The sequence below is a fragment of the Balaenoptera borealis genome (assembly GCF_965194805.1).
Source record: "Balaenoptera borealis genome assembly, chromosome: 9".
NCBI classification, from domain to species: Eukaryota; Metazoa; Chordata; class Mammalia; order Artiodactyla; family Balaenopteridae; genus Balaenoptera; species Balaenoptera borealis.
The window spans coordinates 18074877-18219055 of record NC_138873.1 but is presented as its reverse complement, the minus strand read 5'-3'; the positions used below and the strand labels follow the sequence as shown (position 1 = coordinate 18219055).

Genomic DNA, 144179 nt, shown 5'->3' with positions numbered 1-144179 from the left:
TGTGCAGTTTCACTGAGAGCCCTTCCGTCCGTATTGAAGCAAAAGGCACAGAACACAGAACCTTAAATAGATACGTGCTATCATCCTGATGGCTGCATACCATTTTACTGTTAAAAACAAGAGACAGGCCCAAGATGGAGTCAGGTGTGCTAAGCCCCACGTCACTGAACCAAGACTTAATTTCAATTTCAACTCTCCGAGAAATGAAATCTTAAACCAGTCAATCAGGAATCCCCTGATCAGCAGTAGGTAATCTGCTGGATAGACCCCTGCCATCCTCCAAAGGAAAGTAACCTTGAAATAATCAATCTGCTTTTTTGCCTCATATAACTTCCTTGTTCCCTCTCCCTTCTGCTTGTAAAAGTCTTTCATTTTGTACGGCTTGGCTGTACAAAATGGAGCTCCTTGGAGCTCCTTTCTATCTGCTGTATCGGATGCTGCTGGATTCATAAATCATTGAATAAAGGCAATAGATCTTTAAAATTTACTCAGCTGAATTTTGTTTTTTAACATTACATATTCTCTTCTAGTATTAAAGCACCTAAATTATTTTGCAATAATACTATCACTCACTGTTATCAGGTTACAATCTCACAAACAGAAAAGCAAGACAAGGGCATTTTTGCTTCCATCACCAAAACTGTGCCAATCATTTAAACACAGTAAACTTGGGGACTCTTTAGTTGATAGATAAATTGTATTATAGTATCAGCCTGCTCGTGGAGCCCATGACAACACACCCCAATGACATATCTCCTGCCAGAACCAAATTTAACATCTTAATAAGTCAAAAAATGACCCTATCCATTGAGACTTTCTTCCTTAAAACCTTAGAAATCATAGCTACATTTTGGAAATAAATCCTTTCCCACAGTTCTCATGCTGAAAGCATTTACCAATGAAACAGCAGAACCAAAAAGGGTATATTGATGGGATCTTGATTCCCCATTACATTTAGAATGTAAGCGTGGATTGACTTTTGGTAAAACTTTTTTAAAGGACTGGTGGTTGTTAATGGAAAAAATTTCATGACACTTGTTAAAGATGGTAAGGAAGACTTTATTCAAGAAGGGACCTGTGCAACGGGGGTTTTGCAGTAGGAGAGAGAGACAGGACTTAACTTCAAGAACAAGGCCACTTGGGGATTTATGGCTAAGGAAGAGGGTGGTGTCAGTGGATGAAAAATTACTAAGAGGAAACATCAAGAATAAGGGATTCTTGTTAGACCGAATCAACAGGATTCTTGCTGAAGGCTGGCCAGGGTGATAAGATATGGAAGGTAGGGGATAACAAATTTGATCAGATGTCCAGAGTGGAGAATTCTCACTAAACTAGCCCAGCAGGATTCTTGCTAAAAACTGAACTAAGCAGACCAAGGACAGAGCCTGAGGTCAGGGCCTAGTTGAGAAGAGAGCTCAGAGAAGCCTGACTCAAGTTTGGTCAAGCAGAGGGTCTTTATCATGGTTTACTAGTTACTGGTATATAGCACAGTTCCTGGTATGGGGCTGCTCTCAGTGAGAACATACACACACCCAGCTAGTCTCATAAAAGGGGGGGGCCCAGGGCAGCCTGAGGGAGCAGGGTGAACACTGGTCCACGTTGTGGCTGCCGCTGGGAGCCAGAGGAGGGACTGCTGGGCCTTCCTAGACCAGACAAGGAAAACTCACTTTCTCGGGCCCTACAGGCTCCTGGGAGCACTCCTATATCACCACTGTCAATGGCGTGTGCTACATAGTCCTGAATGGTAAGAAATGAAGCCTTACTTTCCTTCCATCCCACCAGGCCTAGGGAGGGTGAGAGGCAGCCTTCAGTGTCACTTTGGTTTTGCAAATGCCTGTGAGTCAAACTTTTCATTGTAAATGCCCATTATTTATGATTTTTTTTAAAAAAAGGTTTGTGCTTACTTCCACTTTGGGACCTAGAAAATTAATCTTTAATCAGACTAAAAATAAAGGTGCAAGTTCTGACGCTACAGTGGTTTACTAACAGCGATTATAAGGAGGCCACATTTTCACATGAAATTAAATGAACTGGGACCAAAAGGTTAAAAAAACAGGAATCATCTGGAATCTGACAACACTCCTCAGGGTCTAAGTGCCCTGGGTGGCTTGTCTTTGTATAACAACTTTCTTTTTATTCCTTTGCTTGTCTCGAACTAATTATTTTAGAATACCTCTTTTATTCTGCCCTTTGCAATTTCATGTAACGTTGGTAGAACCCAGTCCCTTGGTATGTAAAATGAGATGTGTATAGGTGGTCTGTGGAGGGTGAGAGCTGGCCTGGCATGTGGAGCATAAGAGGACCAGAGTCTGGAGGAAAAGATTAGGTAAATACCTGGAGGGTTTTTTTTCCCCCTTAGATCTTTCTGGTTAAAATCACAAGAGAAGGAGGTGGGAGGATTTGCAGGGAACTTGGACTCAAACATTTTCCTTCTATGTAAATGTTCTGTTCCTCATCAAACTTTTACCTCCCATTTTTCACATTCACTGATGCCTTTTACCCAAATCCATTTTTACTCTGGTGGGAGTCAAATGGTGAGCTTCACACTTCTCCACAACATTCACTGTAACATGTAAAGTTCTAAGAGAAAGAAAAGGGGGATCCAAGAATATTATGCAGAGTCAACTTGTCATTAAAGCAAAAAGACAGCAGATGTTCCTAAATATGAAACAGATCTGGAAATATGGTATCTATAGTGAAAACAAAAACAAAACAAAACAAACAAAAATATAACAAACAGAAACAAAAACCTACCTAATAATGAAATCTAGCCAAATAAGAAATAAAGTTAACAAGAACAAAACAAAACTGTGGAGAGAAGTAAAAAGGAAAAGAACTAGGGTAAACTATAAATACCCTTACACATAGAACTAAGATTAAACAATTAGGAATTATCATTATTCTGCAGAAAGTAAATGCTACAAACTCTTGTTGGGAGACAATTCTCCATGGATCATTCATGTTTCTTACAAGCAGTGGAACTGACTGTCTTTGTCTTGGACTATCTTTTCAAAGATATTTGTACAGCAAATAGCCTTGGAAGATAGACATAGTGAATCCCTATGCAGCAGAGGGCAGCCATGCTTACTGCTCATTAGAAAAAATTAGGGATTCCTAAGTTCATGGTTCCTCTCCTGTAATGCAACTCATTGCATGTACAGGTATCTATCCGGGCCCATCTGAATTGCCTTCATGGGACTTGAGGGCAAGAGGAATTGATGCAAATATGCTGACTCATGCTGCTTGTTTCATGAGTAATAAAGTCCTTCGTTTCTGACCCAGGAGTCTTGTGTCTTCTCTCAGCAATGGCAGCCTAACTTGTTAGTTTGCAAGTAGTAAAACCTTCGAACATTTAGAGATTTTGACATCTGTCAAAATGAAAATAATACAGTGAGTAATGAAAACTGGAATGGTGGGGAAGAGAGGTAGATGGAAGTATGAGTGTGAATCTCATTTTTCTTGGCAGAGTGACAATGAATACTATCTAAAATTGAAATATGTAGTTTAGAAAGGGAATAACTGTATTTTATTGATATTTTCATAATCTTGTTTCTTACCTTTTTAGAAAGAAATATATATATTTTTTTACTGTTAGGTTTTTTCCTTTCAGTTTTGTGGAGATGTAATTGACATACAGCACTGTATAAGTTTAGGGTGTACAGCATAATGATTTGACTCACATGCATCATAAAGTGATTCTCACAGTAAGTTTAGGGAACATTCATCGTCTCATACAGATACAAAATTAAAGAAATAGAAAAAAAATTTTTCCTTGTGTTGAGAACTCTTAGGATTTATGCTCTTAACAACTCTCATATGTAACAAACAGCATTGTTAATTATATTTATCATGTTATACATTACATCTTTAGTGCCTATCTATCTTATAACTGGAGTTTGGATCTATTGACTGCCTTCATCCAATTCCCCCTCCCCTCACACACACCCCCCGCCCCGTCGCCTCTGGTAACCACAAATCTGATCTCTTTTTCTATGATTTTGATGGTTTGTTTGTTTTTGAAGTATAATTGACCTACAACACTATGTTAGTTCCTGTTACACAACATAGTGATTTGATATTTCTATACATTTCAAAATGATCACCACAATAAGTCCATGGCATTTCCCTACTGATAAGTATTAGGAAAACAGCAAGTCAAAGTAAGTATGGAGAGACCACCTGCTGAGTTTGTTTTTTGGGTTTTTTTGAGAGACTGATCCAGAAGACTCGTCTTCCAGAGCCATGCAGCTCATGATAATATACAAACCCGGTTCTGTAAACAGAGTGAGTAGCAGAGCCAGGGCCACACTGTGGTCATCAGTTTTACTGGCTTCTGAGAAAATATAAGCTTCCAACGGAAGATTTTCCCAATTTAGAAGGCCATGGGAATCATGCCTTCTTCCTCAGACTTTGGAATAGCCTCTTTCCAAGCTCATCTCTGTAGAGGCTACATAAAGATGTCCACAAGAGAAATGGCAGCTGCGGCACGTTCTACGGGAGCGTGCAGCCAGGAAATAAGGTCAGTTTTAGGAGGAGTCTCTTAATAGAATTAGCATTAAACCAGTAAACTATTCATTTCATTTAAGGTTGTGGGTTCAAAGGTGAGAAAATAAGAAAAGACCACTAGCGATCAGGGAACATTTGTCCCATACACCTGTGGACTCTGTGGACCTGGAGAAAGCCAGACGGACGGTGAGAAATCTGCACACACACCTCCCCTTTTCAACAAATGACTTGTATATCCCTTCCAAGTGCCGATCCATATCCGTATCCACACTTGGACTGATGTCATAAAGCATCTGAGGCAATAGTCTCCAAAATGGGGCATCTACTCCCTGGGAAATGTGCATGACAGAACAAGGAGGGGCAAGAAGAAAATATTAGATAAGTCATTTTTATTTGCTTTTATCATTTCCATTTTTGTGATATTTGTAAACTTAAAAATAAAACTATACTTTCACATAGTGTTGGGTGCTCAAAGGCTCTTTACTTGATAAAGATGAGTGATAACAAAGATTAGAGCTATGGACTCTAAGGACATTCAAGTTAATAATATGCATTTGCAGTTTCAAAAACCTGACCACATTCAACTCATTTATGAAATTGGACTCCCCCACTCTGGGGGTCCCTGGGCTGTCTGTGCCCTCTGCACGAACCCCTAGGAGCCCCTTCTCCCACTGAGATGCATCCAGTGCACAGCAGATGAGGCCCCAAGGATCAGAAACTGCTCTGAAGCTCTGACACAGCTTCATGGTTTCAGGATCATTAAGAAATCATTAGAAAGGAGGGATTGCTGGTTTAAATTAGAATGACATTGACAGGCTTATAATTAATAGAAATGAAAATTGGTAATTAAAATTATATCTTATTTCCCCCTGGTGTGATCTCTATTTGCTACTTGGTTTAGTAAAAATAAAACCTTTTGATAGAATTTGTCAACCCCAAACAAATGTTAAGAAAGTAGAAAAACATTTTAAAAGCTTCACTTTCTAAGGATGACAAACTACCTTACTCAGAGCTCATGTTTAAATTAGATTGTGTCTTGATTTAAAAAAATATGTTCTTTAACTATTTTGTTGTCAGTTGTTATGGGCTGAATTATGTCCACTCAAAATCCATATGTTGACATCCTAATACCTCAGAATGTGACTTTTTTTGGAGATGGGTCTTTAAAGAGGTAACTGAGGTTAAATACTGTCATTGGGGTGAACCCTAATCCAGTCTGAGTGGCGTCCTTACAAGAAGAGAAGGTTAGGGAGTAGATAAGTACAGAAAGAAGACCATAGGAAAACACAGAGGAAGATGACCATCTACAAGCCAAGGAGAGATGTCTGGCATAGATCCTTCCTTCATGGCCCTCAGAGGAAACCAACCCTGTTGACACCTTGATCTCAGACTTCTAGCCTCCAGAAATGTGAGAAAATAAATTTCTGTTGTTTAAGCCACCTAGTCAATTTAGGAATATCCAGTAAATTTTAGGGACACTAATTTCACCTCTTACTGAATTAACTTTCAGAACTATCAGAATTCAATGGTCCATAGATTAATTCTGTCTGTAAAAAGTTCATCTCTACTATCAGCAGTTAACATATGACTTAAGATAGATTATTGAACATGTTAATAAATATGGAACATCTCGTTTGTTGAAAATTTTTGTTCATCAAATTATCATCTGTGGTTCCAATAGTGTACATCTTATCATAAATTTCATCTTCCTCTTAAAAATGATTCAGAATAATCTCTTTTTGCTCCAGTGAAAAACATTCAAATATGAAAGGAAATTGCACACTATATATGCTGTATACTCCAAAGTAAAGCATTCTTCAAGAGGTCTGAGGGCTTTCACATATACATTCAGCGCTTTAGATGTAAATTCACTGATGAAATGAACTTTAAATAGTTCCTCATGACTACAAATATAACTTTTGAAATATGAAGTTATTAATTGCCCTCCACCACCTCTTGGAATCATAGAAGCTTTCCAAAAGTAGGTACAGATCACAATGAATTGTTGATGACGTTCACCACGAATGCACTGAGGATGGTATCTTTATAAGGGGGAAACACACAGTACATGTGTTTGAACCACACTAGTTGTCTCCTGTTGTGTGCTGCATACTGATGGCTGAGCCTACATAGATGTTTCGTTGTGACTCATGCTGTCACAACCAAAAGAAAAACAAGCACAAGAGCACTTGTTACAGACTTCAGGAATGACAAGCCCATTGTGCATAAGTCATATTCTAAAACCATCAAGGGTCAACTTGATGCCTTGATGAAGACTGAAATTAATTGGGTCAGATAATTAGACATCCAGGCCTGGTATATACCACAGAGGTTGAATTAACCCAGTGGTTCCAGCTCCAAGATGCCATGATTTCCTTGGCTTTCTTCAGCTCCATGTATTGACTTCATTCCGGAGCTGGGAGCCAGATGACAGCAGTATCTCCCGGGCTCACATCTATTCACAAGCACACCCAGGGGCTTCAATAGGCTCTCTCCAGAAGAGTGAGGAAGAACTGTCCTAGTCCTAGAAAATACTTCATCACATCTCATTGGGTCATGCCCATCCCTGACCTACACACAGTGATGGGGAACAGACCATCCTTAGACTAATTAGTTCCATCCCAAAGGATGGAGTCAGTCTTCCCTGAGGAAACTGAATGTATGAGATGTAGTGAAAAGTCCAAGACAATTGAGGCCCTGTTAAGAAGGAAGAAATAGGGAATTCCCTGTGGTCCTGTGGTTAGGACTTGGAGCTTTCACTGCTGGGGCCAGGGTTCAATCCCTGGTCAGGGAATTAAGGTCCCGCAAGCTGCGCAGTGCAGCCAAAAAAAAGAAAAAAAAAGAAATAGAGGAGTGTTGTTGGATTGGCAAATACTCTACACTACATGAGATCCCTTCTTTATAGAGGCAGCCCAGATTGGTAGTTAAGAGCTCCACCTTTGGAGCTGTACTGACTGGGTTATATCTCAACTCCTCTACTTACTAGCTCTATGACCTTTGGCAAGTCACTTAAACTGTGTATAGCTCAGTTTCTCATTTGTAAAACAAAAAGTAACAATAATGATGCTTCTTATAGGATTATTGGAGGACTACATTAGTTAATATACATGAAGTACTTAGAATAGAACTCAGCGCATAATAAGCAATTGGTTTCCAAGATACAAAGTTCAAAATAAAGTTCAAATGTAATTATGTTCTTTTAAAAAACCAAACACATGAAAACACTTATGTCATCCAGGGATCACCAAAAGAGTTACTATTCAACTAATATTCTTGAAGAAATACTTAAATCCAAGTAAACTCATTTTCCCATCCAGTCATCTTATGAGTTGCGATTAGAAAAGGACAATCACATGAACAGAGCTGTAAAGACACCATTATAAAAATGATACAATTACCAGGAACCCTATAATGACAGTCTCCCAAACAGAAGTATTGGGAAAAAGACAATAGTGTTACTCAGTTATGCCTTCTTGGGGACTGTCCCTGATTGCCTCTAGCTGCAATTCCTGCCAAACTAGGTAGTAAGAAGGGTAGGAGTTGTCAGAAAGATGCCAACTGTCTCCACTGCATCTAACAACAGCATCCTTAAATTGGGCAGTGGCAATTTTTTTAAAAGCAAGGGAACACTTTGTTTCTAGTATAAGACCCTACACAGAATGCCCAACACATGAAACAAATATGAATGAGTTTTTTCTGGTAAAATGAGGAGTGGGGGACTGCAGAGTACTTCTAACCATGTAACCCTGCACAGGGCCAGAGAAGTGGATCTAAAACATTTAGATAAACACAAACAAACAAAAAACCCCCACAGCATCTTAATCCAGATGCACAAATTATTTTAACTAAGGTTTGGAATTGTGTCTTGTGTGTGGTATGCTGGTATAATTTTGCTACGTTAGCCTACTGCTTTCCTGCTGTGTGCTTGAAATGTGAATGCTACTAAAAGTTGAGTGAGGGTTCTTATGAAGGCCTAAACTGTTTTCAAGTTGCTTTGGGGGATGGTGAAGTCTGATGTCACAGGAGCTAGAGACTTCCTTGAAAGTGTCATAAAGGGTCAGGGACCAGGAGTGAAAGGACCACAGTTGGGATAGGGAAAAATTCAGTGATTGCATTTACCACACCAGGCAGAGTAAACTCACAATTCCAATCTGACCTATCATTAAAGTGACCCATAATTTATTGCAAAATTGAGCACGCTTCTGAGACTGAAAGGAGTTCAATTGCTAATTGCTCCAGGAAGCAGGTGTAACTTGTGGATACCCTATCCATCACCACCCCCTGCCCAAGCACACCCTCATATGTACCCACATCTCTTCATGACTCTCTTGATCTTTTCACTTGATCTGAACACCTTTGCATCCTCTTATGTCAATACTGAAATTGGACTCTGTACCACTAGAATGCTTTTTTTTCTGTAGTTAATACTATGGTCAATTATCAAGAGTTGTCTGAATGAATCATGGGCCAAAAGCCTTTCTCTCAATAATAAAAATGCTGGTCAAGCAATATATTCAATGATAGCTGTAAAAAGCTTCATAAAATGAAGACATTCTGAAGTCAAATAGAATTTGTGTTCTCCAGAATAAGCACTTGGAAATCTCTGCACTCAGATTCAGGCTTTCAGAGAAGGGAGACTAAGATGTTGGACCATCTATTAAACTCATTAAATTATACCCAAGCCTCTTTGGCTCAGCGGACCCTGAATGCATGGCTTTGCTTGATTGCTTTACAGAAACTCTTGACACTTATTTAGTCATATAATAAGTGTGATTTGGGGTGGGGGGATGCCTTTGATATTGCTTCCATGAGAAATTTTCTATTCTTTTCCCCAAACAACAACAAAAGTCCATTTCTTGAGAATTTTTATTTTATTTACTCTATTGTTCACTGCCTAAAATCTCAGGTTTACATGGTGGTGCAAAACCCCCATAGTTTCCAAAACTTTGGGTTTCAAGTTGCAGTGTTCTTTTTGCCATACTTATGAGAAAATATAATTATTTTAGCTGGGGTAAATTGCAAATTACTTCGTAAAATTAAGGATTCCCTAACTTGGATAAGACAAATTTTATAATGGATTTTTGCATGTGTTATTTCAATTTTTACAACAAGCTCATAATACGGGTCACTTTTATGTCATTTTAGGGCTGAGAAAAATGAAGCTCCAATGGACTGAGCAGCTTGCCCCAGATTACATCGTCTGCAAATGTCAGAGCTAGACTTGCACCCAATGGATTTGTATCCACTTCACTCTCACAACACCACCATGGCCTCCTAACACTCAAGATAAATGATAACACCTGAATTCTGAATGAGCGGATCCACTTAGACTCATACAATGGAAGTCCCCCCTAATCTCTGGATTAGGCTCAAACTACAAACTATTATCCTCTCCCTAATTCTTCTGTCTCTTCTTTCCTTTGAATTATATCATTTTCTCTGGCATTTTCTTGACTACTCCACAGCAGTATAAAGGAGTCCCATCTGGATGTCATCAATTTGGGAAATTTCAGCCTACGATGCATATCTTCTAGCTTGGGGAAGCCCTCATAGACAATTAAACAAGTTCAAAAAAAAAAATCTATTTAGAGAGAAAACTCCTTTCACTGTGTAACCCTTTCCTCTGCAACACTTTTTCTAAAGGAACTTAGCACATTCAAAGTTCCTTGCATAAAAGTTTCTTTTGATTGTCTGTTTTTCTCCAAAACAAAGGACACAGTGCAATGATATAGTGGCTCTTCAGCAATACATTAATTCAGTCAGTCTGTGGTATTATTAATCTTGATAGTTTAGTGTATTTCAAACAGATCATCTGCAACAGAATAACCGGAAAGTTTGCTTAAAGTGCAATTCTTGGGCTCAATTCAAGATTAACAAATCAAAATATCTGGCAGAGGAGCTGTGGAATCTGCATTTTAAACATAGACCCAGGGAGTTCCCTGGTGGCCTAGTGGTTAGGATTCTGGGCTTTCACTGCCATGGCCCAGGTTCAGTCTCTGGTTGGGGAAGTGAGATCCCGCAAGCCGTGCTGCATGGCCAAAAAACCCCCAAAAAGCAACAACAAAAAATAGACCTGAGTGATTCTCAGGTCAAAGTCTGAGAACTGCTGTCTAAGGAGCCAAGGCCATGCAGGTGCAAGGTGTAGCCGCCACAGACTTCTCCCAGAGCTTGGAAATCATGGCACCGAGACTCAGACCTTCCGAGGAAGATGGCTGGGATGCTGGACCACGCATTAAACTCATTACAGCTGGTGAGCCTCAATGGGATTATAGTTCAAATCCAATGGGCAGATGAGGAAAATGAAGCCCACAGAGGATAAGTAATTAAGGAAAAGTGTTTTCCAATATTATTCATGGTGCCAAACAAAACAACGATTCAAGCGCCTGCTGTTTTTAAATCTGTGTCCTCGGCACCCCTCCCAGGCAGTCTCCCGCCACATCTCATATTACATATACTTGTATCTTACAAGTGTTGAGTTTAGATGCAGATGATTAGTTGACATAATTTTGTATTCTATAGATATTTCGTCAAACATTTGTTAAAATTTATTAATTTGATTCAGCAGTTCTCCTTCAAGATATGAAATCTCTCTTTTTAAAATCACAAACATTTCATGGTACCATGAAAAGGATATAGGCCCCAGGCACTGTGCTTATGGTGTCCAATGGATTAAAGAGCCCCGGCATCCTGTATGACCTTGCAGACCAGCCCTTTACTACAGTGTAACTGACTGGCAGGCCGCGTCTTACAGACCAGTTCTCGAATTTTCAGTTTCAGAAATGGCTTAATCAGTTCACGTAGAAGTGATCAGGCAAATGATACTGACAAGAGATGGAGCGGCAAACCAGAAACATGATGGGATAATTTACAATGAAAAACACAATAATCAATCATTTCCAATGTTCCTGTCATCACTGTGGCATATAATCATCTCTGGAGGGAAAATGACTTAAGTAACTTAAGTATGGACGTCAGACTATGAGTCATTCCTGTACATCTGGGACTGAAACAGATTTGTCTCTCTGGTTACCTCTCTCTCCTAAGGAGCATCTGGCTGTATTGGTCGTCTAGGGTAACACTTGCCAACATTTTACTTGGTAATCCTGGGTTGTACAATGAGTGTACGGTTAGTTGTATACAAACCTAAAAAACTCTTTTTAGTGGGTGCACAAAGTGGGTTTACAACTTTGCATTTCTCTCAGTGGTGTATGACAGTTTCAGTTATTCCAAATCCTTGTCAGCCCTTGGTATTGTCAGTTTTTTAAAAAAATTGTAGCCATTCTGGTAGGTGTATGACAGAATCTCATTTTTACTTTAATTTGCATGTCACTAATGAGATTATCTTTTCATGTGCTTATCTGCCATTTGTATCTCTCCTATTGTGAACTCAAATCTTTTGCTCGTATTTGCCCAGTATTTTGTGGTGTTCAACAAGCATATTTTGTAGTTTTGCTATATCTGTTCCTAAATTTTTCTTTTTTGAGTTTTGGAGCTATTGTAGATGGTACTTTAAAAAAAGTTTTCAGTACATTTCTACTATATAGAAAGATGATTCAGTTATGTGTGTGTTGACCTGGTATCTTATCCTGTGACTTTCCATATGAGTACTAGAAATGTTTTTGTACATTCCTTGAGATTTTTATCGTAGACAATCATGCCTTGTGCAAATAGGGACAGTTTTATTTCTTACTTTTCAATCGGTATGCTACCTTCCTATATCTATCTGTCTGTCTGTCTATCTATCTATCTATCTATATCTAATCTGTCTTGCCTTACTGTACCAGCTAAGACTTCCAGTACTATGGTCAATAGGAATGGTAAGAGTGGCCATCCCTGCCTTGCTCTTGATTACTTTATTTTTTCAGTTTTAAAATTTCAACTTGGTCCTTCTTTATATCTTTTATTTCCTTGCTGAGGTTATTTTTCCATTTGTTTCCAGAATATTCACAATAGCTGGTTGGGATATTTGTATAGTAGCTGCTTTCAAGTCTTCCTCAGATCCTTCCAACATCTGTGTCATGTTAGCATTGGCATCTGTTGATTTTCCTTCCCTGTGAAAGTTGAAAATGTCTTGCTTCTTCACATATTGAGAAATTTTAGGTTATGTCCTGGATATTTTTAATATTATGTTACAAGACTCTATGTCTCATTTAAATCCTGTGGAGAATGTTGACATTTTTGTGTCAGTAGGCAGTTGACCTGGTTACGTTCAGGCTGCAGGGTCCATCCAACCTGCTTTCTGTGGATGGGTTCTAATGTCAGCTCTATTTTCAAAGTCCTTACAGTTCTATTCACATTATCCCATTTGTATGCCGCCTGATTGTTATTTGGAGACATGAGCATGATTGAATGAAGTGAAGGAAAAGAAATGGGTATTTCTGTACTCCTTCTGCTCCTTGAGGCAGAAGTAGAAGTTTTCTTCTGAAGATGTTCCATCTGGTCCTCAGTTCCCAATTCTGGCTTTCATGCTGCATTGCCTTCAGGCTGGAAGATACCAGAGGAAAAATGGTGAATTAACTGGTTTTTTGGTGGTATCTAGAATTCTGGTCTTCTTCTCCAGTTTGCATAGTACTATTTAGTTTTCAGAGTCCTCAAATAGATTTTCCATGCATTTTCCCAGTTTTTATAGTTGCATTTAGCAGAGGAGAGAGAGTGGCATGTACTTACTCTATTTTGCCTGGAACTGGAATTCTCTTTGCCTTTCTACATCCATTGACTTTTTTTTAACAGCTTTATTGATATATAAGTTGCATACCATAAAATTCACCAATTTAAAGTGTACAATTCAATGATTTTTTGTATATTCGCAGAGTTGTGTAACCACCACCACAATCAATTTTAGGATATTTTCATCATCCCCCAAAGAAATCCCATATGCATTAGCAGTTATTTCCCATGTCCTCAATCTTTCCAGGCCTAGTCCTAGGCAATCTACATTCTGCTTCTATAAATTTTCCTATTCTGAATATTTCATATAAATGTAATAATTCAATATAGTCTTTTGTTATTGGCTTCTTTCATTTTCATAATATTTTCAAGAGTCATCCATGTTGTAGCATATATTGGTACATCATTTTTTTTATTGCTGGGTAATTTTCTATTGTAGGGATATAAGCCCTTTTATTTATGCATTCATCACTTCATGGATATTTTGGTTGTTTCTACTTATTCGTTATTACATATAATGCTGCTATGAGCATTCCTGTACAACTTTTCAGGTAAACATATATTTTAATTTCTCTTGGGTATATACCTATATATAGGTATACCTATATATGTATATAGAGTGGAACTGCTGGATCATATGGTAATCCTATGTTAATATTTTGAAAAACTCCCAAACTCATTTCCAAAGCAAGTGCATTATTTTACAATCTCATTAGCGTTATGTAAGTGTGCCAGTTTCTGCACGTCCTCACCAACACTTGTTAGCATCTACCTTTTAAAAAAATTGTAGCCATAATTTTGGGTATAAAGTTGTATATCATTGTTGTTTTTATTCTCATTTCCCTGATGGCCAGTGGTTTCTTTTGTTGAGGATATTTTCATGTCATCATACACCTTAAGAAATTTCTCTTCAAATCTTTTGCTCATTGTCACTTGTCATTTTATTATTGTGAGCATTCTTTATATATTCTATATACAAATCCTTTATCAGATAAGTGATTAGCAAATTTTTTTCCCATTCTATAGGTTGTATTTTCATTTTTGTGGTGTCCTTTGAAGCACAAAAAAATTTTAGTTTTGATGAACTTACCTATTTTTTCTCCAGTTGCTTGTACTTTTAATGTCATATCGAAGAAAACATTACCTAACCTAAGGTCGTGAAGCACTTACATCTATGTTTCATTCTAAGACTATAAAATTTTAGCTCTTACATTGAGGTCTTTGAACCATTTTGAGTTAATTTTTGTATATGTTATAAAGTAGGAGTCCAATTTTATTCATTTGCATATGATATCCAGTTGTTGCAGCACTATTTGTTGAAAAGATTATTTTCCCCCCCATTGAATGGTCTTGGCATCCTTGCCAAAGATCAGTTGACTGTAAATGTGAGGATTTATTTCTGTACCCTCAATTCTATTCCATTGACCTATTCTATCCTTCTGTGTCTACCCTTATGCTAGTACCACCCTGTCTTTATTACTGTAACTTTGTAAGAAGTTTTGAAATCAGGAAATGAGAGTTCTCCAATGTTGTTCTTTTTCAATACTTTTTGGTCTATTTTAGGTCCCTTGAATTTACACACAAATTTTAGGATCATCTTGTTAATTTCTGCCAAAAAAGCCAGCTGTAATTTTGTTTGCATTGAATCCACAGATCAATTTAGGGCATATTGCCACTTTAACAGCATTAAGTCTTCTGAACAAAGAACTTGGGATGTCTTTCCACTTATTTAGGTCTTCTTTAATTTCGTTAAGCAATGTTTTATAGTTTTCAGAGTTTTATAGTTTTGCATTTCTTTTGTTAAATTTATTCCTAAGTATTTTTTTATGCTATTGTAAATGGGACTTTTCTTCTTGCTTTCATTTTTGCATGGTTCCATTGAATTTCAACTTCAAGCACTATATTTTTAATTCTTGAAAGTCCTGTTTATATATATTTTTTTCATATTGATCTAATCATTCATGCTTTAATATCTTTTTTTTTAACATAATAAAAGATCAGATCTGGAACCATCAGATAGAGAACTTATTCTGTATCTGATTATTTCAATATCTGAAGTCACTTCAAGTATGTTTTTCTCACTTGTTTTCTTCTATGTCTCTCTTGTGGAGATTTCTTTCCTCCTTTGATTAGTTCCTTGGAACTTTAATTGCAGGAATGATGTAAGGCTTGGTTTGAAAGCATTCAGAGAGCATGTGGTTTGCTTCTGCTATATCCTTGGGGACACTGCCAACCCTTGATCACTTGGAAATAAATTTTACCACACAGGAAGTATGTATTCTTATACCACACCTACCTGAATATTAGGAATCTTCTGGGGAAACCTGTGTTTCCTCTGACACTCAGAGTCAAATTTGAGATAAGTGTGCTAGCTCTCTCCCTTCAAATGGTGATGGTTTTCTATTTTACCCTATTACTGAGGTTAACGTCCTTTATAAGTTCTAGCTTTATGTGACCAAAAAGTATTGAAAAAGACTTGTCCAAATCCCCACTCTGCTCAAAGCTCCAGATTTTGTATGTGGCTCTTTAAATCCCAAGTTCTTGGCCCTCAGGGATTGGCAAATACCATGGACAAACACCCGATTCCAGCACTTACATGCCACTCTAAATTCACACTTTCTTATCATTTTTGCCCTTCTTAATATTTGTACTTTTCTGCCAGCTCAACCATGCATTATAAAATACTTGAAACAAAATTATACAGCAATTTTCCTTCCTTCTGAACATTTAGTCTGCAGTATTGCCTGCAATGGAATTTAATTAATGTCTTTTTAATTTCACTCCAGTGAAGGTAGGGAATTTGATTCTGGTTCTAGTCGCGTGACCTTTGGTTAGTCTTTCATTCTCTCTGTGCCTCCATCTATGAAAAATGAAGAGGTTGGGCTAAATTATCTTTACGGACCCTTTCAGCTGTAAATGTCCATGACTCTTAGATGCAATAATTCCTACTTGTACAGGAACTTCAATAGTTATTAATCACATTCAAGGAGTTATTTTACATCAGGAGGGGTGAGATTGTTCTACTCAAAAGTATAGCTTTTCTCTGACCTGAGTGGCTCATTCCTTTTCTCTCCGATAGTGGGAGTTCTTCTTATACTGGGGCCTGCACATCTGATTACTTTTGTAATTCCACTTTAAAATATTAGAAGAGTAAAACAAAATACACCAAAGTAAAAAATTGGTTTTTTTCTTCCCTTGGATTTTAATAGTACCCAGAAGAGGTAAAATAACAATGTTTTATCCTTGAAAGTAAGACATTCCATAACTACTGTTCATGCTGTTAAAATTTTTTTAAGATATGGTTTGGATTTCTTTAAAAGCGTTGGCCCTAGAAATTCTCCTAAAATTTCAGAAAACATTCAGAGATAACTATATATTTAGCAGCTTCAACATTTTCAAAGCCCTTCAGAAAAACAAACCATAAATCGGCAGCAGGCATGGAAAAGGAAAAATCTTCTTGAAGCAAACTGTTTACTACTAAAAAACCATGAATCATAGAGAACAATATAAACCAAAAGTGTGTTTTCCTTCTGCCGTTTGAAGTTCCAGGAGCACCTCTGTGGCCTTGAGGAGATGAAATGCACGGAGACAGTATAAAATACATTATTCAGTTGCTTGCTACATAATGTGATTTAAATTGTTTTTCCTTCCATTATCCTCGGCTCGTGGGCACTTAAGTTGAGGCAGATTTATGAGTATTTCATAATTAACAAGTGTCCTTCTCCGGCAAAGAAAGCAGCCTAATTTGGGGGGAGGGTGGAGTCTTTCTGTCCCCACTGAGCTTCTCCGTCAACACCTTTGCTTCCCTCCAGCCTGTGACTCCGTTAACTTTAAAAGCAAATTAGAATCTAGTCTCTTTAACTGTACTTACTTCATTCAAATCAAAAGGCACTTAATTAGTTTGCTTCTAGGATATATTAGTGCAATAACAGCATCTAGTATAAACAGTATAACAGGATTGTCTAAGACGACGTGGCTTCAGAAACAGACTTTGAACCTGAATTATGGTCAATGCCTAAAGGACATTCCGGGCAAAGTCTATGAGTCTAACCTACATTCGTAAGACTGTCACCCATTTATAAAGCCTTAAAAGACCCATTTGGCCATGTTTGGCGTGGTAATGGTTCAGTCCCGTGACAAAAGTAAAAGTTTGAAAGTTCTCTTCTCCAAGGTAGTTTTGGCAGAGTCTGTTTATTTTCAACAAATATGAGGAGCTCCTGAAGGAAGTGATTTATCTACTTTTCCTACCCTGCTTCCAATTTGCCCACGCCTGGTACTCCAGGCCCCGAGGTCCCCTCGTTGTGCTGGCAGGGACACACCTGCAAAATGTGAGAATGAGATGGAGAGGGCTTCTGATTGTCGTGATGTTGCTGTGCTCTGTTCCCACACCTCGTGGTCACTTGGGAGGAAGCCCATGGGCATTTCTTAAATTCCGTCTCTCTTTGCCCAGCTTTAAAAAGCATGATATACATCCTGCTGTGTGTTTCACGGGATGGTTTAGTGATACAGAAACCAAGAAAAGAAAGTATTTCCAGAGAAGGGAGTAGGTAACTACATTGAATGCTGCTGAGAGAACAGAGAAGAGCCCTTTGGATTTGACAACATGGATGAAGTCACTGGTGACCTTTCAAGAGAGTAGAGGGGAAAAACATTTGACCAGTAGGAGCTAAGGAGAGATGGAAAGTGGAGACCACGTGTAAAGATAACTCTGGTAATTCTTCTGTAAAGAATAACAGGAACGAGTGATGTATCCAGAGAGGATCACGGGGGTCAAGGAAGTGCTCCTAAGAAGGGAAATATCAGAGAAGTTTGTGTGCAGGTGAGAATAATCCAGTGGACATGAACAATGTATTTCCTTCTCTGGGAACTTAACCTAAGAATATAATCAGAAATGTGAACAAAGAGGAATGTATAAAAATGTTCATTTTATGTCTATTTAAATTAGTGAAAAAAATTGTATAAGTATATATAAAAGTGGGAAAGAAATGTGACAAAATGTCAACAGCAGTTATCCATGGTTGATGAAATTATGAATAGGTACTATTTTCTCCTCATCGCCTATTTTCTAAATTTTCAATGTGAGTACATATTTCTCTTAAAATAAGTTTAAGAAAAACATTTTCTTTTTAAACATGTGAATGTGTCAAAAGCCCCATTAGATATGTGCACATATTATTCCTCATGATAACATCTTCTAAACACAGTCTGATTAAGGAAAAGGAAATTCTTATTTGTGGATAAAAGCACAGAATAGCTAGAAATAAGAATTGGAATTCTTGGAAATAAGAATTCCAAATGTTTTTATATTCTCCATTTTAAGATGAGAATATTTATTTCCAAACCTAACATATAATTTTAAAGATGGAAAAATAAAACTTGCAGGTAATATTTATTTTTACAAAAAGGGAATTGCTTACCTTCTACTAGACCTGCAAGCATTCCATATGAATACACAATTCAATCAAATGGATTTATGTGCATTTACAAAAATTGCATTAAGTGTATAAATTGTGATCAAATAAAATGCCTCTTGGTAAGTTGTGTGTAAACCAAATGTTTAAGAAATACTTCTGTTAATATCTTAAGTGTAATAATTCTACCATTGGCAAGTTGTCCAGCTTAAAACTCATAATTAGAATCTAGTCAAGCAGATGACGAAACAGATGCCTAGAATACCAATGTGTAATTTATCCTTGTATAAAATTAATTTATGATACACTCTGCTTTGAAAATTTTGAAATAAGCCCATAAATATTTCAAAAAGTCATTTCTATTGTAAGTGGTTTCACAAACAACACAATTTTATATTTAATTTAATTTTCATTATTATCTTCTGGAACAAATGTTTTTTTCCCTGAAACATTAAAGAAGAAAGATGTTATATTAAGTATATAATTTACAACAAGAGCAGGATCTCCTACTTTATTTTTTATAAGGTATTACTTATTTTCTTGTATTTTAAAAAATTCACAAGACATTGAATTCATTAGTGAAATATTTTTCCCGTCTTCAAAGCACTGACTTTATTTTTGAAATTCTGGTTATGTCCAAATTTATAACATGTATCCTTTATTTTTATGAGCATCAATTTCAAGTATGATAGCTAAAAACCAAACAAATATCTTTATAATGTAAAAACAAAATCTGAAACATTTCAAAAGACTGCTATAAAGAAATAACACAATAGACTGTGACCTTATTAATACTGCTTGACTACAAACCACCCGGAAGCTCTCACTGAACTTTAAGCTCCTTCATATATCTTTAATAATAATCACAATCATTTTTTGAATGTTAGGAGGTTCACTGTGGCTCCACAGAAATGCTGATGGTACATGGAGAGGCCATTGATCTCCACAGTTACTACATTTCTTTCTTTCTGTGAGGTCTCTGGTTTTTACTTTATTTTGACATTTCTTTCGATTTTGACACTGTCCATTGGTTTGCTCTGTGCATCTCAACCTCTTTCTTCAATTATGGAAGACCTACCCTTCGCAACGTTTTACGCCATTGCTTTTACACAGATGCCTTTGGAAAGTTTTTAAAAATCAGATTATTTCAGGTGCTTTGATAATTTTTGATCAAGGATCGATTATATGTTAATGAAATGCAGTGAAAAGAACCTAAAATTTGGAACTGTGAGACGTGGGGTTGATAATCCTTTGTCTATAGCTTAATAGTTATGTGACTAGAAATAACCCACAGCCTTTCTGAGCTCTGGTTTCCACATCTTAAAGCGATAAAAATAGTTATTTCAAGGCTCATAGTGAATGAGGTGCACAAAAGATAAAGTGCTTTGTACAGTGAAATACTAACGCTATTGTTATTTTAAGACTCTAATCGTTCTGACTTTGTCTTCCTTTACTCCTAGTTGTCTCCAAGGCTTTCCACATCTATAATTGAATCTGCTATTTTCTCTTTGTTAAAATTAAAGTTTATGCTAAAACCTAAATGCAGCCATGCTCTGGAGCCCACAAATTAGCACCTTATTCTTTCCCAGTTTATCTATAGGGCACAGGCACGGTTCTAGGCAGAGGAGCGTGCAATGCGGCATGCTTAACTTTAAACAATGGAATGACGGAGATAAATTAGAAAACTGTTAGGAAGAGCTAGTAAGAACGAGACCAATTTTCATTTTATTTCAAAGTTCTTTGAGGCTGCTCTAATCATTCTGCTACAAATCTGTAAACACAATAGGCAATGAATGTTTCCAAATAAAATAATCCAAAGGAATAGGCCAAGAGAGTCAGATAACTTAGAGGCTTTAAAAGTCCTAACAGCTAAGTGTCTTGGCATTCTACTATTGTATATGTTTCCAAATGATTGGAGTAATATACATTACTCCATTATGGGCATATAATGAAAGTATTCTCTTTACCAAGAAATTGCAGAAATTATGCAAGCTCTTTAACATAAGCTTGCTAGGTCTGGAAGTGCCTTATGGATTTTTCCACCATGTATGTCTTTATTGATCTTTCTAAGAACATCTACCACTGCCCATCATTTCTGCATTCATTCCAAAAATATTCATTAAACACCTATCATATGCCAAGCAGTGTTCCAGGCAATATGAGCACACAAAACAGCCACTACCCTACCCCTAATCTCTGCTGTCATTGAACCTACAGTAAATATTATGTTAGATAATAATAAGTTCCAGGGAGAAAAAGAAAATCAGGGTGGAGAGTAAACTGTGCATGAGAGGGAGAATTTTTGTTTGTTTATTTGCTTGTTTGTTTGGTACTTTAATTAGGGTGGCCAGAAAAAGTACACTTGAGAAAAGATGAAGAAGGTAGTGAGGGAGCAGGCAGCAGATCAAGTGGGGAAGAGTCTTCCAGATGGAGGGAGCAGCAAGTGTTAAAGTTCTGAGGTCAAGTGTGTGCGCCTGGCACATTTGAGCATCGGCAAGGAGATGAGTGTCCTGGAGTAGAGTAAGTAAGTGGGAAGGCTTTACAGAACATCGTAAGGTCATTGGTTTCTCTTCTGAGAGAAAAGATGAACAAACATGGAGGGCACCAAGCAGAGGAGTGACATGGCCTGACTTAATCTGAACAGGATCACTCTGGCTGCTGTGTGGGAATAGACGGGAGGAGAGCAGGGGCCGAAGCAAGGAGAACAGTTAGAAGGCTATTGCAAGAAGTGATGAAAAGCCTGGACCAAGCTAGCGATTCTGAGATTACCTGAAAGTGTCATCACAATCATCCAAGATGGTGGACAGAGAGGACAGTACACATTCAATTCAGAAACGCCTATATTTATAATAATAATAATAATGAGAAGAAGGAGAGGAATTCGCGGAGAAAACCAGACATAGTCTCAGCGTTCCAAGAGGTCTGAGTCTCTGCTAGACTTCTAAAGCAGGAAGAAGGACCAAGAAGTTATTATATCCTCATGAGGCAGCAAGGCAAAAATATCTGCTCTCATCACTTATGTTCAGTATTGTACTAGATGCCCTACCCAGAGTAATAACACTAGAAAAAGAAACAAAAGACATACCATTTGGAAAAGAAAAATAAAACTTATTTTATTCTCAGATAACATGACCATTTATGTAAAAAATCCAAGGGAACCTACCACACACACACACACACACACACACACAAACAGATTACTAGAACTAATATGTGAGTTTAGCAAGGTTACAGGATACAAGATCAATATAAAAAATAGTCATATTTCTTTATAATATTAATGAATGATTAGAAACTGAAATTTTAGAAAACATCTACAATAACAATGCAAATATGAAATATTTAGATAAAATTTTACAAAAATTTGCAAAAGACCTGTACTTTGAGAACTACAAAGACAGTGATGATGAAGATTTTTTAAAAATAGAAATAAATGGAGAGATACACCCTGCTCATAAATTTAGACTCAATATTTGTAGAATGTCGAATTTTCCCAAGTTAATCTATACATTCAAGGAAATACAGCTGGCTTTAGGAAGAGGAGGAATAGAAACTGATAAACTCATTCTAACATTTCAACAGAACTACAAGGACCTAGAATAACCATAACAACTTTGAAAAAGAAGAACGAAATTGGGGGATTTATACTACCTGATTTCAAGACTTGCTGTAAAGCAACAGTAAAGGCAGTTTGGTATTGGCATAGATATAGACATATAAGTCAATGGAATAGAATAGATAGTTCAGAAATAGATTCACACATAATTGACCAATTGGTTTTCTTTTTCTTTTTAATATAAACATATCTTTATTTGCCCTCAATATTATTTTTATTGAGTTATAACTGACATACAACATTATATCAGTTTCAGATGTACAACATGATGATTCAATATTTGTACATATTATGAAATGATCACTACAATAAATCTAGTTAACATCCATCAGCATACATAGTTGCAGAACATTTTCTTGTGTTGAGAACATTTAAGACGTACCCTCTTAGCAACTTGTAAATATGCAATACAGTATTATCAACTATAGTTGTCATGCTATACATTATATCCCCAAGATTTATTTACTTATTTTATAACTGGAAGTTTGTACCTTTTGGCCCCCTTTGCCCACTCCCCTGCCTCTCATCTCTGACAACCACTAATCTGTTCTCTGTATGTATGAGCTTGTTGGTTTTTGTATTTGTTCTTAGTTTTCACATAAAAGTAAGATCATATGGTATTTGTCTTACTCTGTCTGACTTACTTTGCATAATGCCCTCTAGGTGCCCAACTGATTTTCAACAAAGATGCCATGGAGAAAGGATAATCTTTTCAATAAATGGTATTGGCAAAGCTGATTATTTATATGTAAAAATGATGAACTTTGACCTTTACTTCAGACCACATACAAAAATTAACTTGAAATGGATCATAGATCCAAGTGACAACTACGAAACTTCTAGAAGAAAACGGAGGAGAAAACCTTAATGATCTTACATTTTGCAAAAATTTCTTAAAGAAAACACAGAAAGTATGAACCCTGAAAGAACAAATTGATAAACTGGACATAATTTAAGGATTTTGTCCTTCAAAAAACAATGTGAAGAAAATGAAAAGGCAAGCCACATCCTGAGAGAAATTATTTGCAAAACATATATCTGATAAAAAAAAATCTATGCAGATTTCATGAAGAACCCTTGCTACTCAATATTAAAACAACTTTGGTAACATAAAACAGGCAAAAAGTTGACACTTCACCAAAGATAAAATTACCAGATATAAGTACAGGAAAAAATGGTCAATGTCATTAGTTGTTAGAGAAATGCAAATTAAAGCCACAGTGAGATACCACTGCATATAAAATTGAATCTCTAAAATGAAAGGAACTGACAATGACAAACGTCGTAGAACATGAGTAGCAAATCAGGCTCTCCTCCATTACCAGTGGGATGTAAAGGTATATGGTCACTTTAGAAGGCAGTTCCTTATAGTCATTATATGACCCAGCAATTCCCTTCCAGGTATTTATCCAAAAGAAATGACAGCATAGCATCAATCCACACAGAGATTTGTGCTCAAATGTTCATGGCAGCAATATTCATGAAAACCAAGAACTGGAAAGAACCCAAAACGTCCATCAATCATTAAATGGACAAATGACAGTACATTCTTAATGATAAATTACTACTCAATAATAAAGAGGCACTAATTACAGGTTCACACCACATGGTTGAATCTCAACACATTTTGCTAAGTGAAAGAAGTCACACACAGAAGACCACATATTTTGAATTCCATTCATAAGAAATTTTACAAAAGGCAGAATCCATGATACAAAGCACATCAGTGGTTGCCTGGAGCTGGGATAGGAGTAGGGATTGACTGCAAAGGGGAAAGAGGAACTTCTGGGGGTGAGAGAAATCTTAATTGGGTTCTGTATCTTAATTGTTGTGCTGGTTCAGGGTGGTCTGTGTATGACAAAATTCACAGAACCATACAATTCGAATGAGTGAATGTCACTGGATGTAAATTGTACCTAATTAAAGCTAATTTAAAATTTTAAACAGAAAGGAAATCCCACAAATGTATAAAAGAAGGTGGCAAAAGTTGGACTAAACGATATTACTTATCACAATAAATCATCCTATCTTTCCCCCCTACTATGGCAATACTAAAAGCAGAATCTTAGCTTGGGTGAAGAAATTTAAACTGATTAATGTTTCCTCTATTCACTAAACAATTATTTGTTACAAGGTTTATTGAAAATTAATTGCTGACCAAGAAGGCAAGCCAGGACTTTGAGTTTGGGGCTCTCTTGATCAAAGAGGGGATATGGCAAAGGAAATGGTGGGAAGAGGTAGGATGGGAAACATATTTGTTTGGTGGCAGATTCTCGCAGTGGTAAAGACTCGCCACCCTCTGGAATGCCAGGAAGTGGTGGTGAACCCCATTTGGAGATTTTGTATTTAGCTGGGGCCTGAGCACACCCGGGCTGAGCTTGGCATTACAGATGTCACCTTCAGATGGCTCCCAGGAGCCTGGACGAGGACACGCAGCCAGGGTGGACTGAAGGCTGTAGCTTTTCTCCAGTTTCTTGGCGTGCAGAAGCCTCAGTGTTCTTGAACCTGGACTTGGGAGATGAGAGCATCGCAAAAAATGTTTTATCCTTCCTGCTACCTCTGGCTCATGGGGGTGGCCAGATTTGATTTGATTTTGAGAAACAAAAGGAATGGATATTTCACGCTCTTGGAAATTGTGGAGCAATTCCTACCTGTTGTACATTTACAGATACCTACTGCATCCCTGGGATGCTGGATAAAGACTAAAAATGGATAATAATAAATAGCCCCCCACCTCCATCCTCAAGAAACTCAAAGCTGATGGGGAATACAGCTGCATAAATAGATAATGTACAGCACGGTGATAGAGATTTCTGTGGGGTACTGTGGGAACACAAAATAACAGGGGTTCCCTTCTGTGGCTACACTTTTTTTTTTTGGAATTTTATTTTATTTATTTTTTTATACAGCAGGTTCTTATTAGCTATCTCTTTTATACATATTAGTGTATATATGTCAATCCCAATCTCCCAATTCATCCCCCCGACTTTCCCCCCTTGGTGTCCTTACGTTTGTTCTCTACATCTGTGTCTCTATTTCTGCCCTGCAAACTGGTTCATCTGTACCATTTTTCTAGGTTCCACATATATGCGTTAATATACGATATTTGTTTTTCTCTTTCTGACTTACTTCACTCTGTATGACAGTCTCTAGATCCATCCACATCTGTACAAATGACCCAGTTTCGTTCCTTTTTATGGCTCAGTAATATTCCATTGTATATATGTGCCACATCTTCTTTATCCATTCATCTGTTGATGGGCATTTAGGTTGCTTCCATGACCTGGCTATTGTAAACAGTGCTGCAGTGAACATTGGGGTGCATGTGTCTTTTTGAATTATGGTTTTCTCTGGGTATATGCCCAGTAGTGGGTGTGGCTACACTTTAAAAAAAATTATGTATTGCTTTTTAAAGTTTTATTTATTATTATTATTATCATTTTTGGCCCTGCGGCATGTGGGATCTCAGTTCCCCGATCAGAGATTGAACCCGTGCCCCCTGCAATGGGAGCTTGGCGTCTTAACACTGGGCTTCCAGGGACGTCCCTGTGACTAGTCTTTAAAAGCAGGAGGGACCCCGGCCTAAATTTTGGTTCAGATGTCAAGACTGATAATGCCACACACACCTTGAGAGGATATGAAAAAGTTTATTACTTACATAATTGAGCTCTCTGGGGAGGGGAGGGGAGGGGAGGCTCCTCTAGCAGATCGGAAATGGCTTGAGAGAGGAAAGAAAGGAAACTAACTCCGGGTTTTTATTGTGGCTGAGGGTCGGAGCCTCGGGCAGAATTCTTGGGAGTGGACGAGGTTTGTGTGGTCTGAATCTCTCTCTGGATCCAAAGGAAGGCGCACCAGCTCTTTCTTATCAACTGGCCCGGATGTGGCACACAAAGGAGAGCAGGGCGAGGCTTAAAAGCTGTCGCAGTCAAACATCAAAACTGGAGTCTGACTCTTTATTGTAGTCCCTCACCCAGTTTTAAAGGAACAGGGTCCTCTAAAGGTTAGGAAGCTTTCCTGGAGAAGGTAATGCCAGAGATAATATGAATATTAGGAAAGGAGTATTTACTGACTCACTATTTTTCTTTTGTGTCTGCTTGTAAATATATTAAAGTTGCAAACAAATGGGAAAATACAGTAAAGTATAAAACAGAAATAAAAATTCACTCATAAACTCATCATCCTAAAATAACCACAGTGACCATTTTTGTGCATTTCCTTCCTGTATGGATTAGTTTGATTATTAGAAAAAAAATTATAAAAAATTAATAACATATTTTTTCTGGTGGGTTTTCAGTGCATTTACCTTTTTCCTCAATGAAGTCATGGTATAATTGTTACTCTCAAACTTCTTTATAGGAAAGTTAACACTTCTATTTAATTTTGCTTATGATCTCTGGTGGTGCTTTTAGCATATTTTGTTTTTTTAAACATGGCAGAAACTGAACCTACTGTATTTTTTTAAACGTTGGCAAATCTATGTTTCCTTGTTACAGAAGTGTTATCTTTACCACATGTATTTCCATTTTGTGGTCGAGAAACTGCTGGAATTCAAACTTGACCTTTTCTCTTCTATGCCTGTAGGATAGCTAAGAATCACCACAGGACCAAACGGTTCTACACCACTCCACAAAAAATACATGTGTATTTGGAAATCCACAGTCTCTTAACACTTTCGTCTTTCAGATGCTTAAGGAACTTGTCAAATTCAAAGGCAGAACAACATGTTTAAAAGATTTCAAGGAGGTTTGGTGATGATGCTTCCGAAGACAGGTAGGTAGGCTCTACTAACCCCGGCAACTCTCACCTTTTCAAATTCCTTACTGTTCTACCTCAAAGTATTTTTCATTGCCACAACTTAGGGACAAATAAGAAAAAGAATTCTCTGTCATGTCTTGCTTGTCACCTGTTCTTTCTTGGTCACATTTATTTTGCCGTGTTCTCTTTAGTGAATATCAACCCACATAGTCAGTTCCATTACAAAATGAGTGAAGTTAGCTCTATCACAAGGCAAAGGCGGTCATGGCCTTGGGCTCTGCAAAAAAACCCTCAAATGTGCAAGGACCTTCAACAACCTTGGTCCTCAAGGTGGTCCCCAGCAAATCCCCTTATGGCTTGTCAAAAGAAGGCTGACTTTGAATCATGGAAATACATGAACATTTTTCCACTTCATTTACATCAGAGACATTTGTGTGAAGTATACAATATAAACGTACACAGGTGACGAGTTTTTTTAAAGGGGGCAATGCATTTTGGACTCTTTGTGGAATCATCATCGAGTAGAATGTTTTCTGATATTTATGCAGAACACAACGACTAAAGCATTTACTATTGGGTCTTTGCAGCAAAAGTCTGTTGATACTTGCCCCAGTCATACATGTTCACACAGAAAGAACTGTTGATTTATGCCAAAATTTGTTAAAAATTAGTAGCTAGTGTGGCATTATAAGTAAATAGATTAATTAAAAAGTAAATTATTAGTAGTCACTGACTCATAAAATAATGAGATTTTACCCATTGCAAAATTGTCTAGAAATGGAGAATATTATTCCTGGGCAGAACACTGGAATCAGACGGTACAAAAAACAAAGAAGGTGACTTTGGAAGAAAGCATGTGGCCTGTTGTTTAACTTATTCTTCAGGCCTCATTAGTTCCTGCACTTGAACTGTATTGTGAGAAAAATAAGCATAAGACCTACTTCAACTTCATCAACAGATATTAAGTGAACTTGGCTTGGTGCGAAATATACAAAGCTATAAAAGTCTAATTTTTCTCTCAAGAAGCTAATAGTAACACTATTATTATTAATAATAATTATACTAACAACAACAGCAGTGATAATAATAATAATATTCACCAACATTTGTGGCACTCTTACTGTGTGCCAAAAACCATTCTAAGCACTTTATCTGACTTATCTAAATTAGTCCTCCCAGCAGCCCTATGAAGTAGGTACTGCAAGATCATCTCATTTTAAAGAGGAAATCGCATGTCTTCAAGAGATTCGATAACTTGTCCAAGGCCACGCAGCTACAAAGATTCAGGGTCAGGACACTAAACCAGGCAGTGTAGCTAAAAGCTCAGATACATTTCCATTCTGTACCCCACTTCCCCAGATTCCAGTCCTGCATAGTAGGTGCTCTGGCGAAGGGTCCATAATAAAACACTGTGGGACACAGGGAACTCTACTCAATGTACTGTGGTGTCCTAAATGGGAGGAAAATCCAAAAGGGAGGGGATATATGTATATGTATGGCTGATTCATTTTGCTGTGCAGTAGAAGCTAACACAACATTGTAAAGCAACTATACTCCAATAAAAATTAATAAAAACAAACAAACAAACAAACACACAAACCAAAAACAAAACCCTGTGGGAGACTGGGGTTACTGGAGAGGCCTCCCCAGGGAGCTGGGTCCAGAATGATAAGGAGATTTTGTGGTAGTGTGGGAAGATACATCGCAACCTTCCCAAGTAATTTTTAACTGCAGATACTAAAGCTCTTTGGGCCACAGGCTTATCACTACTTAGTCTCTGCACAAGCCCTGTTCAATTTGGAGGGTAAATAGGAGGATAGCAGCCTCCCTCTTTCCACCCCTTCTGTCCTAAGCCCATGTTAAAACACCGAGCTGAAGTTTCCTCTCCTTCCCTTCAATTCCCCTGTGTTTCCAGAAGTATTCTGAAAAAGAGAGCTGCATCCTTAGATCCTTGTTTTGTCTCTCCATTATGTGCTCTGCACCCACCATGTTTTTAACCTTTCCACCCTCCCAGTGACGAATAACAGTTTGCCTCCAAGGCCCTGGCATCACAAATAACATTGCAATGAACATCCTTATAGACCTTTGTGAGAACTGGGGTGGAATACGTATGCTGAGGTGGAATTGCTAAATCTTTGAGCCAGTCTGTACCCTGCCTCCCAGGAATGCATGATATCTTCTGTATACCAATATATAAACCTAATACCGATATACAGTGTAGATATTATACCTGGCATTTTCCAGCTTATGCTTCACTTTGCCACCAACATATCCAACAAAACTACAAGTCAGATAGCTCATCACTACCTGTACCTGCAGGTCCAGCTGTTCAGCTTGGAGGCGGGTGGGCACCTGTAGCTCTTCATTCTTACAGCCACCTGAGGACTTATTTCTGTGTTTAGGCCTCCGTGCTTCCCATCGTGCGCAGGGGCTCCGGGCAGTGAGTGAGTATCTTTTACGTCCAGAGGGCCTTTCACAGCCCCTGGCACAGGGGTACTGAGTACAGTGTTGTTGACTCAAACAAACAGAGAACAGAGCATGAAGAACCAGTTCGGGAGGAAAGATGATTCTACTGGGGGCAGATGGAATTACATGATCAGTTTGATTGGTAGTGAGACATTCATGTACATTTGTCCTTCAGGAAATCTAGAACTTTGGATTTAAAACACAACAGAGAGTGTGGGAGCCAAGCTGCAGCTGTAGCTGTTGAGTCATTACCAGTGCTTCAGGGAACTGCGCGTAGAGAAGTATATTGAGAGGACAAGGAATACCGGTTTATTTAGCAATAGGTGAAAGATGGTCGTCTGCCAAACTGGGGCCAGAGGACGAGGCTCAGTAAGACAAGTTTATGAGCCGGAAGGTGCAGTGTTAGCAAGGTCACGGGAAGTGTAGATGACAGGAAGGACCGGCGTCCCATACTGCAAGGCACTAGGGTTAAAATGAGACTAAGCAGGGGCTGCTGGATCTGAAAATTCATATTTTACTGGAGTCTTTAAAGCCCATTATTTTGTACTGATATTAAGAAGCATAAGACATTTTTTCTTCTAATCTACAGAGCATAGTTTGAACTTCCTCTTGTCTTAACTTGATTATAGGATACTTGAAAAATCTATATGAAAGGGAAATTTAGAATGGGCTATTATTACAGAAAAAGTGGAATTTTACTAAAAGAAGTCATGTTAAAATATTTTGCTTATAGATTACTCTGTACTGTATGGGACGCTTTTTAAAAAACCATTAGCTGATTCCTGTGGCTCGTAATACCACATAAGAATTCCCTTGAAAGTGTTGGAGCTCTGTGTATTTTTTAAAAAGGCACAACCCTGCGTCTTTCTACCACACACTAACATTGACACCATTTGCTTCAAAGAAACCTGCCCTTACCTAGAAATTCCATAAGGAACTAGAAGATACATAGACATAAGTCCCTGTAAAGTTACGTAATTTATCATTTTGTTCTTACTTATCATCTAGTATTTTCTTCATGGAATTTTCATTTTAATGGACAACCTAAGTTTTTTGTCAAAAAAATTTAAACACTTCTTTTCCATTAATCTCACAGAACTTCTTGGAGAACATAGTTCTAAAGATCTTCTATTTGGATGTCTTCAGAAAAAGTCTACTTTATAGCTTTTATATTTTATAAATCTTTCATGGTGAGTTTTGTAAATTATTCCCACCTTCCTTCTACCAATCCAAAGCATAATCTTTCAGAATTTTCTGGAAAAAAAAAATTTGCCTTAAGTCATTTTCCATTATTTCTAGGTATAGAATTAAATTAATGCAATAAAATTTAAAGAAGAAACTCTTCCTTTCATGTAGCTTTTATGCTCATTTCTTTTATTTCCTTTGTACCTGAAACTTATGTCTTTTTGTGCTCACAGTGACTTGTAAATCGTCTTTTCCCATCTACACCACTGAACTCAGGCCCTGGAAAAAGATTTTTGAGTCCTGATTTCCTTTCCTGCAGCATTTTCAGGGCGGTAGTTTATGCTAAGGTCATTTCAATTAGAATGTGAATTGGGTAATCTGGAATTCTATCAAGTATAGTCATTCTTTCCTCTCCTCTCTAATGTCAAGTTTAGTACTTCTTTCACTAGCACAGTAACTGACGCTCATCATTATAGTCCCAAGGTACCACGCTGTCCTCTGAATCAAGAAGGTTTCCGGTATAGTTTCAGTAGGTGTACTCAACCTTTAAAAATGTATAATCTTATGTAACAAAGTTTTTTGTTAGTCAGATTATTTGATTAACAGGCTCAATTCTTTCTTTGCTTTACGCAGGATAACAGAAAGACTGTCAAACTTCTAAGTTTGTTTGTTGGATTGTTTCAGGTTTCCATTTCCTATGTGTAAATCCTCTCTTGCCTTTTATTCTGGGTTTCTTTTTTTCTAAGTCAAGGTTTGGTTAAAGTGAATCCTCTGCCAGCTCTGCACGTGCACTGGAGCAGCTCGATGCTACTGAAGCATAACATACAATCCTGCTGACTGGTCTCATTCAATTTATGACCATAAGCTGCAAATACGACTCCAGGGTTACTGGCATCCCTGCTATATGTCTCTAGTCGATTCAGTCTCCCACTCCCCAGGAGGACTGTTTCTACACCATCTCATATCTCCGTTGCCTTCCTCCTCTTTCTCATCAGATGACCTTGCCTTCGGTCATCAATCAGAACAGAACTTCCACATCCTCCCATCCCCAAATCTGCTCATCTACCTGTGTCTGTCCCCACAGACTTGCTCTCCCACCTGTTAGAAACGAAACGAACCAGCTGGGCTCCTACCCGAGGCCAGAGCCTCCACGCATGCCCCCATTCCATCCCCTCCCAGCCGCCCAGGGGCTCTGTTCCTGCATCACTTGTTCCCCCCTCTTCCTGGATCCTTCCCTTCTGCAGCCCCACATACAGAAATTTCTCTTGTTACTAAAAAAGACCCTTCCTTTACCGCATACCATGCCCTAGCCCTCACCCCATTTTCCTGATCCCTTATGTTTACACTCCCTGTATTGTCACCTCCACTTTCCCCCCTCAGTCTCTCTTGAGCCCACCCCTGGGCTGAGACTGCTCTGGGCAAGGCCAGAAACTGACCTCCCTGCTCTAGATCCAAAGTCAGTCTGGATCCCTCGGCAGCAATGGACGCAGTTGCCCGTTGCCTTCTTGAAGTGGCTTTATTCACAGGTCCCATCCCCACCGCACTGCCTGGTCCTTCTGCTTCTCTCCTGTGGTTCCTCAGAGTCCTTTCCAGATTCTCCATGTCAGGGTGCCCTAAATTTTCATCGCTTGCCTTCTTTCATCTCATCTCACTTCATCCTGTGACTTTAAATACCAACTACATGCTGAAATGGCCAAGTTTATACTTCTGCCCTACTGTTCTCCCCTAGCTGCAGACGCCCCTTGACAACTCCACTTAGGTAACAGGCATCTGAAACTTGATAAGTCTGAATGAGGACTCTTGCTTCCTCTGTATCCCCACTCCCAAAATCACTCCTGTCTCTCCATTATAATAGAATATGGCGAATCCGTCCCTCAGTTGCTCACGCCAAACATTTAGGAGTCAACCTTGGTTTCTCTCTTTTTCACAGTCCACACCCAGCAAGCTCTACTAGTGTAATGGCACTCTTTGGGGATACTGCAGGGTTGAGTTCCAGACCACCACAATAAAGCGAATATCGAAATAAAGGGAGTCACACGAATTTTTTGGTTTCCCAATGTATATAACAGTTATGTTTACACCGCACTGTAGTCTGTTAAGTGTGCAATAGCATTATGTCTTTAAAAACAATGTACATATCTTAATTAAAAGATAATGCTGTTGGAGAAATGGTACTGATAGACTTACTCAGAGCAGGGTTGCCACAGACCTTCAATTTGTAAAAAACGCAGTGTCTGTGAAACTCAATAAACAAGACGAAGCACAATAAAAAAGAGGTATGCTTGTATCAGACATTCTGAATGCTTCTCACCACGTTTGCCAGTATAGGTGCCAAGTCCAAGGCCTTGCTAGACCTACTAAAGTAGCTTTCTAAGTGGTCTCACTGCTTCTACGCTTGGTCCCTGTGGTGTCTCCTCCATGAAGCAGCCAGAATAGTCCTGTTAAATTACGAATTAGCTCATGTTCCCCTGTCAGGGATCTGAAGAGATGGTTTTCTATCACACTTGGAACAAGCTCCAACACCCTCAAGGTGATTCGGCCCTGCCCCCCTCTCTGATTCTGATTGTTCCAACTCTCCCTCACTCTTACTTTTCTCCACAACACAGGCCTTCTTACTTCTCCCCAAATGCACCACGCTTGGTGCTGCCTCAGTACCTTTGCATTTGCTGTTCCCTCTACCCAGAACATTCCTTCCCCCAGGTATTTCATGACATTTATTCTTCCTTTCAGACTTTATTTTTCTTAATATTTTTATCTTCATCTGAAATGATACAGTTTTTTATTTAAGCCCTATGAGGAGAGAAACTGTCTCTCTTGGGCACTGCTGTATCTCTACTCTTAGAACAGTGCTTGAAACATGACAGGCACTCAATAAATATTAAATGACAAAGAACTAATCAATGACATACGGTATCTTCCAATTTTTTGGTTCTGGTTCCACCCTACTAATGCAATAGCCATTGACCATATTCTTTATATAGATATTTTTTCACAGTTCTAGTTCTAGCCATCTGCAGCTCCGACCTCTACATAATCTCTCTGATCTCTGTCATTGGCAATCTCACCTCCTGTTCTAATTACGGTAGGCCACCTTGTGCCCATCTACAGGGTTGCAAGCCATCCCACAGAACAATGTGGAGTTTGCAGCGCCTATATGTTTAACTTGTTATTACGAAAATTTGAAAACATGTAAAATAGTAAAGAAAATAACATAATGAACCCTATTTTATATCACCCAGCTTCAATAATTAACTCGTGGTTAGGCTTGTTTCGTGTATTACTACCTCTTACTTCTCCAAATTACTCTGAAGCAAATCCCAGGCATTATATCACTTCACCTGCAAAAATTGCATCTCTATAGAATTGCTACATTAAAAAGAAAAAAAGGAAAGAAAACACACATAACTACAATACTAGTATCACACCCCTCCCCCAAACGATCAATTTCTTAATATCAACAAATATTTAGTCAGTATTTACATTTTTCTCATTTTCTTATAACAGTATTTAACAGTCTGTTCAAATCAGGTTCCAGGAAAAGTCCATATTTTAAAATTGTTTGATCTGCATTTTGTTTCTCTTGTCAAAGTCTCTGTCTCCCAATTCCTCTCCACACCCACACCCCGACTTTGCCATTTTTGTTCAAGAAAAATGGTGCTTTTTTTGTAATCTCCTTCAGTCTGGATTTTGCTGATTGCATCTCCCACATGTTCATCTGTTGTATTCCCTATAAATTGGTAGTTGCTCATAGAAATTTGTTCAGAGTCAGGTTCAATATAACTTTTAGCAAGACTTCTTCATAGGTAGTGTCTACTTCCAATGGAAGTAATAGTAATGTCTGGATGTCTCTCTTTTAGTGATGCTGTCAGCCATTGACATACTACTAAGATCAGCAGTTATCAAACTTTTTGCCTTATGAGTACATTACACTCTTAAAAATTATTGAGGATCTTGCAGAGCTTTTGCTTTTGTGGATTTTATCTACTGGTATTTACCATATTAAAAATTAAAACTGAGAAAACTTTAAAATACTTATTTGCTTAAAATAACAATAATAAAGCATTATATGTAAACATAAATAGCGTATTTTATGGGAGAAACTATATTTTCCAAAATAAAAAATTCACAAGAAGAAGAACATTGTTTTACATTTTTACAAATCTCTTTACCATCTGGTTTAATGGAATAGAAGAGCGCTGGATTTTTCTTTCTGCTTCTGTATTCAATCTGTCGCAATATGTTGCTTTAATTGAAGTGCATAAAAAATCCATCTTCACAAAGATGTGTTGTTAGAAGTGGAAGAATTATTTTAACACCCTTTTCAGATAACTGTAGATATTCTTCTTGGACACTATACAGAACCTTGATGAATGGTAGTTTTCTAAAGGTTAGTTGCAGTGTGAAATCTAAACCCATGTCAGTGGACTTTTCCTATTCAATTAAGAATAGGCTTATCTTCCTCTTTGAATGGATCTCTCACCAGGCATGATTTTGTGACAATATTTGGAAAATATACTGATATATGTAGAATTTCCAAATGTGGACATATTTCATTATTCAATATCAAAAAACCACATTTATTAATAACCATTGGTTATTTTTTAAAAATCTGTAAGTGTTGGGAAGCTGTCAAGTTCATGGTGGCAAACTCAAGTTTTCCCAAATTCAGATTTTTTTTGGAAAACTTGAATTTTACCACTGGCAACAGATACTGTCAGTTGTTTACTTGACATGTCAGTGTCACTTCATTCATTTTCAGGAAAATACCTGCCAAATACCCAAATCTGAATAACCATAATTTTTCTGTCAATCATTCCTTGAAGTGAAAATTATGTTCCATGGAAAAAGCAGTTAGTTCAGCTGGCAACTCAATCACACAAGTGGTTTTTAAGGAGATGACCACCAGAGGTCAGTAGTCAGCATAAGGGCTCTCTGTGTATTTCTCCTTTATTTTTACATGGAAAAAAAATTTTTTTTTTTTTTTTTTTTGTAATCGAGGGTCAAGATTTAATGCAATTAATTACTTTTACTGCTTCATTAGGAAATTCTGAGGTGAAATTGGCTTGTTTTTGTCTTGCAGTGTGTGTTGGTAGAAATACAACGGCTGATAGTAAGGCAGTTTGTGCCACCGCCTTGACAGGTATTGAGGCCCCAGCAGTTTTGCCCACTATTACTTTTGTACCATTATTGTAAAAGTTAACACAGGGGAAAAGGCCAATAATGTCTTCATAGTGCCATGAAGATAATATTGAACTTGTGGTCTCCCTAAAAGCTTCTTAGGGATTCCTATTTTGAAGTCTAATTGTAGATATATTACTTTAATAGGAGTTGCATTAGTGACATTTTAATTTTCATAGCTGGGATGCTTCTATGAAAAAATTTCTCCTCATCAATGATTTTGTTTCCTGAGTTACAAATCATATAGGAAAAGCAGGAAAAGTGCTTGATTCATTCTCTTTAGGTAACAGTCTTTAAAATAATGAAGTGGTTCTCTAATATTCTCTAAAGGTTACCAATTAAGGTCTTATTAAAATATCATAGGAACTTATGAGTTTAAACATATTTGATCAGTTTTCATTCATTACACTTATGATCCTAATTGATAATGCTCAAATTATTCCATCTTTGTCTGGTGGGAACTTGTTCAGGTTGGTGCCTGGGCCCTTTGGCATACCTAGCAGTCTTTGATAGAAACCTTGTCTTCTGCTATGACAACATTTCCCAGACTAATCTTGTTCATTTCCTTCCCCAAACCTGGAACTGGGCATTTTTTTAAGGAAGTAGTTCCCTTTAGTGGGAAATAGTATTTGAGATCAGAATTTGGGTTCTAGAGGTCTCATTACTATTGGGTCAATCATTTTTTCTAAACCTTTTTGTAGACAAAGCTAAGAAAAGCTGTTTTTTTTAAGATAAAACATATTATGAGTTCATATTGACATCTCAAATTAAAATTTAGGACTACGGAGTTTTATTTTTAACTCATTGATCTTACAACTCTAGCTCCTTTTCAATCGTGCCTTTCAAAAATCTTGGATCTCAACACCACCAACAATTATTATTTGATTTATACCACATTATACATGTAACAATGTCTTCATAATAATCCAAATACTATTAACAACAGTCCCATTAGTAAACAAATAGTTTACTATTTGTTGTTGTTGTTCTTTTTTCCTTAGGGTGATCCCATTGGGTTTGTATGGTCAAATTGCCCTTTTAAGTCCCTTAGATAGCTCCTCTCTGTGAGGTTATGCCACTACAGGGCAAATAGGTTTCTTTGTTTTGTTTTATTTCTAATTTGGGGAGGTTGATTTTAAAATTTAATTTAATTTTATGATTATTTAAAACATTTTCATTGTTCCACAGCCAAATCTACAAAACAAAATATGTTTAAAAAAAAAAAGTCTAGGTCCTAGCCCCATCCCTTCCACCCTATGCCATCTATCTCTTTTTGAATAATCATTTCTCAAATTGTAGGACATATATTCACACCTCCTCCTCCTTAAATTAAGTATAGAATACTAAATGTAAGTATTGAATACTTTCCTCCATCTTGCTTTTTTTTTTTCTTCAAATAGTGGTATAGCCTGGAGCTCACTCCATGCTCATGTACAGAGGGAGTCCTCATTCCTTTTAACAGTTGCCAAGTACTTCACTGTGTCGTTTAACCATGACTTATTCCATCAGTCCCTTATTGATGGACATTTGGGCTGATGCCAATATTTAGCTATTACAAAAAGAACTGTGATAAACAGTCTTATGCATACTTAAACAAGTTTTAAAAAAAAATTTGCTAGTATATCTTTGGGATAGATTCACAGAAGTGGGAATGCGAAATTGAAGGATAAATGAACGTGAAATTTGCTGGATATCACCAAATCCCCCTCCATAGGTGTTATGCTGATTATTTGTTCATTTTTTCTCATCTCTCTACCCACCATTTCATCCTCCACTTTGAGATGCAGGTGCTGGGACTCAGCCCTCCACCTTTCTGCTTTACCAGCTGGCTCCCTGCTAAGTTCTGGCAAAAGTGTGCTAGAGGTAGGCTGCAAAGCAGGAAAAAGAATGAGGGACTTGCTGCTTTCTGCTTTGTACCCTCTTCCTGTCAGAGTCATCCCTGCAATGGTTTTTCATCCAGTAGGGACAGGTTACGGTTTCCAGTTTTCTGCACTCTCAGAACCCTCCCTAAGATTTCAGCCCCAGCTAGTAAGCAGCCTTCCTTAGAAACCTCAGCTCTGCAGGGGGACCTCCTTGGAGCTCCTGAGGTACCTCTACCAGCCAGATGGTGCTCCTTCCTCAGAACTCTGACCCCAGCTCCATGGGGTCCTTCCTCCTAACCAATCAGGCAGCACACCTTTCTCAGAATTCTGGGTCCCAGCTCAGCAGGGCTCCTCCTTGAAGTTTTTATATTCTAATAATTCCAACCTCTTTCCTTTGTTCCCTCAGTTTTTAAGGATAAATAGCTACTTCCTGAAGTTACTACATCTGGTATACTGCAGGGTTTACTTTTTGTCTTTTAGGTTCAATACTTGGTTAAATTCTCTTTCAATTAAATAGATACTGTGAGTTTTATTTTTCTGAGTCTGAGCAACACAGAGGTTGTACCATTTTGCCTTTTAATTCTCAATTCTGAGAATGTTTGTTTCTCTACGGTCTTGCCAACTGAGTTTGTTGCTAAACTTTTGTTTTTTGCTAATCTGATAGGTAAGTGGTGGTCTCTCAGTATATTTTGAAAGTGCATTTCTTTTATCTTGAGGAAGGTAGAGAATGGTTTCAGGTGAGTATCCATTTGCATTTTTACTGGGAACTCTGGCCAATTTTCCTTTAGGTCTATTGCCTTTTTCCTTTTCTATTTTGAGATGCTTTTTTTGGTATTAGCTTTTCCAATCCTTGATTGTCATATAAGTTCTAAATATTTTCCCAGAGGGTGTCATTTGCCTTTTTACTTTGCTAATGGCAGTTTAAATTTTAATTTTATTTGCTTGCCATGCAAAGGCTTTTTATATTTATGTAAGCAAAGGCATCAATCTTTTTTCCCATTGCTTCTAGAAATGGATTCAAAATTAAGAAAGTCTTCCGTACTCCCAAGTTACAGAGGAATATACCCATGTTTTCTTTTAGTATGTATATTGTTTCACCTTTATCCTTAAATTGCTGATCCATCTGGAATTTATCCTGATGTACACTATAAGGAATGTATCATTTATATTTTTTCTGGGCAGGTCCCTGAAGACCCCTCTCTCCTTGTTCATGAAACCAGCAAGTCCTCGGAAGTCAGGATACATTGGCGGACAGCACGCTGCCAAGACCATGGCCATGGTCCAAGCTGTGAGGGTCTGGGCTCGCTCAGACAAGACAGCTGAACAACCCCAAGAGTCTGAAATTTGGTTTTGGTGAAACTGATAAGCTGAAAAGTTTTAAAGATGTATTCAAAACATCTACTATTCCCTGGTTTGTCAAACACACTTCTAGGAATAGGGCTTTGCTGGTTTAAGAATCTGGTGCTGCACTCAGATAGGATGTTAACACACCCATAAATGAGGTCTGAGTTTGCATATGTATATCCAAAGTGACCTCAAAGGTCACAGACAGTTTCAAAACTGCGGTGCAGTCCCCCTGCCTCTATCTAAAGCTGGAAAAGGAACAAGGCCTAAGGTTTCCATAGGAGCCCCAATTACCTGCAGGTTTCCTATAAGTTAAGGGTTCAAGAGTTTTAGAGTGTATATTCCAATAGCAAATTTGAACCAAATAAGGAGGAAGAAAGATTTGAAAACAAACACATAAAATTACTTTGTCTCAAAAGAGACCATCTACAACCTCTCACTCATGGGGAGCCAAATAGATCTCAGGAAGTAGCCTCACCAAATCATTTGTCCTAACACCTGAATGGACATAAACTGTTAGATGGGAACAGCTAGTATTTGTTCAGTTTTGACACCTGGTCATAAATGGAGTGATTTCATTTTTGTGATTAGGTAGATAACTTACACTTGTCTGAAATAGTTTTTATCAATATCATTTCACTTGTATGAGATTATGTAACCTTTCAGGTGGTAAGTTAACTTTGCTGATTTAGATTTAAAAAAAAAAAACAGGTACTCCTAAGAGCTGCCTATCATTTAACAAAATACTTCACCTACCACCTTTATTTTAGGAAACACTGAACTAATCAATCCTTTCCTCCTCTTCTTGAGTGAATTTTAAAATACAGCATGTTTTGGGCTTACCAGAGATAAGAGCATAGATTTTTTTTTTTAAATGGATCTCATTTTATTTTCTATCACTATTAGTCTCTTGTTTGGCTTTTTCTGTTAGTGATCTCCAGGTCTCTGACTTTTTGAACATTTTTTTTTTACCCTTTGTTCCTTCCTTAAAGAAAGAAAGGCCTGTTATAATAGAAATGAATAATCTAATGGAATCCTGCTGCTACTCCCTACTGCTTCGTGTCTCTCCTTCTTTCATATACATGTTGTCACACACAAGTATAATGTATACAGCTCAGACATATTAACAGATGCCCCCGCCCAGCCTGCCCCTAATTAAGTTGCCAACCCAACGCCTGGCTCCCAGCCACCAGAGAACACATTGCCTATTACATCATTCAAGTCCATTATTCTCCTTTCTCCCTATGGCATACGCTCCTCCTAGATGCTTTTTAGCTCATAGTTTAAACAGAGGCAAGACGTATTCTGCATTTTAAGATTAATATTATATATCCTTGACTTCTACAAGCCTAGACACACTGGGGACTGATGCTTAATAGATGTTAATGGAAATTAATTTTTACACATCCTATGTGCAAACAACTTATTCCGAAAAAAATGGTATGAAACCTTAAGTGGCACCAAGAAAAATTCAAAACAAATTGTTTTTCACTCTATATCCTTAGATCAGGTTACAGAGTCTGAGCAAAGTAGAAAAGCTGTCTTTTGAGATTTAGAATTTAAAACTTGAATATAATTATCATTAATTTATTACACTGAGTATCAACAGGCATTTTGCTATAGTTATTACCGTTACAGAACAGTTCTAAAAGAATGTCTACAAAGAAACGTTGTCTACAACCTATTTCCCATTCATTTTCATCAGGCAAGGAGTCCTCTCTGCAAAAAAAAATTCTGGCTCCAAACATATTAAATAATAATCAGCATCATAAATGTTTTGAACATTTTTATAAAAAGAAAAAGATTCTAATAAAGCAATACCACTTCAAAATACTTGTAAAATTATAGGTACTCGACAATGTGTGTTGAGTAAATTAATTTGGTGTTCTAAGGCTGTGCCTAGAAGCATAATAGCCACTTGTTTTTTTTAAATACATTTTTGTCTGGATGTAAAATAGTTTAATTACAAATTTGGCTAGTGTAAAGATTCATGGAATTTGAATAATTAATTAAAGATAGAAGAAAATATCACCTTTGTAATCTTCTTAATTCATGAACTCACATGCAAAAAACTATGGGTTTATTCTCTACATATTTAGAATGCTGAAATCTCTCCAGCCAATTAATGAAGGAAAACTCATCTCTTTTTACTTCAGTGCCTGGCACTGAAATGCCTACTTAATAAACGTTTGATGAGTAAATGAATGTTTTTGACAGTAGCCAGGCGCTTACAGCAAAAATGAGGTAATGCAGTGCATTGTGAAGAACATAGGAGGAAACAGATCTGGGTTCCTGTCCTAGATCTGTCACAAACTAGCGGTGTGACCTTAGGTAAGTAATTTGACCTTCCTGAGCTTCAACTTCCTTCATGTAACTATGGATGTTTGAGATGACCTTGCATGGCCTTCTAGCTCCAAAACACCACAGTTCTAAATCTTAAAACTGCCTGTTGTACTTTGGACTTTAGCCTTGTGTCTCTCCCTCCTGTTGAGCCTATAAAACTTTTGTATTTGCGATTATATGTAGTTGCCTCTGGAACTAAATCTATTAAGAGGTTCAATATGCTAAGGCAAAGCAGAAGAAAGATAGTAGAGCCTTGAGGGCTCACAAATAAAAGACTTGAGCAAGTGTAGGAAGTAAGAGAAGCAGAAGGGAAAAAGTGTCTCAGTAGTTCAGACTAGTGAAGTCTCCACATAGCAGGCTTTCTCTACAGGTAACAGTAAGTAAGTTTTATTTATGACTGATTAACAGCGATTGATTTATAAAAGGCTTCCCTTCTAAAGAGAGCACCAGGATGCTTTATTTCCTAATTGGATAGTGACTTTGCACATAAATAAAGGGAGAATCCCCGCCACTGGTTGGGAAGACATTTTGACATGGCAGGTTTCTTCTTGTCTCTGCCCTGATTTACTGTATGACCTTGGATAAGTAATTTATCTTTCCCCAAACAAGTTTCCCTAATTATAAAACGGAAATACAAATACTTGCTGCCGTCACTGAGGATTAATGAGCAAGGTGAGTGTCCTCAAGCTCCCAGAGGGGAAAAGGCTGTATATAACGGAGCAAAGAACCCCTCGGTAACACTGTTGGACTTTTCACAAAACTGGGGAAAGAAAAAAACCCACAGCACTAAAAATCCCTGCAGCTTTCAGTTTCACAGTCTAAAAACAAAAAGCGCTCCCCTCTTACAACCAGACCAATTTTTCCTGCACGTTACCCAGCACACGCTGGAGACGAGGAAGTTTCCTGGCTGGAAGACAGGCGCTGAATTTATTCCTCCAGGGTTCTGGCCCTTGCTCTACCGTGAACGGTACATCTTTGGGGTGGGGTGGGTGGGCAAATTGGTGTTTCGGTGCCCCCATTTCTTCTTCTGTAAAATGCTGGATAATAATACGGCTTGCCATATATAAGGAGATATGTGTAGGTGCCTGGCGTATGGTAAATTACAAATAAATAATCTGCTGTAACTTCTGTTCTTAGCAGCATAGTTCAAACTGCTGGAGTATTTTCCTCCTAAAAGTCAAAGGTCCTTATGAAACAGTGTCGGGGTACAAAGGTAAACCTGATGTAAACATTGTATTTTAAAAGGGGGCCGGGGAACTAGTATAAAGCCTTGAAGCTCACTTCTTTGGGGGGTGAGGTGTGCTTGAACAACTCGTTAAAATTCGGCCGCGCGATCGCTAGGGGGCACTGTGAGCCTGCTTTGGCGAGAGAGAGGCGGCGAGCTGCGCGGGGCGGAAGGGTCTTGGTGCTTTCAGCACCCAAGCGCGCAGGAGAAACGCAACCTAGCAGAGCCGGCGACCCTAGGTCGAGCTCCGTCAGGCGTGACCCGGGCGACCCAGCGCGGTGGGGGACGGGCTACATGCAGCCCCACAGCTCTGCGCGCTCGACTCCCCACGCCCACCAGGCTCCTTCCTGGCAACTGTTCTTAATGTGGTATCCGCGAGTCCGGAGGCTTGGGAACCCGGACCACCCTCTCCCCCTGCCCCCAACTATAGGCAATATTTTGGGTGCACCTAGGTGGGTTGTTTTGCCTGCCCAAAGGGCCAAAGCTGTCATTTGATTCTTTAAGGGGTCTACGTCCGCAAACGGGTTCAGCTCTTTTGATTTAGGAAAGAGGGCCCCCTCCCTGCCCTGAAGGCTAAATGAGCAGGTCTGGAAACGACACTGAAATCATCGTCGTCCACCTCCAGGGTCGGGGCCAGCGGCTGGCATGCCCCACGGCGACTCCAGGAAAAGTGTCCAGTTCAGGTCCTGAAATGGCTCAGGTGCGAAGTTGAAACGCCCTTCCGCGAAAAGAGTGGAGTCAGTGAACCTGCCCCACTGAGTACCTAGACTAAAATTCCCTTAGCCCCAAGAAGAGGTCAAGACACTTAAGGAAACTCGGGCGAGGCACTCGGCGGTTCCACCTGCTCCTCGGGTCCCCACCCTAGGCGCCTGTTCAGGCGTTGGGCACGAAAGGGAACATTGGTAGACTGCGTTCTTCCCTAGAGAGAAATTGTGGCGGGCGGAGGTCCGTGCGTCTCCTCTAACGCGAGCTGGGTGGTGGTGTATCGATGTCCACGCGATCCCGGGGCGGGAGGCGTAAGCTCTGCTCCCCAGGATCCAGGACTGAACGCCTCGAAGTGTCGTCCCTTGGGGGCAGAGCACCCGGAGAGGTAGGGCAGAATGCTGGGGGGGATGGGGGGGACCGGAAAGAAAGCATAGTGGAGACGAGGGTGAGAGGACCCGGCAGAAAGTCGCGCGGGGAGGGGGGGGGGCGGGGCGGCAGGGAATGCGCCAGCCGAGGGGAAAGTACAACCCATCCCAAACTTTCGCAGATCCGGGGGCCTAGGAAGGGAGAGCCAGGCCGAAGCACCAGCCTCTCCCGCCGCCCAGAGTGCCCAGCTGCAGCGAGGAGGGGGTGCACGCAGCGCCGGCTGAAAACGGGCGGTCCCCGCATCGCGCCCACCCGCCGAGCCAAGGCGCCGCGGCCGGGCGCCGAGCGGCCGTCCCTGGGAGAAGCCAGAACGCCGGGCTCCGGCCTGCGCGCGGGCTCCGAGCAAAGGGGGATCCAACGCGGATCGGGAAAGGAGAAGGGAAAGTTGACCTCACAGCCTCGCCCAGCCTGGGGAAGTGCCCGTGGGCGGCCGGCGAGCGCGCAGGCTGCAGCCAGAGAGGTTCGGGAAGAAGTGAGCGCAGAGATTTCCACGAGCTAGAGAAAGCGGATTAAAAAGAAATGTGAAAAGCAATCCAAGGCATCCGCAGGAGCCCGGCGGTTTAGAAGACACCCCGTCCCCGCTAGGAGGACGACAGTGACTCGCACTCGCGAAGACGAGGCGCTCCTGGGCGGCCGCGCATCTGCGCCGAGGAGCTGCCTCCGCAGCGTGGGGCGCGCGTTCAGACGCCAACGGCGGCGGCCAGAAACTGAGATGCGGCGCGCAGCCCCAGGACGGTCCGGGCTGCGGAAAGTCCTGGGCGGCGCGACGCGCCGCTGACCCCGCGCGGGTCCGAGGGGTGTGCCCGGGCCCCGCCCGCCTCCGCCCCCTCGCGCGCCCGCCGCGCGCCCCTCCCCGCGGCGCCGGCGGCGGCAGCGGAGAATCTAGGGGCGGCGCGGAGCGGCTCCCCGAGCCGTCAGTGCCTGCGAGCTCGAGGCTGCTTGGGGAATTCACTTTGCCGCTTTTCCGCTTCTCCCTCTTCAGGCTTCTGATGGCTTTCTACCTCCGGCCCTATCCTTTTCTTTAAAAGGAAAACTTCACTGAGATTTTTCTTTCCCCTTGGAGGAGAGGATTAAAAGTTCTCAGAACTGGTGCCGCCCGTGCCGCTCGGGCGCTGGGACGCCGTTTGCCGGCGGGGGTTCCAGTCCCACCATGTGCACCAACATAGTTTACGAGTGGCTGAAAGCGCTGCAGCTCCTGCAGTACGCGGAGTCCTTCGTGGATAACGGCTACGATGACCTGGAGGTGTGCAAGCAGATCGGGGACCCGGACCTGGACGCCATCGGGGTGCTGGCGCCCGCGCACCGGCGCCGCATCCTGGAGGCCGTGCGCCGGCTGCGGGAGCAGGACGCCGCCGCCGCCGGCCTCTACTTCACGCTGGAGCCGCAGCCACCGCCCGCGCCACCCGGGCCGCCCGCGGTCGCCGTCCCCACTCGCCGCCGGGGGGAGCCTTGCGGCGGCCAGGCCCAGGGCCCCCGCGGAGACCCCCGCAGCCAGACGACCGCCCCTCGCGGCAGGGAGCTGGTGAGCTACCCGAAACTGAAGCTGAAGATCATGATCAGGGATAAGCTCGTCCGCGACGGCATCCACCTGAGCAAGCCCCCGTACTCCCGCAAGGTAAGGAGGCGGCGTGGGCGCGCGGCGGGAGGGACGCGGCCCGGCCGCTCCTGCCCAGGCTTGGCAGCCCACTTTTCCCAGGAAACGACGGGAGACGAGGAGGCTCTGGGTATTTGGGATTCTCTTCTGGGTTCTTTCTGTGTTCGCTCTTCTATTCCTTGCTTCCAGGTGTCACCAACGGTTGATAAGACAGGATCCCTCACCCAGGTGTTACTTCTAAACTAGGGCCAAGTGTCCGCGTAGTCTCGGTCAGGAGCTGGGCGCGCGGTGCTTCTACAGGAGCACAGGACAGGTCATGATACCCTCCGTGGTAGTGTTTGGGTCTGAAGGTAGCAGAAGACTGGTTAAAACCCACATTGTTCTCGACCTTTCTTTTTCTCACCTTTTTGTGAAGCTCCCAAGGGAAATTGGCCGACTCTTTTCTTCAAAGAGTGAGAAATGATGCCCTGTTGCTCTCAATTCCAGAAAGTCGAATCCCAGCTGCAAATTTGAAAAGTGAACGACTGACATGAGCAGTCTAGGAGAGAAGTTAACAAAACACAAGTCAGTCCGCTTGGGATAAGTTCGTTCAGCTTAAGTATAGGGAGGTAATGGGTGCTAAGGACATTGGTGGTAATGGGGTCACGAGGGCGTGCTGCCGAGTTCTGTGCTGGGTCACCGGTTTGGTTGATTGTTAATCCAGATGAGATGAAGCAGGTACAGCTGTGACTTCTAGAAAGCCTGAGTGGATTCGCATGTAGGAAAGGAGGGCACAACAGAAGGAAGTGAGATTTTCCGTCACCAGTGAGGACTTCCCTGGGGAGAAGCTGGGAAAGTATGGCAGCTGATCTGTGAGGAAGGCTGAACTGTGGATTTGGGCTTTTAATAATTAACTACAGAAAGTCTTAATTTCTTACAAGAGCTCAGCCACCAGCTGAGTCTGTTCAGTTCAGGCTTCTGCAGCCATCCAGGTAGAGGGTCCTGACTTGAAAGGGAGAAGTAAACAGTACATGTAATCCTCAAGCTTGCCTGGAGTTGCCCAGGAAAAGGAGCACCTCAGCGGGAAAGTCAAGACATAGAGAGAAGCCCAGCGGAAAATGACGGCAAGCATGCTGTAGCTGGAGGGGAGTAGACACAGCACCGCAGCAGAGACGTGCGGATAATCCAAATGTTGTGTGCGGATAATCCAAATGTGTGCTTGTCTAGGACACTTGCGTTGCTTTATAGTCTTAAGTTAGGGTCATAATGTCTGGATTTAAGGAAGTTCAAGAGAAAACTTTGTAAAAAGTAGATAAAAATATCTAGGGTAGATGAGAATAGAAGGTTTAATATTATCCATATGTTATCTTGTAAGACAGGCAACTGAGATAACCTGCTTAAGAGTATAAATTTGTTTTATAAGAACTATATAAAGAGGGCAAGTCTGGAGGACAGTTTGCCTCAAATTAAACACGTGTTCCAATTACCCACTCTGACTGTGTTTCTGATATGTGCCCCAAACAGGGCGATGAAGGGGAGAACACAGTTTTCCCAGGCAGGTAGAGGTGGAGATATGTGTAGTGTGTATATAATGACTCTGACCATCACTGTAAAATAAAGGCTCGTTTCTGGAGATGGCACGTCAAAGGAGTTCAAGGCCAGTCAGACTTTTGTGATTACATCCCGGGAAGTGAGGCGGGCTTAGGCTGAGAGAGTGTGAGCTCCTGGGCACATGGTGAGGGCAGAGGTCAAGTCCTGGCCAGAAAGGGATGCCAAGAACAAGTTAATATCACTAGGGCTTGCTTCTTCTTCAGGAGAAGAGCTGGGTACAGGGCTGGGAGGGCAGAGGAGAGTGTGGGCTGCAGGTGGGGATGATGTAACACATTTTGATTCTGATGCTTAAAAAGACAGGCCTCGATATCAAACTCAGAAGCTGAAAAGGATAAGTGGAAGAGGATTCTAAGGACATGAATAGTCTGGGCATTGGCTTTGGACTGTGCATTCCTGCCTAGATCAGTGTGTGAGATGGTAGTGCATGTGAGTAAGTGCAATTTATCAAAGAAAATTTCGACTTACATTGTAGTACTATTTACTTTTGTAAATAATAATTTATGTCAACTTCTATATAAATCCCATAACAATAATGTTTGATAGTAAAAATATACCCTCATTTACTTTCTATACATATGTAATTTGTCGAACTGATGAAGAATAAAATGGGGCCAGAAGTGTTTTTGTACCTCCTTCATTGATGCTCCAGGTGGGGATCAAAAAAATGGAGCTGACGAATTTAAGTGTAAAAAAAATTCTGTCACTTCATATATTTGTTACAAGAAAAACACACACTGAAATAGAAACTAAAATACAATTAACGTACCCCAAACTGAGCATGCACGTGTGTAGTGCCAAATCATGTTGGTTTTTCTGAATTTGTTGTTTACGTGTGCATTGCTTCTTAAATTTTGGATTTTAAATGATCTAAGACGTTGTTTTCTGCAACAGTGTTAGGACTCTTTTTTTTAAAATAAATTTATTTATTTATTTTTGGCTGAGTTGGGTCTTTGTTGCTGAGCTCGGGCTTTCTCTAGTTGCTGCAAGCGGGGGCTGCTCTTCATTGCGGTGCGCGGGCTTCTTATTGTGGTGGCTTCTTTTGTTGCGGAGCACAGGCTCTAGGCCCACGAGCTTAAGTAGTTGTGGCACGCAGGCTCAGTAGTTGTGCCTCACAGGCTCTAGAGCACAGGCTCAGTAGTTGTGGCACACGGGCTTAGTTGCTCCGCGGCATGTGGGGTCTTCCCGGACCAGGGCTTGAACCCGTGTCCCTTGCATTGGCAGGCGGATTCTTAACTGGGCCACCAGGGAAGCCCAGGACTCTCTTTAAAGTGTGATCCACTTTTTAATTTCTCCAGATTCCTTTGCTCTGTCATGATCAGAACACAGTGTTCATTCTGTGCGTTTGGAATTCTGCTTGTTAGAGAGGCCTTACGTCTCCTTTATAGTCTGCATGGCTGATCCTTGTAATTTTTTTGTACTTTGGTGAGAATATTAGATGCTTTGAAAGCGGATTTTACGTAGGGTGATCAAGGCAGGAATAGTGAATCTTTACAGAGGAAAGTAAGTTGAGGAATTTTCCCAAGAATTACTTGAAAGGACTGCAGGATTGTGGTATTTGCCCCAGTAACAGTTAATGTTACCAGGAACTGTGCTGCAGTGCTGTGTTCATTGTCTTATCAACAGTTGCCACTTTCCTCTTCTAGGTGAGTTAAAATGTAAGAAAAGTAAGTTTTTCTTTGTACCAAGGCAATCCACTTTGGAAAACCAGGAGCTTGGAAAGAGCACTACTTGAAATCTAAAAACATTGGATGAATCCCTCTTCTGCCCTGTCCTTAGCTTCTCCGACTGCTGTGATTTCTACCTTAATGAAGTGGGGATATGTTTTCACAAAGTAAGGATTAGGAAAAGCTTTGTGTACGTGTTCTCAATACTTTACCAAGCTTCTCTATGCCGAGGCTCTGCCAGGCTCCAGGTTACTATGATTGGCAGGATGCAGAAGCCCTGCCTTCAAAAACTTGGGATCGAGCTGGGAAGACATAAAATGGAATGAACAACAGTGATGAAGTGTAGTGATTGCTTCCAACCTAGTTTGCGGGGAGGGGGGACCATGGCAGACTTTCTAGAACTGGCCTTTGGTCTGAGAACTGAAGGATGGAGGGTTTAGCCTGAAGGAGAGGAGGGTCCTAAGGGAACAAGTGTTCTAGGTATAGAGAACAGTGTGTGCAAAGGGCCAGAAAGGGAAGAAGTGCAGCAGGGCACTGGGAATTTAAAGGAATTCAGTCTGGCTGGAGCATAGAATGCTTGGAAGAAGTGGCAAGACATGGCGAGACAGGCAGGGGCTGGTCCTGGATGGCCTTGGAGTAATATGTAGGAGTTGGGGTGTATCTCGAGAGGGGAGCTATTGATGGATCCTGACCAGAGATAGAGGAAAGGATTAGGACGAGGTTGCAGTGTCAGGAGAGATTTGCTGGCAGCCTGGACTGCGTGGCGACAGGCTGGGAGGTGCCACAGAGGTAACTGAGAGGTAGAATTGCCAGAACTGGGTGATTGTTTGGATGACAGGGATGAGAGGGGAGAGAGGTTGAGATGACGTGTAGATTTCTGATTTAGGATTGCGATGCCCTTTCCTGAGCAGGGGACCCAGGAGAAGAGCAAGTTTGGAAACAAAGATGTTACCTTCAGGTTTAAATATACTGAGTGTCTGATGCCGGAGGCGTATTTGAACATATTTGTCTAGTTGGCAGTTGGAAATACAGTTGTGGAGCAGAGGAGAGATGCTGGGACAAAAGATACAGATTTGGGAGTAGTCTGCACATTGAAGCCACAAATATGAGTGATCTGTAGAGGGAGAAGGGAGAAGGGACCAGGACAGAACCTTGGGGAACACCAGGATTTGGGAGATGGGCAGAGGACGAAGAACCTTCGAGGGAGGCGGAAAGGGTGAGTCAGTGGAAGCAGTGACGCTTCGGGGAGGAGGGACTGGTCAGGAGGTCAGAGACCGGTCAAGCAGGACAAGAACTAAATGTATCCATGCTATGGGAAGTAGCAGCCATGCCAGCAGGACCTCTGAAATAGCAGGTTCAAGTGAGGGACCAATGAGAGGACGTGGAAACAGGGAGCATAGACAACTTTTATTTTAAGATTTAATTTTTTTTAAAGAGCAGTTTTAGGTTTGCAGCAAAATTGAGAGGATGGTCCAGAGAGTTCCTATATACCCCTGCCCCACACATGCATAGTGTTCCTCACTCCCACCAGAGTGGTACATTTGTTACAATTGATGAACCTACCTTGATACATTATAACCACCTAAAGTTCATAGCTTACATTAGGGGGTCACTCTTGGTGGTGTGCATTCTTGACTTTGAACAAATGTATAACGAATGACATGTAGCCATCATTATGGTATCATGCAGAGTATATTCATTGCCCTAAAAATCCTCTGTGCTCTGCCCATTCATTCTTCTTTTCCCCCAACTCCTGGCAAGCAATGATTTTTTGCTCTCTCCACAGTATTGCCTTTTCTAGAACGTCACATATTTGGAAAGTCTACATAGTATATAACCTTTTCAGATTGGTTTCTTTCACTTGGTGATAGGCATTTATGGTTCCTTTGTGTCTTTTCATGGCTTGATAGCTCATTTGTTTTTAGCGCTGAGTAATATTCCATTGTCTGGTTGTACTATAGGCAACTTTTTAATGAAGTCAGACTGAGAAGATAGAACTAAAGCTATAGCTGGAGGAAGAAGGGAGAATTTGAGTCAAGGGAAGAGTTTTGTGAATTTGTTTTTTTTTTTTTAAGGATGAGAGAAGCTACAGCATGTCTAAGTGTGGGTGGGAGGGAGCCCGAGAGAGGGAGCGGGTGAAGATGTGGGAGAAGGCAGACCACCCAAGAGATCAAGGAGGTGGGAGGGAATTGTGTCCAGAGCACTGGAAGAAAAAGGGGGGCACACTTCCAGTGGGAGGGGATGCCTTCTCTATGACAGAGGGGCGGAGAGGAAGGGTGAATGAGGAGACTGGGAACTTTGTGGGGATGGCGTTGAAGAGCCCTCACTTCTCTGTCTGCTCACATGATACCAGTGAGGGGAGAGATGGAGAGATTAAAGGTTTATGGAGCGTATTGCGTTAATATACAAATACTAGGTATTATGCATCTGGTGTTTATAGCTATGCCTAAATGTAAACATTATACAATAATGCTTGTAGGATGGATATAGCTAAACGTGAATAGAAAGTACCCTCACCATTCCTATGTTTGCGCTGCAGGTTACAAGCTATGTGTGATGTTGTATTGCGTCCTGTAAGTTTGGCAGTGCTTGTGCATGGGGGTTGTGGTAGATGTAGATTGTATGGGACTGTAAAAGTATCCTGTTTTCTAGCAGACTTGGAAAAGCGGAAGGCAGGCTCTAGGGTAGATGGTGGATGGGGAAGGTGTATAGACTTCTTCACTGAAAAATATCTCCTTGCCACACACTACCAAGTAGAGCTGAGTTAATATAATGTTATTTAGCAATGCTGTAGGAGTGTTAAGCTTCATTCACGCCTCAGTGTGAATTTAATTACTGTAAGTAACAAGACTCTCATGGTAATAGGGTTATTCATGGATTTTGGGGAGAGATGGCTTGGGATGGAGGTGTTTGGAGAGACAGTTGGCATGAGGGCTTCTGTTTTGGGGGGCCAGGGTGAAGGATATAGAAAAAATATTTAGAAAGGAAAGAGAGAGGTTGGCAGAGAATATGCTTGTGTCCTTTGGAGTTGTGCCTTGGGTCCTGGCAGAAGCTGAAATGACAGTAAATATTCCTTCTCCCAAGAATTCCTCTGCCTTCATGGTGCTATCACTGTTTATTTTCAATCTATTGTTTAACTTATTCATGTAGTACCATGGGACACATGACAACTTTTGCAAACTTATTTTAGAAAATGACTCTTATAACCAAGTTTGTGGGTTGGTGCCAACCATATAACCAGGAGTTCTGTGAATTAACTCCCAGGTAGAACACAGTGCCTATAAAAGGACAGGTAATAAAAGATGCTAATTAGAAGCAAATGTAAATGCCATTGAAACTCGACAGTAACTGTGACAGCTAGAAGTTAGGCCAACAAAAGGTTTTTTTCAGGGAGAAGTGTTTTATCACTGACATTGTTTAGAGTTTCTATACGTCTTGTTCATAATTTAAAATTTCATTTTGTTTTAAGGGCCCCTTCTTTGCCTGCCCTTTCTCTCTGCCCTTTCCTTGGAAGACATAAGGAAATATGATCTTTTTAGTTTAAGAAACGTTATTTCTTCTTTAAAATAATGCCAGTATTTATCTCAAAAGGTTGTAGTATGAATTAAACGGGATAATATTTATGAGGTTGTTTTGTAAATTCTAAAAGAACTTCACAAATTTGAAGTGTTCTTACTGATAGTGAATAAATCATTGTTTCTAATACAATTTTGAAAATATTTCTGATTGAAAAGTAAATATACTGAATTGAGAAAATTTGGAGAACACTGAAGCAGACTGAGAAGAAATTTAAAACGGTCTGTTTTACAGTTTCTAACACTACAGTGTATTTCTTTAAAAATCACCTATGAATTAGAATTTCTGTCTTGTACACATGCATAAATCTGGTATTGGATAAGAGTAAGGATACGGCTAGTCCTATGTTGGCAGATATCATTTGAAAAATGATTTTAATGCTAAGACATATTCCATCTTAGTTTAGCACCATAATTAATTTAACCATTTTCTTATTGGGTTGAAACCTCACCCATGTTATTATTGATTATTTTAATTTCTTCATAATTTGAAAATGTCATGTTTGAGAAATAGTATTTCATCATTCTTTGAATGACATTTCTTAGATTATTGATTTACATAATTTCATGTTTGTGGCTTTTATAATTATGTATTGCTTGTTCACTGTGCTTGCCTGTTTTTTCTGTTGGTCTTAGACCACTTCCAGTTGCTTGGCAAGAGCTCTTTATATATTAAGGAAAATAATCATTGTTGCGTAGAGGTTGCAGAGATTTTTCAGAATGTGGTTTACGTTAGATTTTAATGATTTATTTTTGGATGTCCAAAATTTAAAAACTCTTATGTATTCCACCTTATCAATAATTTTAGTTGTTTCTTCCAGACTGGAGGAATATAGAGGGTACAGACTTAGATAGAATTGAAGTTACATTCTTTTTTACCATTTACTTGGACAAATTATTTAATATTTCTAAAACTAAGTTGCTTCATCTATAAAATGGGTATAATATTACCTACTTCTTAAGGGTGTTGAATCAGAGAGACAGTATATGAAAAGTGCCTCAAAGAATAACTGACAGTAATTCCTCAAAACATCTGGCTAATCTTTGTCGTATAATACAAAATCTTGTGATTATGAAGTTATTCTCAATATGAAGACCTATCTTAAATTATTAGTTCATGTCCTTATGATTCTGTTGAGGCTAAATGTTCTTTCCATAATTTCAAAAAGCTCTTTAAATAACAACATACATAATTTGTTTGTCATAATAATTGAAAATATTTTACTCAATTTACCATCTGCCTTTTCGGTTTTCCTTTCTCTTTTTTTAAATTAATTTTTATTGGAGAATCGTTGCTTTATACTGTTGTGTTAGCCTCCACTGCACAACAAAATGAATCAGCCATACACATACAGATATCCCCTCCCTTTTGGACTTCCCTCCCATTTAGGTTACCACAGTGTATTAGGTAGAGTTCCCTGTGCTATACAGTATGTTCCCATCAGCTCTCTATTTTATACATAGTACCAATAATGTATATGTGTCAATCCTAGTCTCCCAGTTCCTCCCACCCCACCCCTTTCCCCCTTAGTATCCATACATTTGTTCTCTATGTCTGTGTCTCTATTTCTGCTTTGCAAATAAGATCATCTATACCATTTTTCTAGATTCCACATATATGCTTTATTATATGATATTTGCTTTTCTCTTTCTGATTTACTTCACTGTGCATGACACTCTCTAGGTCCACCCACGTCTCTACAAATGACCCAATTTCATTCCTTTTTATGGCTGAGTAATACTCCATTGTATATATGTACCACATCTTTATCCATTCATCTGTGGATGGACATTTAGGTTGCTTCCATGTCCTGGCTATTGTAAATAGAGCTGCAATGAACATTGTGGTACATGACTCTTTCTGAATTGTGGTTTTCTCTGGGTATATGCCGAGTAGTGGGATTGCTGGGCTGTATGGTAGTTCTATTTTTAGTTTTTTAAGGAACCTCCATACTGTTCTCCATAGTGGCTGTATCAATTTACATTCCTACCAACAGTGCAAGAGGGTTCCCTTTTCTCCACACGCTCTCCAGCATTTATTGTTTGTAGATTTTTTGAGGATGGCCATTCTGACTGGTATGAGGTGATGCCTCATTGTAGTTTTGATTTGCATTTCTCTAATAATTAGTGATGTTGAGCATCTTTTCATGTGTTTTTTGGCCATCTGTATGTCTTCTTTGGAGAAATGTCTAAGTCTTCCGCCCATTTTTTGATTGGATTGTTTGTTTTTTAGGTATTGTGCTGTATGAGCTGTTTGTATATTTTGGAGATTAATCCTTTGTCAGTTGCTTCATTCGCAAATATTTTCTCCCATTCTGAGGGTTGTCTTTTCATCTCGTTTATGGTTTCCTTTGCTGTGCAAAAGCTATTAAGTTTAATTAGGTCCCATTTGTTTATTTTTGTTTTTATTTCCATTTCTGTAGGAGGTGGGTCAAAAAGGATCTTGCTGTGATTAATGTCAAAGAGTGTTCTGCCTATGTTTTCCTCTAAGAATTTTATAGTGTCTGGCCTTACATTTAGGTCTTTAATCCATTTTGAGTTTATTTTTGTGTCTGGTGTTAGGGAGTGTTCTAATTTCATTCTTTTACATGTAGCTGCCCAGTTTTCCCAGCACCACTTATTGAAGAGACTGTCTTTTCTCCCTTGTATATTTTTGCCTCCTTTGTCATAGCCTAGGTGACCACAGGTGCGTGGGTTTATCTCTGGGCTTTCTATCCTGTACCACTGACCTATATTTCTGTTTTTGTGCCAGTATTATACTGTCTTGATTACTGTAGCTTTGTAGTATAGTATGAAGTTAGGGAGCCTGGTTCCTCCAGCTCTGTTTTTCTTTCTCAAGATTGCTTTGGGGACTTCCCTGGTGGCACAGTGGTTAAGAATCCACCTGCCAATGCAGGGGACACAGGTTCGATCCCTGGTCTGAGAAGGTCCCACATGCCGCGGAGCAACTAAGCCCGTGCGCCACAACTACTGAGCTTGTGCTCTAGAGCCTGTGAGCCACAACTACTGAGCCCGCATGCCACAACTACTGAAGCCCGCACACCTAGAGCCTGTGCTGGGCAACAAGAGAAGGCACCATGATGAGAAGCCCGCGCACTGCAATGAAGAGTAGCCCCTGCTCGCCATAACTGGAGAAAGCCTGTGAGCAGTAATGAAGACCCAACGCAGCCATAAACAAATAATTTAATTTAAAAATTTAAACAACCTAACCTCACACCTAAAGCAACTAGAGAAAGAAGAACAAACAAAACCCAAAGTTAGTAGAAGGAAAGAAATCATAAAGATCGGAGCAGAAATAAATGAAATAGAAACAAAGAAAACAATAGCAAAGATCAATAAAACTAAAAGCTTGTTCTTTGAGAAGATAAACAAAATTGATAAACCTTTAGCCAGACTCATCAAGAAAAAAAAGGAGAGGACTCAAATCAATCAAAAAAAAAAGCAAAAAAAAAAAGATTGCTTTGGCTATTCGGGGTCTTTTGTGTTTCCATACAAATTGTAAAATTTTTTGTTCTAGTTCTGTGAAAAATGCCATTGGTAATTTGATAGGGATCGTATTGAACCTTTTTTTTTAATGGAGAAGTATAATCAATCTATTTTTGTGATTACTTTTATTCTTATAATAAATCCTTTCTTTAGTCCAGGATCAGTTAATATTTACCTATATCTCCAATTAATTTATTTGGTTTTAGGTTTACATTTAACTCTAATTCATCCGAAATTTATTTTGGGACATGATATAAGATAGAGTTCTAATGTTATATGTAATCATACACAGGTGATAATTTTATCACCTACTTTACAGGAATTATAGCTTTTATTTCTGTGTTCTGGTCCTATTGCATTGGCTAGAATTTATGTAGCATTGTTAAATGATAGTGATAATTAGATGTTCTTGTCTTATTCCAAATTTTAATGGACATGCAACAAGTATTTTGTTATTATTCTGACATTGGCTCTCAGCTTAAGATACTCTTCATGATGTTGAAAAGCATCTTTGTTTTCCTAATTTTGTAGGCATTTTTATTGGGAATGGATATTTGATTCTATTAAATATCTTTGTAGCAACTTAAAAATAATTGAAAGTCTTTTTCTTCCTGGGCCTAATGTTGTGATGTATTGCATGAACAAATTTCCTAATATGAAACCATCCGTAAGTGTTCTCTTTTGAAGCAACCTGAGTGTGAGAGGAGGAATTTTGTGATCTTACTCCCAGATTATTGTGACATTCTTTTACATTACATAGCTTTTCTTTCATGAATGTGTTTGACATTTACCTTCAGTTTGGTAACTACTGTGGCAGTTATTGTCATGATATTATTACAGTTGACTTCCTGCCAATAGCTTTTTGGAAGTTGCCGTCTCTGTCTAGACAAGCAAGAGAGGCAGTGACAGCAGTGAGACGTGGGGACCAGCCCCGCACCCTTCTTGCTCAAAAGACAACAGCCACATAGTCGTGGGTAACGATTTAATTTTCTGGTTTTGCAGACATTTTGTTTTTGAACCAGAGGGCAGAGACTCTGAGGGGGGTGAGGGGTTAACTTGAATCTTTATTGATTTTACTGTTTTCACAGCCAAAATGGGCTTTTTTCCCCCCTAAGTATAGTTCGGGAAATTGCCCCCAGATTCTAGAATTATATTCTTCTCCTTCATCCTCCCACTCTTCCATTCCCCCCACTCCCTTGTACTCCCCCATCAACTAGTCTGCTCCCTTCCTGCCCTCACCCTACCCAAGGCCTGTTGGTGGAAAATACAGATGGGGGCTGCTTGCCAGATGCCATGTTAAACTGAAAACCCTTATAAAAGAAATTGAAGTGGCGTTCATTTTAATTGGCTTTGCGTAGAAACAATAGCCCAATTGTAACAAAGATGAAGTTGGAAAACTCTGTAAGAAATATTGTTATAACAAATCCTTGATTTACATTTAAACATCTGTTGACAGGTCAAAAAGAATTACTTTTTTAAAAGGTAGTTGAAGCAAGGATTAAAGATGGGGTACAGGAATGGTATGTTTCTGGAAGAAATACCTACCTCAGGTGCTGAATTCAGCTCAGTGTGTAGAAATGGATGCACCCAACGCTTCCCAAGCTGGCCATCAATCATGCAATAAATATATAGGCACTTTAAAGTAACCATATATCAACGCAGAATGGAACACTGCTGGATTAGGAAGTGCTCCTTTGGGAAACTCTTGATTGACAAAAGTAGTACTGCATTAAGTAGCAGCAATGTTTTCATGGCCAGAAAGTAATAAAGCAATAGATAATCTTTATGAAGAGGAAAATATTTTACATAAAAAACCGTTGAGCAATTCTTAGGACTTGCTAACTACAGGATCCAGTTAAGGTGAAAAATAGCTCTACCTAAAGAAAAAAATGATAATTCAGTGAATTGTTAATTGCATCCAAGTTCAGTGCTCTAGTCACTGTCATTGATAAGGCATCTAAAGAAAAGAGGGGATTCGTTGCTATCTGGGATTGCACGAACCCCGTGTATCTCTGGCTTGCACAGTAGGAGAAAAATTCAGGATATGCGTATTGCATCCATTATAGATTAGAGTGGAGCCAGAGGGTATGCAAAATAATTTACTCTTTTGAGACCTACTTCGTTATGGAGAGGTGGTGGAGAGTTGGAGTTAGGTTGGTGACATTAACTTTGAGTTTTATTGTTGTGTCATTTTATTTTATTTATTTTTATTTTTGGCTGCACTGGGTCTTTGTTGCTGCGTGCGGGCTTTCTCTAGTTGCGGCGAGCAGCGGCTACTCTTCATTGCGGTGCGCGGGCTTCTCATTGCGGTGGCTTCTCTTGTTGCAGAGCACAGGCTCTAGGAGCGTGGGCTTCAGTAGTTGTGGCACGCGGGCTCAGTAGTTGTGGCGCACGGACTTAGTTGCTCTGCGGCATGTGGGATCTTCCCAGACCAGGGCTCGAACCTGTGTGCCCTGCATTGGCAGGCGGACTCTTAACCACTGCGCCACCAGGGAAGCCCCTTGCTGTGTCATTTTAAATCAGTTTTCACCGCCACTTCTTGGCACAGCAGTTTGGGCCATACGTTTATTCTGTTAATATGGTTCCTTGTATTGATATACTTACCTTGAAAATGGTGGTGAATTGAATCTTCTGATCGTTTATGAAAACATTGTGACAGTGACATGCTTGACCTGCTGAGGCATATTAGTCCTGCTCCCTGACAGGAAGCATGATCTTCTTTGTTATCCCCAAGATTGCTGTTTTGGGATGCACATGCTAAATTATATTAAAAGTGATTTGTAGGGAAACGGGGAGAGGGATGGTGTTCTTTTGAAAGCAGGCATATTGAAAAAGCAAGAGCTTCCTAGAGTAGGGAACTCACCCTGTAGTCTGAACACCTTTCACTGTGCTTTGATTTCATTCACTGTAAAATTTAGACTTATTCTTGATTCAACCTTATATGAATTATTTATGGATATGTCTGATTTTCCTCTTCACATCAGGGGAGGACTTCTCTTTTTTTTGTACCACCTCCCTCGTGCAGGATAATAATAGTGATAACAGTCTATATTATTTGTTAAGAGTGCTTTATCACATTATTTCATTCAATCCTCATCACAGGTCTCTGAGGAAAATGCTATTTTTGCTATCCTTGTTTTATAGGTGGGAAAAATGAGGCATAGTTGTGGGGTAGGGAGTGAATATGTCCTAAAGATTTTTACTTTATTTTTAAAATTTAATAGCATACTAATTAGTGTAAATTTCACAGACTTACGGTAGAATGAATCCATATTTCGTGTTTGATTTAAGATAAGGAGAATTCCTTCATTCTTTCCACATGCATTACAAATACTGATTGGCAAAAGGAGACTGGAAAGAAAGTCATATATAAATTAAATCACACCAGTTTGGTGACCAAAGTCCCTGTTAACCTTGAGCATCCACTGATGAAGTGAGCAGCCATCATTAACTATGTATGATTGTTACTGTGGTACATACTCTGCAAAGCAAATATTGGTTTCCTTTGGTTCTGCTTTTCAGGAGTTTTTACTGAATTAATGTCTTTGCTAATAAATTCATAACCTGTGATTTTAGTTTAAGATAAGTTCTTAAGATCAGGACTTTTCTTCTTTTAGACAAAGTGGAGAATAGTACTGGAAGCAGGCATTTAATCAAATGATTCTTTTCTTTCTTGGAACACTTCTTGAAGTTCATTTGAGTTGCTTTCTTAGCCTCCAGCACAGTTTTTGAATATCCATAATGGCATATTTGGTGTTTGAGGTGGGATTTGGAAACAGTTGAAAGTCATTTTGGTAAACAAGTTAGTTAGCGGGTAGTCCTATTTTAGTCCCAAATACCAAACAATCAAATAAAAAACAAAACAAAAATGTTGACTATCACGAGACAAGTCTGATTTTCTTAGAACTGTGCATTTCTCAGGAGAAATGATTTATTAATATCTTGATCATGTACATAGCTCTACTGTTGTAATAAGCATTGTCTCCCAACAAAAATTATTTTTAAAAAATTTCTTATTTTAAAATTTTTTTAAAAATTTAATTTTATTGGGTTATAGTTGATTTACAATGTTGTGTTAGTTTCAGGTGTACAGCAAAGTGATTCAGTTATACATATATATATATATATATATATATATATATATATATATATATATATATTCATTCTTTTTTAGATATTTTTCTCATATAGGTTATCACAAAATATTGAGTAGAGGTCCCTGTGCTATACAGTAGCTCCTTGTTGGTTATCTATCTTATATATAGTAGTGTGTGTATGTTCATCTCAAGTTCCTGATTTATCCCTCCCCCCACGTTTCCCCTTTGGTAACTCTAAGTTTGTTTTCGATATCTGTAAGTCTGCTTCTGTTTTGTAAATAAGTTCATTTGTATCATTTTTTTTTAATTAGATTACACATATGAGTGATATCATATGCTATTTGTCTTCCTCTGTTTGACTTCATTTAGTATGATAATCTCTAGGTCCATCCATGTTGCTACAAATGGCATTATTTCATTCTTTTTTATGGCTAATATTCCACTGTATATATGTGCCGCATCTTCTTTATTCAGCCCTCTGTCGACGGGCATTTAGGTTGCTTCCATGTCTTGGCTATTGTAAATAGTCCGAAAGGATACATGCACCCCAATGTTCATTGCAGCACTATTTACAAAAATTACTTTTTTTTTTTTTTTAAAGAAATGTTTCTTTTTCCTTTTGCTTTTATTTATTTATTTATTTATTTTTTATATTTATTTTTGGCTGTGTTGGGTCTTCGTTTCTGTGCGAGGGCTTTCTCTAGTTGTGGCAAGTGGGGACCACTCTTCATCGCGGCGCGCGGGCCTCTCACTATCGCGGCCTCTCTTGTTGCGGAGCACAGGCTCCAGACGCGCAGGCTCAGTAATTGTGGCTCACGGGCCCAGTTGCTCCGCGGCATGTGGGATCCTCCCAGACCAGGGCTCGAACACGTGTCCCCTGCATCAGCAGGCAGACTCAACCACTGCGCCACCAGGGAAGCCTCACAAAAATTGCTTTTAAAGATACCTTTTTGGGTCATCTGTAAGTCTTGATTTGTTTGCTTAAAAAATCTATTTAATCATTTGTAATAAGTATCCCCTTTGCTTAGGTTCATGTGTTTTAATGGTCTTATTTTGCAATTAAAATTAAGAATAGATATTTGAAATTGAGTAGCAATTATAAACTTGGAGAAACAGGCTGTCTTCTAGGCCTTAATTATAAAAGAGGGAATTAACCTCTTCTGAAGAATTAGCTGACATATTATTCAATTCCAGTAAGACTCAGCCCATGTTACATCTGTGAACACTGTGTGTGTCTTAATGGGAATATTCCTAGGATACCTTCAGATGATTTGAGTCTGAAAAAAGACTCACATACTGAATATGAGGCTTAATTTTGTTGGAAAGAAGGAAAGGAAAGTTTCAAAATAATGAGAAAGCCTTTGGTTCTACTGTAAAGTCCTATAGGATCATTAACTTGTTTTAAATAATACTTAACTCTAGAGTTCTGCTTTCATTTAAGGTGTAGAAAACCACAAGAAGATACTGCTCCCACATTAACCGTGAGAAAAAGGTGGATAATGTACAGTATCATGCCTATTTTTGGTCCCATCAGAGACCTGAGTTCTAAAGGTAGTCAGATGATCTAAATTCCAAGGAGAGAAGAGACACATCATTGTTTTGTCTTTAGCAGGGCCTGAGAAGGAGGGTTAGCAGCCATCAAAGCAGATGTGAAGACAACAAGTAAAATTTTTGTGAATATTTAAAAGCTAGTATGGGCTAGCATGACAATTTTAAATTGTCAGGAACCCCAGATACAAAGAGGATCTGTATCTATCAGTACTTAACCACTTTTTACCATAGGCCTTCAACTCCATACTCATGAGAAAGAGTGAGTGGGGCAGGAAACCAGAGGCAGCTTGTCAGTGGTGCAGGCATGTGGGTGATGACCAACTCTACCCCTCGGAGACAGGCACAAAATCCACCAGTGTCCCAGGACTTGTGTCATAGGACACAGAAGCTGTCATAGGCAGGGGATGGGCAAGAAACCTGCCCAAACCTGGATCCAGGCAAAGTTTGGTACATTGTTGGAATAGGGATAGAAAGTATACTGTCTCAGCCCTGCACTGATGCTGGATAGATCCCATCAGCTGGGGAGGAGCAGGCTTGGATTCTGGGTGATCCACTGATCCACCAGTGGTGCAAGGTAGAGGCTGGCTGTTGTTCATAGGTAGCAGAGGAAGAGATGCTGAGAAAGCCTCACTTCTGAAGCTCAGGTGCACAAGGTCTGTCAGGACAGAGGCTGCAGCAGGAGAATACAGAAAACTCCTTTGACCCCACCATGTATCGGTGTGGAACAGGAACACTAAGAAAAACCCTCTGTTACCCCAGATCTCACATTAACCATGAGGTGGCTGGAATCCACTGCTAGAAGAATTCATAGTTTTCGCTGTACCGAAAGTTACTATAGCATCAACAGAACACACACCCACCTCAGTACTCTTAGATTAACTCAAGCACTCGCAATAATAGCCTGACAGCAGAAGAGATATGCCCATTCCAGAAGTAAATTCATTTACCTCAGTCTCAGCTGCTCTTCTGTATACAGTGTTTTGTATTTAATCAAAATCTGTAAGATATGCAGAATAAAAAGGGAAAAGAAAATTAACCTACCAAGAGAAAAAGCAGTCAATAGAACCAGACCCAGGAATGACCAGGATGTTGCAACTATCAGACAGAAACTTAAAAAATGGATATTAATTATAAAAAATATACCATAGTAATGTAAGATATTAAAAACGGGGAAGCGGGTATGGGGTTATATGGGAACTCTTTGTACTATCTTCTCCATTTTTCTGTAAATCTGAAACTGTTCTAAAAATAAAGTTTATTAAAAACTATATTGTTAAGGAATATATTTAAAATATATTATTAAGGAAATAAAAGTTCAAGCCAGAGACTGAGAGAAAGAATTTGCAAAGTGCCTGTCTGATTAAAGAAAGAACTCTTAACAACTCACTAATAAGAAAATCATTTCAGCAGGAAAACGGACAAACATTTTGACCTTCACCAAACAAGATTTATGGATTGCAATTATGCACATGAATAGATGCTCAACATCATTAGTCATTAGAGAAATGCAGATTAAAACCACAGTGAGATGCCATTAGAATGGCTAGAATTAAAAAGCCTGTCAAAACCAAGCACTGTTTAGAATATAAAGCAAGTAGAACTCGCATACGTTTCTGTTGAGAATGCAGGATGGTCCAACCTCTTTGGAAAACAGTTCGGCAGTTTCTTATGAAGGTGCGTGTAAGCTTACCATACAAACAAGTAGCCCCACTCATAGCTCTCTACCCAAGAGACATTAAACGTTATGTCCATACAAAGACCTATGCATGAATATACATGGAAGCTTTACTTAAAGTAGCCCCAAACTGGAAACAACCCAAATCTTCATCTACTTGTGAATGGATAAACAGATTGTCATACATCCATACTATGAGATACTACCAAGCAAGAAAAAGGAACAAATTACTTATACTTGGCAATAACATGTATGAACCTCAGAAGGCTTATGCAAGGTGAAAGAAGCCAGACACAGAAGACTACATAGTGTATGATTCCATTTGTATGATATTCTAGAAAAGACAAAACTGTAGTGACAGAAAAAAGATCAGTGATTGCTGTGGGCTGGGCTGGAGGGATGGGAATGACTGCAAAAGGGCACAAAATTTTTGAGATGATGAAAATGTTATATATTTTATTGTGGTTGTGATTTCATGACTGTGTACATCTGTCAAAACTCATTGAGCCAAATAGATAAGAAGAGTAAATTATTGTACGCAAATTATATTTCAACAAACTTGTCCAAAGACACGATTAAACCATAGATGAACAAATAGTAAGTTCTCAGAAAATAATTTAAAATGTAATTTTAAGAACTTTTGGTACTTTCTGTCTACAGTAATGCTGTGCTATGTGAGGGGCCTTGAACAAGTTACTTCACTTCTTGGGTCCTTATTTTCCTTATCTATAAAATGGGATAGCAGTCCTACATACCTGATATGAATTTTTTGTGAGCATTTAAATAATACTCATAAAGGACTTAGAAAAATTCCCAGAACATAGTAAGTACTCAAATAATGTTATTTCTGTGCTGCTTTAGCTTCTGTGTATAATAGGGGACTGAAAACTTAGATGTCCATGTGTTGTTGATAACCTGAAGTAAGGATTTAGTTACTATTGTTAACTGAAAAAAATGCGCAACCTAAAAGTTGAGGGTTATGTTTTATTTGATGGACTTACTGAGGACTTAACCCCCCGATATAGCCTGTCAGATAGCTCTGAGGGACTGTTCCAAAGAGGTAAGAGAGGAGCCAGGATATATAGGAGTTTTTGCCAAAAAAAAAAAAAAAACCCAAAACCCATGTAGTCGGAACATCAAAAGATTACTGTTAACTAAAGAAAAAAGAGACATCTCAAGTTAATGAGTTTAATGCTTTTCTATGTATGGGAAGATGCAAGAGTCTGAGCTTACTGAAATTATTCCTTTGATGTGCACCTTAACTATCTAGGGCCAGTATCCTGTTTTTCTCCACCCTGAGTTCCCCTCAGGTGCACCATCAGGGGTGGCTGCAGTGGCTGACGACTTGATGGCTGCAACATCCTTTGTTTACTGAAGTGGCAGGTGACATTCTTTGTCCACACAATTTTACTTCAAAATTGATGTTTGCTTGTGCTATTGCATAGACTCATTTCTGCATTCATTTGAAAGTTTTTAACTGGGCACTCTCTCTCTGTTAGACATTGTTTGTCTTGAAGAATAAGACTCAGTCTGTGTCCTCAAGAACTTATTGTGAAAACAGACCACTCAGTAGGGGATTACAGTGCTTTGACTGTGATAAGTACTGTTGAGTAGGCATGGGAGCCTGTTATGGGGGTCTGTGGAGTGGGTATCTGATCGGGGAAGCGGGAAGGCTTTATGGAGGAGGTGATGATATGGCTGACCCCTGATGCAAGCTGGTCATCAGTCGGCCTGTTTGGGAGTGGAAACACATTTTTAAAGGTCCATGGAACACTGATACAGAAGGAAAAGAAACTTAAAAAACAGAACTGGATCTGTATAAATAGTATTCGACCTTTTAGTAAAATCAGTTGATACCCAAAGTTTAGGTAGCTAGAGGTTACAAGGGATCGGATTCTAACTTTTCCCATTTGTGACATGGCATTGTTGTCAGTCACAATGGAAATGTCAAATTTAAACCACAACCATCAAATTCCTGAAGAGAGCAGTCAAGGTTTTTAAACTGAGGCGTGAACCATGGTGGTAGGTTCCTGCATGGGCAAAATCATCTGAAGCCTGTGTCTCAAAGCCTGATGGCGAGAGAAACATCTGTCAGCCTGTGTTAGAGAAGCACTGGTTATCGTTAACGTCCCTGAATATGCTTTAGAAGGATCAGTCTGTTGATATGCTTACCTACAGGTAGAAAAACACAACTAAGAAAGCCAGTATGCCATCTGAAAAACTAGACGGTTTATGATAGTGATAAGCATCAATTTCTAAACCGATCTTAGGTTCCAGCAAGCAGGTACAGGTCCAACCTTTGGGCCATTATCCTTGGATATACCACAGAGACCATACCTGGCTGGCTTTTGTCATTTTGTTAGTGTCACCTACACACCACACTCTAGATGGCCTGCTAGAGATGAATTCCTGGGGCAGAGTCCAGGCATCATGAAGTGGGCTGAGGCAGTTCAGCTCAAAAAAAGTACGAACATTTGCAGAGGGAATGGGCAACAGTGTTTTGCAGAGAAAACATTGTAAACCTAGAAATTTGGGGGCCTAGATTTGCTGAGTTTCATATTTTTGTTTAGTTCTGTACCTTAGCACATTACTGATTATTGTTCATTAATATTTTAAAATTAATTGACGTTCAGCAAATATTTTTTGAACACCAAGAATGTGCTAAGTACTGTTAGGTGTTATGTGGGGAATTCAAAGGTAACTAAAGTATAAACTATGCTCTAATGGATTTTATAATCTAGAGGAGGATCTATATGGATATATCTGTATCTGTATTGATATCTATGTACACCCACAAATCCATGCATAGTAAATATGTATATATGTAAGTATATGTAATATTTCAGTATGATATGAATGCCAAAATGAAATATAAACAGAATTTTGGGGGGTACCAAAGAGAAAGCTGTCCATTTTGATTGGAGGTTGGGAGGATCTTTGGAGAGTAAATGGTAGGTTTCACTAGGCAGAGCTACAGTGGGGACTAGGGACTGGAAACTGAGGGAAATAGATTGTCCATTTTATAAACTTTTGAATATTCAGCACCTTGCTACACAACATTTGTTGAATGAATGCATGCATGAAACATCATCACCAAAATTTCAGAGTAAAGAGGGGCATAATGTAAATTGGTGAGTGGTCCACCATGGGCGGTGCTCAGCTAGGGGCCAGTGTGTATATGGTATAAGGTGCAGCTTAGCGCTGGGCTGGGTTTTTGAGGGACTTTGCTATAGTGCTAAGGAGTTCAGAATTTATTCCGCTGCCTGGGACCTGTCGGATATGTTTGACCTGGAGAGTTACCTAAACTTATTTATTTTACAGAGCTCCTTCATGCTTTCACCATTCTTTGCTTTCTTTCCTGTTATCTCCTCAGGAGTTCTGAATCTCTTTGTCCACAAGCACCCAGTTTATTGGGCTCCACCCTACCCCCATCTTTGGGGCTTTGTTTTAAAAGACTATCTCCTCCATTGCTCTAATGGTAATCAATTAATTTTCCTATTTTATTGGTCAAAAGCATGTAATTCAGGAACATGATATTCCTGCAGAGGTTGAACGTGGATTTAATTGCTGACTGTATTAGTTGGCTGGGACCGCCATAACCAAATGCCACAGGCTGGGTAGTTTAAGCAACAGAAATTTATTTTCTCACAGTTCTGGAGGCTGGAAGTCCAAGATCAAGGTGTGGTCAGGGCTGGTTTCATTCTGAGGACTCTCTCCTTGGCTTGCAGATGGCCATCTTCTCACTGGGTTCTCACATGGTCTCCTCTCTGTTTGTTGTCTGTGTCCTAATCTTCTAATCTCCTCTTCTTATAAGGACACCAGTCAGTCATATTGGATGAAGGCCCACCCATATGACCTTATTATACCGTAATTACCTCTTAAAGGCCCTATCTCCAGTACAGTCACATTCTGGAATACCGGGGGTTAGGACTACAACACGTGAATTTTGGACGGGACACAGTTCAACCCATAACACTGACCTAAGAAGTTACATCCGTGCTCTACCACCTGACAGGAAGTCATACTGTTGGGGTTTAAGGCAATTTGTGTCACATGTGGTTGGGATCTAAGCTTGATCTAAGACTAAGTGGCTAGTTGCTCAGAAGCTGATGGAACTCGATTGTTGCCTAGTGAAAGTGATCCCTTCCGAAGTGCTCAGTCTCTACCAAATCCAGAAGCAGTCCATATTATAATAGTTTTAAGTAAGTTTGGACAGGATGAACATAAATCCAGAGCATAGTTGTACGACATTTACTAGAAAATCACCAACTAAGCAAGTGCTAAACAGTATAGTTGATGAGATGAGTCAAGTCAGGTGTACTGGACTCCATCATTTTTGATCTGTGTGACCTCAGGCAGATCTTTCTCTGCCACTCTTTCCTTATCTATAAATCAAAGATAATGCTTCCTACCTCATAGGATTGTTCTGAAAGGTTAAAGGAGAAAATGTAGATCAAGCATTTAGCACAGTGCTTGGTACATAGCACTCAGAAAGTTAACTAATCTAATATGTATTCAATGTTAGCTGCTATTAAAGATGAAAATGGTGGATCTATTCATAGGCATGTTAGCAATAGAACTATAGCAAAATATTAGTCTTTGTAGCCATATTTATATAAATAGCAGAAATAATTTTTTATATGTTTTATATATTTTAAAAATATCATAAATATTGTTCTGATACCCTTATTAAATAAATGTACTTCTTATTCTTGTGTACACTATAGTATTATTGAAAAATAATTTTCCTTGGCCTTAATCCAACAATTTGAGGAATACCAATTTAGATGTAACTTAGGTGGATTTATCTTCTAGAATTGAACATTGGATTCTGTTAATAGTATAAACTTTAATTGTCTTACGGGGTATAGATACAAATAAGTTATTTCTTTGTGTTGTTAAGATACACAAAACAATTGGACGCCATTATCATTTCATTACAGATAATGTCATAGGAAGCCTTCCAGGAGGTTTGCATAAAGGAAGGGTGGCACTCGTAGAAAATGCTGAATAAACTCATCAGTAATGATTTTCTTGGACCTTTTGTACTTTCTGCCTACTTCTTCCCACCTTGAGTAAAGCAGTTTATTATTAATGCTTTTCATACCACTTATTTTGCTAGTCCTATACTTATTTTAGAACATTTTTAAATATCCAATAAAAATGAGTCAGGTACTTATAAATACTTTGTAATATATGGCTGTTTTGAATATTATCATAAAATAATTCTTTCAGAGGTCGCCCAGTTTATACAATACAAATGATAACTGAGATACTTAAGGTTTGTATTGCATGTTTAAAAGAATAAAGTTAGTAGGAAAGGTTTGTTAGTTTTAGAGACGGGTTGAAAGGACATTTTAAAATATTGTCAACAGTTGGGATGCTTCAGCATCTTTTCTTTTGGTGACCTTTCTTTTTTCTTTAAAGTGGATTAGTCTTTACTACATATGGTGACGGTACTTTTCTAATATTTAGGTTCTGCTTTAAAAAAAGAAACAAAACTACAAGCTGAACTATCCAGCAAACATATTAAGAGGTTCTGCCACAGGAACGGAAATATTTGTTGTTTGTGTTTGGGATTTCTCTTTAGTAATAATTAACCTTCGCTTTTTTTTTTTTTTTTTAAATAGAGAGAAAGTCTTTTTTTATATATATATTTACTTATGGCTGTGTTGGGTCTTCGTTTCTGTGCGAGGGCTTTCTCTAGTTGTGGCAAGCAGGGACCACTCTTCATCGCGGTGCGCGGGCCTCTCACTATCGCGGCCTCTCTTGCTGCGGAGCACAGGCTCCAGACGCGCAGGCTCGGTATAACCTTCGCTTTTATACTATAAACAGATGGGACCTGGACAGGAATCACTTCAGTATTAGTGGGGGAATGTTTTTTGGCGATATGGTTAGTTACTACCATGTTGTAGCCACGTGTGTGCGCACACGTGCACATTTTTCTTGTTGGCATTTACCTTGGAGCAGGGCCTGTGGGCAGTGTGCAGGAGACAGGTGCAGAGAGCTTTTTATGAGTGATAGGGCATGTCAGTTCTCATTTCCTTCTGCAGAGAAGTGCAAAGTGAAGCAGCCCACGGTGCCCTCTGGGGCCAGCCCACTCCTTCCTTTAGCTGGCATCCTGGAGACATGCCATCCAGCCCCTACCCCCGCCTTCTCAACCACAGCTGGCTTGTAGTTTTTATTTTTGCTTTGTTTTGTGTTTTAAATCTTTGTGGTGATTGTTGAGGATTGTGAAATTAATTTAATAAGCAGAACAACCAGTGAGAAGCAAACTTTACAGAGGTTTGGCTGTAAACGCTAAGAATCAGCAACTAAAAGGCAGAGAGCTGGGGTGCAGAGTGGCTTGGGGTGGAGTTAAGGAACTAGTGAGATGCATGGCCAGGCCACTATTTCCCAAACACTGGGAGAAAAGTCCTGGGTTCTGAGCCCTGGGCATTTTGCATAATCAGCCTTCTTTGCAATTTCTGTCATCGGATGTCTTAATCTGTTATTCTTAGAACTACCAAATTGTGTTACAGAGATCCAGGTTAATCCAAGTTACCCTCTGAACTTGACCTACTTTCACTTAGAATTAGCCTTATTTAAAATCGTAAACTACTGTCATGACTATGGCACATTAAACAGTGTTCTGTTTATAAAACATATGCCTTTTTTCCTACTGTAGATCCCTTCTGGCTTGAGAAATCTCTATAACAAAACCAGAATATGTATTTCAGTTACCCCAGGGCATTTGAACTTTCGAGGATTTAAAAATAATAGTTTTTTTTTCCTTTTCACTTTTGGAGATCAAAGAGGTTCTTTAGGCTCTAAAACTCTCAATTAATTTTTGTTCTAATGTTTTAGAAAAAACACTTTAATCTTGTTTATGTGAATAAAGTCCAGTCCACATGAAATCTACACTCAAGTCATAATAGTCAGTTATGATTATGTAAATTGTAGAAGTGAATTTGGCTCAGCATTTAAAATATTCTGCCTGAAATTACAGTATTTAATTGTAATCTTAGATGATTAGCAGGATAATGGCTGTTTAAGTCTTTTTTGTGCCGTAAGATGTGAAGGCAGGCCCAGGTCTTACTCACTTCTTCAGCCCCAAGGCCGGACACCATGCCTAGTGCTTGGCACTCAATGGAATGTGCACCAAGAGGACACTTGCTGCCATCTTCATCTTGCTCATTAATTTAAGCAAACATAGCAACCAACATTCATGTCAGAACTAGACTCTTATAATATGGGTTGGCTTCCAGTACAAGAGTTCAGCCCAAATCAACAGAAGCATTCTGTGAGAATCAGTTGGGTATGATGGAATTACAATCAGGGGTATTACAGAGTTTACCTTTTTGTCAATTGTGTGCTACACATCATTTATATCAGTCAAATTTATAATATATTTATGAACGTGTATGTATGTATACATTTTTTTCCCCCTGGGGAGCCGGTTATTAAGTATTAACAGCACTCCACTGAGGAGGCCTTATTATTCGAGTTACTTCGAAGATTTTGGAGAGTCAAGGTTAACTTAAGTTCTTCTGAGCTGAGATTCTTCTACACACCTGCCACGCAGTCTAGTTCCAGGAATGGTCAGGCCTTGGGCAGGGTAGGAGTCCTGCAGCATTGCCAGAGGCGAGGCAGGCAAGTTCAGAGCTCACACTCCAACATAGGGACCCAGGCCCACACAACCATGGAACCCAGGGGTGGAGCGAGGTCTTTTGGAGATGAGGTTTATCAAACTGAGAGGACCCTTTTTAAGAAACCAAATACACAATTAGGTAAAAGGCCTGGGAAAAGCCCAGGTAAGAAGCCTCGAGGCTTCTACTTCATGGTACACCTGCCTTTGATCAAGCAAAGGGAACATTTTAGAGATCAGGCAAAGCTTTCAGGCTGAGATCAGGAAGATAGACAACAGGATTGCAAGACAGGATACACAGGAAGCTCAGTGGTGGCAGAAGACAGTGAGAGACTTACTGCAAATCCAGCAGGGTGAGTATCCTGTATTAGAGGATCAGAATCGATAGGGTGTGTGCGTGTGGGGTGTGTGTGTGTGTGTGTGTGTGTGTGTGTGTGTGTATGTGTAGAGAGAGAGAAGGAGGGAGTGAGAATGATTTATTTTAAGAAATTGGCTCATGTGATTGTGGGCGCTGGTGTGTCGAAATCTGCAGGGGAGGCCGGAGACTCAGGGAAGAATTGATGTTACAGTCTTGAGTCCAAAGTCAGTCTGAAGGCAGAATTTCTTCATTCTTGGGGGACTTCAGGCTTTTCTCTTAAGGCTTTCACCTGATTGGATGAGACCCACCGACATTGTACAAGAAAAGCTGCTTTACTCTATTGTCTGGTGTTAAACACATCTAAGAAATATCTTCACAGCAACATCTAGACTGTTTTGGGGCACCATTGCCAAGCCACACTGACACAGAAAATTAACCATCACAAGCCCCAGTGCAAGTTCTCAACCTGGACCACAACAAGGGGTGGGGGAGGGCAGGTCACCTCCTGCCACAGTGTGGAGATGGCCTGCTACACCTAGAATGCAGCAGAATGACCACAAGTGGAAATGGGGGTCCAATCCCTGCTCTGCCATTGGCTACTTTAGTTTGGGGTCCTGAGGGAGGTGAGCCCTTTAGCCTTTCCAGCCTGCGTTTTCTTCTATATTAAATGAAAGCAGAGACATGTAGAGACATGCCACGTCAGAGGTGAAAGGACTGGGGTTTTCAATTTTTTTTCTTATAGTACTTTTAAAAAAAAATGAATTTATTTATTTTTGGCTGCGTTGGGTCTTCGTTGCCGTGCGCGGGCTTTCTCTAGTTGCGGCGAGTGGGGGCTACTGTTTGCTGCGGTGCGCGGGCGTCTCACTGCGGTGGTTTCTCTTGTTGCGGAGCACGGGCTCTAGGCGCACAGGCTCAGTAGTTGTAGCTCGCGGGCTTCAGTAGTTGTGGCGCATGACCTTAGTTGCTCCGCAGCATGGGGGATCTTCCTGAACCAGGGCTTGAACCCGTGTCCCCTGCATTGGCAGGTGGATTCTTAACCACTGCGCCACCAGGGAAGCCCGATAGTGCCTTTTTTGAAGCAAAAATCTCATAAGGAATTCCTAAACAGAGTTAAAAGGCGCTTGTCTGAATGAACAGTTAGGGCAAGGACTAAGAGTCAGATAACAAACACACAGCAGGCTGGGTAATTCAGTGGTTTGAGAATCACTGATCCGTGTCATTCTAACCCTACTTTCCCATCCCGGTTTTCTAAACCACTGAATCAACGTCCCAAGCTTGTGGAATGACAAAATCAAGATTTGAATTCACATTCCTTCTGGCTGCAAAATTATTTTCTCTGTTTGAAAGCTGTGTCATTTGGCCTAACTTGCATTGATTTGCTTGAACACATGTATACATTTTGACATCTAGAAACATTTTTATGGTTTCAAACGAGAACATCCTCTGTTCACTCCTCTGGAGAAAGTTCTAGTGAGAGCAAGGTCAGAGTTATAGAACTTAGTTGAACTTATCTAGAAGTGAGAAAATTTTAATTGAAAAAAAATTTTTGCCATTTGTTCTGCCATTTGTGTGTTTGATTTGCTTGGAGTCAAATCGGATATAATGACCAGAATATACAATATTTAGGTCTAAATAACTTGAGAAAGAACATCTAGTCCTAAAATTATGGAACTCTTGAGTGTTGAGAATTATGGACAATTTTTAAAAATACTTCAGCACTAAGGCATAGTTTCTGTTGAGGAACTTATAGTTGATAAGAAAAGACAGAAATTTGTGAAATGTGAAATGCATAGCTTAAGGCAGCAAAGATGGGAAAGCAGGATGGCTGCTAAATGAATGTAAGAGTTTAGAATAAGGAGAATGAATTCTTCAGGATGGGGTGATCTGGGAATTTATAACATAAAGGATGGAATTGGAGTCAGGTTTAGATGTGAGTCGGGAGGAGGAGCGGAGGCATTCCAGGAGAATGTAATAAGATATAAGCAAACACATACAAGCAGTGGGAAAGGACTGTTCAAGGGAGAGCAAGAGCCTCTCTTTTGAAAGGTAGTAGAAAAGTATATTCAAAAATAAGATACTCAAAGGAGATTAAGGCCCTTCAGATGCCAGTACGCTGTGAATAGAAAATTATAGCGCATATAATTTATAAAAAGGCTTTCTATGGTGGCACAACCTCATTGAAAGAAAATTGTTGGTCTTTCAGGGCTGTAACGTCTATTGTGGACATCAGGCAAATTAGTAGGCGTTAGTATATAGGAAATTTAATGTTAATAGAATGATTACACTGCATACTCAGCCATGTGATGTAAATAGTAAATACTGTATCTACACAGATACATATATTCATGTGAACTCCAGCATTTACGGCATATATTTAAGGGGGAGTTATTAGATCATTAGCTATTAAACTTAAAGTTATATTCATAGTATCACCATCCTTCCCAGTGGCTTGGTGGCCGATCCTGTGTTCCTTGCTCATATGCATGCAAATAACAGTGTTGTCGTTATCACCTTTTTGTAAATGTCCTGACACCCCCTGCTCATTTGTAGTAAGGAGATTGATGCTGGTGTTGCCGGGTCTCTTGTAGCCCCCATCACATCCCATTGGGCAGGGTGGGGGGGGGCTATGGAAGTGATTTGGGAAGGGATGCACCATTTAATATCCTTTCGTGGATGGTAGATTCTATTTGATTTTTCTGTTCTGTTTTTCTTTTTGCATATTATGGTTTGCTTTAGAAATGTAAAATCCTGAGTGCTTAAGAAACCATCCACATAGTTTTGCTCCGAAATCAACTCCCCCAATTTGGCAGTGTAAAATGCTCTTACTTATTGCTCTAGACAAAGCAAACGCTTTCAAAGTTATTTCTGAATAGCTGAAATTCTTTGGCAACAAAATAATTCTGAATACTAGCAGAAAATTTATGGATTTCAATTCGAGTTTGTAGGGTATCATAATTCCAATTTTATATTCCATGCAGTTCAGTGTTCTGGATTTTTAATGGGGCCAGTGCAGTAATAATAAAAGTGATTCAAAATGCACTCAGTAATTACAGAGATTTGCTGTTGCCTTTGCATTAAAAATGATGATGATTTATGCTCAGTGAAATTGCGGTCTGTGGCTCTATTTAGGGTATTCTTGCTATTAAGCTGCTTATTAGTTATGGTCAGTGATTTAAAGCTTAAGAGCTGTATTAGAGGGCTGTAAAATTATTTACTCTTTAATAGATAACAGTAAATTTGAAACAGACTTTGGGTTAATTATAATCTCGTACATTAAAGGAATACGTGTTAGCCCTTTGTCTCTTCTTAGGTCTTTTGAAATTCATTTCAAGTAAATGGCAAAATGGGTGATTGGGTTAGAAGGCCTGGTATATTCACTTCTGCCTCCTGGTTTATAAGTGGTTAACACCTTTTCTGAATGTTCAGGAAAAATAATTTGACTTCTCATTGTGAGTCCTTCTGCCTTCTAAACAAATGCTAGTTTTCACTTTAAACTTGTCTTTGTTCCAGGCTGACATTGATTGCTTACATTAGGCTGAAAAGATCAGAGCGCTGGGCCCATCTTCTGAGGCGTGGGTGGGGGTAGTGGGGGATGGAGATGTGGTTAAGGTTAAGTGTACTTTTTTTTTTTATTACACTAGTTTTATTTTAAAAGTCTTGTTATTGCATAAATAAGTCTCCACAAGGTTAAGTATACTTTAAACTGGCATTGCAGGAAGGAGTTTGTCATTATTCCTATTATTAATAATTACATGTATATGTATAAATTTGCATGTATACGTGTGCTCCTCATTGTAGTTTTATGTAAGACAGAAATTATCCAGTGTAAATATCAGATGTGTTGGAATGTGAGTGTCTTGTAACAGTAATTAAATTTGATATTCAAATTCCTGTGTTAATGTCCTTGTGTAGTGCTTGGGTGTTACACTAAATCAAGAAGAAGCCTAAGATAAAGAGATTCTGTCTAAACCTGTTAAATTAAATCCAAGGAGAAAATATATTTGTATTATTTAGGATAAGTGAATATTATTAAGCTGTGCTGTAATAAGAATATTACCCTCCCCCCCCCCCAAATCTGAAAACCTTAACAGATACTTATTTCTGGCTCCAACAAAGTCCAGTGTACCTTGGTGGAGGCTCTCTTCCATGCAGTGACTCAGAGATCCAGGCTCCCTCAACAGGTGGCCTCTTCAGGGACAAGAGAACTTCAGATTGGTTCACGATATTTTTGAAGAGGGTGGCCTGGAAATGACTTCTGTTATTTCTACTTACATCCCATTTGCCAGAACTCCATTGTGTTCCCAACATATTTGTAGGGTAGCCTGAAATGGTAGCTTTCCTTTGTGCCAAGGAAAAGGAAAGGACATCAGGTAAACACACGGTGTTTCCTCTGCTGCAATATGTAAATACTTCTGAACTCTGCATATAATCATGTGAATTTATAATTGGAAAAATGCCAGAAAGGCATGACATCGTTTAAGCAATTTCATCACCTCCCCTCTCTCCCCCACTGCATGTACTAAGAATTGACAAGAAAATCAGTTGGTTGTACCCAGTTTCCTGTCACTTTGTGCCGTGGCACATTTTAGTTTATCCTAGCTGTTCTGCCTCTTTCTTTCCTTTAGAGTACTGTAGTTGGTGGCCCAGCACATGTGACACTGCAACCGGGCAGGGTAAATGACACAGTGTTTGCCATTAGTCTGTCCCACATTGGGTCCTAGTTTTCCATCACTGACCCTCCTCCCCCTTTTCTCCCAGACAATTCCCCTCGTTTCATTAGAATTAATGGTGCATATTCTGAAGGCGGGAAAGAGTCGTTATTTAGCTGTTTAACAATAGAACACTCAGTTGATAAATCTGGTTACATGTTGAATTAGTTTTCTCTTGCTGCATGACAAATTCCTGCCAACCTAATGGCTAAAAATAATACCCATTGGTTATCTCACAGTTCTGTAAGTCAACACTCTGGGCAAGTTGGCTGGGTTCTCTGCTCAGGGTCTTATAAGGCCAAAGTCAAGGTATCAGCCAGCTTGGGCTCTTATCTGGAGGATTTGGGGGAGAATCTGCTACTAAGGTGGTAAGTTGTTGGGAGAATCCAATTCCTTGCAGGAAATTCCCTGGCCGTCCAGTGGTTAGGACTCCACTCACAGCTGTAGATTCGAGGTTCCCAAATCTTTGCTGGCTGTTAGCGGTGGGCGTCTGGAGACTGACTGCATTCCTTCTCCTGTAGCCCTTCCATCTTTAAACTAGCAGTGGTGAGCCAAGTCCTTCTCATGCTCCCAATTTCTCTGTCTTCCTGTCTTCTAGCCAGAGAAGCACTATGCTTTTAAATGACTAGGATTAGATTAAGCCAACCTGAAGAATCTGCCTTTTGTCATACAGTGTAACCTAATCATGGGAGTGACATCGTGTATTCATGGGTTTCACCCTTACTCAAAGGGCAGGGACTTGGACAAAGGCAAGAGTCACTGGGGCCATTCTTAGAATTCTGCCTCTTGTATGTGTTTCTGCCCAGGACAGGTAAGAAAGGAAGTTTTTGTTTAGCAGAACCTGTATTTTTGCCCAAATACAGACTTGAAAGGTAAGAAATCTTTCTACAGCAAGAATTAAATGCAGGTAGGAGAGGAGGGGGTAACTGAGGGTGGTGAGGAGGGAGGATGAGTTTTCTTTCAAAGGCTTCATGATGTATAGAAAATACTTAAAAAGCAACTTAATTTGGGTAATGGGGATATGAAGTAGCTTACTTCATTTTTAAATTATCTATAATCATAAAAGTGCATTTAATAAATAAAACAAGAAAAAATATAGTAATGGGCAGTTAAAAGAGAGATTTAGTGGGGAATGGGAAGTGGAGGGAAAGTACAAGGGGTAAAATCCATTCAAAGATCTTACTAGAGTAACAATAGCCCTTAAAGGATAATGTTGCTGATTGTTACTAACAACCGGGTTGTGATTTTACATAAATAGTGTCATAATTTTCTTACATGATGCCTGCTCAGAGAGACCACCACTTACAGATTGACATCCCACCTCTCACCATCAAACCACTGTTTTATTGTCTTTAAAGACCTACCCTAATGTGAAGTTATCTTGGTTATTTACATGTCTAATTGTTTATTCTCTGCACCCCCAACCCCCTCCCCAAAGTGTACACTCCGTGAGGGGAGGGACATTGCTGCCTTGCTCTTTACTGTCAGCTCAGTGCCTAGAACTGCGCTGTGCACAGGATGGGCGCTCAGGAAAAACGGATTCAATGAGTAAACGGATGGAATAGTTTGCCATGCTTTCATCATTGGCCTCGAAGGCAGATCAAATTAGGTAAAGGCTTGGAGGTTACAGTTTCCTCTCCCAAATAGGGACTCCCTTTATTTAAATGAGGCTCATCTAACCTCTTCCCTCTTCCCTCTTGGTTGTTTCATCTGACAAAATTCTGATGGTTCTTAAGTTTGTACAAAGAACTCGATATCTCTGGTCAGCAGGCTGGTAAATCAAATGCTCTTAACTGTAACATGCTTCCTGTAATTTATTAACAAATTAAATTGAATTTTGTCTCGTCAGTGTAGTGCTCACCTCGCTATTTTAAATTGTTTCATTGTTACATTAGGTTGTTAACTTTATAAAAGAAACAGATATTTTCTGTAAAATGTATGTACTTTTCAGGTAATTTGAACGTAAAATGATGACTAATGTTTTCTATCAACTCTGTCCTGGAATGGGAATACAGAGAATTGAAGCCTAGCCCCAGGTCTGTCATTAACTTCCTCAGGAGTCACTTCATTTGGGATTTCTTAAAATCATTTGAACATCTATAAAATGAAGAAATTCACAAAACAGGAAGTAGATGGTTTCTTAACCTTCCCCATGAGGTATCCCCCATGCTTTCTTTTTCTCATAGGAAAAAGATTTGCTTTCTTTGATTGAGACTTAATATTCCTAAATATTGGTGGCCATGTGCCCAAAGAAAAATGATGCTATGAAATAATTTTCATAGGATTCCTTGAAGTTAATTGTTCCTCCTACCCTTGGCTTTTCTGCCATGAAAATGAAAGTATAGAGTAACAGGCTGTATTACTGTACTCCAAATCACTCTTCCTACATTACTCCTCCCTGCAGGAGGATTATATATTCCAGCCCTTCGAACTAAGAATAGGCAGATGGCATGTTTTGGTCAATGAAAGGTGAGTAGAAGTGATGTGGACCTCTTCCAGGCAGAAGCTTTATAAAACTGTGCATAGTTCACAAATTTAATATTTTCCCTCAAGTCACAATGACTGGCTATGTTTCTTGATGGAGACTGATGTGTCAGCTTTGGTCCTGGAGTGAAGAAAATGGCCCAGAACCATAGCAGACCCACCTTGGATTTGTAGCATGAGTAAAAAATAAACCTTTGTTGTTGTAAGCCATTGAAATCGTGGGGTCATTTGTTACTGCGGCATAACTGGCCCATCCTGACTCATACACATGCCTGATGCTTGTGTGCACCAGTTCAAATCACCTTAGCCTTGTTTCTTATTCCACCCACTGCTGAGTGAACACTTCTGCACAGGCTTAAACAGGTAGCACATAAGTGTAGCCTAACGGCTCATTGGCTCAAGCCTGCGCTTCTTGCTTTACAGCCAGGAGCTTCTTTGATTTTGTCATTCACTCCTATGGGAGCTGACTAGGCTCTCACCGTGTGTAAATACAAAGTGCAGAAAAATTGCCACCCACCAGGAAAGCCTTGACAAGTGGGTAATAGAAGATGAGGTCTAAATGTTCCTCCTTTCTTCTTTCACATGCATGGTTCTGAGATGCATTTCCTAAGGCTCCCCTGAAGGTCTTAGAGAATTGAACAGCACGTCACTGAGTGGCCAACTCCAGATGCATCCTTGTGTTGGCTTTCCCTTCTTTATTTCACTCTCCCTGGCCCCTACTTCTGCTCTCTGGGATCACATTCCCAAATAAACGACCTGCACCTACGCTTTTGTCTCAGTCTCTGTTTGGGGGAACCAGTCAGACCTTCATTTAATTGAACCAATCAGAACATTATCCACCACCAGAGTGAATTATTTAAGTAATTCAGCAGTGTAAAGGATTATGCGATGCATTTATAGAAACTTGCAAAGCATAAACACTTTGTTACTCAACCTGGAAGTTAGTTGTTGTTAGATTTGCTGATCCAAAAATAAGACTTTCCCCTTCCCCCCTACAGAGATTAGTTTCCTGTCATTAGTTCTCAGTCCATTCTGATGCCATGACACAGACCTTAGTTGGGAGGAATCCATGTTTTTTTTCTTCTTTTTTTTTTTTTTTTTGAGGTTCAGTGATTTATTGAATGGCATATTGTTAGGCAAATGTTTATTTGTTTCGTTTTTATTTGTTTTAAAAGCCAATACTCAGTTGAATATTTTGTTTTTTAACAGGTGTCATAGGGATCCTTGCATTAACAATAGAATGGATTAAATAAAGTGTGTAGGCAGATGTTTAAATGTTAATGTGAGTTGAGGTTTTGGTGAAACTGCTGTTCTGTGGTAGCTTCGAGTTGCCAGTCCACTGACAGTGCCCAGTGGGATGTGTGTCTGCGTCATGGGAAATACTGCCTTGTTTAGGAACTGAATTGACCAAGTTCCCATAGCATCTTGGCTCTGTTTCCCCTTTGCCTCCTCATCAGACTATTCCCTAGAAATCTTAAAATCACAGCATGATAGAACCAGAGGATATCTTAAGATCATCTAATCACACTCGTTATTTCCTAGGTCAGAAAGCAAGCCCATAAAGGTTAAGAAGAATGACCCGCTTTGGTGGCGGGGGAGGAGAGAAATTGAGGGGGATGCACTTCTGGTTGTTAAAAAGATACCGTTCTTTTTTTTGACATAATTAAATTCTTGATTGTGATGCTCTTAAATGAACCATGAAATTATAAGTGCTTCCAATGCAAGTGTGCTTTTTAACTAAGGCTTTTCTTCCCCCCAATCTGAATGTTAAGGTGGCAGATGCATAACTAATCTTAGCTGAATCTATATTAAGAAATCAGCAAGGTGTCTTTATTTATTTAGCTTGCATGATCTGTGAATATAATGTAGTGTCAAATAACATGATTTTGCACATTATGTCCTAAAATAAAAACAACTCTGCCTTTAAAGTGATAGCAAAATGCAATTATGTGAGAGGTTGTTTTACATTTGCTCTCAAAGGGAATGAGAAGCACAGAAGAAAATAACTGAAGGACTTGTTCCTAAACGTAATTTCAGCAGACGTTTATACCTATTTTAAATACTATTTTGTCTGAGGGACAAAAAGTCAGCTCTTGGGATTGCATTCCATGTCATACAGAGGAAAGTCCTATCAACAGTAGGGAGTTTCTAAAATCTCTTGTTATCCTAGTTTTGAATTGTCTGAAAAATGTCCAGTCCACTGAGCTTCTCTGTTTTTGCCTGGCGATGTTTCCATGGATCTGTATTAGTTCCAGGAAATTTGGGTCCTTTCTATTATCTCTGGAACCAGGCATGTTTCCTGTAGAAACTGCATGGGATTATCTGTTTCTCTGTTTGACATCTTTGCTGCAGAGGGTCAGATTCCTGAAGGAGTAAACAGTGAAAAATTGTGAGGCTCAACTGTGAAAGACTGTGTGGAGAGGAAAGCAAGCTATTCTGATTTAAGTCATAAAAAATGTTGGCCTTTAGCTTCTTGGAATACTGCTGTATTCAGATGTACTGAAATACTTCTTGCCTGCCATATGCTAACCAATGCAAGCCTGGAGTGACCACTCGGTGTTAGATTAAAGTCGGGATCCTGGGGTTTGACTTTCACTTGGTTAATCAACTTTTATTTTAATATATTTGAATTTCTTCAAGAACACGATCGTAGCTTCTGATGATTCCATTACTCTGTGAAAGCGACTTCTAATCTGAGAAACCCAGACCCCTGAGGAATTAATACAGGAGTCTTGGCACCAAGTTCCCTGGTGGCCTACTGGTTAGGATTCTGTGCTTTCACAGCCGTGGAATCCCTGGTTCAATCCCTGGTTGGGGAACTGAGATCCCGCAAGCTGCGCGGTGCAGCCAAAAAAAAAACAGCTGGAACCTACTTGGGTACCAACTATCCTCAGTGGATCTGTACATAAATAATATGTTTCATATACATTTATTTGAAGGTATTCTTACATTCTTGGTCACCTTTAAAGCAACAATTTTTCTCAAAGAGTGGTAGGAAAGTAAGAAGAATTTAATAGTGAAGTTACTCTCTTTTGTGCGTGTGCGTGTGTGTGTGTGTGTGTGTGTGTGTGTGTGTGTGTGCATGCACTCACACACATGCCCTGTGGCGGGGGGGGGTGTGACTTACGTTTTAAAACAATTAAAGGGGTCTTTATGCTTGAACAAGCTGAGAACGAGTGCTGTGGCAGTTATGTTCTATAGGGCATGCTTCACAAAGCTAAATGAACATTTTCAAACTTAATGGCTAGACAGTGCTTAAAGCATACACATTATTCATGATTTATTCTAATAACATTTGTGGATGACTAACTTAATAATGTTGCCGCACATCCATTATGTTTTTGTTCTGAAGATGTGCCTAAGTATCTGTGCCTCCTTAACGGTGGGTTTATATCACTCGGTGATTGAATGAAGAAATAGAATTCCATGCCTTTTATGGGGTACGTGTTAGAAGAAACATCCACTTATATAGGCTTACACCGTGCCAGATACTGTTCTAAACAGTCTTGCAAATATTAGCTCGTTTAATCCTCATAACAGCTCTCTGAAATGGTACCACTGTTGTTCCCATTTCAGATGGGAAACTGAAGCACAGAGCAGTTAGGTTAAGTAATGTGCCCAAGGCCACCCATCCAGGAAGTAGTACACCTGGGGTTTCCTTCCAGAGTCTGAGCATGGGTCTCTAGCCCTGCACTGCTTCCCCCCAGGGGCTTTCACTTCTGTCCTGGCAGGAAGGGATGTGCCCACTGCTGAGCAATACCTGGAGGTTAGGCTGGTTTGGTTTGAGGAGGTGGACCCAGGTGTCCTCCATTCCCCACCCCAGCCCGCAGTGTCTCTCTGTCTCTCTCTCTCTCACACACACACACACACACACACACACACACAAAGAGCCACCCTGGGCTCACTCTGGACACAGTGACATTAGGCTACCTTGAACTGTAACCGTGTGAAGGCCTGCGATTTGGGTTTTGCTCCCAAACCTTCTAGAAGTGTCACTTCACAACAGCAAGTGTGTGTGTGGTAAGGACCTTCAGTGTATGATGGAACTCAGTCCTATTTACATATTTTGCTGCTTCAGGTAACCCATTTACATGTCCTCAGAGTTTATTTGGACAAGGCCAGCATCTTGAGGATTATTCAGATGCCTTCATAAGTACTGTTTCTTTCTTTTTTTAATTTAATTTAATTTTTTTTTGTTTTTGGCTGCGTTGGGTCTTCGTTGCTGTGCGCGGGCTTTCTCTAGTTGCGGCGAGCGGGGGCTACTGTTCCTTGCGGTGCGCGGGCTTCTCATTGCGGTGGCTTCTCTTGTTGCGGAGCACGGGCTGTAGGCGCATGGGCTTCAGTAGTTGTGGCACATGGGCTCAGTAGTTGTGGCTCGCGGGCTCTAGAGCACAGGCTCAGTAGTTGTGGCACACTGGCTTAGTTTCTCGGTGGCATGTGGGATCTTCCCGGGCCAGGGGTCGAACCTGTGTCCCCTGCATTGGCAGGCGGATTCTTAACCACTGCACCACCAGGGAAGCCCAGTATTGTTTCTTTAAAGCAATTAGCTGATGGTCCTTAAGACCCAGAATGATGGCATCAGAGCTTGTGGCTTTCTTGAGACATTTAAAAATGTCCCTCTTTTCCCCTGCCAAAACCAGAGAAGAGGTAGAGTGATGGAAAACAGCACAGATCCCCTGGGTGTAGTGCTTCACTCTGGCTGCCACCATACATGCAAATGTGCTTTCCAAGGAATTGCTAACAAGGATTATGACAGTTGTCTTGCTTCCCTGCCCATTCCAATTTGGCAGGTGAGGTTAAGGCCCAGTGGAGGCAACGCTTCAGTGTTCAGGGGTCTGGGACTGGACACCAAGAGACCACGGGTTATTTTTGATCAGAATTGCCTAAGTCACATGAAAAGCTCTTGCTTTCGTCAAAGCTGGCAAGCACTGTCCCTCCGAGAAGCGTTCCCCCCCCAGCCAGCCCAGCTACCTTTGCAAACCCTCTCCCCACAGGAGGAAAGTCAACTCACCTTCATGGCAGGAAGGCTACAGACTTTCTAGTTTCATGGGGCTAAGGCAGGTGGGGAGCCAGGTGGGTAAATACAGAGCGATTGTTAGGAAGGAGTTATCATTTCAAAGGGCAGAATTATATTCCAGACTGATGAGTTAGTCTGAGATCTACTGGTACTGATTTTGTGGCCTGTACCCTGTAGAAGTGGTTTAGACAGTGGTTCTCAAAGTGTGGTCCACAGATCCTTGGGGGTCCCAGGGGTCTTTGAGGTAATAATTATTTCATAACAATACTATAACATTATTTGCCTTTTACACGTTGTGGACATTTGCATTGGTAGCACAAAAGCCACAGTGGGTAAAAATGCTGGCACATTAGTGCTAATCAAGGCAGTGGCACCAAACTGCATTAGAGCTTATGGCATTCATCACCTGCACACATGCCAAAAAATAGCTGTTTTCCTTAAAATATCCTTGATGAAGCAGTAGAAATTAGTAAGTTTATTAAATTCTCAACCTTTGAGTACATTTTTTTTTAATATTCTGTGTGACGAAATGAGAACTACTCACAAAGACTTCTGTTGCAAATGGAAGTGCATGTGAACCTTGTCTTGTCACCAACCACTTCTGCTGTTAAGTTACTAGCTGAACTAGCTGCTTTAGTCATGGAACAGCATTTTGCTTTAGAAGAACAACTGAGGAACAAACTGTGGTTACTTACTGGGTATTTGGCAGCTAAATTTCTTTCTTTTTTAATATTCATTTTATTTTATTTTTGCCCACGCTGTGTGGCACGTGGGATCTTAGTTCCCCAACCAGAGATCGAACCCGCACCCACTGCATTAGAAGCCCAGAGTCTTAACCACTGGACTGCCAGGGAAGTCCCGGCAGCTAAATTTCTTGAAACTGAGTAAAGTGAACCTAATATTTCAAGAAAAGTAATGGATAATATTTGTTAATGATAAAATTTGAATATTCAAGTAAAAATTACATTAAAAAAAAACTTGTGTCTGCCACAGTGAGCTTGACAGTTTCCCAAGACTTGAAGGCTTTTAGGATGAGCTGGGTGGTGATAGTAACAAATGTTACTTTTTTGATATTGAATGATGATACGTGTTAACATTTAGAAGATCTGCATAACTCAGGAACCTAATATTTTCCAAGTGATTAATGCATGATGTTGCCAAATCACGTATGACAAGAGATCTGTTAATAGTAGAAGACAGACCAGAGATTTTCATGTAGTTGATGGAGTACAAATAGTTCATTGATATGGTTTCAGATTTCACATGGTAACTGACTTAAGAATCTATATGTTGTCAAATTTTGTCATAGTAGCTAAAGAATATTTATAATTATCTATCTTAAAAAGCTATTAAAATATTTTCCTTTTTCTAATGGCACAGATTTTCTTCATCTATTTCAACTAAAACAACATATTGTCACAGTTCAAGTGTGGAAGATATGAGAACTCAGTAGCCTATAAAACTAGCCATTAAAGAGATATGCAAAAATGCAAAACAACGTCATGCTTATTATTAATTTTGGGGGAAATATATTTATTTTAAATAAAAATGTTATATTAACATGATACATGTACATTTTAATTTTTAAATGAATTAAATAAATATTTTAAACATTTCTCAGTTGCAGTTTCAAATATGGTAAATGTCGATAATTATAACCCATATAAACAAAAGCTCTTTGGAATCTTCAGTGTTTTTTAAAATTCAGTTTGCTCCTGTAAACAAATGTTTGAGAACTGCTAATATAGAAACTGCCATGTTATCTAGCTGGAGGTTTCTGAGCTGTCAAAAGAGTCAAGAAAGTTTTCCAGGTTGGGAATAGTAACTGTTTCATTATATATCTTTAAGTATATCAATGAAAATTATTTAAATATTTTCCTCTGTAAAATGAAAGCTTCATAAGAGTTCAGGTATGCTTACATTGCACATTAAATTCACATTCTTCAATAACTGATATCAAAACAGAAAAATACTGGTGTTTACATTCAATTTTAACTTATTGGAAATAAAAATGTCCACGTATATAGCGTGTTATTTGTAGAGAAATGCTTACAAATAGTCACTGTAACCTTCCCTCTGGTCTTGCAACTTAAAGGAAATCATAAATATTCAAGTAAATTAACTAGTGGACATCAAGCAAAATGAAAACAATCATCCCAACTGCTGATTATTTTCTATTTTTGATGCTGTGGGAAATAGTTAAATCTCAGTCTGCATCGTAATATACAAGGAGGATGCATAAACACAGCATATAGTTGTTAATGTATTTTTTACAAATCATATAACAGTTTGCATCATTTATTTAATAGGACGAATTTAAAATTTGCTTGTATATTTTGAATGACATTAAATATATCTAAGTAAGCATTATGCACAACGTTTTGTATCCTGAATAAAAATAAAATACCTTTTGCCTAAAATCACATTTGCATGTATTGCTAAAAACGATGGAGTGATTAAAAATACTCCCAAGAGCATTTGAGAAATTAAGTATTTCTGTGAAAGGATTCCGTATTAGTTTATGAGAGCTGCTGTACAAAGTACCACAAACTGAGTGGCTTCAAGCAACAGAAGTTTACTCTCTCACAGTTCTGGAGTCCGGAAATATGAAATCACAGTTTGGGGGGGCCATGCTCCCTCTAAGGGCCCGAAGGGAGAATCTTCCTTGCCCCTCCCAGTTTCTGGTGGTTCCTGGCATTACTGGGCTTGTAGCTGCATCACTCTGCTCTTGGCCTCTGTCTTCACGTGGCCTTCTTCTCGGTGTGTGTCTGTGTCTTCTCCTCTTCTTAAAAGAACACCAGTGACTGCATCTAGGGCCCACCCTAAATCCAGGATGATTTCATCTCCAGAGTTTAAACCATCTGCAAAGGCTGTATTTCCAGATTCACATTCTGAGGTTTCAGGTGGATGTGAATTTTGGAGGATGCTGTTTAACTACTATACATTCACAGTCAAAAATGATGGGGGGAGTTCCCTGGCAGTCCAGTGGTTAGGACTCTGCGTTTCCACTGAAGGGCGCACAAGTTCCACCCCTGGTCAAGGACGTCCCGCATGCTGCACGGACCAAAATAAATAAATAAATAAATAAATAAAAACAAAAATGATGGGGAGTGCAGACATACTTTTACAAGGTTGGGCATTGCTGTGGGACAGGACTGCTCTGCCACTGATGAGCTCTTTGACCCTCTCAGGGTATCTACACTTGAAAGCCTCAGATTCGCCATGTGTAAAACTGAGTCCATGATAGCCATCACGCTGGCTTGTGGTAAGAAGTAAAGGAGATTATGTTTAGATATACTGTGTCCTTAGCACAGTGCCTGGCACAGAAGAAGGTCGCTCAGTTACTGTTCGTAGCTGTTTACTGTTGGTGGGGTAGGCAGGTAGTAATAATTGTAATATGTACTATAAACCTACAGTTGATGGCAATTACATTGGTGATAATTGTAATCAGAGTTAGCAGGTTAGTGTTAATGGTGGTTTCAAGCACCATTAGTACATAATAAAGGATGATTTTACTGTGAGTAGGTAGATGAGAGAGAAGGAGAGAGGGAGGGACAGAGAGGTGAGAAACCCTTAAATGGGTAGCCAGGGAGCCTGGTTAGAGACAGATGATGCTATAGACTGAATGTCTATGTCTTCTCAAAATTCATATGTTGAAACCTAATCCCCAATGTGATGGTATTTGGGGGCGGGGCCTTTGGGAGGTGATTAGATTATGAGAGTAAAGCCCTCAGGAAGGGATTGATGCCCTTATAAAAGAGGCCTAAGAGCTCTCTTGCCCCTTCTTCCTTGTGAGAACCTAGTGAGAATATGGTGTCTGTGAACCAGGAAGACGGGCTCACCAGACACTGACCCTGTGGGCACCTTGACCTTGGACTTCCCAGCTTCCAGAAGTGTGAGAAATAATTCTGTTGTTTATAATCCACCCCGTCTGTGGTATTCTGTTATAGCAGCCCAAACAGACCAAGCTAGTCCTCAACGGCACTGTTTCATTCAAAGGCATATCAAATATGCCTTAAAGAGCTTTACTGGAAGACAGAACACTCATATACAACATACTGTAGCATTTATCATTATTTCTATTCTGGACTTCCATTGCGCATTTCCAGGCCTGTGTCTTGATCACTATTTTGGGTAGTATTTGGAGACTTTGAAGCGTAATACAGAAAAACTCTAAAAGCTCATTTCACTGTAATTCTATGCAGTCCAGCCCAGCTGAATCTGCCCTCTTGCAGCTGTCAAACTGATTTCATGTCCCAGTTCAGGCCCCCCTTAACCGCTTCTGGGCGCCTTAAAACTGTACCCTTGCTCCTCTCACCTCCCCTTCTGCAGATGACCTTGGCTAGGTCGTTCCTGAGAACTGCAAGTCCGTTGCACACGAGCTACCTCCCTCGCTCTCTCCTTCATCTCCAAGTGTGTTGACATCTTTGCCCATCTGTTCTTCTTTCCCTGTTTCTGATGAGGAATTGCCCCTCTCCCCTCTAAGACTAATCCCTCCTCTGGGTATCTACTCTTGGCCCTAGTCATAATTATGGTCCATAATTATGCCTTTATTTTCTTGCATTTGGTCTCTCTCCATGGATTCCTTCCACTCCATCTGTAAACATGCTCAGAATCCCTCTTTGTTCTTAAAAGCACTGTCCCCTCCAGCTACTATTTTACCTCCTTAACAGTACTATTAAACTTCTTGAAAGTGTGGTGACCTGGTCCCAGTTTCATGTTGTGACCAGCTGTTAATTATTATAAAATTGTTGAAAGAAGAATTCAGAATTCCCAACGGTTAAACTCCTGATCATTTTTTCCTGGTAGAGATAAGACATGACCCAACTCTGGGCAGTGAGGAGGTCCCAGGCCTCTGAAGCGTGGTCTCCTGGCATTTGCTGCCACTTGCCGACCACAGCCCTGTGGGCTGTCCTCCGTGTGGGGGGAATTTAGCATATTCAGAATATGTCAACGAAGACTATAACAAAGTGCTTGTAAGAAATCGGGAATTTACATAGCTATTCAGTTGGAAAAATTATAAAATCGGTGAATGCCCTGAGGAGAGCATAAATAAAGACGCTTTTGTCTTTTAACCTCTGAATTTGTTCCTGAGAGTTTTCTGAATAATAAGGGGTAGGCAAATTTCCATCCTCTCCAGTATACTTTCCATTTGCTTAAAACCTGCAGATTCAGTCCTGAGTGAAGCTTAGAACTCTTGTGGGTCCAGAGAAGGTGGCGAGAAGCCGCGCAGTTTATTATAACCTGTTTAATTTGTTTCAGGAGTTAGATAGTAAATCAGTACTTACCAAGTACACACCATAGATGGAGGCAGGATAGTTGTACAGAATGGTTTATAATGCGTCTGGGTATTTGTGTTTAAAGTCAGAAAAAGAAAATATACGTGGATCGTTCTGGAGCAGGCCAAACATTTTTCTAGTCTATAGAATCCCTGGAAACCTACCCTGTAAGACTCCTGTAGAAAAAAGGACATATATGCCCGCTCATTGTGTAACATAACATTGCATCCTCCAGCCTATTGGGGGCTGGGAGGCAGCCTGAGGCGTCCCCCCAGAGGCCTTCCGAGGAACTGAAAGATGCAGATGGGTTTAGTGAACATATTGCTATTTTATGCTCTGCTGTGTAGGCAAAGGAAACTGTACTCCTATCTATCTAATATTCCCGAGGCAGACAGAAAGAAGTGTAAAATGTGGTTTCTGCCTTTGGAGAAATTTACAGCTAAAATGAGGTTGTATTTACACCCGCCCACCTCCCCCGGTCTCTTATCAAATTACCAACTTTCCTTGGTTCCATAACAATAAGTAGTGTGACATGGCTGAATGTTGAGAAAGTTATGCGGCAAAAAAAATCTTGTCTTATCACCAGCCACCCAAAGGTTCAGATTCATGTGCCTTGTGCCATCCAGGAGGAGAGAAGGCAACATTTGCACCATTGTTCTTTATTAATTTTTTCCTATGAGAGAGTCGTCCCTCTCCCCCCACCGTAAGGAAATTGCATGGCCTATTATTGTACAGTCACCAGTTTTATTTTTTTTATCTCAGCCACCACATGTGGAGAATTTATTGGTTCTACAGCTGCGATGGAGCTACATCCTTTAAACTAATATCGCAATAGAGAAATAACTTCTAAATGGTTTAGCCTGCATATAACTCTGATTGCCTTTTAATTAGGGGGAAAATCACAAGCTGAAAAGAGCAACAGACTGGAAGCCAGTTACAAATCAGAATAATCAACTGAGAAAAAAAAAAAACACATAATCTCGTAACACTTAATTTTTAACCACAGGATAATAGTTTCTTTATTCCTTAAATAACTTTTTCTGCACCCCTGCCCACCCCCTCTGTTTCTCAGATTGGAACTCTAACACAGATTAGAATTGCCAAATATCTGTGAAATGAAGGACTGTCTCTGTACCCCTCCCATCCCCCATAAGAGCTTAGAGCAAATAAAACTGAGAAAGTCACAGTTCAGCCCAAGAATTAGGTTTGTATGGCCCTGATGTAGGAACTGAGAGTGGGCTCAAAGGCAGGTCGGGGAAGAATTAGGCCAAACCAGAGTATAAACCTTTTAGTAATGTTTCCTTAGACATAGATAATAATTTGGCATATTACAAACCGCTGGCATTCAATTTTTACAAACTTTAAAAACAGGAAAACTTCAGGAGCATTAGTAGAACCAAAAATATAACTTGCTATTTATTGGTCCAGGGGTTGACTTTCATGAATTTTGAGAAAGGACCAGATTTGAGGCAATTCCTTTCATGATTTGTTAAGTCAGCCTAGTCATATCCAAAGAAGGCTGTAAACGCATATAAACAGATTGTTATTTTTCTTGGTGGAGTGAAGAAAGGGCTTTTTTCTTTGTAGGAGTATGCTGGATTATTTAGGGGGGAAAATGAAAGGAAAAAATGTGAGGTGGTAGGAGCAGCTCTGTGAAATGAGGCTGGACTGGTATCGCTTGTTTGCCCCTAAGACATATTTCTAGCAGTTATCTCCTTAAAGCTGGTCAGAGTTGTAAACATCTGTTCATTTCTATTCGGCTTGACGACTGCGGTCTGTAAGGAACAGGATCTGGGATGTCACAATGCATGCCAGGCGCCAGAGCTCCAAGGAGCCTTCCTAGCATGGAAATTACTCACGTTTCCTATGATCATGAAGCAACATGTGCTCAGCTAATTACTGTTCTCTGCGACTGCTCTCACATCTTGAAACTCTCCATGACCCAACTGTGGAAATGCTGTTTGCCTCCCACCCCCTCCCCACAAAGAATGAAAAGTAGCAAATTGCAGGGCTGGGCTTGTTTAATGAATGCAATTTGTTTTTGTTGAACCAAAGACAAAAGAGATTTCCGAGGCTGTTAGGTTGATGCTAGATTTGTGAATGACTTCGTGGTCCACATCTTTAGATAAGTTTAAGGTGGAGGGTGTCTGCCCGTTTACTAGATGATAGTCTGTACAAAGGCATTTTCTTTATTTGCACAGGTTCCTGGAATAAAATGACCTTTAACAGTAGACAAGGTCATCTTGCTGACTTCAGGCAGAGCCTATCAGTTGCGGTGCAGACATCTGAGAATCATTTTAATAAGAATGTCCTCAGGATGCTGCCTCCTTCCTTTGTGACCCCTTCAGAATTCAGCTGTAGTCTTCCTGAGGTCTTAGTAACCCTAATGCTGTAACCTGAGGCTCTTTCTGGTTTTTCAGATAGAAATAGCAAGTTATCTTGTACTCTATAGCAAATACAATTTCTGTTGCAATGCTTTTTCATTCATTCATTCGTTAGAGCATTAAAAATGAAACAGTTTTGCCTTCTTCGTGTTAAGGTAACTTTGATCACTCCCCCCTAAAAAAAAAAAAAAAAAAAAAAGCTTAGTTTGTCAAGACAGATTGAACATTACTTTTACATAGTTTATAACAGGAGTTTGGTTTTCATAGAGGCATTGATTGGCTTGGGTATGGGTTTATCTGAGTGACTGTGAATATGTTAGTGAGTAGTAAGATATTATTACTTGGTCTTACAGTGGCGAAAAAGGCCTGAAAACAGATTGATTTTCTGGAGAAAGAAACTTCCTGAGCATGGCTAGTAATACTTCCTATCCATTTAGATGCAACTGCCAGATGATATTACCCAAAGTAATTAATGATGACATATTAGTTAACATATTGCCATCGGCAGGTTTGAGCAAGGGTGAAGATGGCATGTGCTAAAACAAATTATTATGCCCTAGAGAAATATGCAGAATTGTTTCTTAAAAGTCTTAATAATGCCTGCAATATGATTTTTTTTTTGCAAGAGATAAAACTGGGGGTACCACTGGAGAGATACAGACTAGAAAAACAAAACAAAACAAAAACAAAAGAGAGCAAAATTGATTCAACCTTTTCCAAAAGCTTTTCCAGTTAAAAAACAACAACAAGAAAATCGTTGAATCCAAGCAGCACAGCCTGCCTGTCATATCAGAAATCATAGGAGAGACCCAGGCATCTTCATTCTTCCTTTGCACTCTTTTTTTTTTCCTTCTTCTCCTTTGTCCATTCTCGTTCTGTCAAGGGATTCTAGGCCCAGGGCATAACTATGACAGATGGGCAGGAAACTGTAATCTGTTGCTGTCTTTCAATTTTGGAGGAATCATGGTGACCACGAAGGGGTTAAAACTGTCAACACCGATCAGAGCTTGGAGATAATTAGTGTAATATCAATCCCAGAACACTGGTGCAGATGACCACACAATAGCAGATGAATTCAACTAGGTTACTGCTTTGTAAGAAATCCGTCTTCATCTCTTTCCAGCTCATGCACAACTATGCTTTTTAAGTGCCTATGTGAAAAAGTTATGTGCATACAAATCATGATTAAAGATGATTGTGAATCTTTTTTTATTTTGGAAGGTACATTTTGAATTAGCACTTGCACAGACAAGCTGGATAGATAGATATGTACCCTCTGAGCACGAGCTAGTTAGCCTTTGAAATGTTTTGCAGTATGTTGACTGTTACCTATGACTAAGGCTGACAGAATGTAGAATTCAGTGATGTGATTTAGGAAGGCAAAACTATTACAAGATATACTTTTATTTATTTATTGTTTTTTAACTTTCCTTTTCTTATAAGAAACATGAAAGGAAAGAGAAGTAGACCTTTTTTTTTTTTTAAACAAAACAGAGGCTTGAGAAGAATAAAATACATTTTTCTCTTATTAGCTTCAAAGAGAAAATTGATAGATAAAAAGCAGAGACTGAAAGCTAGTTTTCAAAAGTCCATGTGGTAACCAGAAAGAGACAAGTATGACTTAAAAATTGGAGCAGGAATCCATGATGGACTAGGGGAAGAATGGGTAAAGGAGAACTTAAATAACCCCGATATGTTCAAATCCACAGGTCCCAATGGCTGGCATCCTAGAGTTCTTAATGAATTGGCCGAAGTCATCACAGAACCGCTAGATATCATTTTTGAGAACTCGTGGAGGACTGATGAGGTGCCTGAAGACTGGAAAAGGGCATATTTAGAACCTTCTTTCAAAAAGGGAAATGGATGATGACCCTGGAAATACTCATCAGCCTAACTTTTTGCTTGGAAAAATTCTGGAATAATCAACTTAGTACGCTGGGTAACGAACTTATAATAGCTAGACAAAAGACAGTGAAATATCACACATAAAGAAGTACTGAGTTCATTTTTTAAAGACATACCATTGTGAGATACAGTCTTCTACATATTTTGGGATTCTGCCCTCGGTACTAAGAATTCTTGCTGAAAATAAGTGAGGTTGGCTAAGGCATTTGGGTACTGACTAATTTTAAGTGGTAATACAAGACAAAAAGATTTCTGGCAATAGCTAGAAATTACATCATTTCCAAATTAGCCTTTAACTTGAGAATAGTCATTTTAATTTTGTATTTTAACATACTTTTTCACTTTATGTAGGGCTGCTTTCATAGGTTAAGTATTTTATATAATTCTCTATAGAATAGTTTGGTGAAGGAAATTCTTATTTTAAAGTGCTTTATATAGTTATTTCATATGTAGGTACAATGATAAAGGTGACAAATTCAGGAACATCTGCAAAGGAAGAAACTTTTTTGTAACTTCTCTTTTTAAGTTTCATCTGGCTGAAGTTGAGTGTTAGGACCTGTGTCTTACTCTGATGTACATTGAGCAAGGGCCAGCTGTGTGACTGGATGGCCAGTTTTCCTCAGCCCTGGACACTGCCATGGCCCAGATTCCCTCCCCAGATTCTGATTTCAGGCCTTTGGAGGTGGGGCAGAGAGGTGGGCCGTGGCAGTGGACATTAAGAGCACTGTATAACCACAGCCAAAAAGGAGAGTAGAAGGAGGTGGGAGGAGGAAATTAAGATGAATCCGGAGTTCTTCTAATTCCTATTGTTTATGCCTTTGGATGTTGGCAGTTTTCTTTTCTGCTTAGAAAATGCAGTCATGTTGACCGGACCCAAAACTTAGTTAAAAGGAGATCATCAAAAGAGATCCAGACATGCAGCAAGCTCCACGGTCAGACAGCTTCTGAGAGCAGCTAGGCAGTACTGTATTCCAGAATCTTCCCTGCACTACTTAGAAGTACAAAAGAGATTGAAGCTTACATCACATTGTAATGCTCAAGAGTAGGGAACCCTCGGAGAAAAAGAGATAGATGTACATTCATTTATTCCTGGTGCGTAGGGGAATGGGTAGGCAGTTAAGGTCTCCAAGGGCTATTTTAATCACAATACTGCTTTAAAAATCTGAGGTTGACATAGTTTAGCTACTTCTAGAGATTAATTTAGACATCGGGTAAAGTCAGTCTCATTCTTATGTACAAATGCAAGGAAATTAAGCTCTAAAAGCATGTATACGTTGTCTTTTAAACTACATGTTTAAAAAAAAACTGCTTGCAGTTTTGTAAGAATTATACGCCAATCAACCTTTCATCATTTTTTTTTTCCAAGTGAGTCTTTAAAATTTCCAAGTTATGTTTTGTTTTTGTTTTTGTTTTTTTTAAGGAGTGGGGGTCTCTGTAGATTATAGATATAATTTATTGTGATAATAAATGGCTTCCTGTTCGAGACCTCATTTCCAGGTGCAGGATCTGTGGCAGATTTATTTCACAGATATACATTTACATGCATTTGTTGAATTGTTGCTAGAGAGGACCCGATTTCTGAAAAATCTAGTATTTTTCACTGTGGGCATTATGATGCAATCTGCTGCAACCAAAAAGGGGGCTCTTTGGTCATTGCAAGTTTTATTTTCTATTTATATAATGTCTAGCTTCAATTATTTTGCCAAATTTAAATCTTCTCTTTGTGTTTACTCTTGGAATTTGAAAATAACAATCCTCTATCACAATGTAGAATGGTGAAATAGCCCATGGATTTTAAAGACTTCTTACCTAAAGCTACAGGAAGAAAGCTTTAAAATAAGCAGAGAAATATTAAAGGAAGCCCATTAATTCTTTTGCATTAAATGAAGATGAGTTAAGAGTTAGAATATAAGACATAAGAGAAAGGAAGTAATCTTACCATGAATTATATCTGGAGATAATTATGCTTAAGAAGAGTAATTTTTTCATAGTGTTTTTTTCTTTTATCTAATATTCATGATATCCTTAATTTTTTAAGGTAAAGGAAATAGCAAAGGGACAAATAAATATATTATCAAAACTAGAGGATTATCTTGATTTGTATTTCCTAGAACATGAAGAGAGGTTAATTACAGACTTTTACTTCATAATATTGAGGAAATGAGAGGATTATAGCAACACTTTCTTCATTTCATCTTAAAACAAAATTTTTAAGGTGAGGAAAGAAAGATTTTACGCACATATTCTTGGCATAGGGAATGCATGATTTTAAGGGCTCTTTCCTCACAGAGGAATTTACAGCAACATAGAATAGCTGTACTCAAGCAGTTTTTCAATCCAGAGAAATTTATAGCATCTTGGTGTTGTGAAATTAATAACAGAAACAGTAAGCACTGAGTTTTTATTTTGGAGTTCCTCAGATCTGAGTTCAAATTCTAGAATCACGTTGATAGCTTTTTCCTGTCATGAATCTGTTAAGAACATAAGCTAAGAATGTAGCATGAGAAATGATCTTGAACAATTATTAAACTCATCAAAGCTTTTCATCCTTGTCCATAAAATGGGAAGAATACATACCCTCCCTTAGTTCTTAAGAGGCTTAAGAATTCTGCAACATACACCCACACAGTTCTTGGCTCGGTGTTGGACACATAGTAGGTGCGCAGTGCCTCGCTCCCTTCCCTTCTTTCTTTCCTCTTATATGAAAGAGATTACCTTAAAACTGACTAGAACACTCAAGAATAAATTGACTCAAGCATAAATTGTCCGTATTGATGCCTTAAACCCACTGAATAAGGCCCTTTGCTTTCTTTTAGGAAGGATAAAGGAGAGCTACAGTGCCTGCCCATAGTAGGAGTTGAGTAAATGTTTATTGATCGAATGAAAAGAATGTGATTTTTAAAAACAATGAGCGAATAGCTAAGGCCAACATTTTTCAAGTCTGGGGAAATTGTCACATAGACATATAAAGGTATTCTTTAAGTTGCCCCTTTTTAAAACAGCTTTAGATTTATAAATTTAGTGTGCAAATTAGAGAGTGGCAGATATGCATTTCCTCTGATGTTATGATTGTGATTTACAAGTTAAGAGTGCAAATGGGCATTCCCCCGTAGCCTTTTCTGGGATAAATCCAGCCAAGACATGAAGCAGATGATGGTGGATCGGCAAACTCTTTTCTATGCAAAGAGAAACCAGATGCGCAAGTGGCTGGAATGCACCTGCCAGCAAACTGAGATAAGCCTGTCTGGATTGTCCTCTGTGAAGAATCTGGGTGTTGTAAACAGGTCCTTTGCATGGGCATTGAACAGTAACAAAAAGGAAGGTGGAAGAAAATTAAATTCTTCGACAAAATGGTTAATTTTTACATGTCATATTTAATTACGTGTCAAAATATCATGTTCAGACAGGTGGAGGATTTCTGCATTTCAAAGTGAATAAGGAATAAAGAGTAGAAAATTACATCCAGAGACATATGCAAGAAATGAGCAAGAGCTACACCTCCAAAATGGCCAGTTCACCATTCAGACCAAGGGCAGAGGAACAGAATTCTTAGAAGAGACCAGCTGGCATCTTATGCTTAGAATAAAACCATCATAGTTGCTGTATTAAATTAAACCAGATAAGTTGTACAGAGCAAAGTGAATCAGCTAGGCTTTCTCTTTTAGAATTTTCTAATTGGCAGTCTCAGAGGTCATCAATTAAGTATTCCTACATCAGATGTTTTATACTATCAGATACTTTGATTAGAAAATCCTCTTCAGTTTTCTATTATTAATCTCTAAGGAGATAAAAATCTAATAACTTTCTACTCCATGATCACTATTTTAGATATTTCCATAAAAGGCAAAAAAAAAAAAAAGGTAGAATGGTAGTTCAGAAAATTGAACAACATAACTTTTTTTACTTATAAAAATAGATATTTTGTTTTAAATTGTTTAAATTCCTGGAAATTAAGTTTTTAAAAAAATTTTTGTTGTTCAAAGATAACTTTTAGAGGAAAATTGGAGGTTAAAGTCTACCTCAAGAGCCTGGTGGTATTTTTTTTTGACAATTTGACCAAAATTTCTTCCACTGGAACAAAAGGAAAGAAGTCGACTCTTAAACATTGTTTGAGATGAGAAATACCTTTTATAGGTGTATTCCGTATCATGTCCTTTGTCAGATGAATTTTCCCTTGTTATTCCAAAAATGAAGTGCTGTGTTGAATTTCTTGAGGGCAAAGTAGGATATTGATTGGGGCAAATGTTAGAAATTCTGTTGTTCACTGAAGTTGTTGCCCTGCTTGCTAAACTCGACACTATTCTGAGATACTCTATGGGTTACGAAAGCATTATTCTTTGAGAAGTTCTGACCGTACAAAAACGTGTGCATGGACCTGAAAAATCACCTTGTGTCCATCCAGGTAGTAGAGCAGAGATTCATTCTAAATGAAAGTTGCCATGTGGTTTTGTGCATGTAACTGCAATTGACACCTTTTTCCTTTCAGTTACTGTTTTAAAAAGGGGCTGTGTGAGAAGGCCCTTTGGAGAGCCGAATTGGAACAGCATTATGAACCCTGGACTGTGTGCTCGTGCAACGCTGTAATTTGCAAACATATGTCCTCTGTTCAATAAACGTTAACAGCTTTCACCGCGGTTCCCGCTTTGACTCTTTTGTGATCGTTTACATTTCTATGAATGGGACAGAGTATGTGCGTTATTTAAATGGACAATATATAAATGTTTAGGGTACTGGAGCATTATGGTTAGCATGGGAAATCAGAGTGCGACCTCAGAAGAAAGGAGAAAACCAGACTTCCCACACTGCCTGCAAAATGCAAATAAATCCTTAATGATGTTTGCTTGGATGCTTTTGTGTGATGGTTATATACACGTATGTTGTGGCTTTCTCCCTTCTCCCCCCACCCCGCTTCTGACTAAAAAAATACTTCTGAGGGTGATAGCATGCGATTCTGTGCCAGTAATTGTGCCCCCCCCCCCAGTGGGAGGTGGGGTGGTGGTGTATATTAGGTGGTAGGCAGGGTCATATGTGGAGTTTCTCCGTATGGGATCCTGCTGTGGCTGCCAGAGTCCCTGAATCTCCCCCCAAAGGTTGTTGTGATTCAACCATAGATAAGCAGCATCTCAGGGGTCCTGAGACCTAAAGATTTGAATCCCAGCCTTACTACTTTCTTCCTTCAGGACCTTGAGCAAATGGAATAATGTTTGTAAATGCTTAACACGATAATTAGCACATGATAAGCAGCCCTGAACATTAATTCAAAGAAGTTTTGTAATAGTGTTTTGGGTTCTGTATAAATGGCATCATGTGATATGTGTTGATGATGATGAATAGCTGTTTTTATTCACGCTGAATACAAGATGAAAGGAAAGTAAATTTGAAGCAAGGAAGATGTGGAGTAAATATTAGGAAGCAATAGCTACATTTTTGATTTTTAGAAATGAAAAGGGACCTGAGGATGTCCTAGATGGATTCAGAAATTGTATAGTTAAGACACTGAGGAGCCTACAGTGCGTGGCACACCCGCCGTGACATTGGGCTGGTGATAGACAGTTGAGGTTATTCCCAGGTCCTCTAATCCCAGCTTTTTGTCTGATGTCAGATCCTAGAAAGTATACCTAAGATATCTGACATCTTCAAAAAAAAGACCCATCTTTCTATACTGTCCTAAATTTCAACTTAGATTCATGGTTTTCAAGACATAGCCTTAGAATACTTTTGTTCATAAACTAAAGCTCCAACCAGCCCCAGGGTTCTGCAGGGGCCAGCATTATGGTATGAAAACCTAATCTGTCAGCTTTAAAATCGTATGCTTCAAGACTTCGTTGATCTGTCAGCAAAAAAGTCAATAATAGAAAAGTCAGTAATATTGGTGAACAGCACTAAAATGTATTTTTAAAAAAGGGAAAATGCGAGCATGCAGTAGAAATCCCGAGTAAGGAGCGTTTGATAAAGAGTAGGATGGTTTATATCATAAATAAAATCACTTGACCTAAGGCAGCCTTTAAAGTATGTCAACTGAATCTGGAAAATGAATACCTTTTAGTCTCATTCCAGGTCATACGCTGTCCCACTGAGGACTTTTTAATTTAAAAGAGGAATCTTGAACAATTTTAAGTGAAAAACTTACTTCCCTCCCTCCCCTACCCTAGAATTACTCTGAGGACAGAGTGCCTTCATGTAATTATGGACACTTTTTTGGCCCACCTTCTCTACTTTATTATATCCATGTACCATTAACAGGATGTCTGTGGAATCTCATCTGTCTCTTGGTTGAAAAATGAGCACCAGTCATGAACTGTATATATTCCGTGTGCATTCTTTTACATCCGCTGAGCTCCATCAATTTAACTTCAACTTCATTTTGGAAATTAATCAATCTACATAATAGCATTTGCAAAAATAGCCATTTTGAGTGAAGAATATACATTTAATTTCTTTCTAAATCCTGACTGATAAATCAGAAGCGTTGAATCCAATCCAGTTTTGGTTTTCTTGGTGAGTAGCTATCTAACCACTTCTTTTTACCCCTTTGCTGCTCTCACGTCTGTAAAAAAGTCCAGTGAACAGTGTTACCTAAACACACCCTGTGAAAGGTCTGGGAAACAGATGGTATCTGTGAATACCATAATGCCCTTTAGAAGAAAGTCACAGAGCAATATGGTCTGGTTTTTTACTATGACCTCCCCGAGGCTGTGAGCACATCTGGTTCACCCCCAATAGAGTTGTTCCCGGCTTAGTACTTCTGTAGTTCTGGTGTATTTTCTGGCACATTTTAGGTGTTCAATAATATTGTTGAATGAATGAAGAACCAAGTGAACTTTCTCACGTGCCTAAGGAAACTGAACACTGAAGTTGTATCAGTTGGTTCTACCAGGGCATTTCCTGGTCTCAGGGAATTTGCAGGAACTCCATGCCCTTTGTGTTTGAAGGAGAGCATGCCTTTCACACCAAGAAGCGGGAAACCAAAGTTCTTTTTATCAGAAGTTCACCTTGAGGTGTGGTTTTGTTGTTATTCAAGTCCTCTGGCTTTCCTGTTTCCTTTTATATAAAACTATAAATGCAAATATTTTATAAAATAAAAATTTACATGCTCATTTAGGTTTTCTTTTGCAGAAATGAATTAAATATTATAATTTGTGAAGGCATCTGGAAGTATTAAAATGACACAGTATTTGAATTATGATTTTCGTTTGGCTGTATTTTCCTAATCTGAATTGTGGAGGGCTATCACCTATTCCTGCAATTAAAGCTTACAAAATATCAATCTATTCTTGCGATTAAAGCTAATCAAACTATGATGAATATACTTATCATATGCATGCTAGTGTATGGTGTGCTACTAGACAACATACAGAGATATTTTGATAACCTATCCTACAAATAGTAACTTCCCTCTTTGTTGCATTTTGGACACACTGCCTTTTAGATATATTTAATATAAATATATGACCCATGGTTTTGTCCTTGGAAATGATTATTTCTTCCCTAAAGATTATGTTTACCTTCTACCGTTAGAAAGGCAAAAAAAAGTGGATTATTTAAGAATAGTCATTCCACGAGTGATATAAACAGGTCGGGGGAGGGATAGATTGGGAGTCTGGGATTGACATGTACACACTGCTATATTTAAAATAGATCACCAATAAGGACCTACTGTATAACACAGGAAACTCTACTCAATATTCTGTAATAACCTAAATGGGAAGAGAATTTGAAAAAGAATAGATATATGTATATGCATAACTAAACCACTTTGTTGTACACCTGAAATGAATGCAACATTGTTAATCAACTATGCTCCAATTTAAAATAAAAATTTTTTAAAAACAGTCATTCCAGGGTTGTTCCGACTGGATTTGAATCCCAGAGAGCACTGAGAATTACAGTCACTTGATCTAGAAGGAAACTTGTGACTCTACAATGGTCACATGTCTTGTCTTTCTTCTGTTCTGTTGATATGTGTGGATCACGTGGAAGGAAGGGAAGAACATTAAGGCTTTGGAATCACAAAGACCTGGATGCAAATCCCAGTTCCCCACACCGGGCTCTGACCATAGGCAGGTTACTGAACTCTTTCAGGTCTGTTTTGCCATCTGAAACGTGAGGTTAATAAAACCCCCTCAAAGAGGTCTTATGGAAATTGAACAAACTAACCTGTAGCCAATAGAAGGTCTTGTGTTGAAGGAACACGAGTCCTTACCACAGATCCGGTGGGCAATATTGGCAGGTAGGAAGTAGAGATGCAGGACATAGAAGAACAATTTGTGACTCATGAACTAAAATTGTATTCCAGATCTGTTAGAAAAAAGCTTACCGCCTTGACTTGATTACAGACAACAACATTAAAACGTATAGTTGTCAACACTTTAAAGGATATTTAATATGGTACCCAGGACAGTTCAAAGTACTTTGCATGTATGTTCTCTTTTAATCTTCCCGACAACCCCATGAGGTAGATGTTATCATTATTTGCCCTCTACAGCTCAGGAAACTTAAGTAAAGACGGGTTTTTGATAATTTCCCCGAGGCCACACAGCCAGCAACCAGGAAAACCGGAATTTGAATCTCAGTCGTGTAACTTTAAGTCTCTCCCCTTAACCTTTATTTACGGTTTATGGGGCCAAATTATTATGAGACCAAACATAAGGGCCATAAATTAAGAAGTAGGAGAGGGCAGGAGGATGAGAGTAGGGTTTATCTTAAAAGAGGGAGTATTTGAGGGGTCAGGAGACAAGGAGAAGAAGGTGTGAAATATATTGCAAGTCTTAGGTGCCATAAAGGGTAAGACCGCTAGTAAGTGCCACTGAGAAAGAAGAAATGTTCAGCTGGTACACGATACTGCTTTTCCATTAAGATTTTTATTTGCAACTTATTGACAGAGCTGTCTTAGACTTATTTATACATAGATGTTTATGACTTATCACTCAGATATACATAACTATAAAAGTAAAGTTAAGCAAGTATGAGGTAATCCTTCAGCATTTTTCTAGGCAGACTCTTCTGAGTCACTTTTGGACTCGGGTCCATCCTCACAGTGTCATGGTTGGCAGGAGGATGGCTAAAGCAGCCTGTCTGAGAGCACTTCTGTCATCTCTGGATTTCATCCAAACCCTTCTACGAGTTTAGATGCTGGTACTATCTTGATCTTACTTGACTGCAGAAGGTTTCCAGACAGCGTCTCATTCTTTTTTCAAATGGTCATTAAGTGGTTTGTAAGCTGAAATGTGGGTTTGCGGCTCTGCAGTTGTGCCACCAGGAATGGCATCCGCGTTTGCATACATGCACCTAGGGGCAACTGCATCGCTAGCCGCGGGTCAACATCAGCTGTAGCTCCCCCTCCATTGTTCTCAGCCCTGGTGTCGTTGAAATGTGACAAAGTGTGCATTCAAATCCACAAAATATACTTGTGTGTTAAGTTATGAGGAAAATTAGACCACCTATCTCATTTTACTTTATGTTCCTCTACTTTGTTGATAATTATATATTAGTAATTTTGTCTGTAACTACCTTAGACTCAATAAGAATTTCTTTCGACTTTTTTGTAGTTGAGCCTGTGCTAGTATTATTCTCCAGTGGCTCTCTGACATGATTTACCCCATAGTCACATAATACATATTGGTAAATTTGGCTTACTGTATTCTGTATCTCATGGGGATCTCTGGCTCATGGAGAGTCTGTAAACAATGATTTATATATTATTTTATAGAATTTATCACCTTCACCCATGGAATGATAATTTTTATTTGAGTCCTTTAATAATGATGCCCCATTATAGAGTTAACCATCATAGCACCAATGTACCTGCCCACTGTTGGAAGCAGGAGTTTGTTCTCACTAAGGCTTCAGGGTAAGAAATACTCTCTACTGTAGTTAGAATTCCAAGTGGCAGCTCATAATTTACCATTTGACATTTAAAAATTAGGACCCTGTTAAAATATTTGAAGTTTCTAAATGTATTCAGGAGCTATTAGGCTTCCATTCCTTGTGCTCAGAGTAGTATGGGTGGTGTGGCAGAAAGAGGGTGGGGCTTTGGGACCAGGAAGAAAGGAATACCAAACTCCCTACTGAGTGGCCTTGGTAAAAAAACACCAAGTGCTTTCACTGGTCAGAGCAAGGTATATACAAATTCCATTTAATTCTTACAATAACCCAATAAAGTAATTGCTGCTACTACTCCGTTTTACAGATGAGGAAACTAAGACTCAGAGAGTTTTTAAGTCCCTTAGGAAATTTATTTCACCTCTTTCATTCTAGGTGTCCTTAGATTTATAAAAGTGATTATTTGTGAGTACTAGTCATATCCTGAAAACACACTGCATATATCAGGTGCTTGAAATGGAAACTAATTTTATTACACTGGTTTTTAATTGCTTTTCTCCTCCTCCATGCATGCCCTAAGGTGTAATAATTTGCCATTTGAAATTGCCTTATACATTCTGAGAGGAAAAATAAACATTTTGGAATTTTTGATCTCCCCAAACCATTTTCTGTTACACATATTGATTTTTCATGTTTTGTCTTAAGTGATTGATAACCTTTAATTTTTTTAAACTTTTTATTTTATGTTGGAGTATAGTTGGTTAATAATGTTGTGTTTGTTTCAGGTATACAACAAAGTGATTCAGTTATACATATACATGTATCTATTCTTTTTCAAGTTCTTTTCCCATTTAGGTTATTCCAGAATATTGAGCAGAGTTCCCTGTGCTATACAGTAGGTCCTTGCTGGTTATACATTTTAAATATAGCAGTGTGTACACGTCAATCCTTTTTTTTACGCAGAAAACCCAGTAGGCAGCTTCATACCGAAGTCCAAACATTTCTAAATGTTTGTGAATATTCTCCATGATGCCTAAACTGAAGGAATTTAGTGACCAAATATTTTTTAATTGGACCTTTGGGTGACAAAACCTAATATCTTCTGTACTTTTAATGAACCAATGATCATCCAGTTAGATACATAACAAACTATAACTTCCAATAGTTCCTATCTTGATAAAATCCCAGTGTTAGCATTAGAAATATTCCCTTTAGAAAATTACTTCAATGCCCCAACAAAATACAAAACAGGGTAGTATTTATATACATATTAAGACAAAGAAGTCCATTCAAGAATTTGATAGATATAATTGATTAAGGCATAGTTTTAGGAAACATTAAAATCATTGCCTTAAGTTTTTGAGCCTGTCTTCTTTCCTTCCTTCTTTATCTCTCTTTCTTGGAAGTGACAACAAAATGAACCAAATATATCTCTTTCAGCCCACAAGTCCTATTCATCTGCTTTTATTTTTCTATGCTTTAATCTCCTTCCAAGTACATTCAAAGAATAAGTAAATATATTTTCTGAAAATCTTGGCACATTTCCTAGATTTTGGAGGGAGGAAAGTGTTGGTAAAAAAAGTGATTTTTGAATGAAAAATTAAATCTCTTTTAGATTTAAAATCTCCAGAGACATCATTGATGTAAACCAAAATAGCTATTGGTAGTAAGGAAAATAGCTAGGTTGTATGTGATTTTGATGAATGAGTTTTAAAACATGTAGCAACTAAATATATATATAAATCTAGTGTTTAGTGTTTTTATAACACAAACCATAGTGTCATCTCAACCAATAATTGGAAAAGAATAAACCAATGAGGCCTATATTCTAACATTGAGTATACTATTTAAAAAGTCCAGTCTATCAACATAATACGTCCGTTAAATGCAGTGTTAGGAATAAGGCAAAGCATCTGTGTCATACAATGAGGAGAAGTTGGAAGACATTTACAAAGCCTACTTCAAGGAGTTACATACAACTGACAGAATAAGGAAGGATAAGAAAGTGCTGTGAATTAAGTTTACTGCCCATCGGAAGAAGTTTATTGCCCTTCTGCTTTATAAGGTTTTTGAATCTTGCCTTTAGATTTTTTGACTCTAATTAATAGTTGCTTAAGGTTTAATCATTTTGATACTCTGCTGCTTAGTTGTGGTGTTAGTAGAATGTTTAGCGTCTACTTATGTATAATTTACCTGGCTTCATAAACAGCAAATAATGTTCAGCAGCTAAAATGCTATGCCCATTTTCATTCCCACCTCCCAAAAGAAGAGTGACCTTAAGTTAGGAGGGTAACCTGCACTGGGTAATGCACCTCTCTGCTCACCTTGGAGATACTGAGGGAGCTTTTAACTCACATCAGTTATTAAAAAACTGCATGAGAGGGACTTCTCTGGTGGTCCAGTGATTAAGACTCCACACGTCCACTGCAGGGGACATGGGTTTGATTCCTGGTCGGGGAACTAAGATCCTGTGTGCCGTGTGATGCAGCAAAAAACAAACAAACAAACAAACAAAAACTGCATGAGAATAAATATTTCTTCACAATAAAGGATGAGTTTATTTTTTGCGTGATTCAAAAATAATTCTGAGGCATTATCTAGTCACAGAAAAAAGTTAAGCATGAGTTTCCCCTTGATGGTAAAGGTTACAGTAGACATAGAGAGTGATAAATATTAATAGGCTGTAGTCCACATCCTGTAGTTAAAAATGCTTTCAAACGTTTTGGAGTTAATGTCCACAGGAAAAACATATGGCAGAGGTTGAAAGTCGTTTGTGGGTAATAATCATTCATATTTTATAGATAGCATCAAGAGTAGTATCTTCAAAGTGAAAAAATCAAACCTATCCACACTTATTACAGATGATAAAACACAGTGCAAAGAAAAGAAAACACAAAAATCAGTGGAAAGAAAAGAGTTAGATGCGGGTTTGAATTCCTTTCTGCCACCTAAATCCATGTGGCCTTGGGCAAGTTACCTCACCTATGTCAGGATTATATGAACTATTTGTGTAGTTCTATTCATATAGTAAGTGCCCAATAAATGTTAGTTAGCAGTTGTCATCAGAATTCATTTTCATATTTGACAACTGTACTGTTACGATTGTGTGATGAACCAAGGCCCATTTCCTAAACGATGCTGTTTAAGGAGAACTTATTGAGCAGTATGCCCACAGGTACCACATTGGGCTCAGAGGGGACCACAAGGAAGAATGAACAAAGGATTTACTATGTATAGGAGGAGATGGTGTGCAGAGGATTCAAACGCCATCAAAACAAAATGGCACTAGTGCCAAGTAAATTCCTAGGACATGATGAGAAGTAAAGAGATGTGTATGATTTAGATGAACAGTCTTAACAGGTGGGTAGGATTTTGATTATTGGGGGGTTGGAAGAAGAGTGAAGTGGGGAGGGATTCCCAGATGGGGGAGCTGCATGAACAGAGGACTAAAGGGATGAAAGTGTGTGGTGTTTGTGGAGGAAAGGATGTTGGCCAGTGGCTCTGGAGCCTAGGAACCTAGGACAGATAGGTGAATAAGAGGAAGATATGTCTGTCATAGCTTGGAAGCAGGTCTCAGATCCTTAAATATTATACTAAGAGGACATGTTTTATTTTGTAGGCTGAGTCTTTTCAAGACTTTCTTTCTCGAGGTGTACGGCTGGATGGCATTCACACGCACAATGTATTTTCATGCAACAAATATGTATTGATTCCTTACTCATGCCAGGCACTGTTCTAAGTGCTAGGGAAAACTAGACAAAATCCTGCCATCATGGAGAGTGTATTTCTAGAGAAATATAGGTGTGGGTCATTTAGTGGCTATTCCTTTCGTCTTTAACTCAAGAAGGCATATTAGAATGCAAATCCATGATAATGTGGTTATGATAGGAAGAGCCTAGTGCATAAAATTGCTAATTATGCACAAACTGCTGCTTTATATATACTTGTCAGCAGATTACTGGTACACTTAAAATCCATGCCAGCTCTTCTGAGCGTCTGACAACTGCCGCTCAGGAGGGAAGAGATGTGATCTGAGAAGAAACCAGAGGATGCTAATATTAAGGCTAGTCTTGACTTCCCTGGCGGTCCAGTGGTTAAGACTCCGCGCTTCCACTGCAGGGGGCACGGGTTCAATTCCTGGTCAGGGAGCTAAGATCCTGCATGCTACATGGTGTGAAAAACAAACAAACAAAAGGCTAGTCTTGTGAGCACCATCATTCCATGAAGTCACAGGCAGCTCTTCCCTGGGCTTCCCCTGAGACTTGCTCCTACTTGTTTGTCGACACCACCTTTATACCATACAGGCTAAAGGCGCAGCTCCTGACAGAGCAGATCCGCCACTGGCCTTTTCCTCTCATTCAATCTTACCTCCCTTTGTTTTAGTTACCGTTCTCATTTCTGTAATTATATTTTTCTGGGTCAGCACTGTCAGATAGCACTCTCTGCAATGATGGAAATGTTTTATTCTGCACCGTTCAATACAGTAGCCACTAGCCATACGTGACTGCTGAGCGTTCGGATTATGGTTCGTGCTACTGAGGAATGCAACTTTAAATTAAATTAAATTTAATTAACTTACATTTAAATAGCCTTAGGTGGCTAGCAGTAACATATTAGACAGTGTAGATCTAGACGTTTGTAAAAAATGTCCAATGCCGTGTTCTACTTCCTTGACAATCATGTATCTGGCAAATTTTTCTAGTTTTCAAGTACCTGGAATTATTTTTGCAGCCAATCTATGATTTTTTTTTTTTTAATTTAAAATTCTCAACTAGATCGAGGAGCAGGAGAGTGACATTGCTGTTTGCTCTTTGTCTATATGTGGTCCTCCGACCATAGTAGCAGGCAGGAAAGAGATGCCAGCTCAGGGGTACAGCACTGCTGTGGCTTTTTATTTTAATCTACCTCTTGCCAGTCTCTAGCCAAGGAAAAGAACGTTTTTTTTTCTTCTTCTCTTTTCTAAACAAGCTACCTCAGGGTAAGAATTGCAAGAGAGAAGAGGTAGTTCTGTTTAGACAAAATGGTACCCTGCAAAGTGATATGGTTCCTCTTCACTGGCTCCTGGTTTTTAAGGGATGTGGGGTGAAGGAGAGGGAGGGGTCACGTATGACCTGACTGGCAACTCCATGTGTGGTGCCATTCATTCACGAAGGGTGCACAAGAGAAGAAATCCATTAGCAGGGCCAGGGAGGTGATGCGCTCCAGTTTGGACATGTTGAGTTCGAGGTCTTTGTGGTGAGATGTGCAGTTGGATGGGGGATGTATATCTGCACTTCTGGAGAGTGATCTGTTCTGGAGATAAATGCCTGGGGGTCATTGGCATATGCTAATTAAAGCCACAGGAAAGATAAGATGTCCCAGACACCGTGAGAAAAGGAAAGGACGAGAGACAGCACATAGCCACAGCATCAGTATTTACGTGATTGATGAAGAATAGCAGCTTTGAACGAGGTAGGAGGAAACAACCAAGAGAAGACAGTCACCAAAGACAAAAGGAGAGACAGTTTCAAGAAAAAGAACATTTGACAGTGTCATGTGCTGTGGAAAGGTCCAGTTAAGGAGGGACTGAAAAGTGCCATTAGATGAAGCCACATGACATGTAAAGTAGAGACTCCAGTGAGAACGGGTGACACAGCTTTGAGGGATGGGTAGGAGGTGAGAAAACAAGGACAGCAAGTATGTTCCACTACTCAGGAAAAGTTTGGTTGTGATGGGGAGAGAGCTGGAATGGCTGTAGCTGAGGGAAAGTGAGACGGGTGGAGAGGTCTTTGGATTTGGTTTTGTTTAGTTCTAAAGGTAGATTAGAGTTGGCTCAAGCTGAGGGGTCCATAGAGAGGGGTTGAAGGTGTGATATGGGAAAGGAAGTGACCAGATCATCCAGGGAGGGGGCTCATGAGAAGGGGAGATGGTTGGGGTCCAGGAACAGGTGGAGGGGGAGACATCAACCTTAGGCAGAGAGAGGGGTGACTTTCAGTCTAAGATGGAAAGGACCGGTGTGGCCACGGGTGAATTAAAAGGCTCAGTAGATGGTGAGAAAGTCCTGTCTGAGTGCTGGCTTTGCCAAAACTAGTTTTTTGTCTAAGATTCTCTGTATCCCTAAAGTGACCTTTATATTTACCCTAATAGAAATATGCTCATAAAGAGTCCCCATCCAAATCAGCTGTGCTTCTGAAGTTGGTCTAGGGTTTATGAAAGAGACGGGTTCACTGTCATCTGCAGGACTCAGCAGCAAGCAGTCCTGAGGCTCTAAAATCAAGAGGAGCTCGGACTTCCCTGGTGGCGAAGTGGTTAAGAATCCGCCTGCCAGTGCAGGAGACATGGGTTCGAGCCCTAGTCCGGGAAGATCCCACATGCTGCAGAGCATCTAAGCCCGTGAGCCACAACTACTGAGCCTGCGAGCCACAGCTACTGAAACCCGCGTGCCTAGAGCCTGTGCTCCACAACAAGAGAAGCCACCGCAATGAGAAGCCCGCGCACCGCAACAAAGAGTAACCCCTGCTCGCTGCAACTAGAGAAAGCCTGCACGCAACAATGAAGACCCAACGCAACCAAAAATAAATATCAAATAATAAATAAATTTAAAAAATAAAATAAAATCAAGAGGAGCTCTAGGTATCCCCCTTGAGTAAGTTAAAAGCTGGAAGCGAGCACAATAATTGTTTTGGGTTTTCCTGTCTGCAGTTTGTATTGCAAATGTGTGGTTTTAATTTTAAAAACTCTACAAAAACGCATCCTTGAGTTTCTAAGGTGCAGAGCCCTAAAAGCTGTGAGCTATGCTTCGGATTGGATCAGCGCTGCAGCCAGAGGCCCAGTGTTAGAAGCGCCTGTTTGTGTGAGACAGGGGTCTGTGGTGCCTGCCTGGCTGGCTGCTTTGGTGCACAGCTGAAGCCGTCATTGTCTTCCCAGGTGCTAGAAAACACAGTTGCTTCAGGCGGATGGGGCGAGTTGGGATCTGGGTGGCATCAGCTTCTGAGAAAGTCTTATTATGCAAAATGAAAATATGACTAAACATTAAAATACTTAATGATTTCTTAAAATAACATACCCTTTTCATTACATAAAAACTGTATGTAAAATATCCATATCTAGTTTTAAACATAAACATTTCATTACGTGAATATTTCTCCAGTATGAAACAGAGCAGCTGTTTCTCCAGATGCCACATCAGGGCTCTGGAGGGAATAGTTACTCAGTCCAACACCACAGTTAGTTAGATATTGAAAGAAATACTACAAGATATATCTGGTCTAATCAGTAAGCCTCAGTGAACCAAAATTTAAACACACAGCATGGAATTGATGTGAGAATTTGGGTTACATTCTAAACAAGGGAAATGTAATTGCTATGCTTCTGTGCTTATCACGTTGTAATTTTTATTATTTAAAACCTATTAAGGATCCATCACAAGGAACCCTCTTTGTTTTTCCTACAATCAGTTGTCATTGTGGCAGCCAATTGTTTTGAGAGAGAAAGTATAACATTATTATTTATGGGAGAGCTGACATATACGATCCACATATTTAGCCGACTCTAATATTTATGGGCCAGCATATTAAATCATATGCGTAGCTACTTGAAAGATAGATCCAGAAGGTTATAGGTAATTTTTATGCAGGAACCATCAGCCCTATACTGAAGTGAAAATCTACTCATAAAGTAGTCTGTAACCTATTGCCATTCCGCGAGGAGTGGTAAAATGAAGAGCAAGAGAAATTTATGGAAGGATTCCATTGCTCTAGAATGAGTTACCTGATAATTATGTAAAACAGTGGATTTTTAAAAAACCCTGCAAAAATTGGCAAGTTACCTGGAAGAAGTTTATTAGAAAAAAATGAGTTGATTTTTTTTTTTTTTTTACAAATGAAAACTATGTCTCTGGACTATTCTTCTGTTTCTAAAATGTATAAAGATAAAATGTTCAATTGTACTGCCAAGTTAAAAAAAAGTCCTTAAAATGCTCTAACATACTCCGAAGCATATAGGATTTCAGTAAAAATTTATATAGTCTATCCATGTAGGAAAAATACTGGAAGGTCAAATGGCAGTATGTAATAATTTTTATCTCTGATTGGTATGATTATAGGCATTGTTATGATTTTTCCTTTATTAATGAATATTAGCTCTGAGCATGTATTACTTCCATGATTACTAAAACACAACCCACCAAAAAAAACCCCTAAGTGTTTCACACACTTTTATAGAGAGTTCATGCACACCATTCAGATGTTCTTGACTAAGGACTTCCTTTTGTTTCTCAAAGAACTGTCATTTGTCTTTACATTATATTGGATTTATAACGGAATTCTTTAATCTCTGTAATTTGATACACTGCTTCTTTAACTCTTTGCCACTCATGTTCCTTATCCTAAGATACCAAAAACCACAGCACTGGTTTCAAGCAGGGCTCACTTAGCCTGAAGCTGCCCAGAGCCCAAGTCTTCCACCTGCTTTTCCAGCCCAGCCAGAGCTGATCTGGCCTCACAGCTGCTGCTCTGGCCAGTTCCTGGCCCACACCCCTCTCCTTATTACTGCATGAGAAGCCCAGGGGCCATGCCAGGCGGTGTGGGAACATAGCTTTGGATGACATTTGTTCCCCTGATTCTACACAGTGTCTTATCACTGATGAATTATTATATAAATTACAATTATATACATATTTCGTTAGTGTAACATACCTTGTTAGAGTAAGTAAATGAGGACACATATTTATTGTTAAGTGTTTCAAGCAACTAATTAGATTAGCCCTGTGAGTGCCTGGCAAAATGTAACTTGGGTGTTATCTTTGGCAGCTTCAGTTATAAAACCCTTATTAGAAAATGTGACAGAAAGGAGAAAAAGAGCATGAGAGAAAATCGTTGACTTCACAAAAGTAGCTTGCTGGTAGAAATAGATGTAGCAAATCAGTGGTTCTTTATATCATCAAGGATGTATAAATATATGGTTATATTAAAAGTATTTGTGGGGGGACTTCCCTGGTGGCACAGTGGTTAAAAATCCGCCTGCCAATGCAGGGGACGTGGGTTCAATCCCTGGTCTGGGAAGATTCCACATGCCGCGGAGCAACTAAGCCCGTGAGCTGCAGCTGCTGAGCCTGCGCTCTAGAGCCCGCGAGCCACAACTACTGAGCCCACGTGCCACAACTACTGAAGCCTGCACTCTAGAGCCCGCGAGCCCCAACTGCTGAGCCCGCACGCCCTGGAGCCCATGCTCCACAACAAGAGAAGCCACTGCAATGAGAAGCCTGCACACTGCTACGAAGAGTAGCCCCCGCTCGCCACAACTAGAGAAAGCCTGCACACAGCAACGAAGACCCAACGCAGCCAAAAAAAAAAAAAATTGGGGGGGGGCTTCCCTGGTGGTGCAGTGGTTGAGAATCTGCCTGCCGATGCAGGGGACACGGGTTCGAGCCCTGGTCTGTGAAGATCCCACATGCCGCAGAGCAACTGGGCCCGTGAGCCACAATTACTGAGCCTGCGCGTCTGGAGCCTGTGCTCTGCAACAAGAGAGGCCGTGACAGTGAGAGGCCCGCGCACCGCGATGAAGAGTGGCCCCCGCTTGCCACAACTAGAGAAAGCCCTCGCACAGAAACGAAGACCCAACACAACCATAAATTTAAAAATAAATAAATAAATAAATTAATTAAAAAAAATTTGGGGGGGTGGGGTCCTAAAAATTGCACCCATCCACATTGACTCTATATGCTTTGCCGCCAACCTCTGATGCCCCAGCCACTTGAGTGAGCCTTTCTTATTTATGGGAGTTGTGTTGGTACAAAAGGTTGAGAACCATTGATAGTGATATAAGAATCTGGAGAATATCATGGCAACTAGATGAGGATCTGTTAATGGAGAGGGATGGAGGCCAGTGGAGGATTTTTAAACATTGAAAGTTTCAAATGACAACTTACAGAGATAACTCCAAATGCAGCTGTAAATATTATGAGACGGAATGGAGGAAGGAAAGGATGAGGCTGATGGAGTTATAGCATGAACCCTTCTTCCAGTGATTGTTAAGTCAGAAAACTTGCCCCCAAAGTCAATAATCAATCTCACCAAAGAGAATAAGATTTTGCTCTTAAGAGCTGTGATGGGCTAACTGCTGCCTCTTATGAACTTTATGTACTAGGCAAGAACTATTAATGAGAAGGCAGCAAAGTACTCCTGTTAGTAGGTGCATTAAGTCTCTCAGGCCACTAGGAATTCATTTAATAAATTACTACTCTAGCATAAGAGATCTCTCCTTAATAGCCTGAAAAAGTGTTCCAAAGGAGTAGCGATTTACTTCCTTCTTTTCAGGAGGAACAAACCCCATTATACAGTATGAAGAACCTGCCATTTCTTTGTCATTTCAAGGATTCTTATTTTTGGTCTTTAATTATGAATTTTGAAAGAACTTTGATTTTCTTAAGTCATAACGCCATCTCAGTTTGAGAGAGAAAATATATGCATATCTTTACACTGCGAATGCAGAAAACAGCTAGCGAAAAGTGAAAATTCATTGTTGACATAAATTCTGCAGAAAGGACCACAAAAGAGATGAGTTGTAATTTAAATGAAATTTTCTTGGTGTCTCAGTTCTGAACAATGTGGTCATGACAAAAAGAAATGGGTCACATCAAAGAATGGGGTGGGAAATGAATATTAACTCGGAGCTGAGATAGCAGTCATCCTTAAGGATGGCCATCACAAGGAGCCATGATTAATTAAGGTATCTGCCAGTCATATGGGCTTGAATCATTGCTTCGAAAAGGGCAGAAAGCCTGGGTATTTACATAGGGATCATACACTCATATTCAGAGCGCTGTCACCGCTTCTCTTGGCAGCCTGTGACTTGTTGGCAAAATGTCTTCAATTATGGGCAAGCTGCCTAGTCTCATATCATCACAAACCAATTTGTTAGGATGTGTGTATTTGGAAAGCTTTGGAAACAGAAATATTTAACTTATTTTAAAAGGGTGGGGAAAAATCCTTGTGTACGTATATTCAGAAACACCCAATCTTATGAAATTTCACTCATATATTTAATAAAAATGTTTATGCCTTTCACAAGGGGAACAAACTAGAGAAGAAATATCTGTGTTAATGTTGATGATAATAGCTCTTTGGGTGTTTACAGAGAGATTGCTGAGTGGAGAGACTAGAATATTTCTGCCTGACCTCCACATTTAAACTAATCAACAATACCATGGTCTTTCTTAAATAAGTCCACATTGCCTAGATTTTTTTAAAAATCATCATTTCCTCCATACTCTGTGAGAATAATGGGGGTTAAAGTATTAGCTATTATAATTTATATTGCAATAATATAAAGATATAAATGATATAAAGATAAACATAAAGATACAGAGTATGGAAAAGAGCCTACGGCAGCAAAAATAAAGGCCAATTAGTAAAAGAAAAGCCGAAATGAAGAAATACATTAGCATTCTTCCATTTTTCTTGCTTCTCGTCTTTCTCTTTCCAATACGCTGAAAGAAAAAAGGTTATGGGAACTAACAAACAATTATTAGTACATAAATTATGTATTCCATTGCTCCTCGTCTACGGTTTTATGTTACTTTAAGCTTTGAAGAAAATAGCTGCTTTTCTGCAATGTTGATTGTAACGTGAATGCCAGCAAAACGAATGTTATTTTCCCATTAGATTTAGTTATGGAGTTTAAGAGTCTTTATTTATTTGTGTGTCCACTTGTTTACTTCTTGTCTTCCCCGCTAGATTGTAAACTTCTAAAGGGTAAGGCTTATGTCTTTTTCATCACTGTATTCCCACTACCTGCAACAACTATTATAATTCTTGCTAAAAATATTTTTTTCAATGCCTCTTGAAGACATGCTGTTCTGGAAAAGTATCATCCAGTATAATAAATCTAAAATCTTGTAAAATAAATAAATATAGACGGTTAAGAGATAGTCTACATTCATGTCGTAATGAATATACTAGCACAGCAGCAGGGATACACCTGCAGGCCATGGAGTTTACCATGTGATTACTTTTTCTATTGCAGCTTTTTCAAGACTTGGTGGGACTTCTCCTCTTCTACAGTTTTCCCTTCTACAGTCTGACATAGTTTGCCCCTCCCAGCCTGCCAGAGTAAGGACTTATTTTGTTCCTTAAGCTCCTAGGAGTTAGCCCCTCTTCTCTGTTTCACCTTTGAGTTTCCAGTAACAGAGTTGAGCTGTGAGGATTCATTTCCCTGAAGGATATTCTACAACCTGGAAACTTTCCATGTTTGAAGCTTTGCATTTTGCAAAACGAATGAGGATCTGTTTCCACTTTTAAAGTTTTAACTTCTCTCTAGAGACTTCTTACAATGGTAGGTACTTGCCGTTACAGGATTTATAAAACGGAAGCAAAGAAATTAAGGTGAAACAAGCCATCATGTGAGGCAATAGAAGGATGAGGAGCGAAGACCAGGGTAAAGTTGCTTTAAATTTCCCTCATTTATTATTGAGAGAAATTATTATATGCTAATTAACAAATCTTTGTAGGAGTCTGAAACATCTAATTTGTTTTCAAGTATTTTAGACAAATATATGATGTGAATAATATTAACTGGTTTCAGACAATCATTTCAGTTCCCTGAATAAAATTTGTTTTCTTACTCTGTGATGTGATTTTGTTGTTTTTTTTTAAATTTTTATTTATTTATTTATTTATTTATTTATTTATTTATTTATTTATGGCTGTGTTGGGTCTTCGTTTCTGTGTGAGGGCTTTCTCTAGTTGTGGCGAGCGGGGGCCACTCTTCATCGCGGTGCGTGGGCCTCTCACTATCGCGGCCTCTCTTGTTGCGAAGCACAGGCTCCAGACGCGCAGGCTCAGTAGTTGTGGCTCACGGGCTTAGTTGCTCCGCGGCATGTGGGATCTTCCCAGACCAGGGCTCGAACCCGTGTCCCCTGCATTGGCAGGCAGATTCTCAACCACTGCGCCACCAGGGAAGCCCTGTGATGTGACATTGAAATAGGTTTTAGAGGACTACTAAAAAAACATCGTTTGCTTATCAAGGTGATTTATACTTTTGTTACTTGTAAGGATCCCCTAACCTAGAAAAAGTGGTATGTGGGTTATTTTCCCCCATGCATCTTTTTACTCACTTCAACTAATAAGGTGATTCATGGAGATATGGGCATGATTTTATCAAAGTTCTGGTGGTGACCATACCTCTTGGTTTACGCCTGTTGTCCTGGCATTATTATTAACAGCACCCATTTCACTTTCAAAACTTTAGACAGTAACTTATGTGGTTAGTCAATCTATAAGGACTTTCAGAACAACCTCTTCATACTTTAAACATTTCCCACTTTTCTCCACCTCTGCTTCTCAAACACCAAGCTTTCCTTTCTCACATATGCCTCAGAGATAAATCTAGCATGGCCATTATACCATGAGGACATAAAGGATTGGGAGCTGGAGACAGATGACCTAGTTTGAGAGCCCAGCTTGATCATTTGCAGGCTGTGTGACCTTGGGCCAGCTAGCCCACCCTCCAAGCCCCAGTGTCCTCATTTGCACATGGGGTTGCAGTAGCACTTCACTGGGAGGCAGTTACAGGCCTAGACTCTGGTGCCCAGCTGCCTGAGTGTGAATCCCAGCTCTGCCACAACTTAAGGCTATGAGAGTGTTAAACAAGCTGACATATATACACGCTCTTAAAATAAAGCCTGGCGAATAGAAAGTGCTCAGTAAATGTTAGCAATTATTATTAGTGCTCTGAGAATTAAATATGGTATAAATGCAAGTGCCTAAGACATAGTCAGCACTCATTAAATGAGATCTAGTGGTGTTACTGGATACTGACCTGGCATGTCTCTGGTTTTTTCCCCTCCTCATCCCAGCAAAAATATATTCATCATAGATATCCTAAATATGTGCATTCATATGTGTGTATATGTGGACCCAGAATTAGGAACTCTGAGCAGATACTGCTTTGTATCCCCAAACAGGCAGTTCAGTGCTGCCCAACTACAGTTAAAAAATCTAGTGAAATGCCAGCACATTTGGAATAAGATGCAAATGTGAAATTCACTTGCTCTTAGAGGGTGTATAAAGGCTTTGCTAAATAAGAAATGCAGAGAAAGGAGGGTTTATTTGTCCAGTTTATTTGAAGTCAGAGCCAGAATTGTGATGCTTTAATGGTCCTAAATATTTCTTTGGGTTTTTCCAGGAGAGAGAGATTTGTATTTATCTCTTAAATGGCCCATAGCTATTTCCACATAAGAACTGGGAGAAATTTTATTTCTTTAGCATTCTTCAAAGAAGATGTAACTCCAGGGGAATACAAGCTTCTTCAGTGAATGAAGTATCTCGTATCCCTCACGTACCTGGCATGAGACCCTGTACCCGTCAGAAACTAGTGAGCGTTTGCTGAAGTGAAGGGGGTTGCACCCCACAGGAGGGTGTCAGCCACTGCTTGATTTCACGGTCTTTTTTTCTTTCCACTTCTTGTTTACCAGGAACAAAGTTCAGTAATAAGAAGTCTACTTGACCTCACTGAGTGACATTTGAATGCAAAGTTTTGAACATTTCTTTGTGACCAGCTTACATTTTACAGCTTGCAACATGAGGATCAGCGTTCTAGCAAAATTTAATTCAGTCATGTATCTGGGTAATGTGTTGCTCCATTGAAATGGGGATATTTATTTGGTAGAAATAGGAGATTTTCACTAATTTGACTTACTGTGCTTAGAATAAGGATATAAGGATCACTGTGACATTTTTGGAAAACGATGAGCTGTGACAAGCGTGGAGCACCCACATTTATAGGTTCCGGAGCACGAAGCTCAGAATCCCTGAGCCACTGCTAAGGAGGGCTCTGGGGACATAGCCCCTCAGCAAGCAGCTCTTCTGTCTCCAAAGGTCTCCCCAGTTTCTCCCAGCCTCGGGGGAGGGCAGCCATAGGGAAAAGCAGGTCAGATCAGTACTGGAAAACAGGAGAGTCTCGCTCTCTCTTTAGGCCCTGGAGTGCCTCACCTTCTGTATTCAAGGAGACGCCCAGCTATTTCTTAAACAAAGCCCTCCCTTGGCTGGTATGAATTGTTCCACTTCCCCAGTGGCTTCGCTTAGCTCTTGTTTAAAGGGAGAATGTTTTCCTCTCACCACACAAATGAAGAGGCAGGTATAATAAGGTATCGTCAGTGCTAGGAAAGGGGTGAACACAGGTCGCCCATGCAAACACAGGCGAGGCACCTGGTCTCAGGGGTTCAGGGAAGGCTCCTAGATGAGGAGGTACGCGAGTTAAACTACCAGCACATCCAAAACCAGGACGTTGGTTCCTGATGATTTAAAGAATGAAGTCCAGGGCTTCCCTGGTGGCGCAGTGGTTAAGAATCCGCCTGCGAATGCAGGGGACACGGGTTCGAGCCCTGGTCCGGGAAGATCCCACATGCCGTGGAGCAACTAAGCCCGTGCACCACAACTACTGAGCCTGCGCTCTAGAGTCTGCGAGCCACAACTACTGAAACCCGCATGCCTAGAGCCCGTGCTCCGCAACAAGAGAAGGCACCACAAAGAGAAGCCCGTGCACCTCAACGAAGAGTAGCCCCCGCTCACCGCAACTAGAGAAAGCCAGCCTGCAGCAACAAAGACCCAATTCAGCCAAAGAAAAATAAATAAAATAAATTTATTAAAAAAAAAAAAAAAGAATGAAGTCCAGATATTTAAAGTTCTACTCAATCCGTTTTTCATCCACATTTCTTGACTTCTTTCTTACTCTGCCGCTTCTCAACCTTCCACGCCCATCAACACTCTCCCTGGTTCCCAAACACTTTAGGGTCCCATTGATATCTGCCTTCTGCTCTTCTCTGACTCATAAAGTCCTTGCCTCACTCAGGTCCAAGATCACTCATCTACGTTCTTCTTACAATGAGTAGAGAAAACACAAGTTTTCTCTTTTGTTCTTTTCTCCAAGAGACTCCAAGCTCCTAGGAGACTGGGTCTGTGTGCTGATAATACCCAGCATGGTGGGTACTCAGTGATGCTGATGGCCATGAACTTTAGGTAGCTGTGAAGCAGTGGGCAAGATGTTTAACTTTTCTGCACGTCAACCTGCAAATCTGCAAAACAGAGTTAAGAATGTCCATACTGCAGGGTTGCTTGAGGAGTGAGTGAGAGAACACATGTAAAATGCCCAGCCTGGTACCTGGCATAGAGCAGGCCTTCATAGATGTGTGTAACAGCTGTTCCCACTACTTGGTTTCTCCTGCTGTATTCAGGATCTGTAACATCTATCCAACGTTGAGATCTTGAACCTCCTTAAAGCAGAGGTAGAATCATAGGCTCTTGCAGTCAGATGAGACCTTTAATATCATGTGGTCTGGAGAGATGATTTTTTAAAAAGTATGAAGTCCCATCCTGGGATACTGCAGAGGAAATTAAGGCTGTGTAGAGGGAAAAGAACTTGTGGTAGAGGGGAGTGACTTCACTAGGTCACATCAGAAGTTAGTGGCCAGGACTGAATTCCAGCACCCATGCATTTGCCCATTCATTCATTCTTTCACTCATTTTATTGAATATTGAGAGCCTATTCTGTATCATGCTGGAAAATATCTGAATTTGTAATGGCAAACGAAACAGACTTGGTTCCCTGTCTTAACAGTGCTTACAGTCTAGTGGATAGGCAGACAATGTACAAATAAATATTCAAATAAATACATGATCAGTGCCTTGAAGCAAAAGGACAGGAGACTAAGGAGGAGGAGTGGGGGACCTACTTTACTTTTTTATTATTATTATGTTTTTACATATATATTTTTTATTTTTCAGATTCTTTCCCATTACAGTTTATTACAAGATATTGAATATAGTTCCATGTGCTATACAGTAGGTCCTTGTTGTTCATCTATTTTATTTTATTTTTTTTAGTCCTAATCTTATTTTATTTTTTTATTATTATTTTTAAAATTTTATTTGTTTTTATACACCAGGTTCTTATTAGTCATCAATTTTATACACATCAGTGTATACATGTCAATCCCAATCTCCCAACTCATCCCACCACCCCCACCACCCCTGCCGCTTTCCCCCCTTGGTGTCCATACGTTTGTTCTCTACATCTGTGTCTCTATTTCTGCCCTGCAAACCGATTCATCTGTACCATTTTTCTAGGTTCCACATATATGCGTTAATATATAATATTCGTTTTCCTCTTTCTGACTTACTTCACTCTGTATGACAGTCTCTAGATCCATCCACGTCTCAACAAATGACCCAATTTCGTTCCTTTTTATGGCTGAGTAATATTCCATTGTATATATGTGCCACATCTTCTTTATCCATTCATCTGTCGATGGGCATTTAGGTTGCTTCCATGACCTGGCTATTGTAAACAATGCTGCAATGAACATTGGGGTGCATGTGGCTTTTTGAATTATGGTTTTCTCTGGGTACATGCCCAGTAGTGGGATTGCTGGATCATATGGTAATTCTATTTTTAGTTTTTTAAGGAACCTCCATACTGTTCTCCATAGTGGCTGTATCAATTTACATTCCCACCAACAGTGCAAGAGGGTTCCCTTTTCTCCACACCCTCTCTAGCATTTGTTGTTTGTAGATTTTCTGATGATGCCCATTCTAACTGGTGTGAGGTGATACCTCATTGTAGTTTTGATTTGCATTTCTCTAATAATTAGTGATAATTATAGAGCTTTTCATGTGCTTCTTGGCCACCTGTATGTCTTCTTTGGAGAAATGTCTATTTAGGTCTTCTGCCCATTTTTGGATTGGGTTTTTTTTTTTTTAATATTGAGCTGAATGAGCTGTTTATATATTTTGGAAATTAATCCTTTGTCCGTTGATTGCAAATATTTTCTCCCATTCTGAGGGTTGTCTTTTCGTCTTGTTTATGGTTTCCTTTGCTGTGCAAAAACTTTGAAGTTTCATTAGGTCCCATTTGTTTATTTTTGTTTTTATTTCCTGTACTCTAGGAGGTGGATCAAAAGAGATCTTGCTGTGATTTATGTCAAAGAGTGTTCTTCCTATGTTTTCCTCTAAGAGTTTTATAGTGTCCGGTCTTACATTTAGGTCTCTAATCCATTTTGAGTTTATTTTTCTGTACGGTGTTAGGGAGTGTTCTACTTTCATTCTTTTACATGTAGCTGTCCAGTTTTCCCAGCACCACTTATTGAAGAGACTGTCTTTTCTCCATTGTATATCCTTGCCTCCTTTGTCATAGATTAGTTGACCATAGGTGCATGGGTTTATCTCTGGGCTTTCTATCTTGTTCCATTGATCTATATTTCTGTTTTTGTGCCAGCACCATATTGTCTTGATTACTGTAGCTTTGTAGTATAGTCTGAAGTCAGGGAGTCTGATTCCTCTAGCTCTGCTTTTTTCCCTCAAGGCTGCTTTGGCTATTCGGGGTCTTTTGTATTTCCATACAATTGTGAAATTTTTGGTTCTAGTTCTGTAAAAAATGCCATTGGTAGTTTGATAGGGATTGCATTGAATCTGTAGATTGCTTTGGGTAGTATAGTCATTTTCACAATGTTGATTCTTCCAATCCAATACCATGGTATATCTCTCCATCTGTTTGTATCATCTTTAATTTTTTTCATCAGTGTCTTACAGTTTTCTGCCTACAGGTCTTTTGTCTCCCTAGGTAGGTTTATTCCTAGGTATTTTATTCTTTGTGTTGCAATGGTAAATGGGAGTGTTACCTTAATTTCTCTTTCAGATTTTTCATCATTAGTTTATAGGAATACAATATATTTCTTTGCGTTAATTTTGTATCCTGCAACTTTACCAAATTCATTGATTAGCTCTAGCAGTTTTCTGGTGGCATCTTTAGGATTCTCTATGTATAGTATCATGTCATCTGCAAACAGTGACAGTTTTACTTCTTTTCCAATTTGTATTCCTGTTATTTCTTTTTCTTCTCTGATTGCTGTGGCTAGGACTTCCAAAACTATGTTGAATAATAGTGGTGAGAATGGACATCCTTGTCTTGTTCCTGATCATAGAGGAAATGCTTTCAGGTTTTTACCATTCAGAATGATGTTTGCTGTGGGTCTGTCATATATGGCCTTTATTATGTTGAGGTAGGTTCCCTCTATGCCCACTTTCTGGAGAGTTTTTATCATAAATGGGTGTTGAATTTTGTCAAAAGCTTTTTCTGCATCTATTGAGATGACCATATGGTTTTTATTCTTCAATTTGTAAATATGGTGTATCACATTGATTGATTTGCGTATATTGAAGAATCCTTGCATCCCTGGGAAAAATCCCACTTGATCATGGTGTATGATCCTTTTAATGTGTTGCTGGATTCTGTTTGCTAGTATTTTGTTGAGGATTTTTGCATCTATATTCATCAGTGATATTGGTCTGTAATTTTCTTTTTTGTAGTATCTTTGTCTGGATTTGGTATCTGGATGAAGGTGACCTCATAGGATGGGTTTGGGAGTGTTCCTTCCTCTGCAATTTTTTGGAAGAGTTTGAGAAGGATGGGTGTTAGCTCTTCTCTAAATGTTTGATAGAATTCACCTGTGAAGCCATCTGGTCCTGGACTTCTGTTTGTTGGAAGATTTTTAATCACAGGTTCAACTTCATGACTTGTGATTGGTCTGTTCATATTTTCTATTTCTTCCTGGTTCAGTCTTGGAAGGTTATACCTTTCTAAGAATTTGTCCATTTCTTCCAGGTTGTCCATTTTATTGGCATAGAGTTGCTTGTAGTAGTCTCTTAGGATGCTCTGTATCTCTGCAGTGTCTGTTGTAACTTCTCCTTTTTCATGTCTAATTTTATTGATTTGAGTCCTCTCCCTCTTTTTCTTGATGAGTCTGGCAAATGGTTTATCAATTTTGTTTATCTTCTCAAAGAACCAGCTTTTAGTTTTCTTGATCTTTGCTATTGTTTTCTTTGTTTCTATTTCATTTATTTCTGCTCTGATCTTTATGATTTCTTTCCTTCTACTAACTTTGGGTTTTGTTTGTTCTTCTTTCTCTAGTTCCTTTAGGTGTAAGGTTAGATTGTTTATTTGAGATGTTTCTTGTTTCTTGAGGTAGGCTTGTATAGCTATAAACTTCCCTCTTAGAACTGTTTTTGCTGCATCCCATAGGTTTTGGATCGTCGTGTTTTCTTTGTCATTTGTTTCTAGGTATTTTTTGATTTCCTCTTTGATTTCTTCAGTGATCTCTTGGTTATTTAGTAATGTATTGTTTAGCCTCCATGTGTTTGTGTTTTTTACATTTTTTTCCCTGTAATTCATTTCTAATCTCATAGCGTTGTGGTCAGAAAAGATGCTTGATATGATTTCAATTTTCTTAAATTTACTGAGGCTTGATTTGTGACCCAAGATGTGATCTATCCTGGAAAATGTTCCATGTGCACTTGAGAAGAAAGTGTAATCTGCTGTGTTTGGATGGAATGTCCTATAAATATCAGTTAAATCTCTCTGGTCTATTGAATCATTTAAATCTTCTGTTTCCTTATTTATTTTCATTTTGGATGATCTGTCCATTGGTGTAAGCGAGGTGTTAAGTCCCCCACTGTTATTGTGTTACTGTTGATTTCCTCTTTTATAGCTGTTAGCAGTTGCCTTATGTATTGAGGTGCATATGTATTTATAATTGTTATTTCTTCTTCTTGGATCCCTTGATCATTATGTAGTTTCCTTCCTTGTCTCTTGTAACATTCTTTAACGTCTATTTTATCTGATATGAGTATAGCTACTCCAGCTTTCTTTTGATTTCCATTTGCATAGAATATCTTTTTCCATCCCCTCACTTTCAGTCTGTATGTGTCCTTGGGTCTGATGTGGGTCTCTTGCAGACAGCATGTATATGGGTCTTGTTTTTGTATCCATTCAGCAAGCCTGTGTCTTTTGGTTGGAGCACTTAATCCATTCACGTTTAAGGTAATTATCGATATGTATGTTCCTATGACCATTTTCTTAATTGTTTTGGGTTTGTTTTTGTAGGTCCTTTCCTTCTTTTGTGTTTTGTAGGTCCTTTTCTTCTTTTGTGTTTCTCACTTAGAGAAGTTCCTTTAGCATTTGTTGTGGAGCTGGTTTGGTGGTGCTGAATTCTCTTAGCTTTTGCTTGTCTGTAAAGGTTTTGATTTCTCCATCGAATCTGAATGATATCCTTTCTGGGTAGAGTAATCTTGGTTGTAGGTTCTTCCCTTTCATCACTTTAAATATATCGTGCCACTCCCTTCTGGCTTGTAGAGTTTCTGCTGAGAAATCAGCTATTAACCTTATGGGAGTTCCCTTGTATATTATTTTTTGTTTTTCCCTTGTTGCTTTTAATAACTTTTCTTTGTCCTTAATTTTTGTCGGTTTGATTACTATGTGTCTCGGTGTGTTTCTCCTTGGGTTTATCCTGCCTGGAACTCTCTGCGCTTCCTAGACTTGGGTGGCTATTTCCTTTCCCATGTTAGGGAAGTTTTCGAGTATAATCTTTTAACATATTTTCTTCTTTTCTTTTCTCTCTCTCTTCTCCTTCTGGGACCCTTATAATGTGAATGTTGTTGCATTTAATGTTTTCCCAGAGGTCTCTTAGCCAGTCTTCATTTCTTTTCATTCTTTTTTCTTTATTCTGTTCCGCAGCAGTGAATTCCACCATTCTGTCTTCCAGGTCACTTATCCGTTCTTCTGCCTCAGATATTCTGCTAGTGATTCCTTCTAGTGTAGTTTTCATTTCAGTTATTGTATTGCTCATCTCTGTTTGTGCTTTCATTCTTCTTCTAGGTCTTTGTTAAACATTTCTTGCATCTTCTCAATCTTTGCCTCCATTCTTTTTCCAAGGTCCTGGGCCATCTTCACCATCGTTATTCTTAATTCTTTTTCTGGAAGGTTGCCTATCTCCATTTCATTTAGTTGTTTTTCTGGGGTTTTATCTTGTTCCTTCATCTGGTACGTAGCCCTCTGCCTTTTCATCTTGTCTATCTTTCTGTGAATGTGGTTTTTGTTCCACAGGCTGCAGGATTGTAGTTCTTCTTGCTTCTGCTGTCTGCCCTCTGGTGGATGAGGCTATTTGAGAGTCTTGTGCCAGTTTCCTGATGGGAGGGACTGGTGGTGGGTAGAGCTGGCTGTTGGTCTGGTGGGCAGAGCTCAGTAAAACTTTAATCTGCTTGACTGCTGATGGGTTGGGCTTGCTTCCCTCGCTGTCAGTTGTTTGGCCTGAGGCAACCCAACACTGGAGCCTCTCCGGGCTCTTTGGTGGGGCTAATGGGGGACTCTGGGAGGGCTCACGCCAAGGAGTACTTTCCAGAACTTCTGCTGCCAGTGTCCTTGTCCTCACGGTGAGACACAGCCACCCCCCGCCTCTGCAGGAGACCCTCCAACACTAGCAGGTAGGTCTGGTTCAGTCTCCTATGGGATCACTGCTGCTTCCCCTGGGTCCTGATGCGCACACTACTTTGTGTGTGCCCTCCAAGAGTGGAGTCTCTGTTTCCCCCAGTCCTGTCAGCATCTTGCAGTCAAATCCCGCGAGCCTTCAAAGTCTGATTCTCTAGGAATTCCTCCTCCTGTTGCTGGACCCCCAGGTTCAGAAGCCTGATGTGGGGCTCAGAACCTTCACTCCAGTGGGTGGACTTCTGTGGTATAAGTGTTCTCCAGTCTGTGAGTCACCCACCCAGCAGTTATGGGATTTGATTTTATTGTGATTGAACCCCTCCTACCATCTCATTATGGCTCCTCCTTTGTCTTTGGATGTAGGGTATCTTTTTTGGTGAGTTCCAGTGTCTTCCTGTCAATGACTGTTCAGCAGTTAGTTGTGATTCTGGTGTTCTTGCAAGAGGGAGTGAGAGCATGTCCTTCTCCTCCGCCATCTTGGTTCAGGGCTCCTTTATCTATTTTATATATAGTAGCGTGTATCTTTTGCTCTATCTTTTGAATGTGGGTATTCAGACTGTGATCTTCTGATATATCCTGACATTTTTTTAAAGGCAGTACATCTGAAATATCTCCTGGATCTCTGCACACAGCTTTCCTCTTAGGTCTCTTTTCTATATGATGGGCTCTCAGAAGAACCATCTCTTTGGTCTTTCTCTTATATGGGGCGGGACCTACTTTAGACTGAGGGACCAAGAAAGGCTTTCTATACAAAAAGTTACTAATTTAATAGAGCTGATATCAGTACTATAAAATATTTGGTCAATACATTTGGTGGGTTCTTTTTTTTTTTATTGGAGTATAATTGCTTTACAACGTTGTGCTAGTTTCTGCTGTACAGCGAAGTGAATCAGCTGTATGTATACATATATCTCCTCCCTCTTGGACCTCCCTCCCCTTCCCATCCCACCCATCTAGGTCATCACAGAGCACTGAGCTGAGCTCCCTGTGGTATATAGCAGGTTCCCACTAGCTAACTACTTTTATAGTTATTTGTATTTGGAATTGTAGCTAATGCCCCAGCTTTGTATAGAGGTGTTGGGTACCAGGTATTTGCAGTTGGCTGAATGCAGCACTTTTCAGGCTGCCTGTATCTGAAGGGTTGTCCCAGATACTGACATGACTTGAACATGAATTTCAGAAGAATTGAAACTGTAAAACCATTCATCAAGGGCTTCCCTGGTGGCACAGCAGTTAAGAATACGCCTGCCAATGCAGGGGGCATGGGTTCAATCCCTGATCTGGGAAGATTCCCACATGCCACGGAGCAACTAAGCCCGTGCACCATGACTACTGAGCTTGCTCTGTAGATCCCGTGAGCCACAACTACCGAGCCTGCGCTCTAGAGCCCATGAGCCTCAGCTACTGAAGCCCGTGCGCCTAGAGCCCGTGCTCCAAAATGAGAGAAGCCACCGCAATGACAAACCCGCACACCGCAAAAAAGAGTAGCCCCGACTCGCCGCAACTAGAGAAAGCCTGAGCGCAGCAACAAAGACCCAACTCAGCCAAAAATAAATAAATAAATTTATTAAAAAAAAAAAAATTCATCAACATCGGACACCATTGTGCCTTTTCCCCCAAATCATTTCTTGTACGTAGTTTCCTTCTCCATGTCCTGAGGCTTAGAGAACATATCCATTGTAGGAGGTGTACTTAGTCTTTGTGCAAACTCATTCCCATGAAAGTAAAATAAAAAGCACCAGGAGCCAAAGAGGAAAGTGCAACCAAGAGCACTTCCATTTCCCAGCTTTAATTAACCCATTTGGTATTACCTGAGCACTTTGATCTTTTTTGCTCCCCTCTCTTGCTCATCTTTCTCTCATTTCTTTGCTTGTTGAGACTGGATCAGAGGTTATGTAAGAGCAGAAAGAGGAGAATGCAGTAGTCTCTTTTCCTTTTTATTAATAGCTCTTGTAAAAGGTTTTGGTGGCTGGGAAGATTGAAGGTAAAATAAGATTCTAAAGATGTTTACAGATAATGTCATCGACTTTAATTATTCCAAGTTCTGAGCAGTGGAGATAATTGAGACTGAGTGTATTTTACAAGTTTTCATCTAATCCATTATGTTACAAGGGCAGGTATTGGTAAATAGCTGTTTACACTTTAAGGTATGTAATTAAACAGATTTCAGAGAGTTATTATTATGGCTGATTCTTTCCAATAGTGAAAGGAGAAAGATACTAGGCAGGAGTATGGAGCAGGGGGGAGTTCAGAGCTCATCCAAACTAGAGCCATATCATCAGAAAGAAAACTCTAAACACTCCTCACTAACAATCAGTTAATCAGAAATTGTCACCAACTGGCATGTCTCTGAATTCTGGCCATGTGAGGAAAACTGAGGTTCAACCTGATGGTCTTCTGGTAATTCAAGAGCTCGAAGCATCTTCTGAAGACTTATAAAAAACTGAAGTACCTTTGGTGTCATTTAAAAATATTTGTGTATGCTTTCCTTAGAAGTTGGTGATGTGTGCACCTTGAAATGTGACTGTTCTGTTACCAGAATATTTATTCAGTTAAACATCCCTCCACCAGTCCCAACTGGAGAACAGAATTTAGTCTGCTTGCCTGAAGCTACAGAAGAAAACCTTGGTGAAGCTATTAATTCAATTTTATATGGTAGAATAATTTTCATAAACTGCCTTAGAACTTGCTCTACCTGTTAACACCACTGCATAATATGTCATTCTGAGAACTGATCTAGCTCTGAGACTCAACTGCTTCTTGAGCAGCCCCTTAAAAAGTCCCCGCTATGTTTGAAATACTTACACAGACTGTGAAATCTTTTTTTTTCATACTAATGGCAATAAGCATTACTGTTTTAACACAGTGCAAAAATCTTTATATGCAATAAATAACTTAATGCTCACATCAGCCTTATGAGGTAGAGCTATTATTCTTCCCATTTAATAGTTTGCAGCTTAGAATAACATTCCCAGGAGTTAGTCAGTGGAGTCCAGATTCTAACTCATGTCTTCAGCGCAGCCCTTATCCCCTTGCTCTTCGGCCTCCCTGAGAGTCAGCGTGCTGTGGGCTACATGCCCCTCACTTCCTACCCCATCTCATAGTGGTTGTACTACTGCATTTTAAAAAAAATTTTATTGTCATATAGTTGATTTACAATGTTGTGTTAGTTTCAGGTGTACAGCAAAGTGATTCATATATATATATATATATATATATATATATACACTTTTTTAGATTCTTTTACATTATAGGTTATTACAAGATATTGAATATAGTTCACTGTACTATACAGTAGGTCCTTGTTGGTTATCTATGTTATATATAGTAATATGTATATTTTAATCCCAAACTCCTAATTAATCCCTCTCCCACCTTTTCCCTTTGGTAACCATAGGTTTGTTTTTTATGTCTGTGAGTCTATTTCTGTTTTGTAATAAGTTCATTTGAATCCTTTTTTAAGATTCCACATATAAGTGATATCATATGATATTTGTCTTTCTCTCTCTTACTTCACTTAGTATCATAATCTCTAGGTCCATCCATGTTTCTGCAGATGGCATTATTTCATTCTTTTTTATGGCTGAGTAGTATTCCATCATATATATGTACCACATCTTCTTTATCCATTCATCTTTCGATGGACATTTAGTTGCTTCCATGTCTTGGCTGTTGTAAATAGCCAATGAACTTTGGGGTGCATGTATCTTTTCGAATTATAGTTTTCTCTGGATATATGCCCAGGAGTAGGATCACTGGATCATATGGTAACTCTATTTTTAGTTTTTTAAGGAATCTCCATACTGTTCTCCATAGTGGCTGCACCAATTTACATTCTCACCAACAGTGTAGGAGGGTTCCTTTTTCTCCACACCCTCTTCAGCATTTACCTAAATTTTAATTTGTAGGCAAATCATCCATACTCTTCATGACTCTGTTTTCTTATCTGGAAAATAATGATAACAACTGTCCTTTATACAGCTCAGTGTTACTATTTTATTATTATGACACAAATGAATGTGATATAGACTTATGCAGCTAGATTTTGCTGGCCAGGGGTATTGAAGGAAAATATATTTGGGATACATCCTGTTTACATGATGTGTTTAGCTGTAACGCCTTCTGTGTTTGCCAGGTTTCCAGTTAAGTAAGATACTCAAGGCCATGTGAAAGTAACTAAAATTTTTCTAGAAAACCAGATTATTTTAGTATTTCTTTTATCTTCATTACCTTTTTCCTCCTAGCCAGGATTATGTATTTGTTTTTTTTTTTTTTTCTCTGTAGGGTTTTTTTTTCTTAATGACTCCTCTACTTTTGTCAAACAATATGTCATAATGTAGATGGACTTTTGGTTCATGACTGTGTCTTTATCTCAGTAGATTCATTACAATAAACTTTCTTATAAAATATTCTCAAGTTGTTAAACTTAATATGATTTGAAAAAAATTGATTACAAAGTGTATTTCTGGTTGCCTATTTATTAAACTTACTAGTGTTTAATTATGGCCATAATTGCTACTCTGGCAAAATTTTGGTTTGTGTGTATATGCAGGTGATACTTGGAGACTAATGTCCATTCTCTAAACGCACATTTTCCAGAGAAACGGCATTATCTTTTGCTCTAAGAATGTCACTTGAAAAAATTCTATTTGAATAGTGAGTTATCAAACACTCTAATGTATCTCTGTCCCCAATTATTAATAAGCTGCTACCCCCAAATTTGTTTTTTCCTCCTTACTTGACAAACATGACCATTTATTAATATTTGTACATTCCCACTTTATCTGTTAGATAGGTGCTATGGAAGAAGGGTCTGCCTGCTTTTATTTCATCTTGAAAAATGTCATGTGAACCCATTATGCCAGCTGGTGGTGATCTTTCTTTAAATTTATTCAGAGCCTTATTTCTAGGAAATGGCATACTTTTTTGGTGCCACATGCTTCAAGTTTCAAACAGACACCATCTAAGGACTGTTCCCTTCCTGCCATAAGGGCTTGTGGGGTTATGATGGTGGAGGGAAGGGGGGAAGAGTGTTGACCCAGCTGAAAAATCACCCAGATTCTTGATGGCACTGAGCATCCTGGGGTGCTGTTGTCCAGTTAGCCAGTGAGTGTTTGAGAAGGATATTTATCATACAGGTAGGTCTTCAGACAATCAGCAATTTCTCAACTGTAAGGTTGTTGATTTTTAGGATTAATTAGTAGGGTTATTAATCTAAACAATTAAATTCTCTCCTAAGAGTACAGCTGTCTGATTAATTAATCTGTTAATTAATCAGTGGTTTCTCCAGATGTCTGTTGAGATACTGTCCCTTGAGCACTGCTGGGATCTGCTTTCAGACCATGGATTAATCCCTTTCACTTACTCAACTTTACAGTAAAAGGAGACTATTTATAACAGAGCTTGTTGTGGGTTTGCTATGAGCAAAAATCTATTTGTAATTATTTCAGGATATCCTTCTCACTCTCATATGTGACATACTTCTGTGTCATGAATTGATAACATTTGATAAAATCTTAATAGCTTTTCAGATGTATTTCCCCTTACCTTACTGGAAAGCGTATTTACAAAATTAAACATTCCTGCGGAAAAGAGAAGAGTCATCACATTCTAAAACATGATTTATTTATTTCAATAAAGCAAGGAAATTATACTGATATTTCTAGTCATCTAAATTTCATGACTTCTTTGAGAGCTACTGTTTTCTAAGATAAAACATTTTGTGGCAAACTGTACTTTCCTGAGTCTTGCTTTAAGCTCATGAGGGACTCCAGGTCGCAGGAATAGCCCTTCTGGGACAATACCTGGGAATCCCCAGGGAGTCATTGTCTAGTAGGTAAAGGAATGACTTCCTCCTTCCTGCCTTTCTCCTCCAGGGCATGGCTGAACTGCTCTGTCCCTTTGTCATGCGTCTACTGCAGAGATAGAACCACCTTTCTCCACTGAAGGCCACCCAGCACCTCAGCTCTGCTTGGCCCGTCCTGCTGTGTAGCTGTCTCCTTCCTGGAGTGACGTTACTTTGGCTCGATTATGCCAGGCTGTCCAGCGCAGCCTCACTGACCCACTGATGCAGTGGAGTCCATGAGGTGACAAAGCTGCAGGGTATTCTTTTTAAAAGTGCGAAAGAATGGTCCTCCCCTCTTTTATTGTGGGTCAGTATAATATAGCAAAAAACAACATCAGTTTTAGAACCAGAAAGACCTGGATTTGAACATACATTAAACAGAGGGTAATGATGATGATACTGACTTTACAGGGTAGCTCTGAGCTATTGAAAGGCTGAATGTAATCCAGGCTCCTCTTTGGAAACCCAGCCCTCGGAAGAACGTTCTGTACATCAGGCGCATTCATTCATTCATTCATTCATTCCTCAGTCGGTACTTATGGTACTAAGTGTGCATCCATTATGTGTCCAACATTGTGTTGATTTATGTCTTGAAGGTGTGTCCCAGGTGCATAAGGGTAGAGAAGAGGAGCAGAGGGAAGAAAAAGCCCTGGGCAGTAGTTGAGGCTGTGGACCCATCTGAAGTCACCAGCATGAATGTATGCAAATTAAAAAAAAACAAAGGCTGAGGATGGACCTCTGGGGAACAGAGACATTTAGAGGGAGAGCAGAAGAGGGGTCAGTAATGAACAGTAAGGAGGTGTGATGGTGGAGTGGGAGGAGGACAAGGAGGGGGATGAGAGCCACGGTGGGTGGTATCACAGAAGACAAAGGAAGACTTCCAAGGAGCAAGTGGGCGACTGCACAAATTCTAAGTGTCCCTTGGATTGGGCAAGGCCAAGATACTGGTGACCTTATGCAGTCATGACAAAGAATGCCAAACTGTCATAGTTTTAGAAGTGAATAGGAAGGTAGAAATATAGATTTCTCAAAAGAAGCATGGCTTTGTAGGAAAGAAGGGAATAAAAGAGGCAAGAAGAGTTAAGACAGATTTGTTTCTTAAGATGAAGGAGACTGAGCATGTTGTGGTACGTTCCAGACAGTTTTGCTTGCCAAAAAAATGTAAACTTTGCAATGAAATAAGGTTTCTATAATGATAAAAATGGAAATTGATATATCACCTCCATTTTAATGATTAAAGTAAGATATAAATTCTAATCTAATATAGCTATAGCATTTGTCAGAGTTGGAGGGGAAATGCATTATTTTAAATTTTTTATTCTCTTTTTCCAGATTAAACCCGATATTTTGACTAGTGAAATACTTTGGGGGAAAAAGAACCAATCCAAACAGTTTTTCGTGAACATCTTTGACGCCTCAGCATTCAACTCAGATGTTTCCTTCCTGAGTTAGAATTAGAAGCAATGAGAACCAGACCCATTGTCAGGTCATATTTCAGTCAGTTCCTTGTCATAAGAGATTTGTGAAATAAAGCACATCTTTGCCTGACTTCTTGGTAAAACTAAAGATGCCTCCACATCAAACTGATCCTGGGATCTTTCTTTCAGTCGTTACATGTATTTTATTGGATGAGCCTGACCTGTGAGGCAGCAACAGCTGCTGAACTCAAAGTTTTGCTGGGGCTCGGGGAGAGCCTTAGAGCAGGAGCTCAGGCTTCTCCCCATCCTTCTGCCCTGCCTGTCTTCCCCTGGAGTCTTTTATTTTTAGGAGGGAGAGTCACTCCTATTAGCAGAGAGGGGAAGGAAAGTGACAAGCAGCTATGGCCAGAACTGCTACATATTCAGCCTCTGGGTCCTTGAGAAACTCCCTTAGAGAGGGAAGAGCTTGGGGGAAGGGCCCCTCTTGGATGCTCCGTGTAGCAGGGGATGGTAATGATTTTTGCAGCGGTTCTCCCTGGTCCCTCCTCTTCCAGCCAACGCTGCTTCAGGGAGTTTATGGAGGAGTCATCCTGTTCCTGCAGAAGAACTAACCGAGTGTCTGCAGATTGAGATGCCAAACTCTTCTTTCCTTTCCTTTCCTTTCTTCTTTTCTTTTCCTTCCTTTTCTTTTCTTTTCCTTCCCTCCCTCCCTTCCTTCCTTCCTTGGATTCAGACAAATTCTCTATCCCTTGATAGGTAAAAGAGGTAACTAAACGGGACTGAGAAATGACTAGCCCCCCCCCCATCTTTTCCCTTTTGGGGAGTTTCATTTGCAATTCTTCCTCCTCACTTCTCCCTGCCCCCCCCCCATCCCAATCTAGCTCAAAGTGCCCCCTACCCTCTCAGGTTTATCTTTCTTTCTCTTTAATTTCAAAATTAGATGAATAAACGCATCTATTCTTGGAGTACATTCCTTTCCCTCACTTTCTCTCTCCTCATTTAGAATCCTATGTTTTGACAGAATTTATCATGGGTTGTCACCCTTGATGATTAAAAAAGGCACTAATGAGATGAAGCTTGTCAAGACTTGATCACAGGGTCTCTATGTTCTGTCAGATGGTAATAGGACACCTTCAAGAGACTTGGAGAAAGTGGAAAGTGTGAGAACAAATTATGGATTCTTGCGGTTGAGGGCAGAGGTGAGGTGAGGCGACACCAAATCCGAATTCCTTAAGGGAATCAAACAGCACAAGAGCAGTTCTGTTCTTGACTGTGTGACTAGTTCATTGAGCAATGGGGATTGAATGCTAAAACTTAGAACGAGCTCTCCACAAGAGTAGACTTTTCAAAAATAGATGTGGGTTTTTCTTGCCGTGATTGGGACTGGACTCTGATGATTGTGCGACAAACATAACATGAAAGACCAGCAGATTGATTAGCTTGTCATAGGTTTTACATGGAACTCACAAGCTGACCCTGAGACAGACCAGACCGAGCTTATGTGCTTCTCCAGTGGGATTTCTTGTGTGAGATCCGTCTTTTACTCTGGGTCAGTGCAGCATAGCTAGCAAGTTGGCAGTGGTTCATTAGGAAAGGAGTATCCAAAAATAAACAAATCATGAAATCCATCAGGTCTCTGCCACATGAATTTATAGATTATAAGTTAATAATCTTGCATACACACTGAACACCAACAATTAGAATTTTTCTGCTGATCTGCATGCAACTATTTCACTCAAATATTTGGAGAATCAGGTTACTTTTATATCCAGAACAACTTCTTTAACTCATGTAAGAGTTTATTTTAGTTTAAGATTTGTATTTAACTGTAACTTGTGATTTAGTATTTTTTAAAAATACCATTGTGTGTGTGTCTGCTTAAAATTGTTTCAGAGACTTGAAACTTCAGAACATCTTGAGAACACCCTCTTTTCAAACCTTCACAAATGAACACATATCCGCATTGCACGAACATAAGTGTACCTTGGATTACAATCCTCAGTCCTAGTCATGAATCGGAAAACTTGTTAAGAAGATATAAAGTAAGACAAAAATTAAATAATTACATTAAAGCATTAGCTTTCATGTTATATTACTGTTATTCTCATCCCATATGGCACAAAAGAATTAATCATGGTATGTTGGCCAACCCACAGACTTGACACAGCTAACTTCACCGTGAATGTGATTATGCATTTCAGAATTTTCATGAAGAAGCAGCTGCCAGAAGGAACGTGCGTGTTAGGGAGTGTTCATATTTTATGAAAACTATCTTGGTCCATTGCCCCCTTCCCTTGAATTAGCACTCAGTTATCCTTAAGGAAGGGGCTGAAGACTCAGCAGAGCTGGAAAGATAACCTCCAATCTCGTTAGCACAGCAGCAGCTGCCTGAATTTGCTCACACCAAACTGCAGCAACTTGTTTCATTTCATTTGTGCTGTCTTACTCTGTAAATGTATTTTACATTTTTGAAATTTCTTAGCACAGATTGAGAGCGCCATAACAGCCTGAAAACTGGTAAAATCTCTCACTTATGAAATATCTTTCATTCCCATTTGAGATTGGATAGGCTGAAAACTTCATGCTCTTTTTTTTTTTTTGGCTATGAAAGTGCATCATTTTCAACGTAACATTTTGAATTCAGAACAGAACTTATGGATTGGAAAGGATGGCAGTGCTGAGTCAGTGTCATTAATTCTGCAGTTTTTTATTATACTAACCTATGTTTAAAATTACATATGGAAATAGTATATTAGGTCATATTTCAGAAGTGTGCCTTTACTCTGTTTGAAGGGATCATTGTGGAAACATAGTCACAAAAATTTCTCACTGCTATGGTATAAGTATAGTTCCAGAATAAGGAAAATTGTTAGGTAATTAAAAATAGAATAGGGAAATATTTGGTCAGGAATACTGAAACAAAGGGTGTGGGATGGGAAAGATGGGGGACTCTGAAAGCGTACAATTCACTGGAACTAGTGTAAAAACAGCTACATTATTTCAAGTTGATAAGCATCAACTAGAGTGGATGTAATGGAAATACATTTTCTAAGTATGAAGCAAATAACCATGCTATAATTTTAAAGCCATGTAAAGGTAAAGATGAAATTGAAGAGATAAGACTTTAAGTTCAAGATTCGAATTCTTTAAAAAACAAACTGATCTTATGTTTCTTCCTAAGGAATTGCATCAGATATGTTAACTGAAGTTATTTCTCGGTGATTACAACAGAAATTAAATTGAGTATTAGGGAGGAAAAGATCTCAGGTTATTAATAAAACAGAGTCTATTGTCAGCATATTTTAGACCCACGGATATAATATTACCCAAGCAAGTATAATATTTTTAGTGCTTTATACAATAATTATTTTGTGTGCGGAGGTCTATATAGATGTTAATCTGGGTTTATATTGACAAAATGAGAGAGATTGTTTATCAGACTTCCAGTTTTATTCTGTCTTTTTTATTAGAGTCAGGTATTCCCTGAGGCAGCCCTTACTTTCAAACTACAAGAATCAAAATCAAGAACACCAGGCAGTATTTGCGCCCCCATGTTCATTGCAGCGTTATTCATAATAGCCAGGGTGTGGAAACAACTTAAATGTCCATCGAGAGTTGAATGGATAAACAAAATATGGTATGTGTTTTTGATGGAATATTATTCAACCTTAAAGAAGAAGGAACGCCTACAATATGTGATGACTTGGGTGAACCTGGAGGACATTATGCTAAGTGAGATAAGCCAGCCACAGCAGGACAAACACTGCATGATTTCACTTACATGAGGTAACTTAAATAGTCAAACTCATAGAAGCAGAGAGTAGAATGGTGGTTCTGGAGCTGGAGGAGGGGGAAATGGGAGTTGCTATTCAAAGGATAGAAAGTTTCAGTTATGCAAGATGAATAAGTTTCAGAGAGCTGCTGTACAACAATGTAACTATAGTTAACAATACTGCCTTGTGCTCTTTAAAAAATTGTTAAAAAGGTAGGTCTCATGTTAAATGTTCCGACTGCAAGGAAAAAAAGAAAAAACTATGGGGAAACAGTGTTTCAAGTTTGCTCCTGTTAGAAACTGACAATAGTAAGTAGATTGAGTTGGGGGGAGTCATGAGCAAGGGGCACCCTCTCTCAGAACCCCAGGGCCTGTGTCTTCACTGCTGTCTGCTCTTTAGCTTTTTTCAGTGTCCAGTGAGGGCGGCTGACTTGCTGTGTCACAGAACTAGTTCTCTGTAAAGCCAGGTTTCCCAATTTCCTGACCGATATCCACAAAGTTGGTGCACAAAGATTTCAGGTAAATTGACATTTTAGCATACCTTTGAATGGAGCAAACTCATTTGATACAAAAAACTACCTTTGCTGGGAGATAGAGGTTTTTTTAGATTTTCCCGTATTTGTGCAGGAATTGAAAGCTGGGCAGGATGGACTTAGTTCCTGTGTGCTTCTAGCTTTCGTAGATACTATTCTCTAATAATTTTTCTAAAAGGCATTCTGTGTTAGTTTATGGGGCCACATGTATATTTTTAGGCCTTATTTTTCCATAGTGGCTGGATTAAAAATACATAGTTTTAAATTTAATAATTGAGTTTTAATCTGGGATATAAGCTTAATATTATTAGAAAATAATGTTTTGTTTCTAACATGAAGACTGACAATTGGAGAGAGTTTAGATTTTATGAAAGCACCAAAAGTGAGTTATGCCAGACTGACAAGATTGCTTTTTATGTAATATGTACTAACTGTTGTTTTTTTAAAACTATATGATGCATAAATATTAGCATCTCAAACTTAAGGCTTGAGTTAGTGCTTAGATCAGTGAAAAACATCTCATTTTTAATACTACCCTTAATTTTTCCTTCTATAAAGACCAGGCAGTTCTTGATGAATATAATTTAAGAAGACAGCAAAAGTGTTCTGCATTTGGTATGAGACTGTGAAGAAATTATGCCCTTTTCCCTCCGACCATGTAAATCTGAGCCAGGAGATAGTTTCCCTGTTAGGTTAAGTGCTATGTAATTACAAAGTCATTTTCAGGAGGGGGGGAAACAGTTGGCAGATTTGGGGAGTTTTGAAACACACAAGCCTGTGCCAGCAGTGTTAGATGGGAATCCAATTTCAATTCTGGTTTTTGAGAAGGGAACTAGTGTTGGCTTATCTTTCCTTGAAGTACCACAGATCCTTTGCTCAGCTTGGTTGGAAGAATTCTTTTGATCCTCTGCCCCACTGACTTAATTAAGCTTCAGCATCATGGAATTTGTGAACCAAGGCTGGCAAATTTACCGAATGAATTCACCTAGTTCGTAATTGCCTTACTGACAGCACCCCATGTATGTCACCTAGAAACATTCTTTCCACGAGTGCTGTTAAGAGAACTCCAGGCTGTACCTTGTTGGATAACTGGAGGATGGAGAGTAGGAAAGTTATTTTAAAAAAAGACAGTGGGGAACAAAAATATTTGCCATAAGAACTTCTGAAGCTCTACTGTGGCCGCTGATTGATATCTTGTGTGGGACAATCAGAGACTTGACCACTAAAATATGGTCTGGTTGTGTTTCCACATCTAAGATTTCTCTGACACTATCTGGTGTGTCACTTTTAGCTCTAGGTTAACGTTGTGCTCATGTTGCTGTTTTTAGCAGCATTTTTAATTTTATAAAATTTAATTTGATAAAATGTATTGGTAGGAATGGATGGTGAAGAATCTGTAAGTAATCTTTGTGGCTTTAGTCTTAATCTGGAAACCAAAGAATCAAGTAAGATGCTTGAAATAAATTTAAATATTTTTCAAGTTTTTTTATTTTTATTTTTTAAAATTAATTTATTTATTCATTAATTTTTTTTGGCTGCGTTGGTTCTTTGTTGCCGCACGCAGGCTTTCTCTAGTTGCAGCGAGCGGGGGCTACTCGTTGTTGCCGTGCGCGGGCTTCTCATTGCGGTGGCTTCTCTTGTTGGGGAGCACGGGCTCTAGGTGCATGGGCTTCAATAGTTGTGGCACGCAGGCTCGGTAGTTGTGGCTTGCAGGCTCTAGAGCGCAGGCTCAGTAGTTGTAGCGCATGGGCTTAGTTGCTCTGCGGCATGTGGGATCTTCCCGGACCAGGGCTTGAACCCGTGTCCCCTGCATTGGCAGGCAGATTCTTAACCACTGTGCCACCAGGGAAGTCCCAAGTTTTTTTAAATAAACAAAACAACTTACAGAAAATGTGGAGTATAGGAGGGATGTTTTTAAAAATATTAACCCATTTAAAAAATCTATTGAAATTCCATAAGAAGCAACCATTTACCTCTTTATGTTTTCTTCAATTCAACGGAATTTACACTAATTAGTTTGCAACATTTTGCAAATTTATCATGAAGTAATTCAAGATGGAGTGACCAGTTGAACCTAAAAGATAAACAAATTAACCATTAGGACTGTATCTGGTTCTGGGCAATATACTTTAAAAGGAGAAAAATTCCTCTTTTGAGTAGAAAACCCAGAATGGTAAAGGGAACAGAACTGTTTCCAATGAGGGACGTTTGAGGCACAAGACTGTTTACCATGGAGAAGATTCTAGTTGGTGTAGGACTATGTCGCCGCCTAGTACGCACACAGCAAATATTTGCTGAATGCATGAGTATCAGGTTTCAAATGCTTGGGGATTGTCATGTGAAAGGAATTAGATAGGTTCTGTTTGGTCCCATAGATAGAATTAGGATCCATTCTGCTCAATACAAGGGAGAACTTTCTACCTCCCAGCTGTGTAAAGGGGCACGTCATCCTCTGTGTGAGTTTGCTGCTCAGCGCCGACTGGACGTCCCTTAGTGTGCTTGTTATGGAGAGATTTCGCGAAGTGCATGGAAGATGGGGTCAGGGGACTTTGCTGGCTTTTTTTGACTCTGACATGCTGTAAAGTGATCTTTTTTGTTTGTTTGATTTTCTTGGATTCCTACTCAATTTCCTCATTCTGTTTTGGCAAATGTTGAGGTTTTACTAGTGCCCTCGGATTTACTGAAACAGAACAAAACAAAATAAAAAAACCATGAGTGAGATAAGGCAGGCCTGGGTGGCCCTCACTGGGTCCTCTATACCCTGTATGTGTGGCAGGAAGAGCTGATGTTTCCACTTCATTTTAGTTTTTAGGCTTGTTTTTACAAACTCAGGTGGAATTTTGAAATTCTTTTTGAAAGCAGAAAGCAATTATGTTTTAAAGGATGCTTGTTTTCCTGTATCAGGTAAACAAGAGCTACCTTTAAAAGTTATTATTTTTAAACTCCCCGATAAGGGTTTGACTGTGTCCTCCCTAAAATTCATTTGCTGAAGTCCTAACTCCTAGTACCTCTAAATGTGACCTTATTTGAAGATGGGGTCTTTATAGAGGTAATCAAGTTAAAATGAGCTCATTAGGGTGGGTCCTAATCCAATATGACTGGTATCTTTATAAAAAGGGGAAATCTGGAGATAGACACACAGGAGAACACCGTGTGAACATGAAGACAGACATCTACAAGCCAAGGAGAAAAGGCTAGAATGGATTCTTTCCTCACTGGCTGCAGAAGGAACCAATCCTGTGAACACCTTGATCTTGGACTTCTAGCCTCCAGAACTGTGAGACAGTAAATCTCTGTTGGTTAAGCCATTCAGTTTGTGCTACTTTGTTATGGCAGCCCCAGCAAACTAATGCACTCCGTAAAAGACATTATTTCACAACTCTACTGGATTGCCAACAGGAGAATATATTTGGTAGATCAGAGAAAACAGTTGCCTCATATAAAATATTTATTTTCCTCAGATATGCCTGGATTTAATTTTTCTAACAGCCTAGTTTACGTTAACGCAACTCGTTGTGACTTTTGTTGCTTTCATTAAACAGTTGGGAAAATAGCCACCAACAAAGCGTGAAGATCCCACATTGTACTCTATGCTGTGCTCTGTAAACGATGCACATAATTTTCTCTCTTATGAGATACTTTCCATGCTGGGCACACACGTCTTGCTACACATCTTACATTGTACGTGTTCAGGTTTCCATTTACATTTATATGTGAAACATATTTGGGCTGGCTGATAAACACACAATGGAGGGAAGGAAGTAATTTACCTGAAGCATTTAGTCCATTGCAACTTTTATTATTCCTAGCTGATCCACCCCATTGGAGTAAAAAATAGGAGAAAAAAGTCCTGTTTCAACAGAGACTTTATTCAAGACATGACTGAGTCTGGTGCAGTGACTACACTCCTGGGAGCAGTTGTGAAGCCAGGCGATGTTGCGTGTAAGCAGAGCCCCGGGGACGTGATTCTCCCGCAGTCTCTCCCCACCACCATCTGTTGTGCAATATATCTCCTATAAAATCATATTCAGGGCTTCCCTGGTGGCGCAGTGGTTAAGAATCCACCTGCCAATGCAGGGGACACGGGTTTGATCCCTGGTCCGGGAAGATCCCACATGCCGCGGAGCAACTAAGCCCGTGTGCCACAACTACTGAGCCTGCGCTCTAGAGCCTGCGAGCCACAACTACTGAGTCCGCGTGCCACAACTACTGAAGCCCGCCCGTCTAGAGCCCATGCTCCGCAACAAGAGAAGCCACCGCAATGAGAAGCCCGCACACGGCAACAACCAACGAGTAGCCCCCGCTCGCTGCAACTAGAGAAAGCCGGCGCGTGGCAACAAAGACCCAACGCAGCCAAAAGTAAAATAAATAAATAAATTTATAAAAAAACAAAACCAAAAAACTCCCCCATAATTAAAAAAAAAATCGTATTCAAGCATGGAATTGAAATCTGTCTTATTACTAGTAGTTTTCTATGAGTGAGATACTTGCTGGACATGTCAAAGTAACAGAATATCTTTGAAATTGAGATCACCTATTATTCCTTTAAGTCTGACCTTCACACACTGTCCTGGAGCCGCAGTCTTATGAGATGGACCGAAGTCCCCGAGCCAGTTATTCTCCGGAGGGTCTGGCCTCCACTTCCCTCATTGTCGCAACAGCTTTGATGAGGATTTGGGATTGGGCCCAGAGGGATGGCCTGGGATGCGTGTTGTACCGGAGAGAGACAGAGGCAGAAAGAACCAGCGGGGTCCGGAAAAGCCAGAGGTCTTTGTAGGAAGTTACACCTGGCTCTGGAGCGACCAGATACACACTCTCAGATGGAAAGTGCAAGAGAGGAAGCTGAGAGAAGAGACTGAGGGTTGATTGAAGCGGAAGCTGCTCCGAGGCACCCGGAGAGAGTGAGGGGCAACTGCCCTGACCTCGGCGGCGTTTTCCACGATGGGAGCGGGGAGGGTGCGTTGGACTCCTCTGAAGACTGGGATTGAGTCAGACAGTCCTCAACTTTTCTGCCGCCTAAATTCTTTATTTAGGAGGAACAGAGACCCCCTGAAGTCACCTGGAGCAATGTAGTCTGCCTATGAGGATCTGTGGCAGGAATCTCACTCAGGTCGCCTAGACCCCTGGGAACAGTCGTACACATGTCATTCGGGAAAAGGATACTTACCATCAGGGCTCTAGGACAGCTGGGACCTCTGATTATCTTCCGGCCGCCCCCGCACACCAGGCTTCCAATAAATGTCTATTCCCCCTCCTGTTCAGATTCTTATTTAACAAATAAGCTTTCTTATTTAATAAATTCCAAAATTAAAAATGAATTGCGGGGGCCGTTGATGTAGTTCACTTCTCTCTCTGATTCTGTTTTCCTTTATCTGCCTCAGCTTCTACCGCCACCACCCATTGCTGATCTATCATTGTAAGTCTCAAGTTCACACTTGCACAACGCAAGGGTGGTATTGGTTTAGTTGGCTGGACTATGGCCTAGTTGCTGTCCAGCAGGCAGGGGGACTGATCTTGGGTCAAGGGCCCACCTCTGGCCGTCACGTGGTGTGAGTGTGGTGACTTGTGGCAGAGGCTGTGGGTTTGTACCATCCTGAAGCCTGGCCACCCGACCACAAGCAGCCCAATCAGCCACAGTGTGCATCGTTGCTAGACTAATTCAGTGCCCGTAAACATTGTTTTTACTTCCATATCCTCTGATTAAAAAGTCCTTAATTTCATTACTGCTTCTCAAGGATCAAATTTACACTTTCTTACTTGGCATGCAAATCCTTAGTAATTTGACCTTAAACTGCCTTCCTAACCTCCTTTTCCATCAGTATTCTGTTCTAACCTTCCCCACTATCTTGAATTGCTCTCTGAATTTCTTTCCCTATCAAATTTTGCTCCTGAACTTCTTTTTTGAGAAATGTGACAGGCACAATGCTAGACTTGGACTCAAAAAACTGCTGGAGAACAGAGGAAACTGCTGTGTGATATTGGATGAGTTACTGCCCTCTCTGGGCTGTTGTGCCAGTTACAGAATATACTAAGGTACCTCATGTTATATAAGTTCCTTTCTCCCTCTTATACCCCCTGGAAGGCTGAGCCAGTGAGTGGACTCAGTCTTCTCTCTCTTTCTCTTTTCTAAAATCATTGCATTTAAAGTCTCAGGTTTTGTTTGCTTTGCTTCCCTGTTGAGCACCCTGAGCCTCTTAAATGCCTTCTCTGAGCCCCGTGTGCTAGGAGACCAGTCTAACCCATGGTCACAGTCTAATACCTTTCTGGCCAGTTAGACATTTGGGCACTTACCTGTTCACTCATACGGGAATTATTCTGTACACCTAACAGCTCTTCTCTTCCACTGGCACACTTGAGTCATTCATTTTCTCCTCCTGATACCCTGATATCACCAGACACAGTGCAGTGACCACCAGACACATCACGTGTTGCCTGGGCTCAGAGTTAATGAAACTTCTGGGAACTCAGTAGCCTGATATTTCATTAAATGTTTTTCAAATGAATCAACTAACACAAGAGAAGAAAAAAATGAATGCAAAGAAAGCAAGGAAAATTAGATTCAGTGAAAGAGGGGGAGATGGAAGGGGTAAGGAAGACGAGCAGGGAAAGAAGTAAAGAAGGGGGAGAGATGGAGAGAGCAGAGGCAAAGAAGGTGGCAGAAAAGGAAGGAGAGAAGGAAAATTGTGAGAACTGGTCTTTGTCTAAATTATACATTTTTCTCAACCAGTGCTCCACAGCTGCGCCTCCCGTTCACATTCATCCACTAAGTGACTATTCGCCTGGCTTCCCTTCCTATCTTCTCTTGGCGACTGCTCTGCAGAATGGGGGCGTCACACCCCAGGAAGCAGATTGAAATATGTTTTTAAAAAAAGGCATGATCAGAAAAGGAGCTGCTAATGTTTTGGGGAGATCGAGAAGTGCTTGATGGAGGAGATGGCATTGAGTGAGCCCAGCCCATCAAGATAAGCAGGATTTGTTAGGCAGAGAAGGTGGCGTCTGAGGTTGAGAGACCAGCCTGCAAAAAGATGAGCTGATAAAAGCAAGGGCTGACACAGACAATACCATGGTCTCAGGACCTCAGAAACACTATGTTGAGTCAAAGAAGAGGGACATTCTTATGACCCCATTCTATAACGATGAAGAACAGGCAAAACTAATCTATGATTTTAGAGGCTGTAAAGTAATTAACTGGAATTGGAGGGTAATACCTGGGAAAAGGGATACAAAAGAACTTTCTGTGATGTTGTAAAAATTCATCAAGGTGCACACTTAAGGTTTTTGCATTTCACTGTATATGAAATATACTGCAATTAAAAAAAAAAGGCTAAGTAGAAGAAGTAGAATAGTACATTTAAAATACCAATACAAAGTCTATTAAACAACTAGCCCAGATTTTACAATTTATATTTCCAATTTTTACAAGCTTGTTGAAATTTAAAATTAGGCTGCATTAACACCATGCAAATACATCATAGTTCTGATCTGAAGATTAGATTTAATAAATGGGTACCTTTAAATATTTATCAACTTAAAAATAGATCACTGATAATGTTTGTCTCATGCCTTTTGGGCACCTATTTTCTGTGACTTCGGGAAAAGTACTCATTTTTATTTATATCCGCAACTAATAAAATTGAAGAAAGTTGAGATTTTTATTTATTTGAGATGCAAAGTATGCATTATTTCATTCATGACTGTGAACTTGTTTATAAAAGCCCTTCAGAAATAGCTGAGGAATTTTCCGTGCCTACTATACTAGTGAAATCCAAATATTAATAAATGTTTAGTTCTTTGAAATGTGCCTGGGGTGTGTGT

The 144179-nt window shown here is 39.6% G+C and overlaps 1 protein-coding gene across 2 annotated transcripts; it reads left to right on the top strand.

Moving 5' to 3' along the window:
• Nucleotides 1–44502: 44502 nt before the first annotated feature.
• On the top strand, nt 44503–120293 carry SAMD5 (sterile alpha motif domain containing 5). Of its 2 annotated transcripts, none has more exons than XM_082405580.1 (2): nt 44503–45304; nt 116959–120293. In XM_082405580.1, the coding sequence occupies exons 1-2, from the start codon at nt 44840–44842 to the stop codon at nt 117001–117003; spliced, it is 510 nt and encodes a 169-aa protein (XP_082261706.1). In that variant the 5' UTR covers nt 44503–44839; the 3' UTR covers nt 117004–120293. The 2 variants fall into 2 exon arrangements, with proteins under 2 accessions (XP_082261706.1, XP_082261705.1); XM_082405579.1 differs by lacking the exon at nt 116959–120293 and adding an exon at nt 92489–97315 and having other exon boundaries at nt 44514–45304.
• Nucleotides 120294–144179: the final 23886 nt, after the last annotated feature.

Bases quoted from the DNA above. Each gene is read 5' to 3' on its own strand.
- SAMD5 (XM_082405579.1), top strand. From the start codon at position 44,840: ATGTGCACCAACATAGTTTACGAGTGGCTGAAAGCGCTGCAGCTCCTG. The intron at 45,305-92,488 runs GTAAGGAGGCGG...TCAAATCCACAG, and splicing joins AGCCCCCGTACTCCCGCAAG to GTCCCAATGGCTGGCATCCT.